Source organism: Euprymna scolopes, chromosome 7 (genome assembly GCF_053919585.1).
Source record: "Euprymna scolopes isolate OS-2025 chromosome 7, ASM5391958v1, whole genome shotgun sequence".
Taxonomy (NCBI): Eukaryota; Metazoa; Mollusca; class Cephalopoda; order Sepiida; family Sepiolidae; genus Euprymna; species Euprymna scolopes.
Window position 1 is genome coordinate 95614307 of NC_136488.1, and position 140000 is coordinate 95754306.

The 140000-nt window shown below is 31.7% G+C and overlaps 4 protein-coding genes across 4 annotated transcripts; all 4 read left to right on the plus strand.

Annotated features, from left to right (window-relative positions):
• Positions 1–11747: 11747 nt before the first annotated feature.
• LOC145279849 (uncharacterized) lies at positions 11748–79090 on the plus strand. The gene is made up of 3 exons (XM_080131295.1): positions 11748–14139; positions 52545–54095; positions 76490–79090. Exons 1-2 carry the CDS (start codon positions 14126–14128, stop codon positions 54055–54057), a joined length of 1527 nt encoding a protein of 508 aa, XP_079987421.1. The 5' UTR covers positions 11748–14125; the 3' UTR covers positions 54058–54095; positions 76490–79090.
• A 47160-nt stretch (positions 79091–126250) lies between these two features.
• On the plus strand, positions 126251–127204 carry LOC145280302 (uncharacterized). The gene has a single exon (XM_080132072.1). The coding sequence runs from the start codon at positions 126251–126253 to the stop codon at positions 127202–127204; it is 954 nt and encodes a 317-aa protein (XP_079988198.1).
• LOC145280303 (uncharacterized) lies at positions 127201–128532 on the plus strand. Its single transcript, XM_080132073.1, has one exon. It carries the CDS (start codon positions 127201–127203, stop codon positions 128530–128532), a length of 1332 nt encoding a protein of 443 aa, XP_079988199.1.
• LOC145280304 (uncharacterized) lies at positions 128529–129407 on the plus strand. Its single transcript, XM_080132074.1, has one exon. The coding sequence runs from the start codon at positions 128529–128531 to the stop codon at positions 129405–129407; it is 879 nt and encodes a 292-aa protein (XP_079988200.1).
• The last annotated feature ends 10593 nt before the right edge of the window (positions 129408–140000 follow it).

The window sequence follows — 140000 nt, forward strand, 5'->3', positions numbered from 1 at the left end:
ATCTTTTGTTCTTGTTAATTCCTTACATCAAGTGGCTTCATACCTTGTCTGGAGCGATTTTCATAAAAAAAGCAACAAAAAAAACAAAACAAAGAAGTAATAACTTTAGATGAGTAAAATCTTAGTCATTCCCATTCTAAAATTGAAAAAAATAATAAATTAAGAAAGAAACGTCCCAAATTGAAAACCTTAAAAAAGAAGAAAGAAAGAAAGAAATAAGGTATAGATTGGCATAGAAAGTAAGAAAGAAAAGTAAAAGAAGTAAACGCCTGATTATGGAAATAGATTCACACTTTTCTCTTCTCTTATTTGTCAGGTAAACCTTTGTGTGACGCGGCGAATATATATTTACAAATGCTATTTATTATACAGTGAAGGGTGATGCAAATTTCTATCTGCAGTGTTTGTAAAAAAAAATTTTTAAAAAAAACAAAAAAAAAACGATCTCTGCATATTTGGATTTATAAAGCACCCCCATCCCAAGTCTTTCTTTAACAGGCACAAAAAGTCTTTTTTTTTTTTTTGTTCTATTTTGTGCCTATTAAAAGGCACAAAATAGAACCAAAGAAAAAAATGTCCTTCAGTTTAATAGGCACAGAATTACTTTACATATTTTCCCAACTAAAAAGCTTTTTAGGATTAACTGACACACATACAGATCATATGGACAATAAGAATATAAATAAAAAGATTAAAATTCATGTTCACCAAATTTATATTGTTTTTTCAATGATACTATCAACGCTTGTTGTTGAACAAAAATAAATACAATAACTGAAAGAAAACAAAATACTCTAATAGGTACACACTATTTTTATACGCTGGGAAAATATCCGAGTAGAATTTCTCATCTGTATTCATGGCATATCTTGAATTATATTATGTGTACTTCTCTCTGAAATATTGAAAAAAAAAATAAATAAATAAATAAAAAAAAGTTGCGACGAATAAAATGGGAAGCATTGTTACACTAAGTTTTCACTAAATTTGATATAAAAGTAACGATAAGTTTAAAACAACTGAAGTGAATTACAAACGACAGTAGAACCCCGGAATACGGTGACCCAAAGATACGTTTTTTCAGATTACCATGTGAATTACGATGTTTTACTACCCCTGGTTACGGCATTTGCCCCTCCCACGTTACGGTGTTATTTGTAATGTTATTTGATTATATACATGTGTATTATATACTGTACTGTATTTCATCACTAATTTTGAATACTGTACTCCGGGGTTCTACTGTACACATATAAACAGCTACGTCATCTATTCATAATATAATGTAAAATGCTATTCAAAAATTCACTATTTTATGCTTTTACAGTTTAGACTCTAAATTCCATCAATATGCAAGGGATTCGAGGACGGAGAGGGTCTAGAATAGTTAACTCAGCAACACAAGGCCGCTGGAAAAATGGTCGGATCCTTCTATCGATCCAGTAGATATCTCACTGCTGATGCAATTCTCTATCTATATAAGAGCCAGATACGTCCAAGGATGGAGTACTGTTGCCACATATGGGCAGGAGCTGCTAGAAAAGACTTGTTCTGCCTTGATAGGGTTCAAAATAGACTTCGTGGCCTGGTGGGAGATGTCTTTTTCTCTTCGCTGCAACCTCTGTCTCACAGAAGAGATGTTGCGAGTTTGTCTCTGCTTTATCGTTATTTTCATGGAAAGTGTTCAACTGAGCTTCAATCTATGGTCCCCCCTCGCCAAACTTTCACAAGAAACACTAGACTAGCTGAAAACATTATCAATAATTTTCCCCACTCTTTATCTGTACCTAAACCTAAACATAGATTCCATGATCAAAGCTTCTTTCTTAGAACTGCACGCCTGTGGAATTGTCTTCCGTTTTCCTGCTTTCCAGCTTTCTATAATATGGTTGTCTTCAAGTCCAATGTGAACAAATTTCTGATGAGCCGTTCCACTTAAGTTAACAAATTTACCGAACTTCCATTACTATCGATTACTATATTGTCCTTTTGACTACTCTACACTCTTTAACCCTTATCCTTGAGTGGCCTATCGGCCTTGATAAGTGGTGACGTCTATGAAAAAAAACAAAAAAAAACATAATTTAAATCTAACGCAGTAGAATGAAATTCTTTACCTAACTAGTCAACTTTTTAATGCATGTAACAATCTGGTGTTTGTCCAGAATTCCCCATTCTATATAAGCATTAAAATGGTTTAATATTGTTGTTTGTATTAAATATTATTAAACAAGAAATCATTTTCATTTAAAATCTAGTTAGTATTACGCATGTAGACTTGAAAAAAAAGTATGTTTAAAATGTGACAACATTATGTAGATAAGCAAAATGAAAACTAGATGGCGACTGAATTTGACCTGATATCATGTAGTTTCACGTATTCGATTAATGTTAACACATTTCAAGCATGCTTTCCTCAAGTTTACATGTGTGATACTAACTAGATTTTAAATTAAAATGATTTCTCGTTTAATAATATCTAACAAAAACAACGGCATAAAATTAATTTTCATGCTTACACAAATTTTTTCTCACGACCTTTATACATTGCATAAGAAATGTATCTTGTGTAAGATTTTCATTATCTTAAAGCTAAAATTCCTGAAGTGTATTTTTCTTGCATAATTCAACTAAAGTTATATGACAAGACCTTCTAAATAGACATATCAGAAGTAGGTCACGTTTTAATTAGTGGTTGTAATTATTATATCAATAAAACTATAATCTTATTAGAAACTATTTAATCACAAAAGAGGCTTGTTTCAGGAAGATACCCAATATATAAAAAAAGGTAAATTTGTAGATTAAACATTTTATCTTTTTATTATTATTATTATTATTATTATTATTATTATTATTATTATTATTATTATTATTATCAGTCAGTGAAGGAGAAATCCTTCTAGACTGAGAAAATTATATTTTTGTTTCCAGCCCATAGTTTCTTTTATTGGGAAGCTGGATTTTCCGACTTTGAAAAACTAACCATGGGAAAGCAAATTAATAGGAACACCCTCAGCTAAATAAAAACAAAATTAAAAATGAGATTCCACTTTTTAGGTGATTATGTGTGAGCATGCAATAAAACTTCTTGGAAAGAAAAAAAAAAAACAATCATTTTAGAATTTAGAACGAGGGATCAGTTTTGCATATAAAATTAATGTATTATGATTCCCCCATTTCCAAGCTATACTAACTTTTTAAGACAATTCACTAAATATTTTTACTACTAAATCCTACTGACAAGGTCGTAAAACCACATGTAATAACCTAAAACAGTAGAATCCTTCCACAAATGAAAAAAAAGCATAAAATTTATCTTCCATAGTAAAAAAAAGAAAAAATAAATAAAATAAAAAATAAAATAAAAATTCAATGTTATAAATATGGTTCGGATATGAAAATGATCCCCCTCTAAAATAATAATTATTTTTCTACCTGCCATGTTTTTCAGGCTGTGCACACATAACTACCCAAAATAGTAGAATTTATTTGTGTGTGTGGGAGGGGGGTAGCTGAGGGTACGAAAAAAATGATTACCTTTCATGTCAAGGAATAAAAAATGAAACAACTTAAACAGACACAATAATGAAAATAAAAGCTCTTTCACTTTTAAATCAATTTCATGGAAATTCAAATACTATAAAAAAAAAATTATTAGCAATGGTGCATTATAAGTAAAAAGGGAAAACGGGGTGAAAAAAAAAACAAACAAACAAACAAACAAACAGATATTCAACAAATAACTATTACCAAAGGCAATAAAAGTTATTCTTTTACATATCTGTATAATTATTGTTTCAATTTAAGATTTTGTTCAAATTGTCTTTTGAGAGAGTCCTAATCCATAATGGCGGATGGACAACGAAGTTTGATTGATGGGTTTTATGTCATTTTAGATGAAAAAAAATGGTACTTGTACAGTTTAATCAAGACATTAAAAAATGAAAATATAGAAAAAAAAAGGTTATATTGTACGTATCCGTTATGGAATGAAGTTCTCAAAAAAAAAAAAATTCACTTAATTTCATCAAGTTTTTTTTTTTTTTTTACAACAAAAAAAACAAAAACATTTATTATGATACTGAGCAAAAGGTTCGATTTTTAGGAAGAAAAGCTAGTATTAAAGATGGGGAGGGAGTGTCGGCGCACTAAATTGAGTTTGTGAGAAATTTAATTCTCACAGACCAATTTACTCTCTGGCAGAGGCAAAAGAAAACCACAAATTACAAAAGTCATACCTTCAACTCAAAATTTATTCAATAACAACAGTAAAGAAAAGTCATTGGTCATGGTACAGTCCAATTGCAAAACGGTAATTCCGTGATTTCAAACACGAGACATAATATTATTCAGAGAAGGGAATCTTTCACCACTTCTACTCATCAATTCTCTTCTTATAACATTAAGGCATTTAGTAAATAATATGTAGGCTATCAATTCCCCTGAGGTTCCACCCTCAGCAAAAAAAAATCAGTTCCATAGGACTAGTCAAGTTCGGTCAAATCTCTCTTAACTTTTTCGAGAAACGACTTCAAAATTTTAAAATCCGTTATAAGAGACGGAGAAGGAATAATTTCCTCAAAAACCGGGTTTTTATCAAATCAAGGTTTAAATATTTAACAATTTTAGGGCTACATCATAATTACCTGATGTTACATCTAGACTAGAGATTATATCAAATGCATCCCCATCTAGTTTTGATTTAAGCATTAACAGTCTGTCAGCTTTATTTAAGCTATCAGTGCAAAATTCGAATTTGTTCAGAAATGTTCTGAACGAAAATTTATGATCTATAGGCATGCCGGAAAACCTCGGGCAGTCCAATTGCATTTTTACAGGCATAACTGTCGAAGCTTGTATAACTTGAGAGGCAACTAATTTTAATTTTAACGAAAGCAATTTTTCTTGTATTTTTGAAGAAAATCTTTCTGAAACCTCGCGAAGCTGCAATTTCTCCTCTTCTGGAGTTTGATTAGAATTTGGTCTATCAGGTCATCCGAGTTCCTTAACCAAACTCTAATTACTGCTTCTCAGGACTTGAAAAAATCTGGTGAAGGGTCGTTAACTTCCAACCACTTTACCGCGCTATCAATGCGAAACCTTTTGGCATCCCATTTAAACATTAGTTCCTTTAGAGCCATATTTCATGCCTCGAGAACAATTAATAAAATAACAGAAATATAATTATCTGCAAATATTAAGGTGGCAAAAACCGCCAATATTATTCCTAACAGAATTATAATCACAAATAAATCACGGTAACAAAATGGCCGCCAGCAATCAATAAAGCCAAAATTTGGGCAAAGCTCTGACGAATATGATCGAGTTACACATTTATAACTGAATTCGAAATTCCCGAGCTACCAATGATGCCTAACAAGTGGTGGTGGGATGGGTGGGGGTGGGGGGATTAAACCCTTTCTTGTCCCCTAAAGATTTTTTTTAATAATAAAATTTCAACTCACATCATCATTTGAAAACTGACAACAGCAGCACAAAATAATTAATACATTAAACATGGCATCACAATTACAATCAACATTAGCAATCTCAATTTAAACACGCTAACGAAATGGCCGCCAGCGATTAATCCCAATTTTAATCAATCAATGATTTAAAATCAAATTAATATCCAATACGTGCAATAAACACATTCAAAGTGTGACTTTTATGATTAACATTTAAATTGTGGAAAAAAAATCAATAACAGTTTCTTTACTCCTGTGATTTTTTTTACATCTACAGAATTTGAACCGAAATTTTTCTGTTTTTTTAAAATTTAGTCACGTTTAGGATCCACGTGGGATCTTAATTCGAAAAATGCAATTATAATACGCTAGTAACTTATGACTCCAATTTCAAGGTCGAATTAATTTATTATCTAACACAATTTCAAATGTAAGAAGAATTCCAAATTTTTTTTTTTTAAATGCAAACATAGCGTCAATCGAACTCATCAATGTCTTATTAATTTTTGCGACATAAGTTACATTAATGAAATAATTACATTTCTGATTTAACGAAACAGAAAAAAATATTTTATCTTTTAATCTGCTCAAATTATGAAAAAAAAATTCTGATCGTCTTAAATCAAGAATTTACACAAATTATAGCTAAAAAAATGAGATCTTATTACATTTTGCAACAAAAAGAGAAGATAAGAAATTTCTTTCTTACACACTCAATTTCCTCCCCGTGGAAGCAAATGAATTCCACAAACAAAGCCATACCTTTAAACTCAAAATTTATTCACAAATAACAGCAATGAATTTCTTCAGTTCTGGGATAGTCCTTTGCAAAACGTTGGCTCGATTTGCCCCCATACGCATGGAGCCTTTAGTACGAATTCCTATTTTTGGAATGTTAGTTCGTTGTTGCTTTGGAAGGATCCATGAAGACCATGGAGAACATGGCGGGAATGGTGGCGCCTATAATCAAGCATAATGTGAGCCCCTTGAGACTCAAGAAGAAATAAGATAAGATCCAATAATTGGATAATAACATGCCGAACAGTAGTAGAATGTCTTCCTTGATTTGAATAGGTTCAGCAAAATAAGTTGTCTCCGCTTGTGTCCTTCGTTCACTGACTGTTTGGTGTCCATGAAGGAATTGTCTTGGCTCTCTAGTGAGAAAACCACTGGTTTGAGTCTATACCGTTCCATGTTCTTTCTGAGACTGAAAAATAAACACATGAATACAAAAAAGGCGCCAAGTACAAATCACCTGACACATTCAAATTTAAACCAATCACAGAATAGCTACTAGAACTGTATGGCCGGCCTAAAAGAAAGATGGCGGTTGTATGTGGAATTTCTCACATTTCATAGTAGGTGCTCTACTGAGCTCCAATCCATCCTCCCACTTCCCTAGTAAAATATTTATAACAAAAACTCGTCTTTTACTTACAAAGTTTCTTTTCAATATCTACCCTTTTGTGGAACACAATACCATGGATGTTCATCCCAGCTAACTACAACAAGCACCAAAAACTACAAACATTACTAAATATCAAAAGTATTAAAAATACAAATTAGTATTCAATATTAATTTAAACAAATGAAGAACTATGAAAAAATGTTTATAGTATATAGATAATAAGAACTATTGTTATTTTCATGGTAGGTGCTCTATTGAGCTCCAATCCATGGTCCTCGCTTCCCTAGTAAAATATTTATAACAAAAACTCGTCTAACTACAATCATTGTAAATGATTTTCCTCTCTTCCTATGTTTAATATAATTATGCTATTAAAAAGCAAATCTTTAACAAAGCAAAACTTATCAAGCTAAGAAAAGCTCAACACTATCAAGGGGAACGAAAACAAATATATTAAATGAAAAATGAGGAATTTAAGTTATATATAACTTTATTATATCATCAGAACAATAAGGAAAAGTTAAGGCGAAATTTAAGGAAAAAAAAAACCTCTTATGGTCATGGCATTTCGAAACTAAATGCCTCTCATTAGAAGAGGAGAAGAATGAGAATTATACAAAATGCAAATATAGAAAAAAAAACTGGCTTAATGACATTTATAAATACAATGTAAATGAAGGAATAGGATAGAATTGTAGATATTAATAAAAAGTAGATACATCTAAGGGTAAATCGGAAGGGTAGTATATATATATATGTAGGTAATATTTTAAAAAATATAGGACACTATGAAATAATTGGGATCATTAAAGAAGAGCCAATAATAAACAAGAAAAAATAGAGAAAATAGAAGAGACTAAACATAATTTTTACTAACAAAGTTTCTTTCCAATATCTACCCTTTTGTGCAACACAATACCATGGAGTTGCATCCCAGCTGACTACAACATGGTTGTTTTCAAGTCGAATGTTAACAAATTCTTGTTGAGTCGTCCTATTGGATAATAAAATCAACCCAATTTCAACCATCCTTACCAGTCATCAATGGATTGTCTCACTGGCCCACCTGATAAACTCATCACCACTTATACTCAACTTTGATAAACAGTGATCCATTTGATTTGATGCCTCCTATCAGTCTCAAGAGACAAATGGACACCCCTGTAAGGTTAGCTGGGCATGTAATTGTGAGGCAAGGGTTGCACAATTCTCAACCATACCTCTCCTGAATCAGTATTGCTTGGATCCAGTGGCAAGGAGAGGCCCAAGATTGACTGGAAACATTGCCGATATAAGTGGAGCGGAGAGCACATACAGCATCTGGTATCCACAAATGGTCACCCATTTTAGTATGGACCAAGCTCGACGTTGCTTAAATTTGGTGATCTGATTAAACAGTGGATCCATTAGTGCATTAAAAAAGGCATTTTTCCAGAATAGTAAGCAAAGCAAAAAAAGGAGGTGAAAAAAAAAAAAAAAAACACAACAAAAACAAACCAAGTTACTTTTCTTCCTACCTGGATAAGATTTTTGTGTTTCAAATTATTTTAATGTGTGTTTCTCTGTATGTGTGCGCGTTTGCGTGTTTTACTTGAAAATAAAGGTAGTGTAAAACCTATCGAGTTTAAACAAAAAACAAAATAGTGGTCAAATTCGAACCATAGTCAAACCTTCATAATCGCCCCCAAATCGAAAATTTAACACAATGTTGGTAGAACATTGCATTTTTGCACGAATGCTGACATTTATTGGATGTGTTCCTACTGTTTCTATCAGTATTTTGTTTAATTTTCGATTTTTGAGCGATTATTGAGGCTCGACTATGACCACTATTTTGTTTTGTTTTTTTTATTTCTAACTCTATAGGTTTTACACTGCCTTTATTTTTAATTTAAAAAAATTAAACAAGTTAAAAGACACACACACACACACACACACGCACACACACACACACACACACACACACACACCTTATCCAGGTAGATAAAAGAGTATAGCAGCTTACCTTTGGTAACATTTATTTGTGTATTTATTTTTCTATCACTTTTTTGCTTTGTTAGCTATTCTGAAAAACCACAAAAAAAAAAAAAAGAAAAAAAAAAAAGCTTTTACCAAAACAATTGGATTTGCCAAATCCGATTTGGAATTAAATCATCTGACAATGGTGGGTGCTTATTTAGCTTGGCACTTATAGCCATAAACAATGAAGAAAAACTTTTATATTCTACCAACTTGTTACGGAATGAAGATTTTATATTACAAAAATCACAAAAATTGAACAAGTAGATTTTTTTTAGGGGGGGGAGTACGAAAAAATTGCCGTTTTCTTTTTATTTGATTGTTTATATTTTTTACCGATAAGTAATAGACGATGCCATGTTTCGCTAGTGAACATAGTAAGGGGAAGTAATCAGTGATTATTTTGACAGTTTCCACGCGCATTAGGGTTGTCTGCCCTTGTCCACTGATTCGTTGATTTAATTTTTTTCATCCTCATCGAAACAAAGTAAAACTTGATTTTCTTGATTAGAAATAAAATACTTGATCAAATTATGTGGAATATTTGATCAAATTTTTGGAATTTTTCATCTCGGTTCATCATACAAACATTTCTGTATTTTCTTTAATTTTAAATGCTGCCATAAGTGCCAAACTGAATAAGCACCAATGGTTGATATGTTGTAAAATAAACTCTCAGCTTAAAATTAGCCAAAAGCGCAATTGTTTTGGAAGCAGTTAGAAAACTCTTAATTTCTTTGATTATTAAAATAATCATAAGCTTCTGAAAAATAAAATAAAAAAGAATTTCTAGACAATTAATCCATTTTTTTTAAAAGCTTAACAAATCATACTCTTTTTATTTGAATTGTCAGATTCATCCAATGGCGTTTTCTTTTGTATAACCAAATGCGCCATCTGCAAATGTATCTACGCGTCTGCTCTAATAATTACTACTACAAGATAAAAATAGATTTATTGAATTAATTTTTTTTTTAAGAAAAACTCAATTGGAATAAACTAAACCTAAGGAATCTATTAGAACTAATTTAGATCTACTCTCCTAAAATAATTTCAGTGTGAAAATTTTATAAGACTACAGAAGAAATAAAATTATATATAAATATATTTTTAATTACAATTCATTAAAAAGAATAATTAATTACGTGCAGTTTTGCTCACCCCTCCCACTCTACAGCTACTACGCATTCACTAAAAACGCTAAACTCCAAGGCAAAGCTAAAAAAAAATTTGATAGAAATCTTTAAAAGTTTTTTTTTTTTAAGTCCTAGCTACTAATGTAATATTTTCCAAATTGTCTGAACAAATGTATTATTGCTGATATAAATGAAAAGGAGCCTTCTTTTAATTTAAAACTCTAAAAAAAATAAAATAAAAAGTTTCATTTGTTGAAAGGCGTGAATCATTTACAAGGGCGCAAGTGCCAATTCCCTACGATTTTTTCTCGCGCGAGTTCTCTCCCTTGCCCCTTAAAACTCGAATTGACGCCTTCTTTTTGCGAGATAACCCCCATCCTTTGAAAACGACGACAGCGACAGAAAAAAAGAGGGGTAGATTCCGCTTCTTTCAATGACACTGACCCTTTTGGATTATCCGCTTCTACCGGAATATACGGGTAAGTTTGCACACCTTTCTTAAAATCGAGTCGATTTTTCTGTTTTCCTTTAACTATTTTTTTTATTAAAAAAAGTTCTGTATATTTTTATGACTTTTATATTTTATTTGTTTAGATCAATTATTTTATTGTTATTAAACGTACAATCTTATTGCTGTTATATGGATTATATTGTTCAAGAATGTTCACTCACTCACCTTTGGTTAAAAATAAATACACAATACTAGTGCTTCAGAAAATATCGTTTGCCGTTTATTTATTTATCTATTTTTTTACGCAACGAAAACTTTACCCCCCTCTCTCTCTCTCTCTCTCTCTCTCTCTCTCTCTCTCTCTCTCTCGTGTGTGTGTGTGTGTGTGTGTGTGTGTGTGTGTGTGTGTGTGTGTGTGTGTGTGATCATGACAGCATTGATACCGTCAGTTTCAAATACAAACAATGGGGACATATGCTGGATTCTCATCAACCCCCTCCCCTCCCTCTGTTTGGATTTCAACCGACGGTACCGAAATAAATATTACGCTTTTATCTATTTATTTATTTTAATTTTTCTTAATTTAATACTTTGCTGGAGGGGGGGGGGTCCTCTCCCAATAGCTTTACACGTGTGTGTGTGTGTGTGTGTGTGTGTGTCCATCTGCAGCCGTTTGAACGTATAACAGCTTTTCAGTGTGGCTAGATAGGTGAGTGTTACAAACTGAAATTCCAAATGTTCTTTTTTGTTGTTTTTTTTTGTTTTGTTTTTTTCGTGAAAAATAAAGACTCAGAAGTTGAAATGGAGTGGCTTTTTATAAACAGGGGCGAAAATTGACATGACCACAAAAAAAAAACAAAAAAAAAAACGAAATTACTTTTGAATAGTCAGGAAACATTTCGGACATTTTGTCTTCATGAATTGATTGGAATTACTATTGTGACTAATATATATATATATATATATATATATATATATATATATATATATATATATATATATATATATATATATATATATAAGAAAAGCAAATCCGAAAGTCTTGGTTTTTACTTTTGAAACTTTAATGCAAGCCACGAAAAGACAGCGATTTAAGGTTTGAATTAAAGTTGCAAAAGCTAAGTATTAAGATTGATTTATGATCATAGACTAAAGAAAACGTGTATTTTCTGACGAGCCCCTACAGTATCAAAGACAAAGAACCGTTTTTACTCCCCCCCTTCACACACACACACACACACACACACACTCTCTCTCTCTCTCTCTCTCTCTCTCTCTCTCGTTGCGTCATTCTGTCCCTTGCTTCCTCACTTGTTAAACTTAAAAAACGAAATAATACAACTACCTGTCTACTTGATCCATAGCATATTTCTTTCTCTCTCTCTCTCTCTCTCTCTCTCTCTAATAACCCCCTTAGTTTTTCTTTTTGTCTTTAAACTTTTATATTGTTTTGGGAAGTTTATTTCATGCGAAAACAGACAACTAAAACAACCTGCCTATTAAATCTATTTGTTTGAAGTAAAGATTTAAAAAAAAAAAAGTCCCGTTTTTATTATCATTATAATTTGATATAACAAAACAATTCTGGGAGTTTTTGCTACCTTGGAAGAAAGAAGTGATTGTCGTCGAACGAAAAAGGTGGTTAAGTAGTTACTCGCGCTACTACTGCTAACACATAGTTGTTAGTCGGTATTGGTATTCTGTTCCTACTACTATTTCTAGTAGTGTAAAGAGAGCGAGACTAGTAAGGAGAGCACTCAGAGCAGACTAGTAAGTCGAAGAAGGATTACTTCACTAACGCACACGCACAGCCGTAACAAGTGCGCCTGCAGTCGGACCGACTGCCACTGCCTTTCGCTGCTGCTGATGTTTCTGATCGTTCAACTGCCGCTGCTGCTGCAAGATGGCGCTGGCGGCGATATGACGTCACTGGACACACAAGCCCATCGGGTGCAGCTGGGGAGCCCTAGGGACATGACGCGAGATTTACCTCTACTCTTCATCACCGGATCCTAAAACCTCCCCTCCGATCAAAAATTAACAACCTAAAATCAACCTGCGGACACTTCTTCGCTGGTGCTGTTGCACTGCATATCGTTCTATTTTTTTTTCGGCTGCGTATACCCACTGTCTCCCCTACTCTAATTTTGTCTACCCCGTCCCTTTTCTCTTCTCCCCTCTGTCTACGAACCCCTTTATTCGTCCTTTTCTCTCTTCTTTTACTTCTGTCATGATCATCTTCAGATAAAAAACAAACCAAAACAACAACAAAGAAATACCAGATGACGATTTCTTCCCTCTATTTTTATTTTGTGATTTAATGTGAAACACTTTTTAGCTTTTAGTTTGGTTCTTTTATACGCAGACTGACACTTGTTAATTGGTAAAATACTTAGTTTCCGTCGTCAACGCGCACCCCTTTTTATGGAGCCTAACTTTCTTAGCTGTTTTTTTTTTCACTATACAAACAAGAAACAACCCTAATAAAAAAAAAATCTGAATAGAACCGAACCAAGATAAATAAAGGGCCCCATATCGTATAAAACACACACACACACACATATATATATATATAACTACAAAACAAATAATTAAAAGTCTTTCATAAGTTTTGTTTTATAATGTAAAATAAAAAAGGGAGCCAAAGTTATTTACTATTAAGTCAAAAAAGAAACTGTTATAATTTTTTTTTGTTAGAAATATTAATCAACTCCTTTTACCATTTTTTTTTTTAAGTTAAAACGTACAGTTGGAATTTGGAAAGAAAACAAAAACTAGAACGATTTTGATTATTATTGAGTCGAACTTTTTTGTTGGCCAGTAACCCCACATTTTTTTTTTTTTTTTTTAGGTTAACCTCTTAAATTTTACCTTGGTTTTATTTCAATGCGCATATCTTGTCAAAAATAAATGCAATGCTGTTATACCAACAGTTAGTCTTTCTCTCTCCCTCGTCTCCAATGGTTGTTCTACATTCTTACATGTACTAAGTCACTAACAAGTGTTATGCATTGCATGTGTTAGCGTAGATTTCCTACCGCTGGATCGGTCTTCTTTATCCTTCTCTGTCGATCCAATTCTTTGATAAACGTCTAGATATTGAAACAAAACTAGCTATTAAAAGAACTTGCGTTCTTAATATGAGAAATCTAATGTTAGAATAAGTCTGGACATTTTATTTTTAAAAACTCTTTAAAAAGAAAAAAAAAAGAACACACACACACACACACACAAGCCGTTAAGTAATCAATATAGGAATTGCATTTCAAAACTGAATCGATTTTTTCGTCTTCGTTCTATCAAATTTTAATATTTTCGAATTCCACAAAATTTCATAATTTATTTAAATGCAACAGCGAAGGCAGCGAGTCTGGGTCGGTCGTCTGTGGCTAGAAGATAATTATTGGTTTTTCGCTGTTTGTCTGTTGTTGTTCTTCTGCGTCCACACCAGTGCAATGTGTCTCCGCCCCCAGTGACGACCGTCTATTATATTTTCTACGGACCTTAAGGTCCTTCACGTCCGGCTTTTGTGGTCTGTAGCCCAACCTGTTGGATGGGTCCCTAAAAAAAAGAAAAAGAAAAAATAGGGAACCCTAAACAACCCTGCTTTGCGCCTACTGTTCCCTACCCAGCGGACAATATGAGCCTTTATCGGTAATTATTTTCATTTATATATTTTTTGTCAATTCAATTATTTGTTCACTTTTCCGTGATTGTTACACAACTTGTTCGCTCAGAATGTTTAAATGCTCACGGGAAGAATGTGTCATAAAAAATGTCATTATTTTAATTATTGATATTATTTTTAAAGATGAAAAAAATATTTTTCAAATATTTTAAAATTTGGTGATTTTTGCATTTTTCGTTGTACCGTTTTTCCAAATGCTCTTATTATTGTTAATAGAATCGAAGACATTGTCCTGTCCGAAAATAAAAAGCTAACTAGAGTATGGCGTGGTGTGGCACAGTGTGCTTGGTGAATTGTGTCAATAAAGAGGTCGACCATCGGAAGCTTTTTCAATTTATTTTCTGTTGGCCTGTCGCTAGATTCCACGTACGAATGATCACCTTCAAAATTAATTATTGAGACGACATGTCGATTTCTTTTTGTCGACATGTCTCCATTTTCTCCTTACTTGTCTCGACTTGTACCGGAGTTTCTATTGTTGTTGGGGGAAACCTGACATATTACTCCCGTTGCGAAATATATGTGAACCTTCGAACGTAATGAGGGGGGGGGGGTAATACTGGATTTTGACCATCTTGCTAATTTATTTAATTTTTTTATTTATAACTTTGAAATTAAAAAAGTTCAAAATTTAACCTGCAGCCCTGTTAGGAAAAATAGTGTATAAAGTAAAAAAAACATACTGACGGAGTCCCGGAAATGGCCAAAATTAAATCGACTTTTTTTTTTTTTTTTTTTTTTTTTTTTTCGGTAAAATTATTTTGTTCATTTTATATATATTTCCAAAATCGTAAACTGCTTCGGCCATTTCCTGGACTTACTCGATAAGTGCTGACTGACATCCTCTGGATATACATTTCTTACAAGTAAACCCCCTTCCCATTTTTTTAATGGTGTTAACTTAAATATGACTTAAAATATTTCAATATCTACATTGTTTTTCCTTCTCCGCGTTTTTGCTTATAATGTAAATGTTTGTCTAAGTTTATTTACTTGTTTCCCACCACTTTCAACCCACTGCGACAATCAGTCATGTGCCACATGACTCATGTGGTCAGTTTATAGTGGTGAACCCGGGAACCCCTTCCTTCCAAAGGAGAAATGCAAAATTTTAAGTGATCAGACTCGTCGATATTCCCTGGTGAGGGCGCCTTAGGCGATCGGCTACAAGCTCCTCTATCTCCCCGGTAAAGGAGGTAATGCTTGTGAAGATGACCTCCTGTGGTTGAACAGAAACATACTTCACTTCAGAGCAAATTTAATTTAAACTGGTCTAGCTACAACCAGTGTCAATAATCTTTCTTTGTGTGCCTAAAATGAAACGGAACTTTCATGAGCAAAGTCGCCTATCGAACACAATTATCGCGGAGCTGCTTCCCGTCTAACTACATGTTCATTTACATCAAATGTTTATTCTTGTTGAACGGTTGTATTAAATAATTCAATTTCAACAATCCATACTAATCATTACTGTGTCTCTCGCCGCCCACCTGACAAACTCAATAATCCTTATCATTGAGTAGCGAGTAAGTAGCCTTTGGGCCTTGATAAGATACATTAATACATTTAAAAAAAATTTTTTTTGTAAACTTTTAGATTAACAGGAATACTCAACTTAATTACCCCCCCCCTCCCATGAGATTCTAATTTTAGACGATTATAGGTGAACACCCTGATTAACTTGTCGGAATGAAAATTTTAATTTAGAGTGTGTAAGGGGAGGACCACATTCGCACATTAATGTAAAATGATCCTGAATTTGTAGTATTTACCTTTCTCTCACCGTGAAAGGATGTGACACACGGTCAGAAAGTGGGATAAATGAGCTAACGCCCCGAAAGCAGAAATCTGCTGAGTCTGAGTAGCCCCGTCAGTATTCCCTTGTCAGGGTGCCTCAGACAACAAGCGATAATCTTGTTCCACCTTAAAGATGAGGCTTGGGAGAGTGGGTCTCCTAGTGCTCTACTCAGAACATTTGCCTCAGTCCGACAGCTAAAAGACCATTGAAATGACCCAGTTTGTAGGTTGTCGCAGTTGGAACCTCAACTGACGTACGTGCGCCGTGTTTGCTCACATGTGATCCTGAGTTTCCGACCCATTCTAACTTTTTACGATTGTTAACTAAATTGTTTTACCACTAATTCTAATTCCGCACAAACCACACAATTGTCTGAAAAGAAAAAAAAATTCCTCCTCAAAATTCAATTAACTCCTAGAATTTAACAAAAACTGGTTAACGCTCGAATGGTCCGGAAATGAGGAGGGTTATTTTTGTTGATTTATCAGAAACTGACCCCCCCCCTTCTAAATTTTAAAAATGTAACGTTTCTATCCAAGTTTTTCAGGGTCTTCACACGTAATCTCCTTTAAAAAAAAAAAAGTGTTAATCCATAGTAACACCGATTTTTAAAAAATAGTTTTAAAGTTAAATTCGTACAAATATATAATAGGAATTATATAGCTAGTTTTCTTAGGTTTAATTTTTTTTTCTTTTCTGTTTAAGGCTTATATTATTTATCGATCACGTATGGTTAGACTAAATTTGATTGAACGAATTTATAGTTTTGCTCGTCTACCGTTTGGATTGCTGTTGGCTTGTGGGTTGTTGTTATTGATGGCTGGATGAAGTGTGTCATGTTTGTAAATGGTCTGGGTGAGTGCGGGAGAAGATGAGAATGTACGGAGGCGGTAGTTAGAGAGAGGGTGGAGGGGGAAACTGTGATGTGACCTATATTTGCTTAGGCTTTCTCTTTTTAACCTGCAATCATCAACTTGCGGTGCCTGCTAACATCATCGTCATCATCATTTTAAACTCTTTATTATTATAGTTAAGTTTTATCGTTTAAGAAATATATATATATATATACACTACTGAGAGAGATGATAGGCATAATTCAATTTAATAATAACCGGATATCTTGAACTACATTTTTTTTTTTTTTTTTTTGGTTATTTCACTGGGTCAGTGCGACTTTTATATGTATGTACGTAATAAATCTATTATAAAAGCCCTTCCTCACCCGCAGTTTAATTATAGTAATATCTGTATTTATACTAAAAATCTTATACTTGATTGAACTTCCTGCTTCTTTAATAACTCCTGTATTGGGTCACTGTGACCTTCTCCAGACATTTACTTATTTATGTATGACTTTTTATTAACATACTTACTAGGTCATACGATCGCATATCGGTTCTCTCTCTCTCTCTTAGAAAGAAAAAAAAACGAGGGTTTTGTTTCTGACGTTGACAAGCGACAACAGAAACTCGTCTGTTTAGCTTTTACGTGAACTTAAATGCTAATCTTCGATTTCTGTGTCATGCGTAGTTTTACTTATATTACGTTTTTTGTTGTTTTACGTTTCAAAGTTATGGGACCTTGCAAAAAAAAAAAAAAAAATGTTGACAGTTTGTTGAACTGTTTTTTTTTCTTTCTTTTTTAATGTTTTACTATTTTATCTGTTTAAAACCTACTTAACACCTCAGTGGGACATTTTGAAATTTCCAAGCTTGAAGTAAAAAAAAAAAAAAAAAAAATTAAGTATTTAATTAAATGCGTTAGTATTTCCGTTAGTAAATTATGGTACGGGTTTGTACTGTACACATAGATGTTGTCAAAAAAACAAATATATAACAAATGTTATCAAAGGCAAGATAAGTTACTTTTCTACCAAACTGGATATTTTTTCATGTTTTTATTCAATGTAACATGTTTATTCAGCTCGAAAAGCATACAGTGTTTACCGATGTATTGGAAAATTCAAAATGGCGCCCGACTCTCTCTTTAACACGGTAAGTTTGGGAAAAGGTGTTATAAATAATAAACTAGACAAAATACTATTAGAAACTCGCTCAATATATGTTACCGTGACATAGGTTGACATATATTTGGTGGGTTTTTAATAGTATTTTGTCCAGTTCATTATTTATAACACCTTTTCCCAAACTTACCGTGTTAAAGAGAGTCGGGCGCTATTTTGAATTTTCCAATACATCGGTAAACACTGCTGAACACGAGCTGAATAAACATGTTACATGGAATAAAAACACAAAAAATATATCCAGTTAGATAGAAAAGTAACTTACCTTTCCTTTGATAACATTTATTTGTTATATATTTGTTTTTTGACAACTTTTTCGAATCTTTGTGTGCAGTGATACAAACCCAAGAGATATGTTTTTACTGTCTACAGTCCCTCGAAAAAGTGGAAAAAAAAAAAAAAAAATCAAATATATAATAAGCAAATGTTACCAAAGGCAACATAAGTTACTCTTCTACCTAACTGGATAGGTTTTAGTGTTTTTCATTTAATATATAAAGCCTTTTCAAAGGTTACATGACCACAAGAAAAAAAATGACCGCGTAACAAATACATGGTGGCCACTTTTTCTTGTGGCGTCGCGTACCCTTTAAACCTGCTTGTTTTTTCGAGCCGATTAAACATTTTACATTATTGTAAAACACTGAAAACCTACCCAATTGGGTAGAAGAGTAACTTATCTGACATTTGATAACATTTATTTGTTATATACACACATCTTTTGACCACTTTTTCGAAGGACTGTAAAAAAAAAAAAAAAAAGTGCCGCGCTATTTTTTAAATCGTATTTCCAGGTTTAATTAAAGTTTTATGGGTTGTTTTTTATTCAATTGTAAGGTTAAAGTACAGAATATGTACAAAACACCCTCTCCTCCCCTCTTAAGAATGGCTTTTTAAATAACCTTATTATTTCAGCACGGATCGCTCTCTGCATGAGTACCATATATATATATATATATATATATATATATATATATGATATGATATGCCTTCCTTGTTGTAATCCTACAACTAACCCTAACTCCGGATGGCAACATACCCTCACACGTACACACTTTTTAAGCTAATAACAGAAAATCGTTACATGTAATTCAAACGTCATGATAAAAAAGGTGATGCTATGTCAAGTTTTTAAGGGTGTTTGCCAATAAATAAAATAAAATCTTTTTTTTTCTTTTTAGTTGAACTAGCTTAGATTTCTAATATGCAATAACTTTTAAAAAACCAAGCATTAAACTTTTGTTGATGGATGAATAAATTTGGGGGAAAAAAAAAAAAGGTCTTTAAAAGAGGGTCTTATTTAAAATTGAAAAACATCATTTCACTTTCCACGCTCTTGCGTACAGAGAACGTTTTTTTCTAAAATGCATTATAAAAATCATTGATATGGCAAACGGAAATGATTTTAAACTAGGCACCGCCAAAAATGGCCGCTAAATCAAGTTGTTGTTGTTTTTTAAAACTAAATTACATTTATTAAAATCCATTATTTCTGAGTAACTTTTTTTTCCAGAAAGATAAAACCCTGAATTTTATCATATAGAAAACAGAATAATGTAAAACTTTTTCTACTATTTTTAATTCAATTTTAAATGTTAAATTTTCCCAAAAAGTTAACAATTGACATTTTTTGTCTTACACAAAAAACGTATTTAAATATTTAAAAAAAAAAAAGCGTTTTTGAAATAATTAATTAATTTATTTATTGTCTAACTAAGATTTAGGATGATTTTATAAGAGAATATGCAAAAATATTATAATATAAGTACCTGAATTTCAAATAATTCCACTTATTCATATAGGTAACCAGATATTTCGCGTCGACGTAGAGTTCAGATCGACTCTGTTTACGTTTTCGTTTGATAATAAAACTATGGAAGACCAAACAGGCCAAAAAAACTTATTTTTCAGTGACGAAAATTTCAATGTATTATTAAGCTGAGGCTGGCCAGTACCAGATGGGTGACCATTTGTATGAGTTTGATTTTTAATGTGTATGTGTGTGGGGGCCAGGCTCCCCAAAATGGGGGGGGGGCAATTTAAAGCAGAATAAAAAAAAATTATTTCAGCGCGTTTGGTCCACCGTAGTCGAAAGGCGGCAAACGTTTTCAAACGGGATCGAAAAAAATGATGCTATTTTTAACACAAAGGGCACAATATTTATCGAATTTTTTTTTTTGTATCGATTATTCAAAGCATGCCCTGTTTAATAATGGTCATGCATTATTCGGCTCGCTAAAAAAAAATTGTTAATTTATTTATGAAAAATTTTAAAATGGCTTTTTTCGTATAAATATTAAAAAAAATTTTTTTGTTTTGCTTAACTTAAATTATTTTACTTAACATATTCACCGAATTTCACACTTCAAAACTCAAAAGCGGGATAATTAAACACAATCGAAGTTCTGATATTCAGACGTCAAAATAAGGTATGCAAACAATTTTTTTTTTTTTTTTTTTTAATCTATAATGCTGTCCCTTACAACAACACAATATGTTTTGTTCAGTTTCAGATGATTATTTTAAGCATATTTGTTCCCACTTCAAAACAAGGGGGGGGTTGTAAGCAAAAAAAATATATATATAAATATCGTTTATGAAAAATAAGTACAATGTTATAAAGTTCATTCTTCTCCTAACAATCGCTGAAAATTTCGTATTGATCGGATAATTACCTGATTTTTGGTAGATTTTTAAAAAGACGGTCCGTCAAAAAGTACTGACCTGCCCCCCCCCCCCCCAGTTTTGGCGGTGCCTATTTTAAACAATCACATAAGGAAAGCAGTAATCTTTTACACGTTGATATGATTTCACATCATTAACGGAAAAAGTTTTTTCATGCGAACAAGTTAACTTTGCATTCGGTTTCACTTCACTAAAAAAAAAAAAAAAAAAATATTAACGTATTTTTTTTTTTTTTTTTTTTTTTTTTAATGGTTGCACAGTTCTTGACTATACAACTTAGAACGAGTAATTTTTGTATTTCCAAAATAGTCGTTTTGGAATGTCAAAATTATAAATGGTTACTCGTTCCATTTTACGCTCTGTGTGAAACCACTCGAAGACTCGTGTTTATTTTGTAGTGAGAGGTAGTAAGTCAGACAACCTCACACACCACCTGAAATTATTTCGGGAAGAAATCCTTCACTTTAAATAAGGCAACGGTGGGCGTTTTATTTATTTATTTTATTTGGTACTCCATGCACTTATTGATCCGTGCTGAAATAATAACGTTATTATTTAAAAAGCCATTCTTAACATAGGGAGGGGAGGGTGTTTTGTACCTATTCTTACAATCGAATAAAAACATAAAACTTTAATTAAACTTGGAAATACGATTTTAAAAAATAGCGCGGATTAGTAAGTGCATTAGCACGTTTTTATTTATTTATTTATTTTCATTATCAAAAAATGTATATATGAATATTACTGCGAACAATGGCGAGGCAGATGAGTGGGGGTTTGGTACTTATGCAAAATACGAACCGTGCTGAAATAATAACGTTAAACCCATTCTTAACATGGAGACGGGAGGGGGGGGTGTATTACTGTACACATAGATTCATAAAAGTTGTCAAAAAACAAATATATGACAAATAAATGTTATCAAAGGAAAGATAAGTTACTTTTCTACCTAACTGGATATATTTTTCGTGTTTTTATTCAATGTAACATGTTTATTCAGCTCGAAAAACATAGTGTTTACCGATGTATTGGAAAATTCAAAATGGCGCCCGACTGTCTCTTTAACACGGTAAGTTTGGGAAAAGATGTTATAAATAATAAACTAGACAAAATACTATTAAAAAAACAACCGAATATATGTCAACTTATGTCACGGTAACATATATTGAGCGAATTTCTAACAGTATTTTGTCTAGTTTATTATTTATAATACCTTTTCCCAAACTTACCCTCTCCGAGAGAGAGTCGGCCGCCATTTTGAATTTTCCAATACATCGGTAAACACTGCATGTTTTCGAGCTGAATAAACATGTTACACTGAATAAAAACACAAAAAATATATCCAGTTAGGTAGAAAAGTAATTTATCTTGCCTTTGATAACATTTATTTGTTATATATTTGTTTTTTGACAACTTTTTCGAATCTGTGTACAGTAATACAACCCCGAAAAGCCTATCTAAAAAATATATGGTCTATTATTGTGCATAAGTGCTATTAATATTTTATCATTAATATTAGTTTGTTCAAGCAGGAGATAGCATCCTACCAGATGCCAACATTCTAAGATTCTGATCGTCCCTTTAAGTGCTATTTTTTAAATATCTCTTGCACTTGGTTCACTAGGTATATTTGCCAGGTAGATTTTTTAAATTCTTTCTCGTGAGTCTAGCTAATCCTATAATAACTAGAATGATACAGATCTTTAAGATTCCAGTTTCTTTTCATAGTGTATTGATGTGTATGCGCAAGACAAAAATGTTTAAAAACAAAAATAGAATCTCGTTTTTATTGTTCCATTAAAAGCCTAAAGTCAAAGGATACAATGTTAGAAAAGAAAAAAATTGAGTTGATGCTGATAAGTGTCTTATTGCATTGTTTCTGAAGAAAAATGACGATATACCAAACAAATGCTCAAAAGAAAAAGGAATGCGAATCCGTAAGTGGGTGCGGGGGGGGCATTGAAAATGGAGTTGTAGAAAAATAATAACACGGGCGGTTGTTGTACTAAAAGACCCCGTGCCGTGCGGGTGTTTCACACAGCAGCGAAACTAAAAAGGCAAAAGTTGGAGGAAGTCGGCTCTGAAAGAAGAGAAGGCGAACGGAAAAAAACCACTTGTAGGATTCGAATTGGAGAAACATATTTTTTTTTTATTGATTTATCTTTACTTACTGATTATTGAAAATATTTCGAGCAAGAAAGTTTGTTTTCGTTGCACCTAAAAACTTTCATATCTATCGTTACGTTTTTAAAATTCTATTCGCTGTAGAATCTTCCACTGTGAAGCAATGTGTGTACACTAATATATATATATATATATATATATATATATATATATATATATATATATATATGCGTCCCGTCACGCAGAAGTTCAGAGTAAGAATGATTTAAAATAAACTGCCGTACGAACTCCTTTAAAATATTTCGGGGGTGGGGCAAATCTTACATTAACTTTTTTTTTTTTCTTTTTGTATCGATTTATAGATTTTATCTCCACCCCGCCCCCTTTAACCTACCAGTTTTTTTGTTTTTTTTTGTGACCATGCATTGCGTTAACCCCTAAAACGATCCTAAAACAAATTTAATTGCCAAATTAAATCCACCATAATGCATTTTAGCTTCATTAATGAATCGATCATATTTTAATCTTTTAGTTGGAAAATAATCTACTTCGTGATCTTTAGGAATTTGCAAGTTTTGAACTGTCGTGACGTATAACAACTCTATCTTTTGGTTGTTTTAAAATTCTTAGCAAATCCTCATGTATTGACGCTTTGTATTTTTTTGTTTGTTTGTTTTACATAATAAAGAGTGAAAAAAAGGTACCTCCACAGAATTCGAATCTAGCTGATTAAATTAACCCAAGTTTTGGGTTTTAGTTTGATAAAGGTCTGGATGTTTTATTTTACGATCTAAGCCAGCATAGTATAAACACCAACATCCCCATGTTAAGAACGGCTTTCGAGGTTGGAAGGTGATTATTCCGAAAGACATTCTTAACATGGGGAGGTTGGAGAAGGTTATACTACCCTGGGTTAGGCCGTAAAAAATACCAAAGTCTGTTCTCAGACTTGGTATTTTTCTGTTCTTCAGTGTTCTGTTTGATACTATTATAAAATTTAACTTTCAACTTTGACAAAAAAAAAAAAAAAAAAAAAAAATAGGTACAGTTACAGTTAGTTTCAAATAACTAAATATACATTTCCTTTTGACTGACCCATTTCTTTTACGTTTTCAATCGACAAAGAGAATCGCCCGTATCTAGATGAAGTAGTTAATCCATATTTTATTGTTTTAAGAATTAAATGCCAAGTTAAATCACTTTGAAAGCAAAATAATATTTTTCAATTAATTCCAGTGGTTAATTATTACATTTTTTACTCGCGTAAAATTGAATCTTTGAACTTCGACTTTTGTTTTTAAAACAAAGAAAATATAAACCAACAGCTGTTTGAGTTGGTCTTGGATGACAATAAATGCTTTGAAAGCATTGCTTTCATGTTAAAACGGTATATGGTTAATTTCAGGCTATTTTGAAAAGAAAAGGCAATCAGTACTTATAAGGAATTGGCACCCAGAAGATTTCAGTACGTAGTATTGATGGCGAATTCTAATTTAGTCCCGGAAATACTTGAAGCAGCTTGGAAAACCACCTTGAGGAACTAGAAGTTTTCATCTTAACCTTTTTTTTTTTTTTTTACCTGATTAGTGTCGTCTGTTTTTATTTTATTTTTTATTGATAGGATTTTCAAAGCCTTCCTTATCGTCATCATTGTTTTGATTCCCAGGTATATATCCATTGATATGCTATGTTTGGTGCTTTTACACTTTATTGCCGAAATTGAAAACGCCATTTTTTTTTTTTTTTTTCACGCACTTGATATCCAAATCTAGGGGAGACATCATTATATGGCCGAACGATTGCTTCCGGAAAAGGAAAGAATAAATTTACCAAAATAAACATTTATTTCTTTGGAAAAAAAACAAAACAAAAAAAAACTATTAACTATTTCATAAAAGTCCAATGTTGCTTTAAAAGTAAATAAAGAAAGTGAAAGAACATATCCGTAATTGTTTAATTGGAAATGTTTCGATTTAATTAATGAGATAGGGAAAGTTTTTCATGGAACATTTTTTTGGTTTGTTTTTTATTAAAAACAGAAAATTGAAATGACATATTCATAATAGTTTAAACTGGGCGAGCGCCATGTGAAAACCAAAACATTTATTAGTTTTTTGTTTGTTTGTTAATTTTTTTCGTGTGTGTGTGTGTGTATTTTTTTTGTTTGTTTGTTTTTTTTTTTTTTTTGTTTTTTTGTTTTTTTTCTCGAACAAATAAATAAACATTTTTTTGAATTGTCAAGATTCATTTTCTCAAGTAATATCGGTTTACCAAGTTTCTGGAAGAATTAAATCATAATTTTAGTTTAATTTAACGTTTCCGGAAGTAATAAATGTTAATTTTGGTAAATTTATTCTTTCCCTTTCCGGAAGCAATCGTTCGGCCATATAATGATGTCTCCCCTAGATTTGGATATCAAGTGCGTGAAAAAAATGGCGTCTCCAATTTCAACAATAAAGTGTAGAAGCACCCTATGTTTTTATGTAGAGTGATGTGGTTCTCTGTTGATTGTCTGTGTCGGATATATACTCGAGTCAAAACAGTGAAAAGAATATGCTGTTGTTATAACCCTAATTATAACGTTCTGAAGTTTTTGTTTTTCAAAATAAGTTGTATCTTGAAGCTTTAGGCTCATGTGGGGTGGGCTTTATTAAAAACAAATTCTGAATGTATAATTTAGTTTCAGCACGTATTCGGGTCGGTAAATTAAGTCCTGAATTTGATATATGTATTACGATTTACCAGACCACTTGTTAACTATACTGCAGGTCATTTTGTTAATGACACAAAATACGCATTTCGTTTTAAGGGCTAAATAATAAACTTAAGCGTACAATTTTAAAGTATCCGTTTTGCGAAGCCTGAAACGCACATGTATTAAATATATATATATATATATATATATATATATATATATATATATATATATATATATATGTTGCCCTCGTGGAGAAGCAAGAAAATAAGGATCACAAAAGTGTTTAATGCAAGAAACATTGCAAATGGTATGGGGTTCAAATGTTTTAATTTTCTTTTCGATTCATAGATTTACTTGGTTAGGAGACTAGTTATACTTTATCTTTTCTGTCCTCGGTCAGTGGAGGAGAGATCCTTCATGACAGAGGCAATTTTTTAATATTTTTTATTCCTATCCAGAGTGCCCCTTTATGGGAGTTGGATTTTCCCACATTGAAACCAGACCTTGTGCCTAACTGCCCTCTTGGGGAGGCAAGTAAATAGGAACTATTCTGCCTTCGATCAGTAAATGGCCAAAAACGTTTAAAGTAATGGCACTTACATCTTTAATTTTAAATGTCGCCATAAGTGCCAATCTGAATAAGCACTGTAATTTTCATTTTTGTTTCAATCCAGAGTTGCCATTTCAGGAGAGCTGAATTTTCTCTACATTAAAAACTGACCTTGTATCTAACTCTACCCTCGTGGAGAGGCAAATAAATAAGTACTTACTATTTAGTATTTACATATGTATTCTAGAATTTGTTGTTTCCCCGACAAAAGGCCCTGTAAATTTACCCTTGTCCGTCCGTGTTTCCGCACTTTTCTCAATAACTACGCCTTGGAATTTTTTTGAAATTTTGAACAAACATTAAACGAAACGTGATAGGAGTAAAAAAAAAAAAAAGTAACAGAACGGATTTTCCGGAAAAATTCTTATTCTCTTAGGGGTGCCTTTCGGGTCAAGGGCTCATTTTTATGTGAAAAGAGCAATAATTTTGTTTAAGGTACGTAAAATATGGTCGACGGATAAAAGCGAAGTATTTTGAATTATTTCAATGAGACTTTATTAGACAAGAATAAACATAAACTTTGGCTATTTTGACTGATAGCGTCGAAGGGGGTAAAAATGGCCGAAATATGAAACGTAACACATTCCGGCTATTGAAAAAGAATACTAAGTACTTCATTTAACTGGCAATTGAATAAAAATAAAATACATGAAATCGACTTTTTTTTTTTTTTTTTTTTCGGGTGGGGGCGTAAATTTGAAACTAATTTTAATAGAAAAACTAAAAAAAATAATTAAAATAAATACTATTTCACAAGAATTTAAATTAAACAAATGAACGAATCTAGCCATCCTTTTTATTTGCAATTATTTTATTCAACTTCGTTAAATGCAAAATATTTTGGTAAAAAAAAAAAGTTGATTTTATTTATTTTATTAGTCGGAAAAACGCGTACGTAAGTGTCTAGTAGCGGCCATTTATTGGCCATAAAGTGAGTAAAAACTAAAAACTTTTTTCAGATAGGTAGAAGACTAGCCTTTGATAACATTTATTTATATTACTTTTTTTTTTTTTTTTTTTTTTTTTAAACGCTCCTTCGTAATTAATAGTCGGAAAAGACAAAAAAAAAAAATGGTATTTTATTTATTTACTTTATTATTTTTTATTCAAATTCCAGTTAGTAGAACGATTCTACTTTTAATAAGCTTGGACACGTGTTTCGTTTCATATGCCCGATGTTTCATATTTCACAATTTTGATTTACCAGGAGATTTCGGCCATTATTATTATTATTATTATTATTATTTTCGCACGCTATTAGTCAAAATGGTCAAAACTTTGAGGTTAATTTTAAAACCTCGAAAAATTCGTAAAAGGCCGACGACACTAAGTATGCCGATGGTTTAGGTGATAGTTTAAAAGAAAATTTAGGTACTTATTTAAAGAAAAAAAAAAAAGGTGGCTTTCAAATCGTAAACTACTTCTTCAGCAATTTCCGATACTGTTGAAATCCTGTGGATACCCTTCATGTTTGATGCCTGCGTTATTGATTTTTATTTTATTTTTTTTATATAGCAATTTTAGTATTCAAGCCGTTATATATATATATATATATATATATATATATATATATATATATATATATATATAATCATTATTGTAGACTACCTACCCCCCTCCGCACTTAAAAAAAAAGATTCTACATTTTAGACTATTACATGTGAACATGTATAAAAAAAATAAAATAAAAAAAAGTTTTAATTCACATAAAATGCCCCCTCCCGCATACAGCATTTCAGCTTTCTAGACGAGTTATCTATTAAAATTTTTTTCGCTATGGGAGATAAATTCTTTGCTTGGGGGGGGGGGTGACTGAATAGCCTTAAAAGTTAGAATGGTCAGTAAGTGGAAGATGATTTTACATTAGTCATGTATGAAATTGATCACCCACTTGAAATTCTATTTTATTTATGGTGCTCACGTGTAATCGTCTTAAAAAATGTCTGTTCTTTTTTGTGGTGTGTGAGGGCAATTTAGGCGAGTGAGTTATTCAACTGTTTTTATTAAATTCTTAATCTCATTTTTTTTTTTTTTTTTATGGTTTATTTAGTGTTATATGTAATAAATGCTAGAACTTGCTCCAAACTTTTTGTAGAAAAGACCCATCATTAATGGGAAATTGAATTTTGCAATAAACAATGAAAAAAAAAGTCACGATAATCATACGCAGTGCGCGCGCACGCCCTTGACCTACTTTTGCGAATCCTGTCTAGACCTGCGTCGAGTTAGGGTTAGTGTCCATGTCCAGGTCTCCATATTGAGATCGATAAAATCATTTCTCGCCATGCGAAATTAGCGTCGCTGTGAAATAGTGGACAGACATCTGCGTGAGTTTAGGTCGAGGCAGACATCTTAGGAAAACGATCTCTTAAAATATTCAGTGACGTGACTGCATTCCATTCTCTTTTCGGCGATTGTGCAATATAGTTGAGAAAAACAAATAGACAACAAATAACTGTAACCAAACGCAGTAAAATTTATTTTTCTACTTATATATGATTTGCACGAGGGTTTCTGCTTCCACGGTAGCTATGTACTAACAGAGACCTGACGTTGCCCGGGATTGAATTAGGATCAACGAATGTTCCACACTTCCAATTATTGTCATCGAAATCAAATGAAATGGCCCATTTTCAATCATATTAATTGATGATTGCCTACTATAGTCGGGTGCACTAGAAGAAATTTCACATGCCTCCTCGCAATGACTTGGTCCATGATAGTTTAGTCTACATTTCACTGTAGACAATCTTAGGTTGATTTTACATACTGATTTGAATTAAAGTTTAAAATGCAAAAGTTAAGTATCATACTTCAATTGTGATCTAAACAGACCTTCATTTAGAAATTGTCTTAGAACTTTTTTTGCGATTATCGATTTTGGTACTTAGGTTTTGTATCAGAATACCTCCTATCTAAGAACACTTCCAGACACAAAGTACATTTGTGTGACATTTTACAAAAATCGGCTCAGTCGTTTCGGGGTCTATAGGGAACAAATGAACTCGCACGCAAATAAATTACCATTTTTATATATAAGTAGATATATTTGTTATCGTCACTTTTATTTAGCCAGGTCTGTTTACTTTTCAACATGAACGATAATTTTACCGGGATTTGCTCACGAGTTACAAGCTTAAAACGCTTAAATTTGATATTTTAATTTGTCCAGATTTTCTCAATAACTACGCCTTGGAATTTTTTTTTTTTAATTTTGAACAAACATTAAACGAAACAAATGTGCCTTCACGTATTATGATAGTCATAATTTCAAAAGTAAAAAGAAAAGAAAAAAAAAAGGATTTTGAGTGCCATCAGCTAGAATCGAACGCAGTTAAAGCTGATGACGTTTACCACTGGCACTTACGCTAACGTGACACGCATACGAACTGATTAAAAATAAAGATGAATGTACAAAATGTATGATGATTCTTTAAAATTTGACGCCTTTTTTGACTGTTTAATAACTATTTTTCGGGACAAGATCAAAGTGCAGTATCTGTTCTTCAGAGGCTGCACTTCAGTTTCCTGTTCTGTCAGTGGAGGAGAAATACTCACGACTGAGACAATTTTTTATTTTTGTTCCTTTTCTCCACGTTAAAAAACGACCCTGGTGTCTAACTCTGTCTCGTGGGGAGGCATTGTAAATATGAATAACTATTTTAACCGGCTAAAGACCCATAAAAGATCGGTCCATAAAAATTCAATCGTTTGAGGCACCTTAGCGGCGCTTCCGCTCTGCGAGTTTTAGTTTCGGAAAAGATATGGAGACAAACATAGCCTTTTATATACTAGATTATTATTATTATTATTATTATTATTATTATTATTATTAATCGACGCTAATAAATGCATAGAGGCTGACTTACACGAGTGCTATTCCTCTAGCGATCGGCTTCGATGTTGTACGCAGTTCGACTTAGGGAGCAATTATTATTTTTACAAGGAAAGAATTTTTGCGTGTATGGCCTAGTTATATATTTATTTATTTTGGCTTGAACTTTGCGCTTTATTATGATTTTTTTTTTTTTTTTTTTTTCGGCCGCAGATTATAGTTATAGGAGAATTGGTGCAAGTCCAAATTAGCACTTGTGGTGATAAACAAAAAGCTTTAGCGTGTACCTACCTCTCATGGAATGTCGTCGATCGAAACACAGTGAAATGTTATTTGGTGCAAGTGCACTTTCACTTATTGATCCGCGCTATTTGTAAATAGTATTTTCAAGTTTAAAGTTTTACGATACCTGTTTTTATTAGATTGTTAGGTGAAAGTACAGAATAAATACACAACACCCTCCCGTCCCCATGTTAAGAATAGCTTTCTAAATAACGTCATTATTTCAGCACACCACAGCAGTGCACTGCAACTCTGCAACACTGCAGTGCACTAGTGCAGTGTCACTGCACTGCTCAATAATTGCATGAGTACCTTTTTTCTTGAATAAGATAAAAACTACTCGACAAGAACACTAGTGTTTTTGTTTTAATGATTATTTTTTATTCAAAAATAAAAATTTAAATTGTTCAAAACGTTTTTTTTTTTTTTCTTCTCAAAGCTCATTGGGGATTTTGGTAAACAGATACAACAGAATACCGACCAGTTTTTTAAAAAAAATTTTTAGAGGTAATCGAGGTCTCTGACAACGAATTTGATAATCAACCCCCGAGACAAATTTACCGTTTGCATGGTATTAACCCCTGAACACACGAACTACTTTCCGCCGTTTTACAGCTTCCGTTTACGCTACGCGCGAATGCGCGGTAACATAAACCACGGTTGTTGAATGTGCCTTCACGTAGCAAACTGCCGTTTCACATGGCGTACGAATCTTTTGTGGAACATTTAAACTTGTACGAAAAAGAAGAAAAGCACTCCAATGTGGGGGGGGGGGTAATGTCGGAAAGACTTTTGGGTTTGTATTACTGTACACATACATTCGAAAAAGTTGTCAAAAAACAAATATATAACAAATAAATGTTATCAAAGGCAAGATAAGTTACTTTTCTACCAAACTGTATATATTTTTGTTTTTTATTCAATGTAACATTTTTACTCAGCTCGAAAAACATGCAGTATTGGAAAATTCAAAATGGCGCCCAACTCTCTCTTTGACACGGTATGTTTGGCAAAAGGAATTATAAATAAAAAACTAGACAAAATACTATTAGAAACTCGCGCAATATATGTTACCGTGACATAGGCTGACCTATATTCGGTGGGTTTTTAACAGTATTTTGTATATTTTTTATTTTTAACTCCTTTTCTCCAAACTTACCGTGTCAAAGAGAGTCTGGCGTCATTTTGAATTTTCCAATACATCGGTAAACACTATATTTTTCGAGCTGAATAAACATGTTACATTAAATAAAAAACACTAAAAACATATCCAGTTCGGTAGAAAAGTAACTTATCTTGCCTTTAATAGCATTTATTTGTTATATATTTGTTTTCTTGGCAACTTTTTCGAATCTGTGTACAGTAATACAAACCCAGACTTTTTTTTTTCTTCTTCAGAACAGAATTAAAAAAAAAAAAAATTTGTATATTTTAGTTTACCGACCCCTCGGCATTCACCTCTAATTTGTCGACTTTTAAAAGTTTTCAGGTACGCCGAGAACGAATATCGCATTTATTTTTTGAGCAAACATGTAGTTATCCATATTTGAAGACATTCAGTATCCAACGTAATCACTATTGTTTTTGCTGGCGGCCATCTTGTTTCCCATTTAGGAAAAAACGCCCAAAAACAGCCAAACGGAGCCAAAAGAGCTAAAACATGTCCCTAAAAACATTTTTCGGCTTCAATGCCAAAATGACTCCCACCCCCATCCCACCCCACCCTTCCGGATATTTTTCCGGTTCCCGATATAAAAACGGTCATCTTTTTTTTTTTTTCACTTTCTTAATTACATTAATTTTTTCACTGTCTTACTAAAATGCGCGCACGCGCGTAGTCACTTCACGTTTCACAAGGTGCATGAATACATGGCGGACATTTTAAATGACAAGAAATATTTTTCATAAAATAAAGTTTTCACTTCATTTAAAAGTAAAAATATTGCTGTCAGTAAGTTTTCATGAGCTGTTTACAAAAGCATGTTTTGTTTTTCGTTCTTTTTTTTTGGGGGGGGGGTATTCAAATATAGAACTTGTGTACTTTAACAGGTGCTTCTGCTTCACTGCTTCTGCATTTTAATTAACCGTTTTTCCATGGAGGGGCGAGGGGCGGGTGTGTTTTTATTTATTTTTTTATCAATTAAAAGGGATTAATACCATGCAAACCGTAAATTTGCGACGGATTTGATTATTTGTGGCCTGCAACATCGAATATCCCTAAAAAAAAACAACAAATTAGTGTTCTGGTCGGTATTCTGTTGTAGCGAAAGATAATTTTTACCTTTTAATTTATTTTAATAGTACTGTTTTTAATTTGTGATGTTTTCTTTACGTTTTTTCCTTTCGATCAAGATTTCTTGGAATTTACCACACACCCCTCCAATAAACCTTACTTTCTTTTGCGGCAACGCCGGTGGTGGGGACGGGGGATTCCAGTTACACGTGGCATCTTTAGCTTCTTTTGGCGTTTTTCGTTATTAAAGAACAAGATGGCCGCCATTAAAAATGGTAAGAATTACGTTGGATACTGAATGTCTTCAAATATGGATAACTGCGTGTTTGCTCAAAAAATAAATGCGATATTCGTTCTCAGCGTATCAGAAAGCTTTAAAAAGTCGATAAATTAGAGGTGAATGCCGAGGAGTCGGTAAACTAAAAATTTACCAATTTTTTTTTTATTGGCGGACAATTTAAAATTCGAAGAAAAAATTGTCTAAAACAAAATTTAAAAAAATACATTACAGTCCTTTCTTTCTTTTTTTTTTCTTTTTTTGTCTTACGCAGTTTTTAATGCGGTTTAAAAAAAACCTAAGCACCAAACATTTTCGTTTTTCGTTTTTTTTGCGAGAGGGGATTCAATTACAGGACCTATTGTGTGGCTTAACAGGTGCTTCTGCAGTTTAATTAACCGTTTTTCCGTAAGTAACGCGCCGACATTTACCGATTAGAATACATTTTAACATTTTTAAATTTTACTGCTTTGTATTTACATTGAGGGAGGAGGCGGGATGGTGTGGGACACGCGCGTTCCCTTACCCGCCTCCTCCTCCCCAATGTAAACAGCAAAATCTCCCAAAGAAAAGATTCGTACGCCGCACATTCAACAACCGTCATTTATGTTACCGCGCGTAGCGTAAACGGAAGCTGTAAAATGGCGGAAAGTAGTTCGTGGGTTCAGGGGTTAATACTCTGTAAACGGTACATTTGCCCCGGGTTTGATTATCAGATACGTTGTACGCGACCTCGATTACCCCCTCAAAAAAAAAAAAAAAAAATTAGAGTGGTCGGTGTTCTGTTGTAGCGTATTTACCGGGATTTTTTTTTTTTTTTAATTACCATATTTTTCATGCATATGCTCTAAAAATGTTTCAAAATTATTTAATATTTTTTCACTTTTCATGTTATGCCTCTCTATACATGGCCTCATCGACATGAGAGCATTTCATTTCTCCTACTGATCCCGATATGTATTTCAAAAAATCATATAATAACAAAATAATTCGCAAAGTTCAAGCCAAAAATAAAAAAATATCCATAAAAAAAAAAAAATCCGAACAAGCTAAAAAAAAAAAAAAAAAAAGCCATAAGAAAAAACTAGGCGCTCCTGAAGTCGAACTGCGTACAACATTAGAGCCGATGCGTATTTCGCTGCTAGAGGGATAGCACTCGTGTATGTCCGCAAAAACTTTTTTCGACGATTATCATAGATTAGACTTAAGTATCATATTAACAGATAAAAAATTGTTACTCGTGCACTTATTGATCTGTGCTAGGTGTGTCAGAAATTTCGTGAAAATAGTGAATAATTCCACCCATCTTTCCAAGCTTATAACTCCTCGAAAAATGTAATTCAAGCCCTAATTTTTTTTTTTTCAATTAAAGGAGCAAGGACCATGGTTTCATTAAAAAAAAAAAAAAAAAACAACAAAAAAAAATAACAACAACAAAAAACGTGTTTTTTTTTTTAAAAAAAAGGTTTTAATTTTTTTTTTTTTGTTTTTTTTTTGTTTTAAATTTGAATATATTATTTATTGACCTTTTCTCTTCAATTGATGATATATAAGACTTTGGTATATAAATTAATTATTTACTTTTTAATAGACATTTCAAAATGGAAGGCGTGAATTATTCGACCCCCTGTCTTTCCAAGCTTATAACTCCTCGAAAAATGTAATTCAAGCCCTATTTTTTTTTTCAATTAAAGGAGCAAGGACCAAGGTTCCAATTTTTTTAAAGAAAAAACAAATAACGTGGTTTAAAAAAAAAAGGTTTTAAACTTCAAACTTTACAGGTAAAATTCTAAAAAACGTTACGTTTTTTTTTTTTTGTTTTACATTTGAATATATTATTTAATGACCTTTTCTCTTCAATTTGTAAGTAAATTAATTATTTACTTTTTTGTAGAAACTTGAAAATGGGGGGGGGCGTGAATTAAAAAAAAATCGTTTGTCTAAAATATATTCAGTTTATTGGAAAGAACATAAAATTTCACATTGAAATAGTTTATTTTGGAAGTATAATCCATAAAGAAAATAAATAACCCACTTTTAACAGAAATTACGAGATTTTTATATTTTATTCGCAGTTTCGTGTTAGGGGTGTCAAAAATTCCTACAAAAGTTCTGATACACCTAGATCTGTGCTGTAATAATAATAATAATAATATTTAAAAAGCCATTCTTAACATGGGGAAGAGAGGGTGTTTTGTACCTATTCTGTACTTTAAACTTACAATTGAATAAAATAAAAAACAAAAAAAACATAAAACTAGGAAATACGATTTAAAAAATAGCGCGGATCAGTAAGTGCATTGCATTAGCACCAAAAAATGTTTGAAAAAAAAAAAAACTTTTAAGGGGGTTCATTTTTTGTTACTACGTTCTACTTTATTGCTACCTGACTTACTGTCCATTTCTTTACCGACGTGTCACGTGATTAGAATTCCTTCTAAAAAGTCATTAATTTTAATTTTTTCAAAATTTATTCTGTTAATATGATACTTAAGCCTGTAATCGTTGATAATCGTCGGAAAAAAAAAACCTATTAAGAGTGAAAAGCGCGCATTTTTAGTGGGTGGGTACACTCGTACAGGTTCGGCGAACCTGAGGTTCACCTATGTATCTTGTCGAACTTGGGAATCTGCACAGAATTTGGAACAGAACTTTTTATTTTAATCCATGGAGTAGTCTACTCTCGTTCCGTCAGCCATTACTGAGTAATTCTCAATTGTATTTTTAGTGTCCTATCCAAAAAAATACCCAAAATACAATTGCGAATTACTCAGAACTTTTACCCAGTCATGGCTGACGGAACAAGAGCCTGCCACCCTAAATAAATAAATAAATAAAGGCAACATATCTTATGTAATTCGTAAATACATAAAACTTTGAGAAAACAAAGGCAAAGTAAGACAATTTTATGTTCAAATTTCCTTTCTGAGAAACAATAAATGGAAGAGAAAAAAATGGAAAAGGCAAGATAGCAATAAAAAAAAAGGCAAGATAGCAATAAAAAAAAAGGCAAGATAGCAATAAAAAAAAAAGGCAAGATAGCAATAAAAAAAAAAAAAATGGGTAAATGTTTACAACAGAACACCGACCAGTAAAATTTGGTTCCAAAAAGGTTTTTAGGGTCGCTGACAACGAATCTGATATTCAAACTCGTCGCAAATTTACCGGTTGCATGGTATTAACCCCCTGAACCCTCGCACTATTTTGTGCCATCTCACTGCTAGGTTATGGTGTGTCAGAAATTTCGTGAAAAATAGTGAATAATTCCACCCCATCTTTCCAAGTTTATAACTCCTCGACAAATGTAATTCAAAACCTATTTTTTTCAATTAAAAGAGCAAAATTTAAAAAAATAACAGGTTTAATAACAAATTATGCAATATTTGTTTGTTTTTTTTTAATCGGTTTTCTTTAAAAAAGATTTAAAGAAAATCAACAAATTTTAATTTGCTTTGATAAAATATATGTATACATAAATTCCAAAAAATCACTTACCTATAAAAAATACTATTCAATTGGTACTTCCATTCTTCATTGTTGAGAATTTATCCATATTTATCTTTTAAATTCAATGTAGTTTTTAAATAAAAGAATTTTTTTAAACAAATATTTGAAAAGGCCGCCATTACGTAAGCATTTTTACGGTGTTAGCGAAACGCCGAAGCGGTGTTTGTTTTTGTTTTGAACTACGGATGGACAGAAGGACATAAAAACCACACGTTTGCATTAGCCATCTAGCCTTGTGCGTGAAGAAATATGTGTCCCCCATAGATGAAAAATAGTCATATTTTACTCATAAGTTTTTGCCTTAAAAAAAAAAACAGTCGAGGGATTTTTTTTTCTTTTCTTTTCTCAAAATACATGAATTTTTGATTTAATATATTTTAATTCTTCTTTATCAAGTGAAATTTTTTTAATATCTAAAAAAAAAGAAAATATTTAATGAAATAGAAAAAATTGTCATCAGCGTCCAATATTTACTTGACAATCTAAGCATAACATAAGCTTCCACTTAAAAAAAAAAAAAAAATCAACGTGGTTTTAAAAAAAAAAGTGTTTTACACGTTGGACTTTACAGATAAATTTCCAAAAAACACATTATTTTTGTTTTAAATTAGAATATTTTATTTGTTGATTTTTTTTTTTCATCTTCAATTTGTGATATATAAAACTTGGTGAGTAAATTATTTAAATTTTAATAGACATTTCAAAATAAAGTATTATATTTGGTTTATTAGAAAGAGCATAAAATTTCACATTGACCCTAAAAATATTGTATCAATTGAACCAATAGAAAAATGTTGATAAAGTTTTAAAGTTTAAAAATTGATAAATATTTAACATGTAAAATTCTATTGATTTCATTACGTAAAAAAAAAAAAAAAACATGGCTGCATGAAGGCTCGCCGGCACTTTGTAAACTGTTTTGTTTTTTTTGTTTTTTTTTTAATAAAAATATTTCTATTATTTTTAAACAACTTTAATAGTTTATTTTGGAAGTATATTCCATAAAGAAAATACACTTTAAAAAGAGAAATTACAAGTTTTTTTTTTCATATTTTATTTGCAGTTTTGCTTTAGGGGTGTCAAAAATTCCCCCAAAATTCTTATACACCTAGGCCACCGCATCCCAGAGTTCTACTGTATTCCGAAAATAATGTAAATTGATCGAATAGTTTTAGTTGAAAAAGAGTTTCTTTATAAAAATAACTCCAGTTTTTCCAATGTCGCCATGTTAAGAATAGCTTTCTAAAATTTCGCAAGTTTTAAATTATTTGGAATTATCTCCCTTGTTTCCAGTATGTTGACAAAATAGCACCGGGATATCGTTGCTGTTCGCTTAGACATATTCGATATTCTTATTTAAAAATAAAAGTATTTGATTAATTTACATGATTCGTAGTGTACAATATTTTCTTTCTGTCATGAGTACTACATTGTACAGATTTTTCTTTGTTTTCGTGGGGCAGGGAATTCTGGACAAACACCAGTTTGTTGCGTGCATTAAAAGTTCTGCTTCCTTAGATTTAAATTATGTGTTGCTAAGTTAACTAATCTGGACCCCTCCGTCCTCGAGGCACTTGCATATTGATGGAATTTAGAGTGTAAACTGCAAAAGCATAGAATAGTGACTTTTTGAAATAACATTTTACATTATATTAAATCCAGGACCATCCATATTTGGAAAAAAAAAAAAAAATGCCATTTGTTCATACCTTTAATAATAAAATTATTCAACACCTAAATTAACTCAACAGCTGTTAAGTTTTTGAGTTTTTACATTTATTGATACTTGCGCACTTATTGAACTGCGCTATTTTTAAATATTATTTTCAAGTTAAATTCAAATTTTACGGTATCGTTTTTTGTATTAGATTGTTAGGTGAAAGTACAGAATAGTTACAAAACACCCTCCTCTCCCCATGTTAAGAATGGCTTTCTAAATAACCTTATTATTTCAACAAGGTTAAATAAGTGCACCAGTACCCATTTATTAAATATGCAATAATTGTTTTAGAGGGAGAAATTTATTGATTTAATTAAATCACCCACTCCACTTTCTCAAATAAAGAGATTCTACTTTTTAGGCGACTATGTATGAACATCGTAGAAAAATTGGAAACTTGAGTGAAGAAGGATCACTTTCGTATATAAATTGAACATAAAATGATTCCGAGTTAACTATTTAGTGTTAACTAATTTTGTGGGGTTTGTATTACTGTACACATAGATTCGAAAAAGTTGTCAAAAAAACAAATATATAACAAATAAATGCTATTAAAGGCAAGATAAGTTACTTTTCTCCCTAACTGGATATGTTTTTAGTGTTTTTATTTAATGTAACATGTTTATTCAGCTCGAAAAATATACAGTGTTTACCGATGTAGTGGAAAATTAAAAATGACGCCCGACTCTCTTTGACATGGTAAATTTGGCAAAAGGAATTATAAATAAAAAAAAAACTAGACAAAATACTATTAGAAACTCGCTTTTTTTTTTTTTACTCACAATTCATAGTTCGACTGAGAAGGTTGTAAAATGTGTAATCGCTTAAGAGTAGCCTTCCCTCCAAAATGCAGTTATTAACTATAGCAATAGTAATAATTGTTTGCCTACCATAAAAACGCTATAATGACTTTACGTCAAATTTATATGTAAAAGTGAGCCTTTACTTTAATTTCTGAAATAATTGTCTTTTTCTCTGTGTTTTTTTTTTTTTTTTTTTTTTTTTTTTGCTAAGTCTTTCAGTTTGTTCATCGGTTAAAAAATGCTAGAATCTCAATGGGATGATACCTAAACGTCCTCAATAAATGATACCTAAACGCCTACAATAATGCCAGATGATCTTTTCCTTGAATTGATAAATGTTTTTAAAGTATTTTCTTTTATCTATTATTTTTGAGAGATTAATCAGATTACTATTCTCATTTTCATTATAAAACTCTGGAACCAGCGGAGGTGGTCCCCGGCTTTGTCCGGGCATAAAATACGCTTAAATATGATATTTTAATTTGTCCAGATTTTGTATATATTATTATAGTCGTGATTTCAAAAGTAATTTAAAAAAAAAAAAAAAAAAAAAAAAAAAAAACTATTTGGGTGGCATCAGTTGGAATCGAAACCGAAAGCAAAACTGTAATATTTAAAGCTGGTGACGTTACCACTATACCAACGTGACACACATATGAACTGATTAAAAATGAAGCAACATGAATGTACAAAATTAAGTTGTTTTTTTTTCAATTTTGACCCCTTAAAAACTATTTTAACCAGATAAATACGCATAAAAAAAAACGGTCCATAAAAAAAATCAAATCATTTGAGGCCCCTAGCGCCGCTCTACGACTTTTAGTTTCAGAAGAGATAGAATTTGAAAATATGGAGATGGACAGACAGACATGAGTTTTATGAATTAGATTTCGATATGTCTTTTAATCTATGGGGGTAGATTGTTTTTCTTCCATAGGCCATGATCGAGAGAAACTCTGACTTTATTTTGTTCCTAGTTATTAAAAAAAATAAACGTAAAAGATTAGGTTAAATCTCTCGAAATTCGTATTAGAATTGTCCACATGGATATTAAGAACATTGAATATAATCGGTTCTTAGTGGTAATCTTAAGATTGAAGATGCACTTGAAAATTGAAATACGTTGGTTTAAAAGATCACCAAACTGTATAAGTACCCAAACGCCATAAAATTTACTGTTCTACCTAAAGTAAAGAAGAAAATGACGAAAAAGTAATCACACTTCCGCTATTTCCGGAAAATGGAGTCAGCCATTTTGAATTCTTGATCTCACGAAAGATAACTTAAACGAAATCTTTAATGTGAAACAAAAACGTTTTCAAAGATTTTAATCACCCCCACCCCCTCCCGAGAGTGACCAGCCCTTGGATTTTTGTCTTCAATGTTAAATGATATTTCGCTTTTCCGAAAAGTATTTTACCTTTAAAAAAAAAAAAGATGGACCAATCAGATTAAAGGATCACTTTATGAGGAAGGAGAGGCCGACATTTTTATTTTTCAATTTACATGGTGGCGATAAGGTAAACAAAATGACTGGCTTCGATATTTTGTTTTACGCTTACAATGGTTAATTTTTTAAACAAAAAATACTATTTAGTGCAAGATAATTCGTTTGGCAATAGTGCCCATCCTCAAATAATTCTCTGGAATTTGTAACGCTAAACTTGGATTCCACCGGTACTGCTACACTTTATCGCCGAAACTGGAGACGCCATTTTATTTTGCGCACCTGCCGTTAAAATCCAAGGGAGAAATCCGTATTTTAAACTATGGCCGAAGCAAATAAAAAAAATTAAACTCAAGAATGATTGCTTCCAGAAAGAATAAATGGCACATGTACAGTTTAATCAAGACATTAAAAAATGAAAATATCAAAAAAGTTTATATTGTACGTATCCGTTTCGAACTGAAGATCTCCGGAAAAAAATTCCACTTAATTTGATCGAGTAGTTTTTTTACAGGGGAGAAACACGTTTTTATGACAGCACGTTGAAGGTAGACATCTTGAATTTTTTAATTTTTTGGATTTTTAGAACACACTACAGGGAGATAACTTGGTTTAAAGCGTCAACACTCCCTCCACATCTTTAATATTTGCTTTTCTTCCTAAAAATCGAACTTTTTGCTCGATATCATAACAAATAGTTTTTTCGCTGTGTAAAAAAACAAACAAAAAAACTACTTGATGAAATTAAGTGATTTTTTTTTTTTTTTTTCAGAGAACTTCACTCCATACTGGATACATACAATATAAACTTTTTTCGATATTTTCATTTTTTAATGTCTTGATTAAACTGTACAAGTACCAAATAAATTAACCTCAAATTAAGTGAAAAACTTTCCTGTTTTCATTAATTAAATCGAAACATTTCCAATTAAACTTCATTTTCTTTATTTACTTTTTTTCATAGTTCTTTCCGGAAGTTTATCTAGTTTAATTTTTTTGTTTATTTCTAACTTCGGCCATAGTTTAAAATACGGATTTCTCCCTTGGATTTTAACAAGTGCGCAAAATAAAATGGCGTCTCCAGTGTCGGCAATAGTGTAGAAGCACCGTATGTTCTTACGTGCCATGTTGAAATTAGAAAAATTATTGAGTAGAAAAATAATTACAAGTAAAAATAAAATATATCATTATTATCAATCGACCATTTTTTAATTTTAAATCGAGGAAAACAAGGGAGATAAGTCAGTTTGTCATACTGAATTCTGTATAACAAACTAACTTAACTCCCGCAATATAAAAGAAACTTTTTATTGTTATTTTAAGCAAAACTAAAACTACATTATTCGATGAATTCTATTTTTACCTGCAATTATTTTTCTACAATATCATTTTTTGGAATTTTTACTAATTTCGGCATGGCACTTCAGTGTTTATACTTAAAATACATTATTTTTATTTGGGGGGGGGGTCTTTCTAATGCACAAGCATTTTTTTTAGACTTTCTCATTGAATAATCTTTCGAAAAATGGAAATATTTTCAGTGCTTTTGTAGATTTGCAATCTTTTAAGCCAACGCATTTCAGGTGAAAACTTCATGTACTTGCGTGTTATGTCAAAATGTGTATGAATTCCAAAAATTACGGAAAATAAACCAGTAGATGTGCTAGATGTATTTTTAATAACAAAAATCACCTGCAATTACGTCATGAGATTGTGTTAAAAATGTTGGGTCATTAAGTGAATTTAAGTAGTTATCTCCCGTGTTTGCCATACTGAATTAGTCGCATAACTCTTCCACATTCGATAAAGCTCAATAATTCGATAAATTCTATTTTTACTTGCAATTTTTCTGCTGAATCATTTTTCATAATTTTTTAATAATTTTTTGACTTATTTCGACATGACATGTAAGTCACCAATCTACACTATTCTCAAATATTTTCTTGCTCGAAATAAAGAGAAAAGATATGGGTGTGTGTATTTCAGCAAATTTATTAATCTATGAAGATTATCATATGAAATCTGAACAATTTGTAAAGTAGCAACTTTTTGTTGGTTTCTGTTCGTTTTAAATTGCTAATTGTATTTGGTGCTTGTTGGGATAGAGGTGACAGATAGATTTCTTTAAATATGTCATTTTAAGTAAGTACGGCTAAATATAGTTTTAGTCCCTTCCAGACCTCCATACTTAATTTTAAGCTATCATTAATTTTTTTTTTTTTTTTTTTTTTAATTCGTTAAGCAAATCTATAGAGCGGTATCAAAAGATGAAATTATTTCAAATTCAGATACTTATAATATTTTTGCATATTCTTATAGCAAAACATCCTAAATCTTGCTCGTATTTAAACAACAACAACAAAAAAATTTGTTCAAAAAGCCTTTTAAAAATATTTTAATGTTTTAGAGATAAAGACAAAAATGGCTGTGGATGATGTGGTTTGGGAAAATTTTTAATTCTATTAAAAATAATAGAAAACGTTTTATATTATTCTGCTTTTCATATTATGAAATATGATCTATAATAAAATTCAAGCTTTTCTCTTTATAGAAAAATATGTTGCTCAAGAATAAAAGATTTTAATAGATTCTAATTTGTTTTAAAAACAATTACTTACTTATTTTTTTAGTGTTTGGCAATGCCTAATTTTAAGCAAAAACAATATTACTGAATTGTTATGTCGAAAATAGTAATATATCGAAAAATTATGAAAATTCATTAAGTAGAACAACTGCTACTGTGTTTTTAGTAAAAAAAAAAAAATGTTTATCGATCTAGGGTTCACAAATTCTATGCCATTAAGATGTAATCTAAAATATGCGTTCCAAGTTACTGTTTACTTTAAAATTCATTTTCTCCTAATTTTCCATAGAAATTTCCTTTTAACTATAGCTTTCTATTCGATGAATTTTCATAATTTATATATATATATATATATATATATACATACATATGTATATACTAGCCTGGATGCCCTGCATTGCCTGGGTGTTTTGGAGGTGTGTGTTGAATTAAAAAAAAAAAAAAAAAAAAAAAAAAGTGGTAGCAGACAGGCTTGAACCCATACCGCAAAGGAGGAAAAGAACAAAAAAGAAAAAAAAAGTAACGTCTTTGCTGTTGCGTCCATTGCCAAACTAGAAGTGACGTAGATTTAAAGTAAGGCTAGTCAATCGAAAAGAGGGGATGACTTTCGAAAATATCGGCGAAAAAGTGACCCCCCCCCCTGTAGAAAAGTGCTCAGTTGAGGGTGAAGGAATTAATGTTTTTAGCCAATTTTTCGATATTTGTCGTCCGAAGTGTTGAGCTTAAAAATGATAGTGATCTCATGAAAATCCGTTGCCTCTGTCGAATGTTTTAGGCAGACATACAAACATGCATACATGTATTTAAACAGACAGGTGAGATTTATATTATAGACTAGGTGGGGGGGTACCCGGCAATGCCCGGGTGTTTGGAGGTGTGTGTTGTTCAGGGGGGGGGGGTAGATTAAAACAACCCTGTTAAAAAAAAAAAAAAAAAAAAAAAACGTTGGCCGGTTGTTTGGAGGTGTAGAAGAAAAGATAGTTTTAGTATAAAGGTAGGCTTGAACCCCCCGAACGTTTGACGCGGAGGTGTAAAGGAAATGGAAAAAAAAACCCTGCGACCTAACACAAAAAAAAACTAACATAAAGCAAACGAACGATGAAAACAGAAAAATGAACACGTGAAAAATGGCTTAAATAAGCCTGTTTCGATATTTCTTCTCATCTGTTTTTGCTCCAAGACAGTGGCAAAAAACGTAACAATTCCAACAAAGTATACATCTAAAATTTGACACAAATTTTATTCGTTCTCCGTTGCAAAAAAGGAAATGCCTATTTTGCCTCTGAATAGAGCTGGTAACACCTTGAAAGGTAATAGTTCTTTATCTTCAGCAGGAACTGGAATTTGGGTTCAGCACTGTTCGAAGATCGGATTGATTACAGTTGTTTGAAAGCGTTTATCTGATGAATTCTTGACTAGAGTCGACATCACAGAAGTTCATAAGGAATGTTCATTTGAAGAAAAAGTCATTAATGACAGGTCAATAATTCTGACCTTAAAAAGTTTCTGGGAAACATATATAATAATTACTTAGCTTAATAATTTAAGCTTTAAAATAAATCTCCAGAGGACGAAGGGTATAGGCGCCCAAATGCCTCATATCCAGAGAGTTGAGTTCCATCTTTCTTCTATGTCTGGAACTGCCTGAAAAAAGAAAAGGCCAACAAAGCCCATCGCTCAGCGGTAAAAATCTCAACCACCGTGATTGGTCTAAAGACAGTGTGTGGCCAATGAGAGGCCTGCTTATAATTGGAGAATTTCTCACAATCTTCAAGGTGTTCATATCTAGGAAAAATGCCATTATTTTGCAATAATGCAATAATTTTCTACTCAATAAATTTTCGTAATTTTTTAATATAATTACTATTTTTGACATGGTAAGTAAGTACTGTTTTTGCTAAAAACAATATATTTCGATCTGTTTACTCTATCTTAACAAGCACCAATTTTTTTTAGCAATATCCCTCTAATCTACACATTTGCCCTTCTATCAAACGCAAGAAACTTTGGTAGAAACCCACTCAATAAATGTCATCAGTCGTGCGAAATATAATGTTCTACTAATATTTGTTTAATTTTCGATCTTTGAGCGATTATCTAGTGTTGATATGGCTGTAATGAGACCATCTTTTTTCTTTTTTCGTACTAACTGAACAAACTTGACACTACTTTTGTTTTTGAAGTAAGCAAAGGCTTTAAAATAAAAACTTATCTAGGTAGGTAGAAGAGTAACTTATTTTGCCTTTTGGTAACATTTATTTCTTTATTTTTTCATCCTTTTTTGTTTCGTTGGTTCATGTTAAAAATGCTGAAGTTTTTCCCCGTTCTGTATAATTTTGCCAAACGAGAATAAAAAAAACTATATATGGTGATCAACTTTGAACATGGTGGCTAGTTTCAGGCTTAAAAGATAGTAAAAAAGAAAATTAAAAAAAAAAAGAAACAAAACTTACTCTACCAATAACTCTTAAGTCAGGGTTAGGTTGGGATTCCAGTCGAACCTAGGGTTGCCTTTTTTAATATTTTTTGAAGGAATGGAATACTTGTAATTTTATATTTTGGGGGTGCTTTTTCGTTATCTGCTCACGATTTTGGTATTTGTTAGGTATGTGCCAGATGAATAGCAGATGCTCAAAATGTATAAACATTTTGATCCCTCTCTTTACTTACAAATTCACCAAAAGTTAGAAAATTAATCAATTTTAACAAAATTTTCAGTATTTATCAAATGATCACGAAATATAATGAACCAATTATTTTTTATTTGAATCTTAATGGAAATGCATTTTGTTTAAACAAAAAAAAAACACCTTTACTAAAGTTATGGTTTTTAGTAGTAAAAAAAAAAAAATGAATGAATTTATTTTTTATTTTTATGAAAATAAAGCATCATAAACTTGTAACAATAAAAAAAGAAAAAATAATTTTTTCAGGAACATTATGAAAAAGGACCCTAAAGTCCTTATTAATGAATTCGATATAACTCAAAGAAAACTTAATTTCTCGAACTACTAATATTATCATCGAATTAAGCATTATTTAATATTTTCACACACAAAATTATAATTGCAAAAAGAAAATTTTTTTTAAATTGTTTCGCGTAATTTTTATATGTAAGATTTTAATATTTTTCTTGCTTGAATGAACATGTAACTTTCAGCAAAACAATTTTTATATAACCTTTAAAAATAAAAAAAATTTAATTTGAAACTAGGAACACAGAAAAATAATTAAATTAAAAAATGGTAAAAATTATACAAACGTTCATGATAGGGATGTACGGATTCACCGCTGGGAAAAAAGAAAATCAGCACTTCCTACCGCTCTCCAACTACCTGGCGTCATTTTCAGACAGCCTTTTGATTTTCTGACATTTTGGGCTTCCGTAAAATTTATGCTTAGATGACTTTGTTTTGTTTTATTTGAACGGAACCAAAATCTCTCTCTTTTGGGGGCTAATTGAACTTTTTTTCTTTTTCTTTTTTTGTACAAACAAGGTGTTTGATTTTTTTTTTTTTTGCTTTCTTTTTTAATTTAATATCTTAGGACTTTACTAATCTTTGAAATAGACCTAGAAAACTACTATTTATTTTTCAAGGGATTTTTACAATGAATTTATTTAACTTCAACATTTAGCTGAACTTGTCAGTTTCCGAATGACGTGAAAACATTTTTCCATTACTTTTTTTCACGTTTACAAATGTTTCCTTTTAGAAATTAACTTTAGGCTTTAATCTTTCAAATACAATCAAAAAGTAGTCAAAAACTTACAAATAAATCATTATAAACCAGCTTTCAAAACTATGCTACCCTGTCTTTTTCCGCCATTATTGTCCGTACCTAGTATTTGTTATGGCAATTTTTGGTTCTTATTTAGAATTCGATTTGATTAAAAACAAAATACAGAGAATCTTTATAATGTATGTACCTGTCATGAAATGAAGATATCATATCCCAAAAATCATGTAAATTGATCAAGTAGTTTTTTGTTTTTTTTAACTAAAAAATTAATTTTATTATGAAAATTTTATTACAAAACCTGACACTATTTTTGTTTTTTTTTCATCTGCCATCGTTTATAAATATTTTATAAAAAAGATTCAATTCAATTAATCGAGATCAAAATCAGCTTGGTAAAGTCGCTAAAAATTGTAAATTTTGATTTTCTTAATTAAAAAAAAAATTACTTGGTCAATTTACAAGATTTTTTTTTTTTTTTTCACATCTTCATTCCATGACAAATACTTACATCATAAAGATTTATCTGTATTTTTTTTAAATAGTTAACCGAATTCTAAGTAACCCATTTTTTTTTCCTTTTCTGTGTACAACTTAGCTTTTATGTTGTTTGATTTTTTTTTTTTTGTCTTTTATTATCAAAGAATTGATTTTGCTTCTACAAAAAAAAACAAAAAGAAAAACCTTCACTTAAATTATTCAAGTCAAAGATTGTAATCCTGTAGTAGATTTTTGAGACAGTTTAGTATAGACTGACTATGATTTAAGAAGAAAGAATAAAAAGAAAACAAAAAAAAAAACATATTTATTGATGGATACAGATCGTTATTTTATGGAAATCTTGTTTAAATTTATTTTTCTCAGGCTGCAATCAGAGTGTAGCATCTGCTCTGTCCTAAGTCAGTGAAGAAGAAATCATTCTAAACCAAATCAATTTTCATTTTTTGACCCAATCTAGAGTGACATTTTTGAGTAGCTAGACCCCTCCACCCCCACCTTAAAAACCTAGTTAATGTCTAACTCTGCCACTGTTGAAAAACAATAAAACAGGGACTAATTGCATGAATGAAGGAAATTAAATAGCTAGACTTTTGTTCCTTTTTATGGTACTACTGTAATATTAGCAGGGATCAAGATTGCAATATATCAGCTCAAGTTTTTAGGTCAAAACATGGATCAATTACAGAATATTGCTTTTTCTGCTAGTTAAATTTAATCTCTGAATGCTTTTTTATTTAAACTTTAAGTGTGTTTTGTTTACAATTTGTTTTGTTTAATTTTTCACTGTATTTTTACATGGTTCGCCATAGTTACACCCAGATTGTTTATGACTATTTGTGAAAATAAATACCGTTCACCAAAGAATCCAAAAATTTATCCAGTAGTTTCCTGTTTATATAATCAACTTTTAGTCATACATGGAATATCGCTGTCATTTTCATGATATTGAAGGGAGATAAATTTCTCATTTTTTTAAGGGTTGATTTTCTCTCAAAAGTTTGAATTATCTCCCCTGACTTTCATAGTGATGCCGATAATTGTGTCAATATTCCAGCTACTGATAAAAGTTCAATTTATTTTATAGAAAATAGTAAGTCATATTTATTTTACATAGCCCATAGCATTCTCTAAAATCTGTTTATCCTGGCAATTCATGTTTTATTTTGATTTCTGTTTACTCAACTGGGTAATCCTAAGGCTCAACAGCATAGACAGTTTCTTCAAAAATCTTAATAAAATTAGTGCATAGGTGTTTATACAGGATTTTCTTTTTCCTTTGGAGGTGTTGAACTTAAATTGACAACTCTTTTTAATTGCAGATTTGGCAACTAGTGATTATTTTGAGTTCAGCTTGGTTTGGCAATTCATAAAGAGACTGGTGCCCAAGGAGAGTTTGAGAATTTATTTTGAAAATCCTTTTGAAACATTTGATGAACAAATAATTTAACAAAATGAATCTGTCAACTGGCTATTTCATTCATGTGATTTAACTCCATTTGATTATTTTCTTAATGGATATGTAAAATTCGATGTCTATGCTGATAAACAGACACAATAGACTAATTAGAAGACAACATTTCATGCTTAAATGCATTGAGTTTATAAAAATTGTACCTCTCGATTTAATTATATTTAAATTATAAATGCTAAAATAAAAATCTTTGGAATAAACCACATATTTGTATCATAAAAATATTTTTCTGTGATTTATTTTAATTTAAAATTCACTGCCTCTAAAAAAAAAAAAAAACACCCTTTACGTATTTAAGACATTAGAGATATGAATTATAAGCGTTGATCCCGTTTCTTAGAGAGTAAAACTGCCAAGGTCTGAAAGTCGCTCGAGGATACTAGTTAATTACTGTACAGAGGTCACTGGGACAGCAGTGTAGCATTCATTAGTGGTGGAAACTTGGTAAAATTTGATTATTTAAGGAGACATCTCAACAAGAACTTGTTTAAATTGGACTTGAAGACAACTATATTGTAGTCTGCTAGAAAGCAGGCCAGTAGAACAATTCCACAGGTGAGCTGTTTTAGAAAAATATTTTATTTGTGGAATTTGTTTAGATTTAGGCACAGACAGGGAATAAGAGAAAGTGTTGATAGTGGTTGTAGATAGACGAGTGTTTTTTTGTGAAGGTTTGGTAAGTTGGGACCATAGATTGAATCTTGGACGAGTATTTGCTATGAAAATGATAGTGCAGGGTCAGGTTCACAATGTTTTTTCTGTGGAAAAAAGCTTGCAGGGAAGGGAAGAGAAAACGATATCTCCTACTAGGTTTCAAAACTGGCCTTGAACTCTGTCAAGGCAGGATAGGGAATTCCAAGCAATTTCTGCCCAGATGTGGCAACAGTACATTTTTGCATATATCAGGCTCTTGTACAGGTAGAGGATTGCATTGGGAGTGAGATACCTTCTGGAGCAGAAGAATAACGCAACCATTTTTCTGGCAAATTGGCAACAGAATTGATGTAAATCTTCCATTTCAGGCCAGAAGTGAAGGTCAGACCCAGAAGCTTGTCAAAGCTGGGTGCTTCTTTGAGACAAAATCTATTCGTATCAATTGGGGCCAGGTGGTGATCAAAGCATTTATGGTGAAAAGATAGAAGCTTGGTTTTGGATGTGTTAAAATTAACCAGTCACCTTTTGCACCATATGCTCATGATCAGAGGAGAGAGACTCTGAGATCTTGGTCATTGTTGGCCCTTAAAGTGTTGCCAAAGATGGCAGTGTCGTCTGCATATTTTGAAAGTGTGATTTTGGAGATTATTGATGAAGGTAAGGAAGAGGATTGGGCTCGGGATGGAAACCCTCAGTCATTAGATTCACTTATCCTATGTGAATTTACAGTCAATGTATCAGCTAGTAAATCTTGCAAGATGGAAACCATATTGCTTGTCACTGAGTAGGTTGTTTTTGCCAAGGTGGTTGTCAGTTTCTCTATTTAATATAGATTCAAGCAACTTGCTCATGACACACAAAGAAAACTAATTGGTCTGTACTGAGATGTAGAAGACCGGCCTCCAGAATTTTTAAATACTGGGCAGATTAATGAGCTTTTCCAAGGTGTTGGGAAACATTTCTTATTTAGGCATCAATTGAACAGCCTTGCAAGAATTGGTACTAGTTCCGGTTGCAACTTACTATAACTGGAACACTGTCCAAAGCAATTGTATTACAGAGCCAGAGGAAATGTAGTAGGAGATTGCACACCTCTTTCTTCACTATAAGCACCTTATGTAGGCAACCTTTCACAGGATATCTGTTACCTTCTACTTATGCAAATTCTAAACTTGTATCGTATTACTGAGTGATTATTGAAAGTAACAGAATTGATGTATGTCTGCATTTGTATCGGGTATCATGCATTCTTATTGAAAAATCATGCATTTTTGTTTTATGAAATCACTAGCAAAAAATGTGATCTGTTGAGTTACCGATTCAGCTAGGGTGTTTTTTTTTTGAGAGGGGGGCGGGTATAGGAATCACTTTAGACAACGTATTTCGTTAAAGTTTATTTCTGTTTGCATAAAGAGAATGTTCAGCAGTAATTTTTTTTTTTGTGGCTAAAAATATTTTGTGTGTAATAGAAGGATTTTAATAGATTTTATCTTTTGACATTTCTTTGTCCAATCAGTTCAGACTTGAAAACTAAAAAATCAAAACACTAATGCCAAATTTGACTTTTAACGCAGATATAAAAATCTTTCACTTCACCAATTCATTTATTTTTGATTAAACTCTGTACCAAACCTTTCAAAATGTTCATTTTGTTTATTTAACACTTTTTGTCCACTTTTTTGTAAGGTCTGCCAATGCTGGAGGACTGGACAAAAGTTCACTAGACAACAAAAATTCACCGTATAATTAGCATGTACAACAAAAAATTACTGAATTAAAATAAAATTTTAAAGATTTTATTCATATTTAAATTGTGAACTTGTGCATTACTGTCATGGAACAAATTTTTTGGTTTCATCTTGAAGAGCGCAGGACAGGGGAGAGACAATGCAATTTCAGAACCAGAATTGAAACTGTCAACAATAATATAATAACACAAAATAAAACATTAATTATCTGAAAATTTATTGAATTAAAATAAAAGTAAGAAAATTATAATAACACAAAATAGGATTTTTTATTCCATTATATTTTTACACAAAATTCTGAAATTAATTAAATTTGTCAAAGTGTATGAATTTTAAAGTTTATAAATAGTTATGTACAACCATTAAAGGAATGCATGTGACCTTTTTTTCTCGTTTTGAGAAAACATTTTTAAGAAAATTCTAATAACACAAAATAAGGTCTTTTTAAATTTTTTTTTTTTTTTTAATACAAATATTCTGAAATGTTATCTGAATATTTATTTAATTAGAATAAATTAAGAAAATTCTTTGTTTTGCACTTTTCAAAATGAAATCAAAAATAGTTTTGTGACAGTAATGCGCACAATTGACAAATTTTGTGTAGATTAATTCTTAATGATTGTTAATGTTTTTGTTTATTTTTTTTGACAAAAAATGTTTTTAATCTTTAAACATTTTTTTGTAAACCTTATAAATGCAACAGCATAGTTCTAAAGGTTACTTAGCAAATATATGCACAAGTTTCATTTTTTTACACGAGTAAAATGAATTGACTTTGTATTTTGATGTTAGTATAATAATAATGCATGGTGAATATGAAGAAGGTTGTAGGTTACAGAGGCCAAAATGTAAGAATAACATCCAAGATGAAAATGGTAGTTTGAATAATTAAGATACAAGTATTTAATATGCTGTTTTCAAGCAAATAAAATTGATTTCTCTAAGTTTGAATTAGTCGTATGGTTAAGTAAAAGTGAGTGTTTTTTTTTTGGGGGGGGGCTGTTGTCATCCAACTTTAGAGTTAGTGATAGTTGAGGGAAAATTCTTTTGTATCTTCTCCCTCCAAAAAAAATATTTATTTCCCTTAAGAAAAAAAAAATATTCTGGTTATATGCCCATAAAATGTTCTTTGGTTAGTCACTGGCCCAGAAATGGGGATAATTTTATGTTAAATGCGAAACTGATCCCTGTCTTAAATTCTAAAATAATTGGGTATTCTTCCCCAAAATCTTTCAAAGTGCTCACATGTTATCTGGTAGAAAGCCATCCAATATTAGTATTTTGTTTAATTTTCGATTTTTGAGCAATTATTGAAACTCTCTAGATGATCGTTTCATGTCGTTCATTTATTTTTCTAGTTCTAACTTAAGACTCTGTGCTACTTGTGTTTTAAACTAAATAAAACACAAAAAACCTATCCAAGTAGGTAGAAGTGTTACTTATCTTACCTTTGGTAACATTTATTTGTTATATATTAGTTTTTTATTTATTATTTTGCTGTCTATCTTGCAAAATGGCTTATTTTTGTATATTTTTTTTCTAAATGTCTTAATCTTATGTTAAATGTATGGACTTATTTATTTTTATCATTATTCTTTGATGAGGCTTAAATTAATTTTTTCTTGTTTTCCAGTTTCAGTCGGATGGAATTAGGCGAAACTTCTGCCATCTCTGAAGATAAAAAGTACACGGTTCAGGTAGTGACCAAGTTCACTTGCAAGTACTGCGCAATGCAGTTTGCCTCCCTGCGCGACATGCAGCTGCATGTGCTTTCACACACACATGGCAAAACACTGCACAGTTGTACAGTGTGTGGACGATCGTATACAACACCATCTAAGCTCCAGCGTCATGTACGTGTACACAGTGGGGAAAGGCCTTACATGTGTAATTTGTGCGGACGCCGCTTTACACGCTCAGACCACGTAAAGCAGCACATGAAGGTGCACCAGCCGCACAGGCAGAAGAACATGTGTCGTATTTGTGGGGTCCGTTTTGCACGCTCCTCTCTTCTTGGTAACCATCTGCGACGACATAGCATCCACATGGTCCATGTTTGCCGCAGATGTGGCGAGGGTTTCCAAGAGAGTGAGGAACTTGCTTTGCATCGGAAGTTGCATAAGATGAAGAGTAATTTACGACCCAATGGTCGTCGTCGGAGTAGGGGTGCTCCTGTCGACATGTCAGCGTTAACGAGCATGCCACCGGATGATATCAATCCAAAAATGCCATCCGAGGGACGGTGGCTTGGTTGTGCGCGATTCTGTGTCCCACAGGTGGCATGTAGCAACAGTAAAACAATCAGAATATCAGGATCTGAAAATGATGACGACGGAGACGATCGAAATGGTACGAAAGACGAGGAATTTATCAAACAGGAAGTACAATACACGGGAATGGATCGTGATTTGGATCGACTTCCTGTCACAACTGAAAGCAGCATTAACTACAGAATGGCAATCTCGACCAGTTACTCTTTGGCAGGATCTGCTATTAGCAACGAGCTAGGAAGATTTTCTATGGATTCTGACAAAATGTACATGCTTCCAAGTGCATCCGACGAAATACAGAGGAAATCTCTACACATGTCCGGATCGGTCGCAGATAGATTCCGTATGCATCCTAGTGAGCCATCGTCTTGTCCTGAAATGCTTCAAAACTCACTGTCATCTCCAGAAATTTCTCGTCAAACCCTATCTTCTCCAGAGATCTCCCAACAAAGGTTACCCTCTCCAGAAGTATCTCGTGAAACGTTGAGTGCACTAAAGGCTGTGATTAAGAGAGAACCTGGCTGGGTTAAGGATCAAGATGCTCGTTACTCGATGAGTCTGCTCACAAGAAATCCTGTGGCGATGGCTCAATACAACCCACTGATGAAATATTCGGAAGATCTCCAAAGACATCAGGCCGAGTTAGAACAAGCTAATACTGCCACCCCTCCCGCATTGAATGGCAAACGCCTCAGCAAATGTGACCACTGTGGAATGTGGTTTGAAGATTTTGGAATCTACATGCTTCATAGCAGTCTTCATTCTGCTGATGAATCTGACCCTTTTACATGCAGAAAGTGTCTCAAGAAGCTTGGAAACCGTTTGGAATTCATGGCGCATCTTGTTTGGCATTTGGATCCTGAACTGCAAATCTGAAGAAAAAATGTAGTTTTTTTTTTCTTTTTTAAAGTAAGGTATGTATGACTCTTATCACACTATTTTTCTTGTACATATTTATATATTTCTGTCATCATAGTGAAACATGTGTAAGACAATACTGGAAAGAATATCGGCATTTGCCTATATTACAAACAAAAATTATGGTTGTGGACTGAATCTATCTCTTGGTCATTGAAATGTAATGTAATGAACGTGTGTGTGTTTGTACACACACATATATAATTATTTATAATACCTACAAACACTAGTGTTTCATTCTTGAAGATTCAGCAGTGCAGGAAATATAAGCAAACTTGATTTTAACACAAAAAAGATCATAAGAAAAATACAAAATTAAACGGAAGCTCTGTTATTTTTAACAATTTTTATTCAAATTAAAAAAATACTGCCTAAATACACTATAGAAATATATTAATAGTAATAGTCATCCACATACAGTACTGTTTTGCTGTTTCACAGTTCATCAGTGTGGCTAGACAAGCAACTACCTCAAGCCAGGATCGAAACCCGATCGCCCAAACGACAGTCGGAGCTTCTAACTGTAGCGCTATATGGCTGCTACTATGTGGGCAGTGAATTAACAATGTTTTGACATTGTCCAAATACCTACGGTCAATTTGTTTACACAAAGAGCATCGCTTCATATGCTAATGGTAATTTGTATCACTATATAAATATATATTAATAATTATATATTATATATATATATATATATATATATATATAGTAATTTATAAAATATATATGGCGATTAAGCTACACTGAATATTTCGCATAAGCCTGAAGAGTCCTAGAGTGGATGAAACGCGGAATATTCAGTGTAGCTTAATCGCCATATATATTTTATAACTTACTAACTAGCTCTACCTACGTATTGAGCACTTTTGAAGTAAATACTTAAAGTTTACGCATAAATCTATACTTTCGTATATTAATTTTATGTGAGTAAATTAAGTAGTTATATATATTACTAATGGAATCAATTTTGAACTCTCTCAAGATAGGAAAGAGTTCTGAGCAGCACCTGCCCAGATATGACAGCAGTACTATTACTAATGGAGATTTGGTATCTGTCCGTCTGAAGCGGTAACTATACTATTACTTCTATTAATAATAGAGATTTGATATATGTCTGTCTGAAGCCAAAATTATGTTATTACTTTTATTAATTGTACTGCGTACAAATTATCTACTTGATTTTCACGTTTAAAAGGAAAGCTGATGTCACTCGGACTCCATGCAACCCCAGGTTTACAAAACGAGTGCTTTTAACAACTGAGCTGTCAGGACAGGCACAACTTATTTGGTTACATCAATGATTTCTTTTTTTTTTTTTTTTTAGATTTTATTCTGGCCACAGCAAAAAGGCTGCCATTGTTAATCTGTTACTAATGGTGATTTGTTATGTGAAATATACATTTTTTTTTAATTGCATATATATAAATATGGATCAAGTTTTAAGGCAAAACCTGCTATTCCAATCCACTGTGTTCCATTTTGGGAGGAACAAGCTCCACAAAATAAAGCACTCTGGATAGATATTTTCATTGAATAGAAAAAGCATCAATTTATTTAAATGTATTTTGTTCCTTACATTAAAAACTTACTTGTATTTGGTTTTAATAGATTTATTAAAGTTTTGTAAATATATATATATATATATATATATATATATATATATACGCACTCTATATGAAACAAATCTTAGCTTCAAAAATTCGAACACATCTGTTATTTTATATTCGTTTACAGAGGCCATTGTGTGTGTGTGTGTGTGTGTGTGTGCAAAGATCAAGGTTAAACTTGTGTCAATAGAAATCTGTTCTTTTGTTTTTTTTTTTTTTTGTTTTTTTTCAGTCGATTGGGGTCTTTATTCCATACCCACTTGTATATGAAAGATATTTTGTTTGTGTAAGTTCGTTTCCGTATGAATTCTGAAATGGTTGAGTCAATTCTTTATGAAATTTCACAAAAATGTACTTTGTGTCTGGGAGTGTTCTTACATAGGTTTTATACCAGAATGCCCCTGATAAATATTGGAAATCGATAATTGAAAAAATCTGATCAAAGAAGGAACAGTCCAATTTTTACCAAAGTTTACACTCATTATACAATCTAACATTACAAATCCATTTGAAAAGTTTTATCACTGCACAAGCAGAAGGGTCCAGCTTATGAAATCAATGGTAGGTTCTTTGATAAGACAGGGACATGTTTGAAATGAATTCTTCTGTTTAGAACGCAATTAAACCATGATACTTGACTTTTGCATTTATAGCTTTTATTGAAGCCATAATATAAAAATAATTTTATATAATCAACAGTAGATTCTCTACAGTGCAATGTAGACTATAATACCGGTCTGCAAGGTTACAACACTAGGGGCAAGAATTCATAATTTATTTGCTTTTCTGTTCAATATATTTTGTTTCTGCTTAATACAAAATTTTTTTTTTCTTTTTTTTTTTTCAAACCCTTAACAGTCCCACAATAATATTAAAAGAGCAAAAAGACAGTATATCACATTAGAATAGAATTTAGCATTAAAAAAAAAAGGGGTGCAAAAATGCCTATAAATATGCAGATTTGTGTTTAATCTAATAATTATATTGTAGACTAAGTAATTGCAGGAAGACGTGAAACTTCCTCTTGGTGCACCGCAATGGTTTCATGACTAGAGCAGACAAGCAATTGATTTGATTGAAAAAAAAAGGGGGGGGTGATTTCATAGATTTCATTGAAAAAGAATTTGAAGTGTGGAACATTCACTGATCCTCATTCAATCTCCATCAATGTTGGGTCTCCGTGTGTGTGTGTGTGTGTGTGTGTGTGTGTGTGTGTGTGTGTGTGTGTGTAAATGAATAAAAATTTAAGACTGTAAAAATATATTTTACATTAATTTATTGTTTGACAGGATACTCAAATAAAATATTGAAATTATGCAGAGTTTCAAAGAAATGCGTTCTTCTCATCAGAGGAAAGATATTAGCAAATGAATATTATAGTGAAGCTATGAATTTACTGGTACTGGCATTAATTGAAACAGCATTACATGAACGTTAGTCATAAATGCAAAAAAAAAAAAAAAAGGTTTTTGTGCAAAGAGTTTATAAAATGGGGGAAAAATTTAAGAAATAAAGAGGATACCTTAAAAGTCAAGGATTAAAACACCAGATGAAAAGATATGGAGAGATCAAGTATTATCAATACAAAAGCATAATAGTAAACAATGTCCCATAAGAAAAATCTAGAATTATGCTGTTGACACAAACAAATTAAAATCCAAAATGTGTGTAGTAATCTAAATCTCTCTCTCTCGACTATTATATAAAAGTCACCTTTGTGTGTGTGTGTGTGTGTGTGTGTGTGTGTGTGTGTGTGTGTGTGAGTTCCTTCCTCATAGGTTCTCAAATGGCTGCGCTTATCTTTTGCAAATTTCACACAGTTAATTTATGTCTGGCAGTGTTCTTAGATATGTTTTGTACAAAAATTCATCTAATAAGTATTAAAAATTGAAAAAAATCCAATCCTAAAAATATTTTTTTTTTTTTTTTTTCTTATAGATAAAAAAGAATAATTTTTACAGGGGTATTTTTTTTGTTACACCAGCAAGGGAGATAATAAAATCTTAGCAATGAGTTAAGAAAAAGAATTATTGACATCTGGAGATTTAGTTCAATTGTAGAGCATTCGACTACAGATTGAATGATCTGGTGTTCAAGCACTGGTGTACCTCACCATTTTATTTTATTTTTTCTTATTAATGAGTTCGATTTTTTTTTTTTTTTTTTTTTTACATTTTCACCCCAAACAAGGCACGTTGCCACTTTGGTGTCGGGGGTACTATGTTGAGATTTAGGCAGCAAGATGTTGGTTCACGTTACACTTGAACTTCTGCATGTCAGTACAGTTGGGGAAGCAGGGACCTGGAATGGAATTCCAGAGTCTAGCAGTTCTGAGGAAGAAACTACTGGAGTAGAAGGATCTTTTACATCTAGGCATCTCTACTGTGTGGGGGTGGGATTTAGCTGCCTGTCGCGTTTGTCGAGGGTGTCTACGTCGTGGGGGCACAAGTGTCTGCAGAGCATTCATCATTAAAATATTTGTAGAACAGGCAGAGGGATGCAACATTTCGTCAATGGGACAGAGGCTGAAGCTTAGTTCAGGGCCTATCGGATTGGCGACTCTCTTTTGAACCTTGTCTAGGAGCGAGAGACTAGTAGCAGATGCACCAGCCCAAATGTGACAGCAACACTCCATACATGGGCGAATGGTGGCCCTATAGAGGTACAGGATACTTTCGGGTGTTAGTAGTTTTCTAGCACGGTAGAGAGAGCCTACCTTCCTCGCAGCGGCCCCCGCAATGCCTTCAATATAATTGTTCCAACTCATGTTTCCTGTGAATGTTAGGCCAAGCAGTTTGACAGATGTACTCTCAGATAAAGAGTCACTGGCCATTGTTATTGATGGCAGAGAAGGTTTCTTGTAATTATTGAAGGAAACCAGTTTAGTCTTGGCAGCATTGAATATGACCATCCATTTTTGTCCCTATTCCACTACAGATTGGAGGTCATCCTCTAGTGTTTTTGTCATTTCTTTAGATATGTGTTTATTTGTTTTCCTGTCATGCCTGTTATAGTGTAGTGTCATCAGCATATATACCCATCTCAGAAGCAATTTTGTCGGGGAGGTCATTAATGAATATTAGGAACAATAGAGGTCCAAGGATAGACCCCTGAGGCACTCCCGCATTTATATCATATTGTTTAGATGTACGACCGTCGAGAACAACCTGGATTTTTCTCTTATCTACAATAATTATTTACAATAAAAGAAGAGATACCATTTAAAGTTGCCACAAATCATTTCTTCGTTTGCATATTTTAAAACTAAATATTAATCAGAAGTGACTTTTCCAGAGCATTCATCGTTAAGCCCAAATATCAGCTGATGTGATATTGTAAACAAACACAGGCAGAATTCAATGAAGGATGTTATTATTATTTAAAAAAATTTATTTTGTGAATTGGTCCACAGGGTAAATTATCCCTTGTAATATATAATAATCAATATAGGATTGATTTTATAATAATGCATACGCAATCTGCATAAATTAAAATATCATGTATAAGCGTATTGTATGACTGGGCAATGCCAGGCGTCCAGCTTGTGTGTGTGTGTGTGTGTGTGTGTGTGTGTGTGTGTGTGTGTGTGTGTATATATATATATATATATATATATTAGTGTTGGGATGATTAATTGGAATCAGAAAAATCGAAGCTTTTTGGGGTATCAGAATCGGAAAAATTTGAGTTTATTTTCCGATGCCAAAACCAATTCTTAAATTATCTTTTTTATTTGATTTTGGTTTAAGAAACATCTTTCACTGCTTGAAGCAATAATAAAATAATAAATATTTATTGATTTAAACTTCCAGTAAGACTAAAATCCCGAGATCACCTCCTCATAAATGTGTTTTTACGGTAAGCGGGACAAAATACAACTTTTATAGTTACATATTTAGAGATTTATAAAGAATCGGAATCGGGAATTTAGTGCGGAATTGGTAATTGTATCGGAATCAAGAAAAATATTGGAATCGTCCTATCACTTATATATATATATATATATATATATATATATATATATATATATATATGAGTACTGCTGTCATATATGGGCAGATGCCACTCAGAGTATTCTATTATACTATCTTTAATGCAAAATCTATAAGTGACCATTTCTTATTTGTTTGTCTCATAAACCATGCATACATATATTGCCACAAATAGCCTATAACCCAATTGAATTCTTTGTGATATGTGGAGTATTGTTTCTTTTATACAGGAGATTTTAGATGCTGAGATTTTCCATCCTCTCATAGCATTCATCATCATCATTCAACTGTCAATATATACATCTCATCAAACGTTATCCTCGAGTGCCCTTTGGCCTTTATAAATGATGACTCATTAGTAGGGCTAGGACAACAGCATATTCTTTTCATTGTTTTGACTCTCGAGTGTGTATCCGTTGATATCTTATATGCTTTTATATAGTGTGATGTGGTTCTCGATTGATTAACTGTGTCTAACTGTGTCAGATGTATACTCAAGAGTCAAAACAATGAAAAGAATATGCTGTTGTCATAGCCCTACTCATTAGTAAGAAAAAAATATCTCGGGGATGTAAGTAACCAATGGCAAAAAAAAAAAGTGAAATTGAGATGAATGTCCAACTTTGAAAAGTAATGGCCACCTGTGTGTGTGGTGAGAAGACAGACCTCCAATTAGTTTCAACTAAGAAAGTCAAAATTAAGAGAATGAATCTGAGTGCACATATGAAGGGAAAGAGACAGGAAGCCATTCTTTTATGAAAACATGGATGGTATATGGAGAGGTTTGATTCTCTCATAATATTCATCATTATTCAATAATATGTGACTCCTAAAAAGAATAAAAATAGGGATATGACCCCCCCCCCCATCTCTTTTTTTTTTTTTTTATCCAGAAAAAACAGATTTCTGTTCAAATTGCTAGTCTCATGAACATGAGGTGTTTTTTTCTTTGTTGTTTTTTTTTTTTTTTTTTGTAAATATAAAAAAGTTTTTTCCTCTTCTGACAGTTTTCTCTGAAAAATGAAAATCTTAATTTTGCTATGAAGGCCATAAGTGTAGTGAGCTAGGCGACTTTTGTTCCATAAAAGAATGACTTCCTGTTCCATACCCCCACATATACACTTTGTGTCTTTCTTCGAATTTTGAGTTTCTTAATTGAAACTAATTGGAATTGTTTTGAAGAGAACTTTTTTTTTTTTTTTTTTGTGCCGTCCTCTATCCACACACACACACACAAGAACCATAGGCCCCAGGTTGAGAAATTCATCTTGGTTTCAGCTTCTTTTGCCATTGGCTATTCACATCATTAATTAAATTTAAAAAAATCTTCATCTCTATTGATACATAGTGTAGGGTAAGGTGACATTCCTTTCCCGAGATTGCTCCATTTACCCTTGATCCTTATCTTATAATGTTAAGTGGTTATCAAAGGGGTATCGAGTACCAGTTTAAAAAAATTTTTTGGTATGACTTGACTCTTGGCTCATTATCGAACAAATCTAACCATTATGTCAATTACCAGTCCAAGTATGCAATTATATTAAACACAAATCTGCATATTTTCAGGCATTTTTGCACCTTATTTATTTATTTATTTATTTATAATGCTAAATTCTGTTCTAGTGTGATATACTGTCTTTTTTCTCTTAATATTATTGTGGACCGTTAAGGGTTTGAAAAAACACACAATTTTGTATTTAGTAGAAACAAAATATATTGAACAGAAAAGCAAATATAAATTTTGAATCCTTGCAGACCAGTAATAATCAAGACAAACACAGTGGTATAGTTAACAAAGTGTATTCGCAAATGTTATAGAAGTACACGTCATGATTCTGGAGCCATAACTGCCACAAATCGCTACTCAATAATGTGTTAAATGTAACTATATTTATAGTCTCTGGATAAGTCCATTATTCCTGAAATAGGTATATCAGCTTATCCCATAACAATTATATTATTGTACCATTTTTGTTCGAACTGAAACATACTTATCTAAGTACTGTGGTTAATGTAGTGTCAGAATATATCTCATTATGGGAATCTATCTCCACCCTATGTAGGTGATTGCGACATTTTCATTGTATTATTATATTATTGTACTGTATTATAACAGAACAGATGCTGCACATTGATCATAGCTCAAAGGCCAAGAAAGTGTATTTTAGTTTGTTTCAAATTTCAAAAATGACTTGTTTTGTATTTTATATTTGATTTTTTTTTTTTTTTTTTTTTTTTTAAGGGGTAGATGGCGGTAATGTATGCATGATAATGAAATTGCTTTAACCTATTATTATATAGATAGGCTTTAAAAACATTAATTCGCTTAAATAAACCCAAACAATTTATCAGTGTATGCCTTTAGAATTTGATGCCATTCAGCTTAGAGCATTAGCCAGAGCGTATTGTTATTTTTAATTTCATGCTGGCATTCTCTGACTAGATTAACCACATAGTTCCTGGCATTTTCTATGAGATTCAGGGCAACACTTTAGATGAGTAAGGCCATAATATGTTTTGGTTTGAAAATCACTCTTTCATCTTTGGCAGCCGTCTTGTTTAAAAAAGTCGCATTTTCCAATGATAATACTATTGTTATTTCATCTAGGGTATGGATTCTCAACCAGGGTCTACATGAACCCTAGGGGTCTAGGAAATACTTCCAAGTGTCCACAAACAAAACATAACAATCCGGGGGCCTATAATGATATATTGGTGGTCTGATGAAAATCGACTCAGAATGGTTTTTGTTAATGATAATAAGGAATGACTTGTATAGTTTTTTTTTTGTTTTTTAATTGTTCAAGTTATTTTAATGCACTCTGTTTCTAAATGTTTTACTTTTTGAAAATTTTCTAAAAATGAATATAAAGATATTATGAAATGTAATAATTGTGTTACCATCTGTGTGTGTGTGTGTGTGTAATGTTTTATAGCAATAGTTATGAAGGGGTCGAAGGAAAAAGGGTCCATGGATGAAAAAATGTTGAGAATCACTGATCTAGGAAATGGATCTCCAGCATTTTTTTTTTTTTTTATTAATGAGTCAACATTCTTTAAGGTCTAAACAAGACATATTGCCATCGAGACATAAGGAATCACTGTAATTATGAGCCAAATTTATAGGGGAGTTGTGCTGCAAGATATTAGTTAACATTTAAATTTCAGCATGGTTGGGAAAATGGAAGAGAGAGGAAATTCCAGGGGCAGGTAGTTCAAAGAAAGAAGCTATTAGAATAGAAAGTGTTCTGGCAATGTGGAGAATTTTCCAGTAAAAAGGTGCGATTTTTACTGTTGATTGATGTGTATTTACATTGAAGTGATACAATTGCATTGAGTTCATTGGAGCACATTGCATATAAGCATTTGTATAACAAGCGCAGTGGGGCAATGTTTGCTTTATAGTAAATAAAAACAATAAAGTTACATATAGACAAGAAACAATATTGCACCCACTATATCTTGTCTCTAAAATTTGTTATTAATACAGAGATTATAAAAACAAAACCAACCTTATTATCTATCTCTAAAAATGTGGATGTATGTATGTATGTATGTGTGTGTGTGTGTGTGTGTGTATATATATATATTTATTTATTACCGTTTTATCTGCTTAGTTACAAATATTTTGATTATGAAATCGTATCAACGATCTGACAATTTCATCAGACTTTACTGTAAAGTCTGACAAAATTGTCGGATCGTTGATACGATTTAGTAATAAAAATATGTGTAACTACGCAGATAAAATGGTAATAAATATATATATATATATATATATATATATATATGCTCTGAAATAGTATTGAACACTCTTCAGGTTTTTACTAATTACCATTTTTTGCTAAATATATATATATATATCATAATAAAGTCATAGTTCTATCTGTTTATTTGTTAACAATTTGGTTACTATATACAGAAGGTATACGGTTTCACAGATGTTCAGAGTTGCATATACTTTTATTTCCGCATGATTTCTATTTATTTAAAAGTAGTCAACATTCAAGAGGTTATCTGATTTGCATATTACATTAAAGAAAATTTGTTTTAATAATTAGCTCTAAATTTTTCATGGAAATCAGTAATAGAATTGTTAATTATTCTATATATATATATATATATATATATATATATATATATAAAAGCGAAAATGTATGTATGTCTGTACGCTTTTCCTCAATATCCACAAAAGGCTTCTTTCAGAAAAGCGCTCGCTCGCTTCGCAACTTCTTAAAACTTTTTATATCATCTATAAATTGTAATATCTCAGTTAACCACGGAGCTTGCCTGTCTATTTAATTTTAATGACTTTCAAACGTTAATTATTCGACATTTCCCGCATCGGTACGCGTTACATTCGGTTTTCGGTATAAACAAAAAGCGAAACTCGACTCAAATCACAGGCCCAGAGCCAGTGGTCTAACGTTTGGTCAATGTCGACTTCGTCATATCAGACGGTAGCTTTCATTTTGAGACGAGGGAGCGGGTTTTTAAAAACAAACAAACCGATTTATTGACCTCATTAAAAACTGTCCCGCACAAAATGATAACTGCTGAATAGCTATTGCCGTCACGTCAATCAAAAACGCGCACCTGTTTTTTTTTTTCACACTTCACTGTTTTAGGATATTTGGTGTATCTTAAATAGTATCTGACTAAATCCTCCGCCCTGCAATATTTTTTTTACCTGGCAATGCCGATTATGTACAGCTAGTATATATATAAAACCTGATGTTTGTGTGTGTTCCCTATAAAAGAAATGTTACAGAATATATATGAAATCTAAATGTGTATTATATAAAATTTATCAGGGAAGACAGTGTTCCTGCATCTCTTAGTGCACCCTTAATAGGTCCATGAGAGCATCACTTTAAATATATCTTATGAAATTTAAATCATTTGTATAAAATTTTGGGGAAAAGACAATAGAAGTGGTTTGAATCTTCAAGTACCTTTATAACCTAAGTGAGCCTACGGGGAGGAGGGGGGGGGCACACTTCCTCTAAAACTTCAGTTATCTTATTTTGATTACATTTATATCATAAATGTATAAAATTCTCCAAATAAGACGATATAAGTAGTCCCAAATCTCTAAGCCAAATATCTACATCCCTCTCCACTTCTAAGTGACCGATGGGGATAGAACCCCCTTAAAAACTTCAAATATGTATATCCGATTTTAATTAAATTTAAACCATATGTGTAAGACACTAATTCAAAGAGTTTTCCAACATTTCATCTTTTTCTGACTACATTAGGGAGGGGGCAAAATGGTAGTGGTTGGGGAGTCAGTAAAAACAGAGAAAGTAATATGGTGTTAGGAGCATAGTGAAAAAAGTAGATAGTAGTGATTTTCATTCATTCCCGAGCAATGTTGGGTCTCCATGCTTGTGTGTGTGTGTAGGAATGATGTAATCAGCAATGAATAAAGTAAATAGAACAGGAAAAATTAAACATGGAATCTTTTCATTTGATATTTTCTTTATGAAATTTTGTAGAGAATACCATTTATTGAACATTCTTCGTCCATTTTCAAATATATAATGTTTTATATTGTGCTGTTTTTTTATATTAATGCTATTGTTTGCAGTGATATTACTAAACAAGCAATTTATTTAATCAGTCGGGCTGGATATTAACAAAGAATACCACAAAATGAATATGTACTGCTTAAATTGGAAGTTCTTAGAAAGCAATTCTGTTCAGGGAAGTTTTATTTTATTTTAGTTGCACAAAGGAAAGTTCTTTTGCAGTGGTTTTAGTTAGTTCTTGCTGTGAATGTTTTACGGGAGAGAACTCTAGATTGGAGCATTAATCATGAAACTGACCATAGAGTACAGGAAGGCTACCCTTGCTTCACAAACTCCGTCTACTAAGGATAGGTCTATAAAAATACTCTGGTTTGGAAATTAATAATCATTATTCACAGTTGGGCCAGAAGTGGGTGTTAAATTTAGATGCTAAAGTAATCTCTCACTCTAAAGTCTAAAAAATTTTTTTGTTACATAAAAAAAGTAGGTGTTTTTTTTTAATTAGCAAAGAGTGTAGGGCTACAGCTTTAAGTACTAAATCAGATATTTTGAACAATCTATTCCGTAAGTTCCTGCTGTATTTATTTTATATGTAAAAAATAGATCTAAATATATGAATTAAAGAAGCCTTTGTACAGACGCAACTTTGCACATGAAATGCAATATCAGTCAAGGATACATCATTGACACTCAGCCTGATATAATCTGGGTCATGTTAACCTTGTTTCTTTTGGGTTGAGGTATGGGTTTGTGCAGTTCTAGGAGATCCCTCCCAAACTTTACCTTCTCTCTTTGAGAAGAGGTTAATTTATTGCTAATCATCTGAGATGTTTCAATTGACGAATGCTAACAAAGCTGCTCAGACATTTTTAAACCCGAATGCACTTTCTCTTGTGCACTGGCCTTTCAGTCCCTACCTTCCCACTTATATGTCACATCCTCCACAGTGGGATGGAGATAAGTACTAGGCTATATGTCACTAAAACATAAAATATAACGATTAATCTTTCGGTTTTGTGTAAAAAAAATAAGATATCCCCAAATTTGTTGGGAATTTTAAGTAGGATAGCTCTTAGAGTAAATGTGGTATTGTGGTGATTGAGATGATTCTAGTTAAGAGTAAGATAAACAGTTTTATATTTTACCAAGGTTGACCAACATTCCTCATTTCCCCACACTTTTGATGACCTTGTGCCTAGTCTGTTACACTGTAAATTTTTTTTTACCTTATAATAAATAATTCAAAGTGTAGTATGTCCTGATACTACACTTCATCTGAAGACGGAAAAAATCCTTCTTGACTGAGGCAATTATTTTTGTCTCAATTCAGTGTGTCACTTTTTGGGGATCCAGATTTTCCACACATTAAAAACTGACCTTGTGTTTAACTCCATCACGAGGAGGAAAGTAAATAGAGATTATTTATTCACCTGGTCAACAAGTTAGTGCTAATACAAACAAAAAAATGACATTATTTGCATGTTTCAAACTGTTATCCTCACCTTGACTTGTGAGTTTTACAATTCTTTGGCTGTTGTGTTCTACAGTCTTTTTCAGGAGCTTTTAGCCAACATCCAAGGAGGTGGGGGTTTCTCCGTAACAGACTCTTGGCCATAGTTGAGATAGCTTGTTCTCTGTTGACTGAGTTGTGTCTTTGGTCTTGTGTAGTTCTAAGAGGTCCACCCTCCAAGGCTTTGCCTTTTCCCTTTGGTAATTATCTGAGGCGTCCTTACCAGAGAAATCTAATAGAGCTACCCAGATATTTTATGCAGGCCAGAGTGCTCTTCCTTTAGAGCACTGACTTTTCAAATGCGATTTTCCAACCCTTGTGTCACATAATCCCAACATAAGAAAGAGATAAAAAAAGCTTAAGGATATTTTTTTACAGTGAAAACAACCTCTACAAAGAAAACAATTTAAAGCACATAAATAATATAAATATCTTCATTTATTAAATTAAATTAACCTTACAAGATAATCATTTGTCTATGGACTTTAAGAGTTGTGCAATCCTGAACAAACATTGCTTGAATCCAGTGACGACAAAAAGTCTAGAATAACTGGAAATAATGCCAAGATAAGCAGAAAACCCTTCCATATACAGCATCTGATATTCCCAAATGTTCATTTATTCAGTACTATCCAGGTTTAACATTGTGATCTAATGGGATCTGTGTGTGTGTGTATATGTATGTATATATATATATATATATATATATATATATATATACACACACACACACACACTAGTGAGTGGGGTCCGACTTTGCCCAGGTGTAAAATACGCTTAAATGATATTTTAATTAGTCCAGATTTTGTATATATATTATTATAGTCATGATTTCAAAAGTAAAAAAAAAAACGTATTTGGATGCCATTAGCTAGAACCGAAACTGTAGCATTCAAAACTGGTGACGTTACCTTTGCACCAACATGGCACATATATGAACTGATTAAAAATTAAAAATAAACTATGATGAATGTATAAAATGCATAACGATATTTTTTTTTATTGACCAATTTTTTACTCCTCAAAAAATATTTTAACCGGCTAAAGATCCATAAAAGAACAGTTCATAAAAAATCCAATCATTTGAGGCCCCTAGTGCTGCTCTGCGACTTTTATTTTCGGAGGAGGTAGTTTGAAAATATGGAGACAGACAGACATATAGCCTTTTATATATTATATATATATATATATATATATATATATATATATATATATATACTAGCATGGGTGCCTGGCGTTGCCCGGGTATTTGGAGGTGTATGTTGAGCAAAAAAAAAAAAGCGGTCAATTTTTTTTAACTTTGACCCCTATTATGACCCTTTAAAATTTATTGCTTTGGGCTCAAATCAAGTTAAATTAGATCTATGTCCAAGGAACCTATATCTAAAATTTCAAGTGTTTAGACCCAAAATTGTCGGAGGAGTTTGGTAGAGTTCTCAAAGGCCAAATTTCTGGTCGAAAACCGATCACATCGATTTTCCCAAATCTCAGTACCCTGTATATCAAATTTCGAGTCTGTAGACTTAAAATTGACAGTTATTTGGTAGGGAAATGTACACACACAGACAAACACACAGATACACAAACACGTTCATTTTTATAGATATATCGAACTAGCAGACTGCCCAGCATTGTCTGGTCATAAAATACACTTAAATATTATACTTTAATTTATGCAGATTTCATAGTTATCATTATAGAGCCAATTCTTTATTGATTATTATATTGTACTCAATATATTGTAGTGACCACCCAGCATGGTCTGAAGGTAAAACATGTTTAAATATACTTTAATTTATGCAGATTTTTATTTATTATTATAGTCAATTCTCTATCGATTATATTGTACCCAATATATTTCAAAAGTTAAAAAAAAAAAAAAAAAAAATGATTTGCGTTCCATCAGCCTTAGTTGTTATCATTTGAGTTATCGTCAGATTGGATGAAAAATAGTTAAAAATGAATCCACATTAGCATAGAAATGTATATTTGTGCATGCATAGAAGAGCACTTTAAGTCAACTTATGCCTGCAAAATAACATTTTTATCAATTTTGATTTCTTAGCAGCTATTTTTACTAGCTAAAAACCAAATCAAATTTGTTCCACAGCTCCGAATTGAAGAAAGTCATTATTTTTAGCCAAGAAATAGATTTTATTTATATATGAGAGAGAGAGAGAGTATATTTTTCCCCTGCTACTTCATACTCTCATTGGGGGGAGGGGTATATATATATATATATATATATATATATATATATATATATATCTCAATAACCAAAAAAAAACATTATTGTTTCTTTTTTTTTATTTTGTTTTATGTATTTTTTAAAAACCATTTTACTTATAGTTGAATGTCTGCTTTCCATGTTTCATTGTGGTGATAGGAAATATGGTCCACTGTGCCACTAGGCAACTCATCAGAGAAAAACAAATATCATTAAAAATTGACAGAAATAAATTTATTTTTTTTTTATTTTTTATTTTTTTTTTACAAGGTGGTCACCACTTATCAAGGCCTGGAAGGCACTCGGGTTATTGCGTGTACAGTACGTTAGTATTGGAGATTTGATAAAGTGTCTTACTTAAGGGGGCGGTTCATCAGAAATTTGTTTATGTTGGACATTCGGGTTGCAGTCAGGTGGGAAACAGGCAAACGGAACAGTGTTCCACAGGCGTGCACTTCTAAGAAAGAAGCTTTGTTCATGGAATCTATGTTGGTTTTGGCACAGATAAAGAATGGGGAAAATTTTTGGCAGTGGTTTCAGCTAGACGGGTGTTTTTCATGAAAGATTGGCGAGGGGGGGGGAGATTAGAGCTCAGACGAGCACTTGCCATGGAAGTAACAATAAAACAAAGACAGGCTCGCAACGTCTCTCCTGTGGGAGAGAGTTGCAGGGAAGAGAAAAGAGCATCCCCCACTAAGCTACGAAGCTATTTTTAACTAAAACAGGAGGATGAAAATCCAAAAGACTTAGAAACACTTGCTAAAATGTGATAGCCATAGGATCCCCCCCCCCCAAAAAAAAAAAAAATTATATCAAATCTGATGAAGGAAGATCTTATGCAGCTATCTTAAAAACTCCGTGTAATGTAAACATATAAGGTATTTACAGCTTCTCTTCCAATTTTTGAATTTTTAATCGTGTCAAAACGCGCTTTATTTTTCTTTTGATGGATTGATTGTTGCTATTTCTTCTGATGAGTTAAGGGCAAAATAGATTCACTGGTTGATATAATAATTAAGTGATTGATTTTGTGCTATGAAACAGATACTGTCAAGAATTGTAAATGTCAACTGAATTAAAAGAATAAATTGTAAGAGGGTCAGCATAATGAACTTTGGAATATAGACTGTTGTCATTCATCCATTATATTGCTCTGTGATTACATTGAGCTTCTAAAATAAGGATTGGTATATATAATAAGCAAATAAAGTATATTTCCACATGTGGAAATATGTGTGCGTATATTCTCGAGTTTTTAAGATAGCTTATATATAAAAAAATAAATATTTAATATATAGATAACACAGTATAAAAAATAAATATTTAATATATAGATAACAGTATAAAAAATAAATATTTAATATATAGATAACATAGTATAAAAAATATATATTTAATATATAGATAACATAGTATAAAAGATAAATATTTAATATATAGATAACACAGTATAAAAATCTATATTTAATATATAGATAACAGTATAAAAAATAAATATTTAATATATAGATAACATAGTATAAAAATAAATATTTAATATATAGATAACATAGTATAAAAAATAAATATTTAATATATAGATAACATAGTATAAAAAAATAAATATTTAATATATAGATAACATAGTATAAAAAATAAATATTCAATATATAGATAACATAGTATAAAAAATAAATATTTAATATATAGATAACATAGTATAAAAAATAAATATTTAATATATAGATAACATAGTATAAAAAATAAATATTTAATATATAGATAACATAGTATAAAAATAAATATTTAATATATAGATAACATAGTATAAAAAATAAATATTTAATATATAGATAACATAGTATAAAAAAATAAATATTTAATATATAGATAACATAGTATAAAAAATAAATATTTAATATATAGATAACATAGTATAAAAAATAAATATTTAATATATAGATAACATAGTATAAAAATAAATATTTAATATATAGATAACATAATATAAAAAATAAATATTTAATATATAGATAACATAGTATAAAAAATAAATATTTAATATATAGATAACATAGTATAAAAAATAAATATTTAATAGATAGATAACATAGTATAAAAAATAAATATTTAATATATAGATAACATAGTATAAAAAATAAATATTTAATATATAGATAACATAATATAAAAAATATATATTTAATATATAGATAACATAGTATAAAAAATAAATATTTAATATATAGATAACATAGTATAAAAAATAAATATTTAATATATAGATAATATAATATAAAAAATAAATATTTAATATATAGATAACATAGTATAAAAATAAATATTTAATATATAGATAACATAATATAAAAAATATATATTTAATATATAGATAACATAGTATCAAAAATAAATATTTAATACATAGATAACATAGTAACTTCCTGCACTAATGATTGTTTAAGCATAAAGCTTTTGTGTCTGAAGTATATAAAAAAAAATATTTATTGAAAAATATAGTTATAAAGTCTGTTTAAGAGATTAAAATTGAGCCCTATTTAGTAAATTAATAAAAAGCAATCAATTAGTATACATGCCATAATTCCAAATTTCCTGTTTGTTGAATACTTTCATGGCTATAGATTATGATATCCCACTTACATGGGTTCATAAGTATCTAAATTCACTTTTATTTAAAGGTTAATTTCAAATAGTCGAGAGTTAAAACACTAGTCAACAAAGTCAAGGTTGGCTTTGTTGACTGGGTTCAAATCTCCTAACCAACAGCAATTGGCACTTCCTGCACTGATGATTGCATAAACATGAAACACTAGTGTTTGTAGGTATAAATGTTCTTGCCTGTATTATCTGTCGGTCAGTAAGTTATGTTTGAAATAGTTTTCATCATTAAATCGTCAGATTGAATGAACATATCTTATTTTAGATATACCCAAGCATATTTGCAAGAGTTTCTGTCTGTGATGCATAGATTTTAAATAACATTTTCGTTGGTCTGTCATGCTTAAGTTTGAAATTTCATTTTCTTCCATCTATCATGCTTAAGTTTTAGATAGCATTTTTGTTTGTCTATCATGCTAAAGTTTGAAATATCATTTTCATTAGTCAGTTAACTCTGGAATAAGATTGCTAAACAATAAGATTGAATGGATGCATCTTGCAAGTATTTGCTCTTCGTTCTTTTTAAGAATGAAGATAAAAAATATCAAAGATCATTGGATTCAAATTGAGCTGATTTTTCAATTTGAACTTTTTATGTGTGACAAGCCTGATCTCAGCTAATGGATAATTTGCTCATTGTTTTTTCTGTTTTGTTTTTGTGTGCACTTCTAATGATAGTGTAATGGGGTATGAAATTAGAATTTGAACTTGTTGCCAGAGAGTTATAATTACAGTGAGATTACAATCAAAATTGATGGAGGATTTGTAGTTTGTTGGAGGCAATGATTTCTCATTTTAAACTCTTTTTCTTTTCTTTTTTTTTTTTTGTTGTTTTTGTAGTAAATAAGTTTGTATAACATTGTTTATATCTGAAAGTAGACAATGTTAATTTGTTGCAGTGGTTTTTCTGCTGACAGGAGTACAATTGAGTACTTTTGAAGGAAGGTGGTGGGTGTGCTAAGTTCAAATCCACATGAGCAGAAAAAAATGTAAGAGTGAAATCATTTAAGTTAGGGAAGATATTTAAGTGAGAAATAGACTGGAAGTAGTAAAAATGTAAGATTTTTTTCTTTTTTTTTTCTATTAGATGATCTAATCTCCAAGATTGGGATGAAATTCACTATTTATCATTTATCGTTCTCTTTTACTTCTGCAGTATGCCTTGATATTTTTCTTTCATTATTTTTTCCTCTCTCTCCTAAAAGTCTTAATTTTATACATATATTAGCATGCTGTTTGGCATTGCCTGATCATAAAATGTTTAAATATGATATTTTAATTCATGCAGATTATGTATTCATCATTATAGAGACAATTGTCTATCGATTATTATATTAAACCTATTATATAGTAGTGAGATAAAAACTAAAAACGCGCGTGCATATATGTATGTGTGTATATATATATATATATATATATATATATATGCCATCAACTAGGAGTGAAACCAAAACATACAACTCTCCACCTTCATTTCTTAGCTTCTGAGCCACGTCCATATGTATATATTTATAAATATGTATATATATATTTATATATGATGAGAATAATGGAAATTAGAGAAATAAAAAGGAACAAATCGAGTTATGTGTTCATCAACATTTCGTCTTTATTTCGAGACTTCCTCTGGATGAAATGAAATTAAGAAAACAAAAACACCAGTACAAATATTTGAAAATTTTCTTGTGAAAAGTTTGACGCTGTTCCATTTCAGAAACGGGGAAAAAACGCAAATTCAAGCATAATCAAACAATGTGCAGGTTTCTATAATGTAGTACCATTAATAAGTAAACTTCTATTAAAAGAACATAATTTAATTGTAGACACGGGTTAACACTCTCACACCATAAAACTACCTCCTATAATAATTAATACATATAATCTCAATCAATAAATTACATAACAAAAACACGCTCATTTCATTTCGGTTGCACACCTATATTTGAATTTTAACCGGGCATATTTTTTCCAGAAAGAATATTCATATCTTTTAAAAATATATTAACGGCTAAATGACGTTAGTAATAATCTCCCTCTCTTTAACAAAGCCTCTCCTCCCCTCCCGTTTTTGAATTTCCAACATTTTTTTTTCGTTTCTGAAATGGAACAGCGTCAAACTTTTCACAAGAAAATTTTCAAATATTTGTACTGGTGTTTTTGTTTTCTTAATTTCATTCATCCAGAGGAAGTCTCGAAATAAAGATGAAACGTTGAACGCATAACTCGGTTTGTTCCTTTCCCTCCCTCTCTTTCTCTCATCTAATATATATATATCCTGTCACCCTTTTTTAAAAGATGGAATTGCCCAATCAGCAAAGACAAGATGCATGCAAGAAAGCAAGCAAGGTCCACAAAGTTTTATAATTACAGATTCAAGTAGACCACGTGGCATTACTCAGTCACAAAATATTCTGAAATATGATATTTTAATTTACGCAGATTTTGTATTAGAACTATTACAAATTGTCTTCCCTGGTAAATTTTACATACGAATACACTTTTAGATTTTGTGTAGATTCTCTAACCTTTCTTTCTCTAGAAAACACAAGCATCACACAAAAGCGCACATACACATGTTAAACTATGTCAGCATTCAGACAGCGATCACTGCTAATTATGCAATTTGATTGTCAGAAATCTTTATCTCAGACTCTTTTGGATAAATTATTTTCATTCCTAACTTTGCATCTGATGAGGTGCAATGAGCACTGAAACGTAATTTTATTTGTGTAGGCCATTTTAAAATGTTCATAAATAATGTATATTTATAATGTTGTACTTTGCCTTGAGCACTTTTGTAAAAGATAGTCTTTAAGTTCATTTGATTAAATATTTTCTATATTATATTTCACCTAGTCTGTCTGTTCCGCTTTTCTTTTCTTTTTTTTGATCTGGCTAATATTTATGTATAAGGTGCAGCAAACTAAATATCATGGTATCCATTCAATCCACAGGTAAGAATTAATAGGAATTAGTTGCCACTATACCACATTCGCTCCAGAAGTTTTCTCAGAAACTACTCAGCTAACTTTTGCCTTTTTTAACAGACTAAAAGTTTAGCATATATATATATATATATATATACATATGAATTTTAAATGGGAAAGAGGAAATAAAATGATGATTCATCAGGTTAGTGGGTTTTATTCAAACGACTGGTTTCAAATGTGAAGTATATCACTTCAGCTTCCAGTTAGTATTGGATATTCAGGATAGAAATATGGATTGTTTTGTCACCTTATTGTCGTTATTTAATTATTTACTTATTTACATATGGATTAATTACAGTAAGAAGATAAAATAATCCATATATTATTTTAATGGGAATTCATTGAGATGAGTTTTATTCATTTTATTTATTGCAGACTATTATCCTCATCTTTTTTGGTTGTTGTTTCACAACGTTTCGGCCAACTATTCCTCTGGCCTTCGTCAGGTGGTAACCGCAACGGGATAGGAACTCTGAATCTCCTGACTGCATTCACTGCCTTCCATAGTTATTGTCGTCTCACCACGTTTTGGCCAAGTAAGCCTCTGACCGGCTTTGGGTAAGATTGAAACTGCTATCTTCAGATAATTCTCACCTGGAACCGTGGCGCAGTTGATAGACATTGAATCTCTACGGTTCCAGATGAGAATTGTCTGAATATAGCAGTTTCAATCCTACCCAAAGCCGTCCAGAGGCTTACTTGGCCAAAACGTGGTGAGATTACAACAACTATGGAAGGCAGTAATTGCAGTGAATGCAGTCAGGAGATTCAGAGTTCCTATCCGTCGCGGTTACCACCTGACGAAGACCAGAGGAATAGTTGGCCGAAACGTCGTGAAACAACAACTAATAAAAAAAAAAGATGAGGATAATAGTCTGCAATAAATAAAATGAATAAAACAATCCATGTTTCTATCCTCAATATATGAAACTAATTGGAAGCTGAAGGAATATACTTCACACTTGAAAACAGTCATTTGAATAAAACCCCCAGGACAGATGAATCATCAAGCATTTTGTTTCTTCTTTTCCATATCATCGGATTTTGAAAATCCTTTTAATATCATATCTCTATCTCTACTACTATATAAAAGTCACTTTGTGTTTGAGTTCCTTTCTCATAGGTTCCGAAACGACTGAGCCTATTTTTTGCAAATTTCAGAAAAAGGTAATTTATATTTCTGGCAGTGTTTTTAGATTTGTTTTGTACAGAAATTCATCCGATACATATCAAAAATTAAAAAATCCCATCTTAGAAATAGCCCTTCTTCTCTAATAGATAAAGCAGAATTTTTACAGAGGAATGTTTTATATTACATTGATGTAACCTTGGCTAGTGTAATGTAAAGTATTCCCCTGTAAAATTTTTTTTTTTTTTTATCTATGAGAAGAAAGATTATTTTTTTAAGATTGTCAAGCCCAAATATCAGCTTACGTGATATTGTAAACAAACACAGACGTTTATATATATTACTAAATAATTATACTTGTATGTGTTTCATTTTTAGGGAATCATCAGTGTAGAAATAGCTGTTCAAGCCAGTCATACAATTCAAATCCAAGAACAAGAGTCAAGTTTTAACTTCATTTTGAATGCTCTAACTAATGATGCTATCTTCAACAACCACAGACAAGATGAGAAATAAATCCTATTAACATGTTAAGTGGACAGACAGCTGTAGTCAGCTGTTATAAGTGTTCATCAGAAAGGATCTTGTATTTATAGCCAAGATTTGATGGCTTGCATTATTATTACTCATTAAGTGACCATCTTATCATTATTATATAATATGTATTTTGAATGTACTTTGCATGAAATGCCATAATAATCATCATGTAATCGTTTTTATATCTTTTTTTCTTCTCTTTGCAGACACACACACAAAAAGGCTTTAATAAAGTTTGCTGATGCTGAAATAGGATATATATATATATATATATATATATATACATACATACACTCCAGAATTGCAAGATAGCCAGCTATGTCCTGGATCCGGAGGGAGATGAGGATGAATCGGTCATGTTTCATTTTCCCCCTTTCCCTCCCACCTACTTTAAGAGCAGTCCTGATGTACGCACATATCCATAGAGATAGCCTTCTACCTCCGTCAACACACCTACACCCACAAAGGCGGAGATGTACATGAATGGTCTATTTATACGGAGATTGGTTGAGGATCCAATGTGCAATCAGTAATGTCTGCATCCAAATGTATTTAGTTATTTATTCCTGCTATGTTTTGAGTCAATGGGTCAATGTTGAAGCGGGTGGAGGAGGGGATGATCCCTCCCCCCCCTACTCTTCTCTCTTTCTCTTTATCTTTCTATTTATATAGCTGAGGGTGGTGTGAAAAAAAACTGCAGCACCTTAAATGAAATACAACAGTTTTTTTTTCTGTTTTTTTTTTCTTTTTTTTTTTAAAACACATATGATTAATGCCAAAATATTCTACTTCAGTCTTTCAGAATTAACGTTATATTTAAAACATTCAGAAGGAAAAAGAAGAAGAAAAAGATTAAAGAAAGGGGAATTTGGAAACTTTTTTAAATTCCAAGAGAATTGTTGTGTAATTCTTTAATTTCTATCGAGATAAAAAGATTTATTTAAAAGATGTTTGGGGGATATATATGACACATTTATCCCTGCTCACCCTACCATTTTTTAAAAAATTCATTTAATCTTTGGGTTATTATCAGTTAAATACCAAATTTTCATATGCTAAAGCTTTTGTAATAAACCAGTTTAATTTTTAGGTTGAAGTTATATTTGATGTGTAATTTTAATAGAAGGTAGAAATCTTTCCAAGGAATTCTTCACCACCAAATATTTGTTAAAGTAAATTTTTTTTCCCTTTTAAATCATCATCTTTCAAAATCGATTCAACACCAGATCCTCAGAAAATTAAAAAAAATATATAATGTCGAAAAGTTTGGTAAACTTTTAGAGGAGAGTTATATTTTTTTTACATTTATACGTATTTGTAATTTATTGATTTAGATTATTTATTAATTGGAGAAGATATTTATAATTTTAATGCAAAATGATACTCAGCCCAGTTGTAAAATCAAGTAGAGGCTGGGAGGAACTATTTTACTTAAATTTACTTTGTGTTTATTTACTGTTTTTTTGGGGGGGTTTTTTACTAATGAGTTATTTATAAAGTTATTATTTATAAAGTTATTATTTATAAAGTTATTATTTATAAAGGCCGAAAGTCACTCAATTATCAGTTGAATCATGATGATGAGGATTGAAAATGATGCATAAAATTTACAGAATCTGGACGGTTTATGGCAAGTATTTGTTGATATTGGATTTGAAGATGCAGATGTTATAATCTGCAGGGAAACAGTCCAGTGGGAATGTGTTCCACATTACATAGAAAATTGAGCTCGGTTTAAAAATTGAACGAGTAATTAAAAAGTAAAATTTCTGAAAATTTGGTATTTAATCAGTAGCCAAAAAAAGTAAAACAGAAAAAATTGGTGAGGCGTCAGGGGGTCATATACGTCCAGCGTTATTTGATGTGAGAGAATTGGAAATATTTGCTGTCGCCTATTTGTATCTACAGACAATCCAGTTGCATCATTGTTGTTTTGGTGTCGCTTGTTGTTTATTAATGTTGGTCTGCATTTTTTTTTTTTTTCTGTAGATGTGAAGGGTCACAAACTGCTGTTCAAAATCACCATGACAACTATAAAGTGATTGGGATGTTTGTAGGCATTTTGTAATGTAAGCGCAGAGTACCCCCCCCCTTTTATTCTTTTGTTTTTATAAATTGATTAATCACCGCTCATTAAGGCCAAAAGCTACTCAAGGGTAAGGATTTAATGCTGAAGAATATTATGAACATATTGATGCAAAATGTATCTAAATAAGAAAATAGATCTGTGTTTGGGTTGTTCGAATTATTGTTCTCATTTTGCCTGATATTCTTACAATGTTTCGACCAATGTAACCTTCAACCTTCTTCGGTTATGTCAAATTCGTGAAATATTTCTGTCGAACTCTGGGGTGGGGGGAGAAACTGTTCAGAATTCCCAAGTTCAAGAACATATGCAGGAAGGTCGGAGGTTATATCAGCCAAAGTGTTGTGATATAAAAACGATATTAAAGATGGAAAAAGTAGCCCAAATAATCCAAATTATTAATCCTCATCTCAAAAGTTCTTAAGCAAAAAAAAAAAAATAGATAATGAATTTTTTTTTTTTTTTTTTTTAGTTGGGATATTATAAACCCTGACTAAATAGAGACCCCCCCCCCCATTCCTGCATTCATTCATATTACCTGGGGCATGTCCCAAGTAATCTTTTCACAAACACCTTAAACTCAAGCAGGGATTTTAATATGGGTTTTATGTTTTTACTATGATGCTTCTGAAGAGAAATTTCATCAAATCTTTTATTTCTCTCCAGAAGATGAGACACAAGGTCAAGTGTGGGTTTGGTGAAAATGTTTCTGTGAAATGAACTGGATTCAAACTTGGTACACCCACAGTTAAACACTTGGCCACCATCATCCACTGTTGTTATTAGTAAACCAGATTTATTTATAAGTTAACTGATTTTGCTATTTGATTACCTGCTATGTTTTTGCTATGGACTTTGCTTTTTTTGTTACTTCCTTTCCAAGTATGAGTTTGATGAAAGTGTTTCTGTGTTTTCAGTCTGCGCCCGCTTTAGCCATCATTATGTTACTGTAAATGTTTCATTGCTCATTTATGTCCCACAGAGTGACTAGCAATGTCTGATAGCATGACAGTATTTTCAGGGAGCTCTAGGATGATGCTTCAGCTTCAAGACCAAGCCAGAACTTAGTCATCTGATGAGGGCTTTGTGAGAAGCGATGTTCCTATACAAATGGTTATTGTATTGATTTGTTTAGAAAGAAAAAGTTTGGATAAAATCAGACAAAATGTACAGATGAATGGAAAAAGCAGATATACCAAAACTATAGAATTGACTCAACTCCTATAGCAAGATTTTATATTTCATCTTTATTATGAAAAGACTTCATCAGAATTGAGTGAAAAAAAAAAAATTCTTTAGCAATCTTCCTTCTCTCTTTTCTTTCAAGATGTCTGTCATTGTTTTTGTTGTTTTTATTAAATAACAATAGATACCCATTCTTTTCTTTCTGCTTTTTGTCCTTTTTCTCTTTTTTCTTTCTTGTTCAAATATCTAATTTTTATAAAAGTAGAAAATAACGTTTGTCCACTTTTTTATTCATTATAATGAAGATGAAATATAAAAACTTGTCATGAGTTAATTTGATTCCATTTCTTATCTTTTATCTCTACACACACACACACAATATAGATCAGAACTAAACAAATTTATGACAGTCATTTCATTTTTGTAAAATGGAGGTAAGATCTTTCTGGTTCTCATTAGAATACAACTAAAGTTAGAACATATTTATATAAACCTGAATTTAACCTAAATCAACAATTTGAAAATCTTTTAAAAACACTTAAATTTCAAACAACAAAATATCAAATATATTTCTGCCGTATTATGGTTTCTTCTCCGCTAAGCTATAGTAATATCAATAGAGATAATGTTTATACATTATGATATTTTAAATGATGGTTTCTGTGTTGCTTTTTAAGTGAGCTTAAATTTTTCTGTGCTTGACTGATCATGTTATAGGCTTCATAGAACCAGCTCCTTTGTCAAACAGTTTATTCTTTACTTCTAAGTGAAGGCACGCACATATTTTTCCAAACATGTGTTGAGCATGACCGAAAACTTCTCTTTTGGGAGTAAATAAAGGCAGGGTAAAATGCTCCAAACAGTGTTTTCTTTATGCATGTCCTCGAAGAATAACATAAAAGTTATGTTTATATTTTTTTTTTTCTGGATGAAAATGAAAAATCCTCCAGACTATCATTCTGAAGAAAGATGCTGTTTAAATAAATTTTATATTATATTACTGAAAAACAAAACAAAAAAAAAAACATCTAGAAACAGCTATAAACACCTTTGATACCATTGTGTATGCTTTTTATTTGTAATACAATTTTAAATGAATTTAAATCTTTAAAAATGCTCAGGTCTATCTCACTATACAATGAAATATTGAAATGTTATAGTTTTTGCAAGTTGATGAGATCTTTGTTGTTAATTCTAAAAGATTGATTTAAATGTGTGTGTGTGTATATAGAGAGAGAATCTTGGAAGTGCTTTTAACCTTAAAAATAATAAAAAAATATTTTTAATTTTTCATCTTTCAGTAAAAAATTATTTTGTAAGTAAATCATCTCCTGCAATCACTGAATGAACATGCTTTCTTAAATTCACAATAGTGCTAAGTTTAAGGGATCATCAGTTGTTTACCATGAAACGCTGTTTCGAGGATTTAAAAACAAAATGATATATTAAATCATATATATATACACACACACTGTGAAAAGGAATATTAAACAATTTTTAATTTTTAAAATATCTTGGAGAGCTTCTTTGGAAAAATCTTTGGAGGGCTAAACAAATATTTTGTGTTTCATAAAAAGAGAAAAATTGCAAGCTATTATGTCTTAAAATAGCGTGTAAACTAATTATTACAATTTATAACCATTAACATACTTACTTTAATGTTCATTTTATATGAAATTACCAGTTGTCTGAGTGAAAATACATAACTTTTTAAATTGTAGCACAGTAAATTATAATGCTAATAACATGGTACAACAATAACAAATTTTGGCTAGTCAGAATCAAAGTTTGATAAATCAGCATAAATACTATTTGGATCTAAGTTTTAAATGGAAGAAGAAAATTCTGGATGAAGTTAAAAAATATAAATACTAAGTTTATGTTTAAAGTTTTTATAGATATTTATAATTAAAATAATGTTTCTTTAATTCAACTGGGACAGATGAGAAAATTAATGGTTTAATTTCAATTTGAAAGCATAAATGAGCCATTAACATTTAACTTTTGCAGTTTTCAAACTTTTTATTCAAGCCAGAAATTACTTTCTATACATCTGCATAAAATCTTCATATAACCCTTATCCCTGAGTGGCTCCTGGGCCTTGATAAGTGGTGACTCCATGTAAAAAAAAAAAAAATTAGTTATCAAGAATATAGTGCAAAACAGGGTATTATTTTATGAGTACAGGATTTAAAAAAATGGATTGTATCATGGACACTATTAGGAGCTTTGGGTAAAATATTTTAAATATGAACTTACTGAAGCTATATTGATATGATTAAGAAAGTAAAAATAAATAACACCTTAAAAAATTGAATTAACTTATTTTATTTTACAGTTTTTCATGTTTGCTTTCCATTTCAAGATGTCTGTCATTTATTTATTTTTAAATTGAAAATAACAAGAGATCCTCTCCTTTTCTACTTCAAATTTCCAAGTATCATGATAGTAAATGCATCAACAATTTTTATTAGTAATAGATTTTAAAATGGCTGACTTGTTTATTACTGCTGTTATATTTCAAAACTTAACATTAATTTTGACAAACTGATTAATAAAACCTTTAATGAATAATAAATATTTTCATAAATAATAAAAATATAATATTAATAAATGGTGAAGTTGAAAGTCAAGTATTATTGTTGGTCATTTGTATTATTAAACAAAAGACAAAAAACATCATTTTCTCATGTGCCCCTTTAAATAAATAAATAGACAATATTTACATTTGTACAATGCTTTGTCAGATTTTTTTTTTTTTTCAAATATTAGCAATTAGCTACAGTGAATATTTCCTTTATACTTATCTCCTTTTGATCTAGGATAATCTCATGTACATAAGAAGTTGTATTTCAATCTTTCTTTTATTAGTTTCTTTTGTTGTTATCGTTTCTAATGAAGCATTTGACCACTACATGACATCAATATCTTTAAAAAAAACAAACATGATTCCTCTGTTTCTTTTTCTCTTAATAAACTATTATATTTTTCTGTCACTTGCATATGGATAAACATAAAGTTTCACTATATGATATTTTTATGCAGTAGCTCAAAAATTATATCTATTTTTTAAGATTATGAAATACTAAACATATTGGCATTGAAATCTATTAAAATCAAATTTATATAGAGATTAGTTTTACAGAGCGGCCATATTGGAAATATATCGGTATGTTTGCTAATTTATTAATTTTAAGTGTTCTTTTTTTTTCCTCTCTCATTTCATAAACTGATTTTAATGGCAATATGTTTAGCATGTTATAATCTTTAAAACATACAATTTTAAACTACTACATATCATCTTTCTGATAAAATTGTCATGCTGGGAATTCATAAATACTTACCAAAATGTGTGTAACTTGTCTGGATGTGCAGGGTTTTAGAGAAATTGTAAGAATTTGTTATTAGGCTAAATATGAGTTAATGATTTTTCCATATGGTTATATATATATAATGTTATATATATTTATATCACAAATTACATGCTAAAATACACTTTAATTCTGAAATTAAATTATATTTAAAAAAAAAAAACCTTAATTGTTCTTATTATCCATAATTAACTAAACAAGTCACCTGTCTCTGTTAGTTGTATTTTTCTCACCTCTTTGTTGATTCGATAACTACCTTATATTTTTTTAATCTCTGTTAGCCTTTAGCAAAGTAGTAACTCTTTTTTCTTTTTTAGCATGGCCATCTAATTTACATACGTTTTTGTGGTATGTACAGATATGCATATGTAAATCAAATGGTGAAATAAGTCTTCTTACTTTATAAAATAATAATAAAGAGGCCTATAACGATGGCAAAGCTCTTGCAGGTGGTAGTCGCTGCGGCACCTCTTGATGTTCATATAAGGAATGACGATTGCCATTGCTTTGCTTGCCACACTCTGCCTTCACTATATTATGATGGTTAATTCATAGCTGATTTATTTAAAAATGTTTCCTTGGAATTTTTTAATCCTGCATTTTATAAACACTTCACATTTATCATGTATTTCTTTATGATTATAGAAATTATTACTTTGTAAACACAAATGTTTTAAGTTATCCACCTCCAAACTGCAAAAGGAAACATTCCAAATTTTAAATTAGAAAATAATAAAACAAGGAAAAAAAAATTCTCCTTCATCAACGTATGGAATCTTAGTATAGGAAAGAAAATGTGACCTGCAGCATTTTTCTCTTTTCGATTTCATGTGTTATAATGGAGCATTTCTCCTGTTAGTGACAAGATCAAAATTTTTAAAAACAAAACACATAATGAGAATTATATTGAACGAGTGTACACACTCTGTCAAAATGACAAAAAAAAAGACATGCTCCACAAATATTCCTGTCCTGTTGTTCTCTCTAACAGACCCAAATGTTGTACGGAGAGACAGTCACAAAGGGAATGAGAACTTCGACAAACTTTCCAGATGCAAGAAGAAATTTACTATCTTTGTTGACCACTCTAGTTGTCAACACGTTTAACACCAGTATGTTCTCTCTTTCTAGCCACCATGTTGTCTGGCTGGCCATCAATACATGGCACCAGACATAGGCAGCTCTCAATCAAAGGAGTAAGAGGAAGAGCTGTCACATGCTTGCCGAGCATAATTTCTCACACATTTTTTCTTCTCTTTTTCCTCTTACATTTTCCTTCCAATCTCTATACCTCTATATGCATTCCGCTCATACCCACATCATGGCTTAAAATACTGACTCAGCACCTCATTTTAATAGTGGAACCAGACTCTATTACATTCATACAAAATAATGGCTCAATCAGTGAAGTTAAAAAAAAATGAAATAAAGAACAAAAAATTTCCAAACCCAGTCGGTATAGAAAGAAATGTTTTAAAAAAGAAAAATGTCTCATCATAGAAATAGAGTAGAGGATTTATTTCCAAATTCATTTCATATGTTGGAAGTTGTCTAACTTACTATTTGCTTTCTCTCTTCCCTTAAATATTTGAAATAATTTTGTCCAGAATGGATATTATTTGCATCATGAGAGAAATAAGTATAGTTACTAAAGAGCAATGTGTGTGTGTATATATAAAAAGTTGTAGATTATGAGATTGTAGGTATTATATTAATTTGATAGATTATAAAATTTATGACATTAATATTTTGTAATCATGCTCCAAAATGTCAACACTCAAAAGTATTATCCATACGTACACAAGTTTAAAAAAATCCAACTCTATTATCACTTTTATACTTGACAATTTAATGATTATTTTGTAAAATATTTATGTAATCGCCTCAACATAGCAACATTTTAGTTCCTTAACTAAACTTTTTAAAAATATATAATTATTTTATTAAGCAAAGAGGTACCAAATAACAAATAATTAGACACGAAAATGTCTTTCTTTTTTTTCCTGTAATCTAGACTGTTTAGAAATGATAGGTCATTAAATAATCTAATTACAATCAACTATAGAAAGGGGAGAAGAATCTCAAAATAAGTATAAATTTGTAAATATTTTGAAGACAAATTCTGATTCCTTATCTTTGCCACTGAGGAGGAAAAGCAGAGTGTGTTGGTTATATAAACCATGTAAGTTGTCCAAAAAGGTTAAGGTAAACATCTGAAAAGTATGTGACTAAATATGCAGCAATAATTTTGTAGACTTAGTCAAAATACAAAACAATGTTGGAATGGATTCTTTTTGAAAAGTAATAAATGACTAACTGAGAGTATTTGATATTTGGAACTTGGAGAATTATTATACTACACTATGCTCTGGAACCCAATAAAAAGGCATTAAGCTTGGACTGTTAAATTTATTTACAAAATTTATATTAAAAAAAGATTTTTTTCATTAAAGATTATTTATGAGAATGATTTTTTAACCCCATTACTATTGGTATATACAAGTTGAGTACATTTCAAATAAATGATTAACGCACATATATATATATATATATATATATATATATATATACCGGATTCCAGGACAAAAATTCATCTAGTCTGGTGGATTATCCAGATTTGTGTTGTTACTTGAGGTAACATCACTATAGAAAGTGCACTATTCCTCATAAAAGCCAATATAGGTTAGCCGTTATTTGGGCTATGAATATTATATCATATTGAATATTTAACAGGGTTCACTTTTAGGGGAAAGTATCCTCATGTCAGGTTGTTCTGACAAACCCATGTACAGAGAAACCTTAGACACTAAAGGATAGTGTCTAGTAGGTATTCAAGTTCTTTCCTATCTAGTAGGCATTCAATATATATATATGCATATACCATATACAATTTCATATATATACCATATACAATTTCATATATATTATATATATATACACCATATACAATTTTATATATATATATATATACCATATACAATTTTATATATATATATATATATATATATATATGAAATTGTATATACGTGCATTAAGCCAGATGATTTTCATGTAATATTGGAAATAATTATGGTTTTATAAATATTTAAGAAAATATTTTAGATTTCAATTCTTTCTTTTTGTTGATGTTTCCCCCCCCCCCGATTAGAAAATCTAAATTTATTTTTTATTATTTAGGCAATTATTCTGGTTGATATTTGCTTTTCAATGACGTTTCAACAAATATACCCTCCAGCCTTCATCAGATGCATTATTGTTGATTGTGAATACTAGTGTACACCCTCCATCAAAACTAACAGAACAAAAATTATGGTTCGCCAGTGCCCACACTTGCCATTTATCTAGATATATTACTGAAATATTCACAAAATATCAGAATTATGTTAGTAATTTAATTTTTCATATATAAACTATCATTTCTCATGATGTAAATTTGTAAAAAAAAAAACCATCAATTATTAACTTTTTATTATAAAGTAAATTTCTTTCTAAATTCATTTCAGGTAATGAGGTAAATCTAAGGTGGTTGCCTGACTTGCTATTTGCTGTTCTGCTTTCATTCATGATGTGAAATTGTTTTCTCCGGGATGGGGGCTAGAAAAAAAAAACATGTTTTACTCGCTAACTTTTGCGTACATATATTTATTCATATACAAATAAATAAACATTTTTTTTGTGTGTTTATTCAAGAAACCATTGGAACCATTGTATCTAAACTTTTGTAAAATTTATAAATAAATATTATGCTCTTATCAAATAATTGAGCATTCTATTGGATATTTCCACCCAACAGAATCAACAAATATATATATATATATATATGATTTGATTTTGTTTTTATTAAAGTGAGATTGCTGTTTAAAAGAAAAGATTATTAATATATAGAGATAATGTATAGAAGATAAATATACCAGGTTGTAAAAAAAAGAGAATACTAAGGCTGATATTATTTTTATAAATTAGTTTTCACCTCGTTACGCTAGGATTGTATGTGAAACTGAACTATCACAATATTTCAATCAAGTATCCCCTTTCTCAAGTGTATCCATTTTCTTTTTTTTTTTTTTTATTTCCAGTTAATCTCAGTCTCATACAAATATTGATGAGTGCAAAGTTATTGATATCAAAACCACAATGAATGTTACAGCAAATCAAAATCTAAACGGTTATTAATATCTTGTTAATAGATTTATTTTTGGCAACAATAATTTTCACCGTAAATAATCCATACTTTTGTAGAGGATGCGGGGGATTCATCAGATGAAATTAAAAATGAATATAAATATCATTGTTGGTAAGGACAATAGTTTTACTTATTAAAATTATGAAGGTAATCTTCACCCAAAAATGTTTGTACAACAAATCCTTGCTTGAGCTTGAATCTGATTTCAAGATCATTGTGATATGTGTTGAAATTATATACGTAGTTATTCTTTGTGTTTTCATTTTTTTTTTTTTTTTTTTCCTTTTTTGACATGACACATGAACAGATGCTTGCATTGAGGCCGACCTTGAGTTTTACTTGGCATTTTTTTTATTAACTAAAACATTTCATTCTGCAGCAATACAAATGAATAAAAATCTGCAAAGAAAGAAAACATTTAAAAAAAAAAATTTTTTAAAAAGCACACAACTCCCTCCCCCTCCCAAAGGTTTGTGATACAAAATAAGGAAGAAAAAAAAAAAGATATTCAGGGAAGGCCCACTTAAATGTAGCCCGAATACATGTTATTAGAGATACTGAAAGTGCTCTCTGTTGCTAGGCATGTTGCTAGGCATGTTGCTCTCTGTTGCTAGGCATGTTGCACTCTGTTAGATGAGGTATCTGGCTACTTTTAAGTGGTCCACTCTGTATAATAACTTCAAAACCATTACTCTGCTTATCTTGCCAATCAGTTGACTCCAATGCCAATGCTTGTCATCGCATTGCTATTCTCATTGATTGACATTGTAAAATAACACAAACTCATTTATTTAGTCTTGAATATGTTATTATCATTATTATTAATGTTCAAATTCCTGCTTCAGTACGTCTATCTGTTTATATGTATTTTCTTTATCAGTACAGGTACAACACCAATTTTTTGGTACCCTTGGTTTCAGGCCTTACCAAATTAACCGCCTTTGCTAGACCCTCTAATTTCTTAATAATGACTCCTCAAACCATCCCTAACTCACTAAATATACACCTACCATGCCTCTAAACCACCGGGAATCGCTAGAAACTTAAACAAGCATTCAACTTTTTCTTTCATAGATTATAGTGTTTACACTTAATACCATAACTACCACTGTTAAACTATAACTATGGTTAAATGTAAGCCAAATAAGATATAATCTCAAAATAAGGGAGACTACCACCAATAGGTGTGGCATAAACAAACAAATTGAAAGTGTGTTACAGACAAAGCCATCTATTGGCCACCCAGTAAACTAGTCTAGCAGCAGGATTATCAAATTCCTGTTCATAATTTTGTGTGAAAAAAAAAAGAAAAAAAAAGTGTCCGACCATCGGTTAGCGAAAAATCATTGTTGTACTTGTACTAAGTTTCCCATCTGATTAGTTTTGTGTTTGTCAGTGGGGAATCATTAAATACAAATTTATTGATTGAATAAAATGGGACTTTATAGTTGATGAAAATATGGATAAATATCTGACAAAGTAAAAAAAAAAAAAAATGAAAACTCTTTTTCAGAAACTAAGTTGGTAAACATTAATATCACTGACATAAAATATTTAAAAGGATATACAGTTGGGAAATTAGTTGAAAACTATTTTGCTTTATTTTTATTTATTTATTTTTTATTTTATTTATTTATTTATTATTTTTTTTTTTTTTAATCCTTTTGAGATGAGGCTTCATAATTTGTGCATTCATTCTTTTTGCTGACTGTTATCCTCATCTTCATAATTGTTGTTTCACAATATTTTGGCCATCTCATCCTCTGGCCTTCTTCAGATGATTAACCATGATGGTATAGGAATGCTGAGTCTTGTAACTTATCTCCAGTAATTACTGCCTACCCAAGCAGGCCAGAGGTTTAGTTGGCCAAAATGTGGTGAGACAACAACTATGGAAGGCAGTAATTACAGAGGATAAGTTACAAGACTCATCATTCCTATCATATAGCGATTAATCACCTGAAGAAGGCCAGAGGATGAGCTGGTCAAAATATGGTGAAACAATAATTATGAGAATAAGTCTGCAAAAAGAATGAATGCACATATTTTACTTTCTTTACTCATTTGTAATTTATTTGCGGAAAAAAATATTCAATAGAAATTATAAGTATTTTATGTTCTGTAATTATTGATTGTGAATAAAGTAAAGGGTTCTGTCCTTTATTTCCTGTCAATAAACAAAATGTTTGACCCCTTATTACTTTACTCACAGCCAATAATTATGGAAATTCAAATGCTTATCACTTAACTTAAATATTATTTAATATATGTCATAATTAGGTTGACACACCAGATCACCAAAGTTAAGCAACATTGAGCCTGGCCAGTACTAAATTGGTGATCATTTAGGAATACTAAGTACTGGATGCACTCTCTACTTATCTCTGCATTGTTTCCAGTTGCCCTGAACTTCTTGCCATTGGGAATCAGTGTTGATTCAAAGATGTGGTTGGAGATTGTGTAACTCTTGCTTCACAATTACACATTTAGGCACTTTTACAAAGGGTGTCCATTGTCTCTTGAAATTGAATGGAGGCCACCATTGTTTAATGCAGATAGGTCAAAAATGGGTAGGTCAAACAAAATAAATTGTTTTTGGATGAATTTCCCAACTGTATTTGCATTTAAATAGTAATATTTACCGTTAAGTCTTATTTATTTGTTATTGTAATGTTTTGTTCATTCAGAGAAGGGCAATATATAGAAATAAGCTCTTATTATTCATTTGTATCTATGTGCAATTAATAATATCCATTTTGGGGAGATATGTACAAACATTGGTTTTGAAAAATGTTTTCTAAATGTTTTTTTTTTTTTGTTTTTTTTTATTTAAATAAATTTTCATTGTGGACATTAAATGTTTTATACATCTCTGCAAAGTGAATGTTATTGTTGTTGCTGTGGGCGTGCAGGCTAGTACTAATCCAGGTAAACAGTGTTATAGTTAACAAAAAGCATATTTGCAAAACCATGTTATAAATATAATAGTACATGTCATGAGGGGGGGGGGCGTAAAGACCACAAATTGCTACCTGATAATTTGTTAAATATAGTTATATTTATAGTTTCTGGGTAAGTCCATTATTCTTTAAATAGGTATATCAGCTTACTCAATAACAATTATATTATTACAGTTTATTTCATGACTACTTGTGATTATTAAATGGACTAATATATTTATCTTTAATCCTGATCCAGCTCAGAATGAGTAAAATGTTGACTATAACAGATGAGAAATGAGACCTTTCTCATAAAAAGATTTTCATTTTTTTTTTCTATCTACTTGATAATTATTTCATTGTAAAATGTGAACTGCTGCTGCTGCAGATGTTGTTTATTTGTTTTGTTAAATTTTTATTGCTTTATATTTATTAATGTTGAATATTCATACTTGAAGGCAACTGTTATATTGTTTTGTTTGTCCTTTTTACTTTTTGGACCATGTGTATTTTTAGTATTATAATTATGTTATAACGGTTGAAGGGAACAGATTTAGTATCATGCCATTATTTAACATTACTTGTGCTTTTTGAAACATTAAAGAAATACATTTTCAAATGGACTTTTTTCCAGAATAACATTTTTTTGCCATTAAAAAAAAACATACAAACCCATTTACATTTACTTAAAAAAAAATATATTTTGGTTGTGAAGTCAAGTTCTCTTATTGTTAGCTTTATAGACATTCCACATTTCAGATCAAAAGATTTTATTATGAGACTTTGTGTCAGTGATTTCAATTGCAACTTGCAAATCAGCAGGTTGACGGTATGACTGTCAATTATTTGGCTCATCTACATCAAGTTATGTATATGTGAAAAAAAAATACATTTTCAAATTTTCATTTTTTTTTTTTTTTTTTTTTTTTTTTTTTTTTTTTTTACTGTAATATTCTAATCCTGTTTGATTGCATAGCCTCTAAAGATGAAACTGTCATTGAAATAAGTTTTGCTTGACATAATTATTTAGGTCAGAATCAATAATTATATATAATTTTAATTATGCTATAACAGCAGCTGAAAATAACATAATATGCTGATATCTAGCATCACTCACACCCAATGCCTTCCTAAACATAAAACATATTTTAAAATTGCCTTTTTTTTTTTCTTTTTCTTGCCAAGATGAGGATAAAGGTTAATGAAATGAGAATGATTGCCAAATGAAATATGAAAAATACAAACCTATTTATATTTAACTTAAACAAAAACTGCATGTCTGTAAAGAATGAGAAATTAAAAACAATGAGATACATGACTTCAAGCTTTTTTATTAGTCTATACGGCTCATGGTTGGACATTTTTGAAGAATTTTAAGATATCTCTCTTAATTTCTATTTGGGGGGGGGTGATAAATTTCGAATGGCCTACATCCTTCCTCGGTCAGTAGAAATTTAATACATTTAAATACAAAGGTTTATATCACACATATCTGTTTATAAACAAGCTTCAATTTAAAAAGCTATAAATATTTTAAGATTTTTAATGAAAGAAATATTCTGACTCCAAATAATTTTTTTTTTTTTTTTTTTTTTTTTTGGCAAGACACTCAAGTAATGTAAAAATAATGTAATGTTAAGCGTGTTCCTTTAACTGCTAATAAAATAAGGATTGCTGGAAATACACTGGGTTTATTTATTTATTTTTTTTCTGAATGAGAAGTTACAGGGGCATGAATAAATGTCATGATTTGCTCTTTAGGTCAATTTGGGATTTAAATGATTTTTGTTTGAACGAAACCAAGACAATCCATAAAAGAAATAGCATTATTATCTGTCAAAGAGTTTATGTATTCAGGTGAATTTGGAATTTTGTGTGTACATGCTAGCCTCCACAACACTCAAGCAAACTTGGTCTAAATTCAGGTTATGGTCTATTTTACAACTGATTTAATTTTGGGATGAAGTTCAATGCCATAGAAAAGGTAAAACAATAAATATATGCCTAGTGAAACAAGGCACTCAGAATATGGCAGGTGTCTTATGAAGAGAATTCAATTGTTTACATGTCTCTTTATGGTTTTCAATCAATTAATTTTCTGAGCATGTATGGGGTTAGACACTGATGATGCAAATTCTAAGTGTTGTCGCACCATAGCTGTATATAGTTTTAAATACATAGCTGGAGTGTAGCTAAGAAAGTTCTTAAGTGGTGCTAAGATACTCTGCATTTTTTACAATTTTAGTACTGAGCTTTGTCTTGCACTTATCACTGACAGTAATGTCGAGATTGTGTTTACAAGAAAACTATTTAATATTTTTTACACATTTCTATGGTTTCCAGACGGTCAATAGTCTGGTTGGCTGGCTTAGTGGTTCTTTTTTTATTGTGGTGTACAGATGTAGACATCTTCCATATTGGTGGTTCTGCATGCATGATTGATCTCATATCAGATTTTCAATTCGATCAGTTCATGGGGTCAAAATTATCCATGCACAAAGCAGAATTGTTATCATTGATAACGTTGCACCAAATTTTCTTGGATCTGCTAGGTTGGCAGCCACCATTCAAGGATAGTTCCAAGTTTTACATGATGACCACTAAAATGTAGACAACAAATGAGCTACCTCCAAATATGTTCCACATCACACTTTTTCCAGCTAATCACACTAGCATCCACCATCAATTGTACTCTATAACCCATTGAAAACTGTTATCACGGCATACCCAAAAATCCTATACACAACTAATCACATTGACATACTAGTTCTTATTAAATTGCCAAAGTTAAACAATGTTCAGCCTAATCAATACCAGATGGGAATAGGAGGATGTTGACACCGTTGTTATGTCCCCTGACTTGGATATACATTGGGAACCTCGTATTCCCTTATCACTCTACAAAGGAAACCAGTTCAACTTGCTAGTGTGAATTCTGCTGGTTAGCATACACACATAAACACCCAAAATCCTTTAATCACTAAGGAATACACAACAATTTACTAAATATTATGGCTATTCTTTTCTTGATTGTTAAATTTGGTTTGATCATAAAATATTGCACCTTCTGAAATATTGTCAAAGAGTTACATATTAAGCAAAGATTGTTAAAAATAACATTGCTCTGTTTGATTATCTCTTTTGTTTTTTTGTTTTTTTTTGTCTAATCTTAAATAAAAATGATGCAATACATTTTCAATTTTTCACAAAATCTTATTGGGTGAGAAAAGCATTTTTTTGGATTTTCACACACAAAAAAAATAAAAATGGGAAAAAATTAAAAAAGTATAATTAAAACAGAAGTTGTTATTTTTAACTATGTTTACTTAAATGAAAAAGTTCTGCCTAAATATATATATATATATATATATATATATATATATATATATATATATGTCTCTTCTAAATGCTTTTGTTTTATCTTAAACACTGTTTTAATTTAATAAAGTTGTGCATCTAGGGGGAAAAAATTCCTTGGATCTTAATATTGTATTTTCCAATCTTTGTTGTCATGTGATGTAGTTATTAAAGGTTGAGATGATTTTATCATTCGAGATTTGTGTTCCATGCACCGACACTACAAATCATGACTTTTTATAGTTTATCTTTTTTTTTTTTTTCTTTTTTGTTAAAACATAAATTCTTATATTTCTACCTTTTTTAATATATTTTTGTTTTTCTCAATTTTCTCTTTAGAATCTTATAGATAAAACAGATTTTATAAAAATGTGTTTTGTAAATTTTACGTATTGCTTAAAGCAAATTTGTTATTTTTTTTAATTTCCAATTGTGATATGAAAATATGATTTTTAAAGAGATATTTTTCTTTTCATTGTACAAACTGTTAAAATCTAAATATATTAATTTTGTTTTTCAATGTTTGTTTTCAATTTTTTCTTTCAAACTTAGACACTTTAAAAATGATTTCAACAAAGTGTGAACTTTATTTCTTTTACTTTTTTTTTTCTTTTCTTTTATTTTCATTTGTTATTTTTGGAGTTATTTTTTATTTGATATGTCCATGATGGGGAAGGTGCTTTCATACTCGGTATGGTAGTTTTGTGTGAAGCTGTTCAGCTTTTGACTAGTTGTAAATTGTATTATTTTATGAATGAGTCCGTATCAAGGAGAGGTAGCTTGGATTAATATTGGATTATGTTTTACCAGCTCCCTCCACCCCCCAAAAAAGCATCTGCAAAACTGGTCAATCTTTTTACACAGACTCGTGTTTACCTATGATAATGGTCACAGTCAACTTCCATGTACGTGAATGTGATATTAAACAGAAAATGGGCATCTCAAACGATATTTAAAAATATATATGTACTGAATTAATATTACCAATACTACAAATTATCTTGTCTTATAAATAATGATTTATATAACCCCTTTTTGAGTTAAGGGGACGTTTTGTGTGTGTATGTGTTTGTATTCAATGTCCATACTTTTCTAAGTAATAATAAAAAATTAATAATTGAGCAGGTCATCTATTGGATGTCAGGAAACGCTTCCAGGTAAGATCTGTCTTCCAAGATTTTCTTGGAAAACAGTTTTTGTGATAAGAGCTATTTTATATGTAAGTACCTCCTCAGGATAACAATCTAAAAAAATACTAATTTTTCAATTCCAGCCCTTATACAAGGAATTCTCCTACCCTGTATCCTTAACTATAACAGTAAGCACAATATATGTAGACAGCTGTGTTTGTGTATAAGGTTCATTTCTAAACTAATTGATCATAATGAATTTTGGAACATATCTGGTAGATGTAATTGATCAAAAAGTTGATAGTAATAGGATTATTATTTTAGGATAAATCATGTATATATAAACATATCTAACTTCATAAAGATATAGATATTTATTTATGACAAATAAACTAGACTCATGGCAGAAATTATCAGCTTAATTAGTCATGAATATATTTTCATATTACTAAGCTCTACTCATGTATTGAACACTGTTGAAATCAATACTGAATATATTATATACACACACACACACACACTAGAATTTTTCTTTTTCATTGGCTTGTATTTACTTAAAAGAATTAATTTAGTAATACTGTGCTGTAATTATACACTATCAAATGACAACATACAATATATTTTGGTTGGTTTGGATTATGACTTAGTAAAACTGTTCGGTTGTGCCAGAATCAAGAACACTATAAGGGTACTTCATTCATAGGCTTCCTGTAATGTCTTCCTTTGGACAATGTGATAATTACTCTGCTACAGACGTGAATTTTAGTTTGAATATATATATAAAACATTGTACAGCATGACGCTGCTGTGTTCTTTTGTGATAAGTCCTATTCTCAGTTCCGTCAAAGTGACTACGATAATGTACTCCATACTTTTTTTTTTTTTAACCTCTAGTTATTGATAATTCACTTTGTCATTTTTTTTTCTTTCTACATTTTGCTCAAATATATTTGCATCAACAAACAAAAAAAAATAGCAGGCTAGTGTTGTCCATGTGCTCTTCGAATTCTCGAGGCTTGCAAGATTAACCAATGTAGTTCTTTGTCGGACTTTTGGTTACAAAGAATACCTTCCATATTGTGATTACTTTATTCTTTCCTAACCGTTTTGGCATGACCGTTTTTATAGATTCCAAACGTTGTTCATACCAGTATGTCCTTGACAATCAGTCCGGCAGGTTGAGATATTGTTCTGTTCAGTTTCAGGAGGTCCACCTGCCAATTCTGTACTTTCTCTCTTTGAGAAGGAGCTAGTTTATTACTAATCGCCTGAAGCATGCCTATCGGCGAATACTGACGAGGCTACTCAGGCATTTCTTGGGAGGTCATAGTGCACTTCCTTTTGTGCACTGCCTTTTCAAAAATGCCTAACTGACCTTGTGTTTAATCACCTGGCGAGGAGGTAGATAAACGTTTGTGATATCTGACCTGTTAGCAGTGAATTCGCATCCATAGCCAAGTTACTAGAAGTGAGCAGTCATGTGATATTTTTATCCAAAAGAAGTTTGTTTGAAAAAAAAAAAAGTTTAAATAGGCACGGGTATCAATTTGTGTGTGTGTGTGTGTGTGTGTGTGTTTTATTTTATTTTTGTTTTTTTACTGGAATTAATTTGCTTATTATAGTACATGATCAGAAATATGTGGTGGTTCTATTGACACATTTTAAGAACTAGAATTGTCCATTTACGAACTATTGTGATATTGATGTTTTGTTATTAAATAACCAAAATATTTGAAAAGGATTTTTATGAAGTAAGGAATACATTTTCCTGTCTCAAGTATAAATTTCAATCATAATAAATTAAACACACAAAAAAAAAACAAAAAAAAACCTACGAATCAACAGAAAATTTTAATGACTAATTTGCATAAATACTTCCTCATTAATTTTTTCTTTCAAACTTAGACACTTTAAAAATGATTTCAACAAAGTGTTACTCGTTGGAGTTTTAATACAACTCATTATCAGTGATTGCACACTGATAATGACCAGTGGTGTTCCTTGGAGTATGAGTGACAAAAAGCCTTCCCAGATTTTCAGCATTCTCCACCTCTTTAATAGCCATTGCAAGTCATATTGCATTGTTGTAACAGCCGTTTACCAATAATTTCTCACTGGCAATGATCGTTGATCTACTCTGGAAGTTGAGTGGCAGTAAGCCTCCCCAAGCCTTCTCTGCACTTTTCCAGTAGAGGTCTGGCTGGTGTCTCTTTTCATCCTTCTTGATCCTTCATCACTGTTTTGTCTGATGTCGCCACATGTGTGTGTTGTTACTATTACCGCTACTACTAACATAGTTTTCTTGGTACATAAACTATATTCAATTTTGTAACAAGTATGTATTATAATACTAAAGAAGAAAAGTAAAACGCTTTTATATAAAATGTATTCAGCGATAAAATGGAAAAGTTCTGTTAAGGTTTAAATTTGAATATTGGCTAAAATGCTGATATAAACCATGATGCAAATCATTTTTTATTAAAATTTTTTTTTTTAACCTGAATCTTAAATTTTTTTCGGATACAATATCCTTTAGATTTTTATCCGAAACGATCAGAGACGAAATTTGTTCTATATTAGTTAAAAAAAATTATTTATTTATTTTATTTTTTTTTTTAATAATTAGTAAAGTTTTTATTTTTTTGTTTTTTAGTTTTTGCCTATCAACTGTGCTTTCTTGACGTTTATTCTTTTTAGAACACCACTGTTATTTTAATTTCCTTTTCTTTTTTTATCTGTTGATTTGATCCTAGGTATTTAATTGGAGATTCATATTGCTCTGTTTTCTTTACGCTACACAATTGCTTCTCAACACATCTAACGTTATGATACATTTAAATTAAATCGTAATCATTTTACAAGTGTATTTCGAAGCAGTTATGGTTTTTAGTGTACCGGAAGACCTATTTCACACTTAATTACAGCTCAATATGTCGGCCATCGGTCAAAAAATACTTGTTAAACAATAATTGTCGATTCAGTATACGTGTTCACCATAATATATACTTTGAGAGATTAATATTCTTAAGCCACTTTACAAAAATATTCCCAAGCCCAACCAGTGGACCATTGAACCCCACTTAGAGAACCTTTGCTTGAGAATAATACAATAACAGTATCTGGTTATTTCCTTTAAAAATACTTTGTGATGATGTAAATCCTTTTAAAAAAATGTTTTTCTTTAAAGTTAATAAACAAAATTGATATTTGAGGTAAAGGAAGACAGTTCTAGTGGGCTTAGATCAAGGTATAGTATCTGTTGTCTCGAGTGGCAATTCTCCCGGGTATTATCACCTCTTTTTGGAAAAAGTTGGTTTATTGTCTGAGGTGTTGTTATTTGTGAGGTTGTACCGTTTGGAGCGTACAGATATTTTTTTTGTTCCTAATCCAGGGTGTTCTTTTCTTGGGAGCTGGATTTTTCTCATTAAAAAAAAAAAAGAAAAAATGACATTGCGTCTAACTAGGGAAATAAGGAAATGGGGACAGTTCAGGCTGATCTCCAATTTCTAATCAAAGAGGAAACGGGTTTCAGTTTGTTTACTTAAATATAAAAAAAAGAATCTGTAACCGATTGTGCTGCTTGTGTTAGAGTGCTTTTTTTTTTCTTTTTTTTTTTTTTCCACTTTCTGTTCAATTAAGCTTCTTTGTTTTTAATTTGACTTTACTATTAGCTGTCTCACTATCTCTCTGGATCATTGCTAATTCATTGGCTAATGTAGCCGTAGTTGAATAAGTGCTACATTTGAATTTATTTTATGGGTCAACTGCAAAGAAAACTAATAAAGTCATTGGCAGGTTAAAAATTGTCTAAACTTAAATTTTTAAAAACTGTTTTGGTTCTTATCCAGAATTCAACCTAATTAAAAAAGCAAAAATACAGTAAAATCTTTATAATATATATGTACCCTTCATAGGACGAAAATATATTCCAAAAATCATGAAAATTTATAAAGTTTTTTTTATTTTGTTTGTTTTTAGCAATTGATATTCTATCAAAGCCATGATAAGGTTGATTTAAAATTTCGGTAGTTCGAATTGAGTTGTCTCCCTTTATTAAATATGGCAGATCACAACACACCATTCTTGTTTCCTGATAAAAATTATTTTAAAAAATAAATTTTAAAAAAATACTTGATCAATTTATGATTTTTGGAATATGACATTTTTGTTTCCTGATGGGTATATAATACATCATAAGGATTTTTCTTTATTTTTTTTTAAATTCTGAACTTAGACCATGTTCCTTTTTTATGTTTCAAACATGAACCTCTTTGTGTGTTTGTATTGCTCTACTTTTTGCAGTGGGGTTTGAAGAGGCCTCAATAATATATATAATAATATCCACTGCCAGTGTGAAGGCAGGAAGAACAGTGGGGATATAACAATATGAAGTTACATTCATATGCCGTTCAATCGACTCTACTCAATTCTACTCTTTATACTAAAAAAAAAGAAAGAAAATAGCATTGAGGAAATTCTTATCAAAAGTAATTTTAATATTTCATACACTGAGGGGTTTAAAAGGTATATATATTGTATGTGGGGATAGTAAATGATGAGTAAGTATGCTTGTATTTGAATATCTATTTTTGATTGGGAGAGTTTGAAAAAAAAAATGGAGAAAAGTATTTGAAAAAGAAATACGTTAAAATAAAATGACAGGTTATATATACCATTAATAGTTGGGCATTGGATTATCAGAAGATAATTACTTTTGTGTGTATGTATGTGTTGTGTTCTTGCTACAAAACTGAAGCTTGAATAACTTTTTTGTTTGTTTTTTTTTTAATTTTTTTCCTTTCTTTTTTATTTTTTCCAAAAATTTTAGCTCTTCGTGAGCATTCTGTTACAATTTATCAAAGTTTAATTTATTTGAAAAATAAAGTCTTTCGTCATATGTTGACATTTCATTTTTTTTCTTTAATTTTATTCATATACATACACACACACACACATATATATATATAAGGAAAAGGTTATATATATATATATATATATAATATATATATATGGGAAAGGTAGTTTGCTTTAAGCATTGCTGGTAAACAAATGTGTAAGAAGGCTGTTAGCAATATAGAATACCAGGATATTGAAGTGATATGACATATGAACAAAAACCGACAAATAGGCAAAGGTTGTATTTAGATTATAAATTTTCATATATGTATTTATCTTTATGGACTTAATATAATCGAAATGGTAAATGTCTTTGATAATTTAGAGAGGTACCTTTCTTTTTCAAAAAGGAAACGAACCAAAAGTAAACTGCAAAAAACCTGGTGGCTGGCCTGATTTCATATTCTTGTTCCATATTCAACATCTCGGTGTTATACATTGCTAACAACCTTCTCATACGCTTATATACATGAGGGAGTAAACATGAACTAATATTTCAGAAAAAAATAAGCTTATGGAATAGCAGATGAGCAAAACAGGCTAGAACACACACACATTATTGAAGCCGATCCAATTTGTTAAAATAAGCTTTAATATACAGAACTCAAAATTTTTCCCTAATACAACAACTTTCCCCTTCCTCTCACACTTCACTGTATAAAATGTTTAGTTCTGTTTAATAAAGTTCATTTTACCAAATAGATTATATTTATTCCTGCATAATAATTACAATGAATTTTTACAAAGATGTGGCACAAGGTCAAATTGGGTAAGGTTGGATGGTGGTTGTGTCATCCTTTTGGTATATTCTCTTAAACTAGTTCCAGTCACCACAATATCGCATTTGTATTTGTAAGACAATCCTACTTAAAGTTATCCCTGGGTTCCCATGTTTTTTATTTACAAAAAATATTTGTACAATGGCAATTCTATCAGTTGGGGGTGGATATTTCTGCTAAAAAACAGGCATTATTTACAGCAAAACTGAATAAAATGTAAGGTGGTTAGTAAAACTCTCTCCCAAATCGACCAGAATAGAAATGAGTTGCTCTCTGTTTTTCAGGGTCTTTCCACCACCGAATGGTTGAACAAATAGCCTGAAATATCTTGGTTCAGTTTTTTAATGATGTGTTTGTGTCCTTATTTCTACTAATGCGTTGTTTTGCTTATCCACTATTTTATAAACTAATTTTTAATATATATAAATGTGCGTGTTGGGGTTAGGTAGGAACAAGGTAATAATCGAAGAATAAACTAAATAGAACAAGGAAAATTAACACGACCCGCCTTTTATTGATTCAATATTTCGTTTTAGTTATGAAACATTTCCTGTTCTGTTTGCACTGTTCTTTGTCTATTGCCTTATTCTTTTCGATACCAACACATTTTCTATCCCTGTAAACAAACTTTCAGACATATACATATGTACACATGTATATGTAAAAATATATAATTTCTTTGTTACATTTTCATCTCGTGTCTCATAAAGGGGGACATGTCAGGTAAGTTGTAACTTAAAGAATTGTATCAGCTCTGTTATTTTCAATTATAATATTAAGCACTTGACAAAATGACATTTAAATTGGTTTTTAAAATGTTTCTATCCTCATTGTGAATTAAAAAAATATATTTTATACTTTTTTTTTTAGCTATTTTGAAGGGGGGAGGGCGATTGAACTTAATTTTATTTTTTCAAAAAATTTATTTAGTTCATGGGTCTGGAGATGGTGAAAGAATATAAAAAATTTAAAAATTGATTCAAAGATTCAAACCTATGCCACAGAAGAGGAGCTGTCTATCCAAGGCACTAATCCTGTATGAGTCTCATTTTTCACTTTGTTATATATTTTATTTATCTTCAACCTCGTGGACTAAATAAATTCTTTGTTTAGTGATATTATCTGCAAAAAAATAAATAAAACATTAGCCTGAATAAAATGCAGCATAATACATAAAATACTGTCGGAAATAATTTCCAATATTAAAACATTCGTTATTAGAGGAAACAAAAGCAAATTATTCAAGGAGTTGCAGTTTTCTGTAATTAATTTGTTCTTAACGAAAATATTCACACTTTCAAAATCTTGCTTGGTACTTAAATAACATTTTTGAAAGCAAAAAAATAGATTTTTCTTAAATTATTTTTAAAAGTTTAGCTTTCGGCATAAAAATGTTCTAAAAAAATATAGACGTTTTTTTTTTGTTTTGTTTTGTTTTTGTTTGTTTTTTTTTCCTGTTTTTAACATTTTTTGTTAGAGACGTATTAGTCTCTTGGAGCTAGGATTCTATGTGATGGAATCGACTATTGATTCCATCAAGATGTCTCTAAGAAAAAGTACAGAGGGGGGAAAAAAAATTATCTATCCTTTTGAGAAGGACGTTTTATGTCGAAAGCTCAGATTTTAAAACTTAATAATTAAAAAGAAGAGAAAATCCACGTTCATTTGGTTTCTCATTTTGTTTTTAATTTAATCCATAAAATATTTGCATGCGTTCCAATACAAATCTAATGAGAAAAAATGAATGACACACAGAAGTGGTCCCTTCTGCATTTTTCTTTGATATTTATTCTTTCTTTTCCAGGATGCGAGTAATTTACACGGTATATATTTATAAACAATATAATACAGATTCCAATGATTACATTTTTATGGATCAAGCTATCTTTATTTGGCTCTGCTTAGATTAAAGATAATGCTAGGTTTTAATAAAAACACGAAATTTGTTTTGAAAATAATGAACCCATAGAAATATTTGCAAATGTAAGTTTTTTTGTTTTTTTTTATGCTGTTCAGTTTTATTTTGTTTTGATTTTTTGGGTTTTTTTTTTTTTTTTTTGCTGAATCATCATTCTAAAAAATTCAGGATGAGTTTGTGTAACTACCTTGTTTGAATAGATGATGAAACAACAGTAAAGAATTAACCTCTTCACTGATAAAGATATAATCACTGAAATCTGTATTCTATCATTTATTTAGATACTTGCCCTGGAATTAAATTTTATCTCTTTAAGTTAAACTTTGAGACTTTACTGCAAATAATAAATATATACATAAACATGTTTATGAATATATGTACACATATTTTTTTTAGTTTATTTTTTAAAGAAGTATATTTTTGAAGTATATATTCCTTATAATATAGTACAATTTATTAATAAGCCCAGTGAAGATATATTTCTGACTATAGAGCATATATACTATTAAGTATACTAGTGACCAATTTTCCATCAAGAAAATGCACCACTGTAAGAATGGAAAAATATAAGCATTTGCATATATTATGAGTAAAATAATTTTTTTTTAATTTTAAATTAAATAAACTAAAATCATAATTGTGGACCGATTCTGTTTTTGATCATTGGAATGTAACATATATATGAATCTGTTTTTCTGGAAATATATAATATATCTACACTTAGAATATTCTAATAACTAAAATATGTATATGGTTATAAGGTTTGAATTTAAAATATTTTTTTATTTATCCCTATACGATAATTTCAACCATATTAAATAATGCATTTTAACATTTCCCATAAAATCAAGGTATGTTCAACCAGTCTCATTAGTGGGGGTTGATACATTACAAGACCACAAAATAAATAAATAACAATAAATGTTTGCTAACAATATCAATTGGTTTTATGGGAAATAAATAAAATAAAAAATTATGTATAATGTAATCTTGTCGAAATGACCGGATTTTTTTTAAGTGATTCCCTATAAATTATAACAGTAAAATTATTCCGATCAATTTTTGACTAACAAAGAAATAGACTGTCGCATTATTTTGGTGTGTTATTGTAATTCCATCTTAATCTACTGTTTTTTGTTTTTGTTTTTTTTTCTTAGCAAAATAAAATTGTAAAAATCATCATACTTTCATAAAATAATAACTGTAGTCAAGGATGACCCAAAGGCTCTCTTCACTTGCCAAGATATAGGGGAAGGCGCTACATTTTACTTTTTTACGTTTTTTTTTTTTTTTTTTTTTCTTTAGATTAGTCAGAAAACCAGCCCTACATTTAGGTGGCTACCAGTGTCGGTCAAAAGTTTAATTTCTGCCACAGTGTAACTCTTTTTACAATTATTTTGTTTGCCTAGATAAATTGACATGATTTCTTTCATATAAGGAATTGTAAGCCAATCTAAAACCAGTTCCCAATAAAAAGAGGATTCTTTGTAATATGCATTAAAATTACCAATATATGTATATTCAACAATTATATTGATCACGTGGGATATTATAACTCATTTAAATGTTATATTTGTCAGGTTACTTTTTTTTTATTTATATATGATTGATTTATTTTTTGTTTTTCATGTGTGTGGAAAAAGAAGTATCTAATACTATTCTGTTATTTATATTTTGTTTTCTAAGTCCCCTGTTCCCAGCTTTCCTCCCAATCTGTGTTGAAAACTTAATGACTAGACAGTAGAGGCTTTGCAATCTTTTAATATGATAGGGCTGCTGCATAAGAAATGTTTTCCATTGGTTTAAGAGCAAATACAAATCGTATCACATTATTTTTACTTTTATAAAATTATATATATTTTTTTTATAGTTGAGATCAATCTGAAGGTTTTCTTTTCCTTAGCTACTACATTGAGATGTAAGGGAGGATGGCATTCCTTCCTCTAGATTGCTCCATTTAACTTTAATCCTTACATTCTAGTAGTGAGTGTTTAGTAAGGAGGCTCAAAGTACCATTAAAAAATATTTTTTTTATATGTTTTGGTATGATCCAACTGAGAATTGAACCCCGGTTTCCTGGCCAATTAGCAAACAAGTCAAAAATTATTTCTTCATTTCTATTCGGCACTTTATTTCAAAATTATTAACTAATTTTCAAGCATCACGATTATAAAAAATGGTAAATCTATCATTGATTTAAAAATAATGGATTATATAAAGGTTTTACTGTATTAATTATTTGAAAAATAATTTCAAAGCCTTTGAAATACTGAATTGAAAGAGATTTCTGGTTTGAATTAAGTTTAAAGGTATAATATTAAATGCAAACAAACAAAACAAAAAAAAACATCCGCCATTTGGCAGCTATTAATCTAGCTAAGTATGTTTTTAACTGTATACTTTACATATTTTTAATATTTGTAATTTTTTTAACTAATAGTTTTCATTTAAATTACCTCTCTTAAAAATTAATGAGCATAATATTTTAAGAAAGGTTTTGCTAATTTATCCTTTTTTAAATTAAATTACTTTAAATAATTATTACAAACCTATTGCATAAATATATAGGAAATAGGACAATAAAATTACATGAATAACACCAAACATATATTGTTTAAATAATGTTTATGCAACATAGTTATACAAATAAATGTGTTTCGGCCTTTGCTCTCTACTACATAGACTTTTTCAAAAGAGTATGACATATTATTGATTTAAATAATAGTGAACCGTTTGCATGGTAATAGAGGTGTAATAAATTTATTTATATGGTCTATTTGTGGTTTTAAATCAAAGTGAAACATTAATTTTATTTTGTATCTAACCATATCACCTCAAATATTTTTTTTTAATTAAAAAATAATAATTCTATACGAATGCCAGGACAATTATGAATACAAAAATAAAATGCTTTCAGCTCTTATAAATTACGGTCCGAGTAGATTGATCATGTTGTTCCTGTTAACACAAAGCCAAAACAAAAATGGAAATTTTTCATATATATATATATATATATGATCCATATGTACATGTTTTTTTTAAGCTTCTGCCTTTGATATAAAAATGAAAAACCTTTCTGATTTGCTAATTTGGCTATCAAAAGATAGTTTTTCTTTAGATCCTTTTATATATATATATATATATACACACACACAGTGTAACCCGGATATAAGAGGGATTTTCTCTGCTCCCAAATTAGAGCCTGAATTAATGTACAGTGTAACCCGGATAAAAAGAACCCCGGATATAAGAGAGCTGTAATGGAAACACCCCTGTGGTCTCTTATATCCGGGTTACATTATATATAAGCTGTTACTATATGAATACAAATTGTGTGAAAACTAATAGCATTCTGTAAGTACAGACATTGGTTTGATTAAAAAAAAATTATTTTTTTTAAGTAACTCTTCAAGTTTTTAATTTAATGCCAACAATCTGTTTTTGTTTGTTTTACATTAAAAATATCTACCAAAATCTTCTCACCTCCCTCCAGCTCCCCCTCCTCCTCCTCCTCCTCCCAACCCTTTTTATTTTTTTTTTTTGCCTTGAAAATTTGAGAAATAATTTCCATCTTGAACTTACCCTGCCAAGGAGATTATTTTTTCAGTCGAGTTTGTTTGTGTAGAGCCTAATGGCCACATCGCTTGACCAATCCTCAACAAACTTTGTCAAAATATCTGGCACAGTCTAATGTAGCACTACTTTATTCTGTTCATAGTAAATAAAAAAAATAATTTTTTTTTTTTTTTCTTTCTTTTAACTCTTTTTCACCCCATACAGACGTATTGCCCCTTACATGTAAGAGTTTACTATTTGGGATCATATCTGTGTTGAGTAGCAAGATGTCCGTTCACATTACATCTAAACTTCTTCAGGTCAGTACAGTCAGAAAACAGGAAATTTCAAAGTTTAGTAGTCTGAGGGAAGAAACTATTAGAGTAGAAGGCTTTCCAGCATCTAGGCACTGTAACAGTGATAGGGGTGGGATTTTGCTGCTTGTTGGGAGTATGTATGTCAAGGGAATGTAAGTCAGAACGCATTCCATTAAAGTAATTTTAAAACAGATACAGGGATGCAACATTGCGGCAATGTGACAAAGGTTGGAACTTAGCTGATAGTATGGGACCTACTAGATTTGAGATTCTTTTTAGGACCCTGTCTAAGAGTGAAAACTAGTAAGAGATGCACCAGCCCAGATGTGGCTGCAATACTCCATGCATGGTGGATTTGTAGAAGTATCAGATAATTTCTGGTGTGAGTAATTTTCTAGCACAGTAGAGAGAGCCCACCTTCTTGGCAATGGTCGCAAAATTTATGTTACCTGCTACTTGGCTCATATTGTATCCAGTGAAGTTGCACATCTTATCTGACAAGGAAGTTTATAAGAAAATTTCAATTTCCAAATTTTTCAAATTTGGTAATATGATCTGATACCATTTGATAACAGTAATGACTATGCAAAACTTCAGCCTATTCAGATAAATAGTTTCAATGACATAATTTCAGGAATATTACTTAGGATAATGAGAAGTAAGACCCTTCCTTCCTTTGTCAGGTGGAGGTATATAGTCTCACAAATGAATTTAAGTTTATAATTATGCATTGTTCATCTTATTGTCACTATAATGAATTTCAAAGATACAAGATCTAGCTTTAGCAGCTTGATCCAACTAATTAATTTATAGTGTTGATGAAACTACCATCTATACTAGTAAAAACAATAGGGACAAGGGATAGCATATTTTCATGCTGCAATTGATTCATGAGATGAAAATAAAAAGGAATCTTGATATTTTCAATGTCCTCTCTCTCTCTCTCTCTCTCTCTCTCTCTCTTTATATAATATATATATGAATGGAAATGTATAAAAAAGAATACAAAAAGTATAAAAGCTTATAACTTTTCTTTATTCGTTTTCAATTGGTGACGTGCAGGAATACAAAATAATATTATGAAAAAAATTTAAAAACTTTTTTTTGTCAACATATATATATGTTCTTCAACCTTTCAAATTATATGAAAAAAACAGAAAAACTTTCAGTTTTTATTTTGAGCATTTCAAAACGATACCGTATTTCATCTCATAGTACCCCAGCAGTCTTAATCAAATATTACAACCTTTAAAAATCAAAAACCAAAAAAGTTCTGAATATCGGATCTAGGTTTTCACTCCAAATTAATTTTTTTTACTAATCTAAACAGTAGACTTTTTTATTACTTAATCCATTTATGTTATTAAAAACCTGCCCTTCACCACATCCCAAACTATGAAGGTCTTGAGTTGCATGAAACAGTTAACCAATCATGATTTCACCATCGAAGACCAACCACCTGTAGGCCTGAAAGCTTAACCAAGTCTTCCTCAATGGTTGTCGAGCACATTCTCAGCTTTCCACCAATACGCTTTAGCTACCCAGGTGGAGAGGTAGGGAAGTTTACATTGAAAATTTATGCCAATTTATTCCTCAACGTTATGGCATGCTGCATGCTTGAACTATTCATATATATCTATATAATTATTAAACTCTGTGGACCATCTGGCTGGGCTTGCTTGAATCTTGTCTTTGACAATCGGGCGATTCCATCTTTTAAAAAAGGGATGACAGGTGAATTATATATATATATATATAGGCGTCTGAGCATGACTCGGAGGCTAAGTAATGAGGGTGGCGGATGGCAAGTTGTATATTTTGGTTTCAATTCTAGCTGATGGCACCCAAGTCATATATATATATATATATATATATATATAGTAAAAAAATAATTATATATATATATATATAGTTTTGATCTCACCATTTATATGTTAAGTTCAATATAATAACCGGTAGAGAATTATCTCTAATAATAAATGCATAAACTGCATGAATTAAAATACCATATTTAAGTGCACGCATCTTACGACCAGGCAACACTAGATGTCCTGCTAGTATATATATATATATGTGTGTGTGTGCACAATTTAACCGTTTAAGTAATATCATACAACTTCATTCAGTCTTTCTACAGGCAAACAAACGATAACCCAACTGCCATGGTTTTGTCTAATTTATATAATTTATTCATTATTTCTGTATATTTACATCATATTAAGGATAACCTCTATTTCTGGTTCTCTTCATGATATGTTTTTTTTTTTTTTTATTGGCGGCTTTATGAAGATGTTATCTACCTACATATAGAACCTAGTATTACTAAATGATGGCCCATCCAGTACTGACTATGCTCAGCATCACTTAACGTCCGTGATCTAACAAGAACTAATTACAGATGAGGAAAAAAAATTGCAAAATCCTTTTTAGTTGTTAAGAATTTTATTCTGGCAAATTGGAAAAAGTGGGGCTGTATTTTTAAGGTAGTATTTAATTAGCTCTATTAGATCAAGATACATAATATAGCTAACTTAAAGTAAGGTCCATGACTAAAACTCTATCAACACTTATCTATTATGAAAAACAAGCACAATGGAGCTATATGAAAAGTAAAAAAAAAAAAATAGCTGTACCTATTTAGTGTTGCTTAGTGGTGTATTTACTTGCAAGTTGATTTTTTTTTTTTTTTTTTCTGAGATTTTTCCAAAATATACTTTTTTGTTCAAATCATGCACGGACAAATACAGAGTTATGTACCTTGTTTTTAAGATTTAAAACATTTAAAAATAATTTTGACTTGTATTTTTTCTTATTTTTTGAAACAAAATAAATCAAATTACATTTTATTGTTTTTAATAACATGATGCAACGATCCACAAGAAAATCTGATGTATTAGAATCAAATATTTATTGTGTATGAAGAAAGCTATCAGTGACAAAGAAGCTATAAAGAAACTGACTTTACATTGTATATTAGATAAACCCAAACTCGTGTGGTATTAGCCGTGGGCAAGCTATGCTGGCTTCCCCAAAGAAGGAAGTTTACAGGTAATATGAAATTCACAAACGGTCCCCAGATGCATATATATCCTGGTTATGGAAAGATGATATACAGCACCTAACATTTCCAAAATGGCCACCTATCTAATACTGACCGGACTCCATGTTGCTTAAATTTGGTGATCTAATAAGAAACAGTTTTTCAATGTGATTATGCTGTATATTAGATAAGTCTTTCTTTATTCACTGTTTTTGTACATTTACAAAATAAGGTATTGCAATTTTGTAGATGGATATCTTCAATCAGATAGGTAAAAAGGGAGAGGAGGAGTAAGTAGTGTTAAAAGTTGCTGGCCAGTTGGGTTCTTCTATAGTCGATCAGATCCTGATGTGTTCGTGTTATTTTTATAAACAAGACACATGTCCAGGCCTCTGCTCCCTATTTAATGCATAACATCCAGTACCTGGAGAGAGTTCAACATATTTAAATATATACTATTGAAATAGTTTGCAGACTATGGGATCTGCCTTATGAAAGCTGATGCAAGGAATTTTACCTTTTCTCCCCAGACTACTGACGTTTACACATTTTGGCCTACAATCTCTTCAATAACCATTATAATTTCGCTTAAGACCAACTGTTTAGGTCAGCATATGGGCATTACCAGAAACTGTTCTGCTGCCGATTTCCATTAAACTGAAAAATGCCTAATTTCTCAATCAGAAGCTCTGAACATGTTATGTTTTCCTTAATAAGCAATCAATAAACCAAATAAGCCTTTATGCATACATATGCAAGGTGTTTATACATGCTCCTTTATCACCTGGTATGATGCCACTGTTTCTCTTTGATGCGTTTCATTAGTGGCCATCAACCACCCCATCTGTTAAACCAAAACAAATAAAACTCATCATAAAGAAAGAGAACACAAGAAGACGTCTGCTGAGAGTTTTCATTAATTGACATTGGAGAGAGAGAGAGACTAATGTTATCCTATCTAATTATTTACTTCCTTAACTTAATTTTCTTACTTAAAAAAATGAGTGATACAGACTGACAGAGATTGAAGTAACATTTGCTTTACATTATTGGGCATGTCTTGTTAACATAACTTTCAAGAGAGAATTAACTGATCTGAAAAACCTTAGTTTTCTCTCCGCTTGAAAACATGGCATCATTCGTCATATCCTCATGTGGTTTGACTCCTGTTTGCCCTCTGTTCCCTGCCCCAACTTTACTCACCTATATCTGGAAATGATTCTGTTTGCAGATTAAGGTTATCCTGATATGCCCTAAATGTGACCCTTGTCATAATTTGCACTAGTCAGGCTCCCTAATATGTAACACTTCCAGGGGGTGTAGTAAATGCACCAATGACACAACATTTCAAGTTTAAATTGGACAAATGCCTGGCCACTGTATCCTCTTCTTTGTGAATTTTTATCCTCTGCTTTTCTCTACATAGCAACTAAAGCATAGTTCTTTTACTTTTTTGTCAAATTTATTAAATTGAATTTACTCTTAGAAGTTGACTTTCTCTAAAACGTGATCTTCAAATCAGCCCATTCTGGCATAAAGTTATTCAATATTTTTACTCCATGTTAGGCAGTACCTCTGCATTGTTCTGACAGGAGCGGCTTCCTGGATATTGATTATAAATATAACCCCATTTTGAATGGCAAGGATCTCCCTGGTCAGAAATCAGCATAAAGTTATCATATGCAGAGGCGGTCTAAGCTGATTTGATTAATTGGATAAAATTATGTTAGCAGGGTCTTATTTTATTATATAAAGTATAAAACGTTACTGAAACAGTAAATTATTTTTCCTCATAATATTAATTGATTTTATATGATGAATACAACAAAAATTTTTCATATTGCCTTTTAAAATGTTATTATACTAAGCATTTAATTTGTTTTTTTTTTTTGTTTTTTTTGTTGGTTTGTATGTGTGTATGTGTTTATTTTTATATATGACATTATGCATCCAGATCAACGCCGATCAAGACATTACTAACTTTGGTGGTCCATTTTGTATCTTTTTACTCTTAACTGGACATAAAAACACAAATACTCACAGAAAACTGCCCTTTATATATTAGATGGTATATAACACCTGTGTTTATAATCCTATAGTCACAGGGTTTATAGAAGAAAATCGACTTTACTTTATTAATATAATAGAAGAATGGTAGATAAATAGATGAACTACAAGACTTTACTTTGTTTCTTTATTCAAGACTACATTTTTATATCGATTATTTCAGCATATTTACACATTTCAAATGTGTTCTTAAGATTATATGCATAATACTAAATAGATTTTAACTCGAAATGGTTCCTGATTTACTAATATTTAGCAAAACCAACAGTATAAAAGAAATCTATAAATTTTACTGTGTAAAGTAGAGGGCTCGTCGTCAGTTTTTTAATATGGTCCCACAATTCTTGGCACTGGTCCTGATCAAGCATTTTTTTTCTTTGAAATATTTGCTTTTTAACTGTATGAACTTCTCTACATTTTTTTTTTTTTTTTTTTTTCAAAAATATATTTGTTTGGAATGATCATTTTAGTAATTAATTCAATTATCCCTTATCAAAACTTTTCATCGTTTGACATATGAGCTATACACTTTTTTTCTTTGGGAGGTACTGATGCAGAATTACTTTCTTTTTTTTTTCTTCTTTGAAATCTTGTCAACAATATTATTGACTTTGCAAGTTAGCATTCAAATTCTTCATAGCATTTTAATAAAGTATTTTTCAATTCACCTATAAAAAACAGCAGCCATTAGAGAATTGGAATCAACTTTGAGTGCAATGATGAGGTAAAGTCAAGGAGTTGGATCCCTCGTGACAAAACTGATCTCACGTTTTGTATTCATGTGACTTTTTTCAATTTTTTTTTTTTTTTTTTTTCAATAAAAAAGTGTAAAACTGGAATTCCAAAGAAAAAATAAGAATATACGTATTTCCATTCACAATGAGTTGGTGTGCAAATGTGTGTTAAATATCTGCCTGAATTTTAAATATAAAAGTCAAACAGTACACATACCAAATGACCCTCCCCAAATGCCACCAAGTTTTAGTCATTGTTAAAGCAAATGAGTTTTGCAAATCAAAACAAATTATCCTCGACAGTCATGATCTGTATGCGTACATGTTCTTGACTTGCTTTTGTGAGTTCGGTTGAGACATGCCGGGTTTAGGTTAGGCTGTAAACAATATGGAATAAATGCTGCTGTGGAATGCATTGCAGAACGGTAGAAATCTGTTTTTTTTTTTTAGTTTATGTAGAGACAGAAATATATGGGAAACAATCTTTTTATGTAAATACTCAACGACATGAATTGATCTCATCCTCTTGATTAAATATAAAACATTTTTTTTTTTTTTTACTATACCCGATATTTTGTCCATGTTCAAGGTGTTAAGGTGCTTCTTTTTTTTTGTGTGTGGAGTATTCTACAAAAGATCTGTAGTGAATGGTTGGTGTGATCTGAGATGCTGATATTTGATTCCTTTTCCCATGCAGGAAGATTTGGCACAAGGTCAGTAGATGGGGAGAGTCAAGCCAGCGCCTTTAAAAGAGGGACACTCTGACCTAATTAAAATCGTCTGGTTAGCATTCCCCAGCAAGGGCGCCCCAGGCAGTAAGCAATAAACTTACTCCACTCCAAAGAGTGATGGCAAGGTCCGGGAGGGTGGAGCTTCTAAGACTATCCAGGATCAATACCACAGCCCGAGAGATAAAAGGCCACTGAAATGGCCCATTGCCTATTGGACTGATTGTTGAGAACAAATCCTTGACTGGTATTTAGCAGGTCAGATTCTCAAAGCAACCACAGTTGCGGAGAGACTACTTCAGGAGTTGTGCTTGTTGAAGATAAGAGATTGCCATTTTGCGGCTGTGTATTTATTTGACTGATTCCAGCTTTTAAAAAAAGGGATGACAAGTAAATTTATAAATAAGTATATATGTATATATATGGCTCAGAGGCTAAGGAATGAGGGTGGAGAGTTGTATGTTTTACATTTTTTAGTGGAAATCGCTTCAGACACAGCATGAAGCCACTTTATGTAAAAAGCTAAGAAAATATGACTTCAAGCTTAAAAAATAGCCAACGATAAATGTTATATAGATTCCGGCTCAGAAAACAGCAATTCTCAACCCTTTGTCAGAAACATCGCTCACGGAATGTGAAGATTTAATGATAAAATAAGGGAAGCGAGAGTTACATATGGATGCATCTAAAAATTCTATTTAAAATATAAGAATGAAAGAAAGACAGACGGAGGCTCTTACAGATATCTGGATGTAGCTAAGAATGAATATATATTGTATTTCTTACTGCAGACAAACATATTTTGCCCCCTAATATTACTTTTTAAAGGAAGACATTTTTGTTTTTGCATTTCATTATAGATTTCCCTTTTACTTTAACCATTAACAAAATCCAAAACCACTTGCAGCTTGCTCTTATTTGTTCAGAAGCTTTTTAAAAATGTAATCTTGATTCTTTATGTTCTATACATGACATTCTGAAGAATGTTTGTTTTTTTATTTCATTTTAAAACCCAAACTAAATGTATTATTGGCATTGTACAAAATAACTTAAATGCAAATCATGTTGTATAAGTGGTAACTCCCCCCCCCCTCCATGAATCTTTTTTTTTTTTTTTTTTTTTTCTATCTCTCATTTCAAACTCTTTTTTTTAATATATGAATTTAATGGCAAGGAACATTTCTATATTTCATACATATAATAACAAACAATCGAAATTAAATTCTGCTAATCATCTAACTATTCAAATTGTTTCTATCTGTTTATAGAGTGACCCCTTCCCCTCAAAATGTAACTCATGGAATGATTAATAAAACTCCAAAATCCTTTCTGCAATTCAACCATATTTAATACAAATAAACTTCAGTATATGCCCCTCATGTTCATCAAGTTTCGTGAATGCCTAACAACACACCTAGATTCAGTATGTAAAAGTCTCACTAACACTAATCCCTCTTTTGACACTACCCTGATTTGGATGTGATGGCCCACTTCAGTTCAGTTTGGAGACTGTCTTAATAAACATTATCTTTAAGATAACCCCCTCCCACACACAGATAAAAATCTGGGGGATAAGCTCAGGTGAATATGAAGCCCATTCAGGATCACACCTCCTACCGATGAGACGATCATCAAAGTGTCCCTACATATCATTGAACAGCCATAAAACAAAGACTATTAATATTAAATATGGTTGGGTCGCAGGAAGGATTGTGAGTTTTATTAACGATTTTATAGATGCCATTTTTGGGTGATCACCAAAAATAATGACAATTCGTTTTCATCATCATCATCATGTATCATCATCATCATCATTGCATATTTATTAACTTGGGTAACATATTCTGTTGCCAAACCACTTCATTCCAAGATTTTCTATCTGTACTTATGGCTTCAAGTCTATCTAGATATTTTAGATCATCCTGCGCTAGTTTAATGTTTTTTTTATATATTATTTATTAACTGTATTGACCCACATTGTGTTTTTGACCAACCAATATGTTTTTTTATTAACAGATCTGATCCAGTATTTTAGTGTTTGTTAGGCTGATGTTATTTTTTTTTTTTATGGAAATTGAACGATCTGACTGATCCTGGATGATAGAAGTCTTTTCTTGTTCACTATGATCCATGATTTTATTTTTACTTGATTACATCTCGAAATTCTTGAACATTCAATGTTAAAATATTTGACTTTTTATCAAGAGGCATCAGCTGTTGAGTATACTGAAATCACCACAGCAGTCAAAAAGTAATATAGAGGGTGACCCAAATTAAATGCCACCCAGTGAAATCCTAAATAAAATGCACAATCCTTTTTGCAATCCAACCATATTTGGTATAAATAAACTTCACTCTATGCCCGGCTTATCCAATAAGTTTCAGTAGGACAAGATTCAGTGATATTGTGATCATGAGATATTTATTACATAGTTCAAGTACAAAACAACCAGGTGAATTCATTTCTGTTAATCATATTTTATTCTAATATCCTCCAAATGCGCACTCCTACATTGCAAGAGGGTTCTTGATAAGGTGCAGAAACATTTCTAATTTGATTGCCCCCCCACCCTTTCTTCTTCACTGCAACCTCTCTCTCACAGACGTGATGTTGCTAGTCTCAGTCTTTTATCTAAATACAATGATGACATGTGTTTTTCGAAATTTTCTGATCTATTCCTGCTTTCTTTATCCCATCTCGTTTGACTTGCTCTATAAATTCACTGTTTTAATACATCATTGCAATACAGCTTCCTATTCTAGTAACTTCTTCCCAAGAACTGCAGGCTTGTGTAACTCTTTTCCTGCTGACTGTTTTCCTTCTACCTATAGATTAGGATTAATAGGCATCTTCTGTCTTTGTAATAATTATCTGTCGTTCTTATGAGATCCTTACATTAAGGGGTTTCATGCCTTATCTGGAACGATTTCTATAAAAAACGAAAGTGTCCACTTCAGTTCAGGAATAATCTGGGGATTGTTTTAATAGACATTGTCTTTGAGATAACCTACAGATAAAAATCAGACGGGGGAAGGAATGGGTTAAATTCTGATGAGTGTTAAGCTTATTCAAGATCACACATCCTACTGATAAGACGATCATTAAAATGTCCCTTCATGTCATTGAACAGCAATAAAACAAAAACTATTGCACATTCCTGAGTAAAACTTAGTAAGCTGAAGTCAGGCATAGATTTAAATCTATTTGGTTATTGGATTGCAGAAAGGATTGTGAATTTTATTAATGATTTTATGATTGCATTTTGGGAGGTCATCATTTATATATTAAAAAAAATACTGGAAATCCATTTTTTTTTTTTTTTTGCTATAAAATACTCCACACTTTTTTTTTCTTTTTCTTGTAGCAAAAAAAAAAAAAAAATCAGTCATTGTTAGGTGGAAAAATATTGTGCCTCTTTCATAATTTTTTTTTTCTTCCAATCCATTTCTTATTTTCAAAATTGCCTAATTCTATATATTCCATCTTACCATATTCACAAGTAAAAGATTTTTTGGGGTCACCTGGTATATTGTTTGAAATTATTTCAAAAATATTAAGAATGTTATTTTTTTTTTATTCATTTATTTACAAAACTGCAAATTTTCTGCGGACTGGTCTTGAAAAATCTTTTAATGAAAATAGTCAGTGGTTCATTGGGTTTTGAATTTTGAACACTGATTTTTAAGGCAGGCAGTTTATAATTTCTTTTGTACAACATTGGGTAAAGAGCAGGGTAAAAAAAAAAATGAAATATTAAAAACTTTTTGATAGCTAGCCTTTTTGGTGTGACGTGAATCTTTTAGCCTGTAGTAGAGCTTCACCAATAACTTCACTTGTGGCTATGCTGTTTTCTTATAACGATGAAGTCTTTATTTTTCTTTGGATATATTTTGGAAGAAAGAAATAAACGCTACTGTCATTGAAAAACAATGAAAAAAAATTGAATAATAAAAAAAAGAAGAATTAAATAAGAATGATTTGCAGGAATAATGCTGAAAAATTTAACTTTATGAACATTGCGATATGAAATATTTTTTCTGAAAATTTCTTTCCATTTTTTTTTTTTTTTTTTTTAATACTTTTCTTCAGGGCTGAAGTAATCATGTTAGATTATGTCCCAACATGTAAAATGAAAAAACAAAAATCAAAATTAGACTCTAATAGTTGTATATCATCTCATACCCAAGAATGGAATCTTTTAAAAAATGAAATTTAAATCCATTCTTCATTGTAGAATGTTTGTGTAGAATAGTAATGTTTTAAGCCAAGGCATTTCAGATGAAAACATTATTACACACTTACGAGTCATGTCGAAATTGGTATGAATTGCAAAAATTATGTAAAATGATCCAGTAGAAGATATGCTAGACATATTTTCAACAACAACAACAAAAATCAGCTACAATTACATTCCATGAGGTTTAAAAATGTTGGATTTACAATCACATTATTTAGCCAAAATGATCGATTGAATTACCGCCCCTGGACATTGTGAACTCTTCAACATAAAAACATACAATAAAACTCTATAAATCGATAAACTTGATAAATTTTATTTTTACTTACAATTATTTTTCTACTGGATAGTTTTTTTGTCATTTTTTAAATTTGTACTAAATTCAACATAACACGTAAGTATGTAATGTTTTCACCTGAAATGCGTTGATTTAAAGCATCACTATTCTACACAAGCACGATATTAGCCATTGTTTTAAGTGCTTATGATGTTGATGAATAACATCCTTGCAAGAGTATCGCTACGAGGTATATTATGAGATATTTATCTCTACAGGGATCATGAGATATTTATTTTATGGTCCAAGTACAAACCAATTGTATGAAATCATCTCAGTTCAATCATATTTTATTCTCTTGTATATTTCTGTACATAATGGTGTCAATCTGGATAAATTATGTTATTTTATTTAATTCATGTTTCCTTTTTTCTTGTTTTCTTTTGAATAAAACTTCGGGTAATCATGCAAGATGCTTAACAGATGAGAAATCGAAAATAAACTATATATATATATGTGTGTGCGTGTGTGTGTGTAAATAACTTTTACCAAACGCAAAAAAAAATTAATTTTCTACTGACCTGCATAATTTTACTGCTTTGAAACGTTTTGTAACTGTTTTTATTTCCTTTTAAATTTCAGGATTTGTTTTTGAATGTCATATGCATTGTATAAAAAAAAAAAAAAAAAATGACCAAACACATGCTTCAAGATACAGTAACTTATTTTGAAATTAAAAAAAATTTCTTTAAAAACCTTTTTAAAAGTTTCAGTGAGTTAAAAATGTACAGATCGGTCGAAATTTAGATTTTAATGCGTTTGATGAGAGTTGTGATTTTTATAAATTTTTGATTTCTCTGTTGTTAATTATAAGACATAGAAACAACAACAAAAAAGGCTAGCGGCCATATTGGATTGTTACTCATTAAAAAGGCAGGTATCGATGAAATATTATGTTGAAATATAAAAAAAAAAATGGCTTTCAAACAGTTTCAGAACTATTGAACTAGGCAGGTCGGTAGAAAATCAAATTTTCTTGTGTTTGGTAAAAGATATTTGTTGTATATTTTGTTGGTTTTAGATTTCTGCATGAATGCCAGAATTCATTTTAAACCATTGCCATATAACTAGGTTTGTCACTTTATTTTTTGCCATTTTCTTCCTACTTGAGTTGTCTTTGATTCACGGCCGTCAAAGATCCATTTTTGTTAGATATAGCATCCTGTCACAGAAAACCATTTCGATATTATTTTTTGAGCTTTGAAATAGATCAAGAATAATATTATAGTGTCTTTCATCTGTAATTTACAATATGAACTTGTCTATGAACATGTCAACTTGACTATTTTGAACTGTTGAGATAAAAATATTTCTCAGATCTGAATTATTATTATTATTTGTCAAACGAATTCATGTGGATGCCATAGACATGTTGCATTAAATGCTGTAGAATTTTGTTTATTTATATATATATATATATATATATATATATGTATTTTTTTTGTTTGTTTTTTTTTTTGTTTTTTTTTTTGGTAACGTCAAATGAAGTTAATGAAGAAAAGGTCAATAAATATTCCTAAAAATCAATTTAATGACTCGTGTTTGCCTTAAATAAATTGTGTTTAACATTGAATATTTTTCTTCGTTGTTGTGCAGATTTCTTTTTCAGACAGAGCCATGCATCAGAAAAGATGGTTTCAATAGTGCTTTGAAGACTTCATTACTTTGTTCATCTTACTTAAAATGTTTTGTCAAAAGTTCAGTCAAACTTTTCTCTTTAAAAAAAAAAATCCCTATGCCGTTAAACATGAAAAGTTCTAAAATATAATAGCAAGACAAAATGTAAATATAAGCATTTTATTATCTGTATTTTGAGGATGCCGTGTTAAACATAATGCTCAGAATTAAGTCACTGATTGAGAGAGTATTTAAAAAAAAAAAAAAAAAGTTACACCAAGACTTGCAATTGAACTGAGCAAAGGGTTTTGTGTTTTTTTGCTCTCTCCAGCTGGGGCTGGGAAGTTAACTGCATCTGTAAGGCAGGAGTGTATTCTCTTGAATGTCGACGTTCACTAACAATAAAAAGAAAATTTGGTACTTATTGATCCGTACTGAAATAATAACGTTATTATTTAAAAAGCTATTTTTAACATGGGGAGGGTGTTTTGTACCTATTCTGTACTTTAACCTTACAATTGAATAAAAAAAAAAAACATATTATAAAACTTTAATTAAACTTAGAAATACGATTTAAAAAAATAGCACAGATCAGTAAGTGCATTAGCACCGAAAATTTCTTGTTTTGATTCTTCATTTTACTTTTATATTTTAGGACCAGCAAGGAACAGTAGAACAGATGAAGTTATGTAGTAATTACTTCAAAGTGACAGGTTGAAGGTTCAATCCTTACTACAGGCGATACTAATAAAAATGAAATAAAAATGCGTAGAGAGTTCTTGAACAAAATCTACCCACAAACAGATCTTCTTTGCAAGAGCTTCCCTTCTGCAGAACACACCATCACAGTGTTGCTTCCCTGAAGATTACAACAAGATTGATCATCTTCAAACTCACGGTCAATAGGTTCCTGTTATATTTTGTCTCCCATGAGTTGTTTGTTTAGACCTTTTGATTCCTTGGGAACATAGGGCCGCAACGACACTCTTCCAATGGACACAGTTCTGACTGGTCCTCCTCAGTTCGGCCCATGTCATTTTGGCAGCTCTGGTCTCAGCCTCAATGCTTCTTTTCCATGTGTCGGCGCACTGGCTTCCTGTAGGCTTGCACTCACTCGCATCATGAACTCTACTAGAAAGGACCCTAATCCCGAACTAAGAAGTCCGCAGATGATGTTGTTACGATTTCTGTAATTTTCTCTTTACAGAATTGGGTTGTTGGCCCTATTCTAACTGCCAACCTGGAGGACTGGTGAGTGCTCTTAGTTTGATCTCTATCCTTCAACCTGTCTGGCTTGGGTGACCCTACCAGGAGATAAATCTCCTGCCAGCATAGCTATCTGGGTCCCAGGGACATACAAGCCCCCCTAATCACGCCAAGGTTGCACTTGTTAGGGGATCCCATGAGTACTCAAACTTAATTCACTTCATTGATCAGTCACAATCTTCTCATAATGTTTTTCATCAACTTACAATTATGTAACAGTTATAAATAAAAAAAAAAAATAAATATTTTTCCTTATGGAGAAATGTCCCTGCTAGGTGATTTGGTTACATACTGACCAATCAACTTGCAAGGGTACACTGATTTCATCTGCCCACAGAAGAATCATGGTCGGTTAGTAGTGAGACCCATGTGGATTAAATAAAAGGGTTCATGTCAAAATTCCATGCAGATTCCCTAGTTTGATGTGAAAATACCCAAGTTTAACAAGACAGACCTGAAGAAAGATCGGAGGTTACATTGGCCAAAACGTTACGAGAATAATACTGAAGATGAAAACAGTAGTTCAAACAATCCAAATAATAACACATTTATTTAATAAACATAATTGATTCACTTTTGACGTACTTTTTAATCTAGCAATCCTTCTAGGATTTCATTAACTTACTTATATCTATCTATATATCTGTGAAAGTGTCTTTGTGTCTGTTTGTGTGTGTACATTTCCCTACGCAATAACTCTGTCAATTTTAAGTCAACAGACTCGAAATGTGATATACAGGGTACTGAGATTTGAGAAAATCGATGTGATCGGTTTTCGGCCAGAAATTTGCCGATTAAGGGGTCAAAAAGTTCAACGATTTGACCTTTGAGAACTCTACTAAACTCCTCCGACAATTTTGGGTCTAAACATTTGAAATTTTAGATATAGGTTCCTTGGACATGGATCTAACTTAATAACTTGATTTGAGCCCAAAACAATAAATTTTAAGGGTTCATAATAGGGGTTGCACGAGCCTTTTCTAGTCTCACACAAAAACATGCGTTCACATCTCAAGCTATATTACTTGTCATATACATACGCGCACACAAACATACGCGCCCACGTCCACATATGTACATATATTCACGTTCACGTACATACACTCACATTCACGTGTATAGACACACATGCTAACGTACACACATGTACTCACATACACGCACGCATGGACAACATCACTTCCCCTTTCAAAGGAAATCCACACATGCGCAAAAGACCACCGGAAACAATTATAAAAGCAAGAGACAAGCTGTTTCCAGCCCTTTTCAGACCAGCTTCCTAGCTGGGCGGTCTACACGGACCAACAGCATGCCTTTTCGGCAGGCGCGCGCACGCGCGTGCCTCACGCCACTTGCTACTATGTGGGACAAAAAGCCAACAGACAGTACGTACACTTTATACGCTTTCTCTCTCCATGAACATGATTGATATTCTCACTCTTTCTCTCTATCTACTACTTGTGCCAGAGAACACCACCACATAGCTGACTGCTAACATGGCGCACAGTTTAACTGATGTCAACCCCCTATCTTTTTCTTTGTCTACACGCTGGACTATCATTCCCATTTTCCACTACATCACTCACTTCTCTTCCCACGCGCGAACAAACGATAGTGACCCGAATGTGAGATGAACACACATTTCCTTTTTCCTTCTATAATACTAATCCTGCAACAAACGATGGTTACACCCGCGTGGACACGAACACGTGTTATATCTAAAACATTCATTTTTTCAGCAGTAAATAAACGACACGTTTATCTATTCCAGCAATTGAGTCTTTGTTTTCTTCATTCCATTTGTTTCATTATTTTTCTTTCGTAACGGGATTAGGATTTATATATCTTAGTCCTCTACAGGGTCAAAGTTAAAACAAATTTGACCTCTGAGGACTCTACCAAATTACTCAGACGATTTTTGGTCTAAACATTTGAAATTTTCCATAAAGAGTATTCATAGATAGGGCAAGCTTTTTAATCGGTTTGGGTCGAAAATTTTAACTACAAATATATAAATGTATGTTTGCATGTCTGCCTAAAACTTTCGACAGAGGCGGCGGATTTTCAAAAGATCAGTATCGTTTTGAAGTTCGACCCTTCAGACGACAAATACAGAAAAATTGGCTAAAAACATTAATTTCTTCATCCTGAACTGGGCACTTTTCTACAGGAGAGGGGTCGCTTTTTCGCCGATATTTTCGAAAGTTATCCCCTCTTTTCGATTATCTAGCCTTAATTTAAACCTACGCCACTTCCGGTTTGGCGGTGGTCATAACAGCAAAGATGTCATGGTTTTTTCCTGTTCTTTTCCTCCTTCGCAGTACGGGTTCGAGCCTGCCTTCCTACTACCACTTTTTTTTTTTTTTGCTCAACACACACCTCCGAACACCTGGGTAACGTCGGGCACCCATGCTAGTTTAGAATATAAATATTGGTCACTTAGCGAATTCATTGTTAATTACGGCAAATTAGAACAATATATACATATATAGATATATATAAAAATGTAACTCTTGGTTCGTTCGTAATTAATAGTCTAAATAACCACTGGATGGATGGTTTCCACATTTTTGTATAATATGTTTACTGTACCCATGCGTGTTTCTATATATCTCTTTTTAATTATAGCATTATACTTAATTTTTCTATAATAAATAGGTGGTTTTCTTTGTATGGATGGACCATTTTTTTTATTTGGGGACAATTATTTCACTCTGCGTGCCATCACGTGACATCACTAAACGGAACTTTTATATACCAAATTGACTTTTTCCGTTTAAAAATGGAATTATTTCTCTTTCGTTAATATATATATATTTTTTAATATTTTGTGTTTTATATATATAAAGTACAATTGTTGAATGTTATTCTCTTGATTATATTTGTTTGGGAGAAGCACAATTAAAAAAAAAAATTAAAACGGAGCGAAATTTAAATTTCCATTCCATTTTTACAACAATCCAGTGCGTACTTCGCAAGTTTTATCGTAAGTTAACGAGCAACCCATAAAAATCTGGTAACTGAGTGTCAAGTCTGCTTAAAAAAAAAAATAAAATAAAAAATAAAAAAAAAATAGAACCTCTCCCTAACATACTGGCAATAATTTGGTTCCGTCCTTCCCTTGAGTGTTCTAATAAGAGGGATTGATTTACTAGGATCTGTATTAGAAGCTGAGCAAAATTATTTCATTGTTGAATTTTTTTGCATTTTGGTTAAATTTGTTAGTTTGCAATCGCTAAAAGCCCACACAAAAATTGAACAAAAGATAAAATTTAAAAGAATGCTACTCCTGTAGAATTTACCCCCCCCACACACACACACCGGATTCCAATTAGTTTAGGGTTCCACCAGCCATTATGGTGACCGAATTCAGCCGAGCATTGTCCAAATGTTTAAACACTAAACCAACATTTTATTTATTTTTTTGCAGAATTAATTAATAATGGAAGTATTTTTTCTGTTTATTTTCTTAACATCTGTTGATCACAAAATCATTTGTACAGTCTCTTGAAAAAAAAAACTAACTTTTCTCTACTTTTACCTAACTATTTACAGTAGGCACCGCCAAAAATGGCCGAAAAATCAAGTTGTTGTTGTTTTTTAAAACGAAATTACATTTATTAAAATCCATTATTTCTGAGTAACTTTTTTTTCCAGAAAGATGAAACCCTGTGTAGAAAAAAAATGGAGGCTACTTACGGATGGGTGTCGCTGTCCGTCGGAGGGGAATGAACCAGCATGAGCAGATCTGTCTCACCGCCTAAATAGACTAAGGGAGTGGTGGGAGGCTTGTTCCTATTGGTTATAAAAGGCAACCTACAACCATTCCTATTAATTCTTTTTCTTCTTCTTCTTCTCTTGTCACTTCGCTGAGTAAGTTTACGCGAGCGAGGCTAGAGTTTTGATTCCTTTTTCTTTTGATCTGTTACTTGTCCCCATTGGTTAGGGGCACAGAGAGCATTCTTTGCAACCCCTGACGACAGTGAACTACCGGATCCTGGACTTTTTCCAACATCTTGCAAAGAATGTCCAATAACCCTTTCCTCCCCAATGGATGCCACTAGGGATAAGATATTATCAGAAAAGGAAAATTTGTCACACAGGATTCTGCGTCGCATATCTGCCTGTTCTGGACGCATGGGCTCTCTGGCATACTCCACCTTTAGGGGGCAAATTCTGGCTGATGTCGAGGAGTTGGAGGTATGCGTGGGTCAGTTGGACCGCCTGGATGGAAGGGCCCCTGATGAGAGCGAGGACGATTGGTTGAGGCAGAAGGTGGAATACCTTAATGCCGTGGAGGACCTAGACAATTTCCGCAAGTCATCTCTGCCTGGTCCCAGTGATGGATCTGTTCCCCAGTTGTTTGGAGCGTCTTCTGCGTCGGGTAGGACTGCCGCCTCCTTCGTTGTCAAGCCTCCTCAGCTCCAAATCATGGGGCCCACCTTCAGTGGGCAGGAGTTGGCAGCTGATCCCCTTAGCTTTTGGAATTTTCTTACTCGTTTTGAGAACTGTGTATTTGATATGGCCAGCGATGCAGACAGACTCAACTTTCTGAAATGTTGTCTCTCTGGCGAGGCCCTACGGCTTGTCAAACATTTCAGCTGCACTAACTCGAATTATACTCGAGCCTTATCTATTCTTAAGCGTGAATATTTGGATCTCGACAATACCGTGGACCATATCTTTGAGGACATCCTGAACTTCTCACCAAAAAGGAATGCTTCCCTCTCGGAATTGGGGGATTTTATCACCAGGACAGCCTCCATGCTTGAGGAATTGGGAAACTTTTTTTCTTGCGATTTTTCGGTGGACACTTCTAGCGGGGCTAGGCTCATGAGCAAAATACTCTTCAGAAAGTTCCCTGATGACCTGAAGGGGGAATTGATGGCACTCGCAGATAGAAGAGTACCGCCTCTATCAGCTCTATTTGGGCTCACTGGTGAAGCTATTAAGCGGATGCAAATCAAGGGGCGTTCTAGTTCATCACTGCCACCACCAAATGTTACAGGCCGCTGTGCGACACGGAAACCCAATCAATGGACTTCTGCTACTTCATCATTTGGGGCGGACGTTATAGGCGCTGACTCAGCCGGTTACTCTCGCTCCCTTCCACCCATCTTGTCTGTTACCTTCTCGTACGGAGCGAGTGAAGTTTCTGTGAATTGCCTTTTGGATACAGGCAGTGGGCGGACATATCTGTCTTCTCGTATTCTGGGATATCTGTGTCCGGATGAGCCCGTTGGAGCCCAGTGTCAACTTAAGCTGTCTACCTTTCTTGGGGAGTGTCTACAACAATTTATGGAGGTAGTATTGGAGACCGACTTGGGCGCAGGAGACACGGTAGGGTGTCCGGTTTTGGTGTCTGGCATTCTCGATTTATCGATTCGGTTGCGGAATTTATCATCGATGTTGCGCACCTTCAGAAACATGGGCTGCTCACTGGCTGGCCAGTTCGAGGAGGGAACCGATTTAATAACTATCGAGGGCGTGATTGGCCTGGACCTGATTCAGCACCTAGACCCCTTTAAACTGGTTCCGTGTTTGGGGGGTTGGGCCTTCTCGGTCCCGTCTGGATTAGTCCCGTTCGGAGATCTCGACTCCTTCATTTTGGATAATATACCCTCTCGTGATACGACTCATCTGTCCTTTAATACTATAATGGAGCATACTCCGCAGGTCGAGGCCTCCCATCTGTGTTTTGTGTTGGAGTCTCGACCGTGCCAGAATGGAGAAGGACAGCACGTTGAGCACCCATGGAGAGCAGTGGGAGAAGGTTCTCGGGTATCGCTACTCCCCGCTTACCGAAGAATTGTTCGTACCCCTTTGAGGATTGCTTTCCTGACAGTGCTGTCCAAAGAGGACTGGAACAGATAGTGAGCCTGGAGTCCTTAGGAATACCTGACCAAGAGAGGTTCTCTGAATATGATCAGGAATTAATACAACGGTTTGAGGAGACTGTGGAACTACGCGATGGTAAATACTATGTGGAGCTCCCCTGGCATCAGGATAGATTAGAAAAGGTGCCCTCCAACCACGCAGCATCATTGCGCATCCTGGACCGAGTAGCCTCGAACTTAACAAAGAAAAACCGATATGCCGAATATTTGGAGGTATTCAGGCAACAGCAGAGAGAGGGTATCATTGAGGAAATTTTTGTCTCCCCTCAGGAGTTTGATCAATACATTTGGATACCGCATAGACCTGTTTTTAAGACGGATCCAACGATGACAACTAAAATTAGACCAGTTTTCAACTGCAGTTTGAAGACTGGAGGCGGACTGTCCCTAAACGAAGCGGCTTATTCGGGTGTCAACCTCACTGGGGACATTTTAAAACTGCTGTTGGCCTTTAGAACAAACCATTACATTCTGTTAGCAGACATCCGTCGTGCATTTCTGACGATTCATCTTAAATCGGAGGCTGACAAGAACCGGTTTTGCTTCTTTCTGAGGGAAGGAAGTTTCCTGCGTTGTTTCCGGTATACCACCCTTATTTTTGGTTTTACCTCCAGCCCGTTTATATTGGGATGTATCTTGAAGTTGCACACGGCCAAATACCCACTGGATGCCTGCCGCCAGATGATGGCGGAAAAGTTTTATGTGGACAATCTTGTCGCTTCTGTGGCTGACCGGAATGATCTGTTTTCATTGTACACCCTTGTTCGGGAACGCTTACAGGAGGGAGGTTTCATCATTCAGTCTTGCAATACCAATTGCGAGACCCTCCGTGCCAGAATGGAGAAGGACAGCACGTTGAGCACCCATGGAGAGCAGTGGGAGAAGGTTCTCGGGTATCGCTACTCCCCGCTTACCGAAGAATTGTTCGTACCCCATACTGAATGTGATGCGAACGCATCAAGCAAAAGGAGCATCCTTTCGGAAACAGCTAAGGTGTTTGACCCACTGTCTCTCTATTTGCCTGTCACTATCAGGAGTCGTATACTGATCAGAGCTATGTGGAAAGATGGTATGGGCTGGGACGATATCGCCTCTCCTGCCATCCAGAGTGTCTGGAGAGAACTTGCCGGGGAACTTTCAAGGTTGGGTGACCTACACTTCGACCGAAAGACCATAGTACCGGAGCTGCCCGGGGAGATGCACATCTTTTGCGACGCCTCCAAGGATGCCTATGGGATGGCTGTTTACATCGTACAGCAAAGGCCAAGATCGCACCCATGAAGGACAAAACCTTGCCGGTTTTGGAACTGATGGCGGTCTTTCTTGCCTTCAAGTGTCTCCCCTCGATTTTAGACAACTGTGAGGGGTTCATACCAACCAACTTGTGTGTGGCCACAGACGCTCAGGTTGTGCTGTCTTGGCTCCTCTCCCAAACCATGGCTTCCAACAACATTTTCGCCAGGAATCGATTAAGGGATGTGCTAATGATGAAAACTGAGTTAGAGACTCGCTATGGATTGCAAACCTTCTTTAAATACGTGAACACTCAGTCAAACCCTGCCGATTTGATAACGAGAGGCATATCCTTAAGGAGGTTCCGTTCCTGCCTAGACTTTTGGCGCGTAGGCCCTTCTTGGCTTGGCGGTGGGATCTCTCAGTGGCCGGAGCTGGATCTGCCTTGCTTAAGTGGGATGTGTCAGCAGATGGCCCGAACTCCGGCAAATTGTTCTATCTCTCGCGAGCCGGGATGTGCTTCTGTCGTATCCTTTGATCGTTTTTCATCCTTCTCCCGTTTATTGAGGGTCACATCCTTGGTTTTTAAGTTCTTAGCTATCAGACTTCACCGTCAGTGGGACTGCGAATCCAGGGCAGCTACCTACCTAATGAGGACTATGCAGCAGCAAGTGTTCCCTGCGGAACTTGAATACCTAAGGAGGCCTGACGGGGATCACCTGCCGGCTAGGGTTCGCGACTTAAACCGTTACCTGGATCATGATGGGCTGATTCGTTCGAAGGGTAGGATCGACCCTTCCTTACACTACGATTATGAAGTTAAGAACCCCGTCTTGATAGCAAAACAGCACCCTGTGACACGGCTCATAATCATGGACTGCCATAAGGGGTGTTGCCACCTGGGGACCGGATCAACCCTGGCTGAACTAAGGCGGCGCGGTTACTGGGTACCCCAGGGAAGGCAAGCTGTTAACCTAATATTAGCTGAATGTTCGACGTGTAAACGTTATAACTCTAGGCCATCACCACCGAAAGCTTCTGCCGACCTGCCTTCACATCGGACTGACTTCTGTACCCCATACCAACACACCGGGATCGATTTTACCGGCCATCTGTGGGTGTGGGATGGGAAAAGAAATATAAAAATGTATCTGTTATTGTTTACTTGTCTGAACATCAGGGCCGTCCACATAGAAGTGGTACCAGATATGAGTGTCTCCTCCTTCCTACAAGCTCTGATCCATTTCACAAACCGAACGGTGTCCCTGAGGCCTTATATAGCGATAATGCTAAAACTTTCAAGGGAGGAGAGCGACTCTTCAACCGGCTTGTGCTCTGCAAGGATTACCAGGACAGATATGGTCCTAGCAACATGAAACTGAAGACTATTCCGCCCTTTTCCTCTTGGTATGGAGGGGCATGGGAAAGGTGTATTCGAACTATAAAAAACTACCTGTATAAAGTTGTTGGAAGAGAAAAATTGAACTATTTCTCTTTACTTACCATCATTTCCGACATACAGAGGTCGGTCAACAACCGACCTCTTACTTACATATCGTCGGCTGACAAGGATGTGACTGCCATTATGCCCAATATGTTCCTCAGACCTAATAAGTGCCCTGGATTATTATTCAGGTTGGATGAAGAGGCTCCTTCGGTTCCTCTCGACCAATCTGAGCTGATACGTACTCTGCAGCTTAGAGACCAATGCCTGAGTAGATACAACGAGCTCTGGTACAAGGAATACCTTCTGGAGTTGGGAAGAAAGGCTCCTGCGCTATTTCGCCCCCAATCGGGAGATCGGCTTCGGAATGATGATGTCGTTCTTATAAAAAGCCCTCTGAGGCCCAGGCCCTTTTGGGCGTTAGGTACTGTTACCGAGCTCGTCCAAGGCAACGACAACATCGTTAGAGCGGCTCGAGTCAGAAGGGCTAATGGTCTGGTAGAAGTACATTCTCTAAAACACCTGTATCCCCTCGAAATCTCCTTGAACTGCCGCTGTCCTGTTGATGCTTCTCTCGAGGAAGAGCCTGATTCGCCATTGGTAGCTGAGGCTGAAACCTGGTTGTGCCCTAGCTGCAATCATCCTCAACAGAACCTAGCCATGATCGCCTGTGACGCGTGCGACAGGTGGTACCACTTCAGATGTGTGGGAATCGACCAAGAACCTCCAGAAAGACAAAAGTGGTACTGCCCTGAGTGTGAGCCCCAGAGAAGGCGTAGAGGCAGGCCGAGTCTGCTTCCTGCATAATGAATCGTGCCTTGGACCCCATTTTTTCCCCTTTTTTTTCTTTTTCTTTTTTTTTTTCTTTTGTTGGGAGTGTGTATAAAAAAAATGGAGGCTACTTACGGATGGGTGTCGCTGTCCGTCGGGGGGGAATGAACCAGCATGAGCAGATCTGTCTCACCGCCTAAATAGACTAAGGGAGTGGTGGGAGGCTTGTTCCTATTGGTTATAAAAGGCAACCTACAACCATTCCCAATATACTTCTTTTTTTCTTCTTCTTCTTCTTCTTCTTCTTCTTCTTCTCTTGTCACTTCGCTGAGTAAGTTTAAGCGAGCGAGGCTAGAGTTTTGATTCCTTTTTCTTTTGATCTGTTACTTGTCCCCATTGGTTAGGGGCGCAGAGAGCATTCTTTGCAACCACTGACGACAGTGAACTACCGGATCCTGGACTTTTTCCAACACCTGAATTAAAATTCATATAGAAAGCAGAATAATGTAAAACTTTTTCTACTATTTTTAATTAAATTTTAGATGTTAAATTTTCCCCAAAAGTTAACAATTGGCATTTTTTGTTTTGCACAAAAAACGTATATAAATAGTTTTTAAAAAAAAGAAGGTTTTTGAAAGAATTAATTTATTTATTTCTTGTCTAACTAAGATTTAGGGTGATTTTCTATGAGAATATGCAAAAATATTATAATATAAGTACCTGGATTTCAAATAATTCCACTTATTCATATAGGCAACCAGTTACTTCGAGTCGATTTGATTACTGTTTATATTTGTGCTTGATGAAAAGCTAACTACGGAAGACCAAAAAGCCAAAAAAAAACAACTTATTTTTCAGTGACGAAAATTTCAATGTATTATTAACGCTGAGGCTGGCCAGTACCAGATGGGTGACCATTTGTATGAGTTTGGTTTTTAATGTGTATGTGTGTGGGGGCCAGGCTCTCCAAAATGGGGAGGGGGCAATTTAAAGCGGAATAAAAAAAATTATTTCAGCGCGTTTGGTCCACTGTAGTCGAAAGGCGGCAAACGTTTCCAAACTTGATTGAAAAAGTAATGATATTTTTAACACAAAGGGCACAATATTTATCGAATTTTTTTTTTTTTTTTTATCGATTCTTCAAAGCATGTTTAATAATGGTCATGAATTATTCGGCTCGCTAAAAAGAAATTGTTAATTTATTTATCAAATATTTTTAAATGGCTTTTTTCGTATAAATATTTAAAAAAAAATGTTTTGTTTGTTTTGCTTAACTTAAATTAATTATTTTACTTAACATATTCACCGAATTTCACACTTCAAAACTCAAAAGCAGGATAATTAAACACAATCGAAGTTTTGATATTCAGACATCAAAATAAGGTATGGAAACAATTTTTTTTATCTATCTATAATCCCGTCCCTTACAACAACATAATATGTTTTGTTCAGTTTCAGATGATTATTTTAAGCATACTTGGAACCCCCTCAAAACAAGTGGGGGGGGGGGGTTGTAAGCAAAAGATATGTATATATATAAATATTGTTTATGAAAAATAAGTGCACTGTTATAAAGTTAATTCTTCTCTTAATAATCGCTGAAAATTTCGTATTGATTGGATAATTACCTAATTTTTGGTAGATTTTTAAAAAGACGGTCCGTCAAAAAGTACTTACCTGCCCCCCCCCCCCCAGTTTTGGCGGTGCCTAATTTACAGTGTTCATATAAAGCATTCATCTTTTCTTTTTATAATAAAAATTCGTGGTACTCCTTGAGCGTTGAGTTCCATGGCGACCAGTATAAAAAACATGCGTCGCTCCCGTCCTGACGCAAGCGCACGTAACACTTTTTTTTTATTATTATTTACTAACGTTGTCGTAGTATCTAAACGATTATCTGTCACATTATTTTGAAAAAACGTTTTACTCTTTATTCTTTATGAATATTAAAAGAAAAATGACTAAACATTTATCAATAATGCCTCACTTTTACAGACATTTGTTTTTAAATTTCTTAAATGACGACTTTTATCGACTTTTTTTTTTTAATAGCATTTGCGGATGGGTATGCTGACATTTGCTTTAATTTCTTTTTAAATGACTTCTTATCGACTTTCTTTTTTTAATAGCATTTGCGGATGGGTAAAAAACGAAAAAAAAAAAATAACTAAACCATTTTTAACAAATAAATGTTAGAAATTGTCAGTAAATGGCTTAGTTATTTTTTTCGTTTTTTACCCATCCGCAAATGCTGTTAAAATAAAAGTCGATAAAAAGTCATTTAAAAAGAAATTAAAAAAAAAAAGTGCCAGCATACCCATCCGCAAATGCTATTAAAAAAAAGTCGATAAAAGTTGTCATTTACGAAATTTAAAAACAAATGTCTGTAAAAGTAAGGCAAAGGCACTATTAATAAATGTTTAATAATTTTTCTTTTAATATTCATAAAGAGTAAAACTTTTTTTTCAAAATAAATAATGTAACAAATAATCGTTTAGTTACTACGACAACGTCAGTAAATAAAAAAAAAGTGTTACGTGCGCTTGCGTCAGAAAGGGAACGATGCGTGTTTTTTTATGCTGGTCGCCATGGAACTCAACGCCCAAGGAGTACAAAATTCTGTTTTCAAAAAGAAACGTTTACTACCAACTCTCTTTAAAAAAAAAAAAGTGCAAGTTTTCCTGAAAAAAAACTTTCACCTAACAATTTATGGCAAAAATAGCGACCCATAAAAATCTGGGATGCTTCTACACTTTATTGCCGAAATTGGAGACGCCATTTTTTTTCACGCACTTGCTATCCAAATCTAGGGGAGGCATCATTATATGGCCGAACGATTGCTTCCGGAAAGGGAAAGAATAAATTTACCAAAATTTTTCACGCACTTGCTATCCAAATCTAGGGGAGACATCATTATATGGGGTGTCAAAAGCAAATAATAAATATTCTTAATTTATGTGTCAAAGTTTTATACATCACAAATTGAAGATAAAAGATCAATAAAGAAAATATTCCAATTTAAAACGAAAAAAAGAATAGTTTTTTGGAAATTTACCTGTAAAATCCAAAGTGTAAAACCTTTTTTTTTTTTTTAAAAACATGTTGATTTATTTTTAAATGAAAGCTCATGTTATACTTACATCATCAAGTAAATACCAGACGCTGACGGCAAATTTTTCTATCTCATTGAATGTTTTCTTTTTTTAGATATTAAAAAAAAAAAAAAAAATTAGTCGATGAAAAAGTATTAAAATATATCAATCAAAAACTCGTGTATTTCATTAAAAGAATTTTTTTTAAAATCGATGAAGCGGATTTTTTGTTCTAGGGGAAAAACTTATAAGTGAATGTGCGTTTTTTTTTTTTTTAACCACGGAGGATGAAAAATACTTATTTTGGTTAACACACACAATAAAAAAGAGACATTATTTATGCCCTTGGATAAATTTACCAAAATTAACATTTATTACTTCCGGAAACGTTAAATTAAACTAAAATTATCATGTATTACTTCCAGAAACTTGGTAAACCGATATTACTGGAGAAAATGAATCTTGACAATTCAAAAAAATGTTTAAAATTATTTATTTCTTCGAAAAAAAAAAAAAAAAAAAAAAAACTATTTTATAAAGTCCAATGTTGCTTTAAAAGTAAATAAAGAAAGTGAAAGAGAACATATATCCGTAATTGTTTAATTGGAAATGTTTCGGTTTAATTGATGAGAACGGGAAAGTTTTTTAGGGAACATTTTTTTTTTTTTTTAATATTAAAAACCGAAAATTGAAATGACATATTCATAATAGTTTAACCTGGGCGAGAGCCAATTGAAAACCAAAACAAAACCAAAACATTTATTAGTTTTTTTTGTTTGTTTGTTTATTTTTTCGTTTGTGTGTGTTTTTTTGTTTGTTTGTTTTTTTTTTTGTTTTTTTTTAACAAATAAATAATTTATTATTTTTTTGAATTGTCAAGATTCATTTTCTCCAGCAATATCGGTTTACCAAGTTTCTGGAAGTAATAAATGATAATTTTAGTTTAAGGGAGTAATAAATGTTAATTTTGGTAAATTTATTCTTTCCCTTTCCGGAAGCAATCGTTCGCCCATATAATGATGTCTCCCCTAGATTTGGATAGCAAGTGCGTGAAAAAAATGGTGTCTCCAATTTCGGCAATAAAGTGTACAAGCATCAAATCTGCTAGCTGAGTGACAAATCTGCTTAAAATATTGAAAAAAAAAGAAAGAAAAAAAAAAGAATAGAACCTCTAGATGTATCAGAAATTTGGAAAAAATTTTGACACCCCTAACAGAAAACTGCAAATAAAATATAAAAAACTCGTAATTTCTCTTTTTAAAGTGAGTTGTTTATTTTCTATATGGAATATACTTTCAAAATAAACTATTAAAGTTGTTTAAAAAATAATAGAAATATTATTTTTTTTATTTAACAAAAAAACAGTGTTTAGAAAATGTTTACAAAATGCCGGCGTGCAGCCATTTTTTTTTAACGTAATAAAATCAATAGAATTTTACGAGTTAAATATTTTTCAATTTTTAAACTTTAAAAATCTATCAAAATTTTTCTATTGGTTCAATTTTTACGATAATTTCAGGGTCAATGTGAAATTTTATGCTCTTTCCAATAAACCAAATATAATATTTTAGACAAACGTTTTTTTTTCAAATTCATACCCCCATTTTGAAATGTTTATTAAAATTTTAATAATTAATTTATGTGTCAAAGTTTTATATATCACAAATTGAAGATAAAAGATCAATAAAGAAAATATTCCAATTTAAAACGAAAAAAAGAATAGTTTTTTGGAAATTTACCTGTAAAATCCAAAGTGTAAAACCTTTTTTTAAAAAAAAAAACATGTTGATTTATTTTTAAATGAAAGCTCATGTTATGCTTACATCATCAAGTAAATACCAGACGCTGACGGCAAATTTTTCTATCTCATTGAATGTTTTCTTTTTTTAGATATTAAAAAAAAAAAATTAGTCGATGAAAAAGTATTAAAATATATCAATCAAAAACTCGTGTATTTCATTAAAAGAATTTTTTTTAAATCGATGAAGCGGATTTTTTGTTCTAGGGGAAAAACTTATAAGTGAATGTGCGTTTTTTTTTTTAACTACGGAGGATGAAAAATACTAATTTTGGTTAACACACACAATAAAAAAGAGACATTATTTATGCTTATGGATGAAACCATACTTCATAAATTTCATTTTAGCAGCAGCAGCAGCAGCTATTTAACACTTTGCGCAAAACATGTTACAAAAATGCGATTTTCTAGGACCCTCGCTTTAAAAAATCCTTTTATTTACAAAATACATGGAATTTAAAATATAAATATGGATAAATTCTTAACAATGAAGAATGGAACTACCCATTTAATAATATTTTTTTAGGTAAGTGATTTTTTGGCATTTATATATATACATATATTTATAAGCAAGTCAAAATATGTTGATTTTCTTTATATTTTTTTAAAAAGAAAACCGCTTTAAAGAAACAAATATTGCATAATTTGCTATTAAACCTGTTATCTTTTTAAATTTGGTCTTTGCTCCTTTAATTGAAAAAAAAATTAGGGTTTGAATTATATTTTCAAGTAGTTATAAGCTTCAAAAAATAGTAAGTTGAATTATTAAAGTTCTGATCATCATTTTTAATGGCCACTTTCTGATAGACCTATAAAACCTCTCCCAAACATACTGGCAATATTTTGGTTTCGTCCTTCCTTTCAGTGTTTCCAATAAGGGGGATTGATTTACTAGGATTTGTATTAGGAGCTGGGCACTTATTAAAATTATTTAATTGTTGAATTTTTTGCATTTTGGTTAAATGTTTTAGTTTGCTAGCACTAAAAGCCCACACAAAAAATTGAACAAAAGACAAAATTAAAAAGAATGGTACTCATGCAGAATTTAACCTCCCCACCCCCACCTCCTTGCACCGGATTCCAATTAGTTTAGGGTTCGACCAGCAATCACCGGATTTAGCCGAACTTTGTTCAAATGTTGAAACACTAAACCAACATTTTATTTATTTTTTTGCAGAATTAATTAATGATGGGAGTATTTTTTCCGTTTATTTTTCTTAACATCTATTGACAAAAAAAATTTGTACATTCTCTTGAAAAAAAAAAATCTAACGTTTCTCTACTTTCACCTAACTATTTACAGTGTTCATATAAAGCATTCATCTTTTCTTTTTATAGTAAAAATTCTGTTTTCAAAAAGAAATGTTTACTGCCAACTTTTTTTTTTTAAAAAAAGTGTAAATTTTCCTGAAAAAAAAACCCAAAAAAACTTTCACCTAACAATTTATGGTAAAAAATTCACCTTTTCTTGGGGGAAAAAACAAGTTTTATTGATAAAAAAAAAATTGCAAAAATAATAAAATAAATAAACAATACAAAATGCAATTTTTTATGAGGAATGTGTTCCATTTTAACAAACTGAGCCACAGCAACGCGTGGCCGGGTACAGCTAGTATATATATATATATATATATATATATATATATATATATACATATATATATATATATACATATATATATATATATATATACATATATATATATATATATACATATATATATATATACATATATATATATATATATACATATATATATATATATATACATATATATATATATATATACATATATATATATATATACATATATATATATATATACATATATATATATATATACATATATATATATATATATACATATATATATATATATACATATATATATATACATATATATATATATATATACATATATATATATATATACATATATATATATATATATACATATATATATATATATATACATATATATATATATACATATATATATATATATACATATATATATATATATACATATATATATATATATACATATATATATATATATATATATATACATATATATATATATATATATATACATATATATATACATATATATATATATATTATTCTAATTAATTGAAGTTTTTAAGTAGTAATCACTCACAGTTTTTAACTTTTAAATTTAGATGAACATATCTCGGCTCAAACAAAAATTTGTTGATCAAAATAAGGACCATCAGAATCAACACACTTTTGCCAATTCAAAACAAATGTATTCATGTCAATAACATAAAATAAATTTGCGTTCTGGTGGCAATGAAGTCACTGAAGGCGTTTTGATATTGCTTAGGTTTTTTTAAGCATTCCTCATGCTGAAAGTTGTCGAGATGTTTGAAAAAGTAGTAGTCGGTAGGTGAAAGGTCTGGAGAGTATAATGATTGAGGCAGAGTTTCGTAGATCAATTCATTTCACTTCTGCAGGGTCGGTTTAGCAACGTGCGATCAGGTATTGTGGAGAAGAATTAGGCCTTTTCTGTTGACTAATGCTGGGTGTTGCCAAAGTTTCTGATGCATTTAACAATACTTCTTCGCTGTAATGATTTCACCTGCATTCAAAAACACTAATAGATGAGACCTATCGTAGACCACCAAATGATCTTCTTTTGGTGCAACTCTGGCTTTGGGAATGTTGAGGAGCTTCGTCGGCGTCTAGCCTCTGAGCTGTGTGTCACTGGTTGTCGTAAAGAACCCACTTTCCACTGCTAGTCATAATAACCCAGTCAAGAATCGGGTTGTTCTTGTTTCGTAAAAGAAGGGAAGATGACACTTCATAATGGAATTTCTTTTGATTATCGTTCAATTCGTGAGGCACCCATTTATCAATTTTTTTTTGTCTTTCCAGTTTCTCTCAAGTGGTTGGAAATCATTGTATATGTTACGTCTAATTCATTAGCAAGTTCTTGAACAGTTGTGCATGGATTGACTTCAACTAAGGCTCGTAATTGATCGTTGCCAACATTCGATGGCCAACTGTTATGCTCATCATCTTCAAGACTCTCGTCACCACCACGAAATTTCTTAAACCACTATTGTGCTGTGTATTCAGTAGTGGTTCCTGAGGGAAACACTATGTTGATATTGCGAACTGTATCAGTGGCTTTTCGGCCTAGCTTGAATTGAAATAAGAAAATTCTGCAAATTTACTTTTTTTTCTATTTTGTATTCAACGTTCTGAAAAAAGACAAAATTGTTACAAAACAATTGTGATTTAGATGATTAGATAGAATGAAAAACTCTCTTTAAAATGATACATAAAGTACAGATATTATAAGGAAAACTTATTTGAAAATACATCATTTGAAATCAAAACAAGTGAAGCATGCTTGGTCCCCCATGAGTGCACAGTAAACAAGGCATAAAAATGACTAAATTCAGCATTGCCCCCCCCCTCATTTAGTCCCAGAAATCCCCAGGGGACATCAAATCCTGGTGAAAATGAACAAACGGTGCAGTTTTAGGCATTAACATATGTAAATTTGAGTTCTGCACCATGCAAAAAAAAAGAAATGATTAAGTCCATCATTTGCCCCCCCCCCCTCTCCAAATTTAGACCCAAAAGTCCTCAAAACCTTAACATATTTAAATTTGAGTTCAGCACCATGCAAAATTGCTAAATAGACATACAGGGAAAATTTTGGACAAATATGGTAAAATAGTCTCAAAAATGGAGTGTTTTTATTAGCCCTAAAAGAAACCCTGGGGCAAACCCAAGAGTTATCGCAAAGTATAGACAAACAAAATTATATAGAAATCAGTTAGTTACAACTTTCCAGACAGTTTTATAAAAATCCAAGGCATCAATTTTTTTTTAATAAGCAGAAAAAGTGTCAATTTTAGCCATTTTAACCCGAAAAGCACCCCAAGGGGGGGGGGACCTAAGTTTTCCCGGAAAATCCATTCTGGTACTTTTTTACTCATATTTTAAATGTGAAAAAAATTGTTGATTAAAAAAAACTTTCATGGCTTTGTTTTTATTTACTTATGCATGTACAGAATTTTTCAAACCGGATGGACGGTTTCAACGCCCAAGCAAGACGATTTGAGTTTTATAATATAACTAGACCACCCGTGACCTGTTGAGTCAATATATATTATAGCAAGCTATGGAATAGTGAGTATACAAAATTAATGTATGTTTTTGAAAACGATTCTAACTTGCAATAAAAATACAATCAAAATAATCATTTTAAAAATTTGGGACACTAAAAACGTGCATGTTTTTTCTATTATTTTTCAGTTTTTTGTACCGTTTTGTTTATATTAGAATTCTTTAAAGTCTAATACACAGAAATGCAAGGAAAAAATACGAAAAAGAAACATTTGTAAAATGCCGATGAGATTATTTGTGTATTTCATTATTTGAAATGAAAAAAAAAAAATTGAAACACTTAAGCAGAATGATTTTATATACTTGTAAGGCAAACCAATTTTTAAAAAATAATTTTCGGTTTTATTTATTTTAGGAGTGTAAAAAAATAAATGGTTACCGTTGCAGTGAAGAAATTCATTTTTAAAATAAAAGGGATCTAAAATAGGATTTCCCGGTTAAATGGTTTTAATTTTTTTGCTTTTTCTTAACCAACCGATAATAGTAGTTTCTTTTTATTAACACGGTTTCAACAACTGGGCAAGCTGATCTGAGTAATGTTAACGGCTTTAAACTGTCAATTACATAATATATAAAAGACTTTAAATTGTAAACATATTTTGTTTTGTTTGAAAACGATTCCAACTTGCAATGAAAAATACAAATAAAATTCGTAAAATGCCTATGTACAAAAAAAAAGCAAAAGTGATTTACAGTTTTTTTTATTTGCATATCTTAAACGCAAAAAAAAAAAATTGCTTTGTTTTTATTTACTTACACATGTGCAGAATTTTTCAAACCGGAAGCTATAAACCGGATGGACAGTTTCAATGCCCAAGCAAGACGATTAATGTAATATATACATATATATATACACGAGATGTCTTCAATAAGTTTCCAGGCTTTTTTTGTACAGGCATTGATAGTATATACATAAAATTCTAGTCCTCTTTGAAGTAATCTTCTCTCATTGTAATGCACTTGTTGTACCATTCCAACAACTTCTGGAAGGCGCCATGGAAGTCCTCTTGTGTGAGCGTGTCAATGACCCCCGTCACAGCCTCTTTCATCTCTTCATTTGTCTCATAACGACAGCCTCTAAAGTTTTCCTTGAGCTTAGGGAATAACCAAAAGTCACAGGGAGCAAGGTCTGGACTATAGGGAGGATGAGGAACTGTCTTAATGCCCCTTTCTTTCTGATCTTCTCTGAGCAACCTTAGGGCAAACTTTGCACAAATCTTCCACATATTCACTTCCTCAATTATAATTGTGTGTACAGTTCCCACACTGACATCAAACTGTGCAATGATTGTCTCTATAGACACACGACGTTCCTTAGCCATGAAATTATCTATTTGGCCAACCAATACTGGCATTCTGACTTCCTTACTCCTTTCACCCCTCTCATTATCCCTCACAGACTTCCTGCCTTCCTTGAATCTCTTATGCTCTTCAAAAATTGATGCTCAATTCATACAAAATAGTTCAAAAGTAGTCTTGAAGCATTTCATACGTTTCTGTGGCATTTTTTCCAAGTTTAAAACAGAATTTTATTATATATCGTTTTTCTTTGAAATTCACCAGCTGTGAAAATC

What these genes read in the sequence shown, in the direction of transcription:
- LOC145280302 (XM_080132072.1), top strand. Translation starts at nt 126,251, where the DNA reads ATGACAACTAAAATTAGACCAGTTTTCAACTGCAGTTTGAAGACTGGA.
- LOC145280303 (XM_080132073.1), top strand. Translation starts at nt 127,201, where the DNA reads ATGAAGGACAAAACCTTGCCGGTTTTGGAACTGATGGCGGTCTTTCTT.
- LOC145280304 (XM_080132074.1), top strand. Translation starts at nt 128,529, where the DNA reads ATGAAACTGAAGACTATTCCGCCCTTTTCCTCTTGGTATGGAGGGGCA.